At 44.1% G+C, this 144179-nt stretch overlaps 2 protein-coding genes across 3 annotated transcripts; one reads left to right on the top strand and one right to left on the bottom strand.

Annotated features, from left to right (window-relative positions):
* Positions 1-42988: 42988 nt before the first annotated feature.
* Positions 42989-77012, top strand: GPT2 (glutamic--pyruvic transaminase 2). Of its 2 annotated transcripts, none has more exons than XM_080828361.1 (12): positions 42989-43053; positions 44083-44353; positions 51847-51936; positions 54115-54223; positions 58859-58992; positions 61000-61243; positions 65072-65151; positions 66953-67089; positions 70140-70314; positions 71773-71928; positions 73173-73285; positions 74545-77012. In XM_080828361.1, the coding sequence occupies exons 2-12, from the start codon at positions 44111-44113 to the stop codon at positions 74633-74635; spliced, it is 1572 nt and encodes a 523-aa protein (XP_080684487.1). In that variant the 5' UTR covers positions 42989-43053; positions 44083-44110; the 3' UTR covers positions 74636-77012. The 2 variants fall into 2 exon arrangements, with proteins under 2 accessions (XP_080684487.1, XP_080684486.1); XM_080828360.1 differs by lacking the exon at positions 42989-43053 and adding an exon at positions 43750-43869.
* Positions 77013-97789: 20777 nt separating this feature from the next.
* Positions 97790-114746, bottom strand: DNAJA2 (DnaJ heat shock protein family (Hsp40) member A2; the record flags this gene model as incomplete). Its single annotated transcript, XM_080828526.1, has 10 exons — positions 97790-99008; positions 99764-99891; positions 100060-100204; positions 104807-105003; positions 107546-107679; positions 107925-108005; positions 110669-110892; positions 111206-111265; positions 112719-113098; positions 114710-114746. The coding sequence occupies 10 exons, from the start codon at positions 114744-114746 to the stop codon at positions 98817-98819; spliced, it is 1578 nt and encodes a 525-aa protein (XP_080684652.1). The 3' UTR covers positions 97790-98816.
* Between the last annotated feature and the right edge of the window lie 29433 nt (positions 114747-144179).

Here is a 144179-nt window from a genome sequence, read left to right as displayed (position 1 = left end):
TGGATTGATAAAAGCATTACTTACAAAGGAAAATTTATGTCTAAACTAGTTCTAAGTTCTCATCGTAAAAAAACAATCTCATGGAGGTATGTTAATGGAAATGGAAGAATAGATTTTTTTTTTCTGGTTCATTTCTTTCTTTTTTTTTAATTATTTTTTATAAACATATAATGTATTTTTATCCCCAGGGGTACAGGTCTGTGAATCGCCAGGTTTACATACTTCACAGCAATAACCATAGCACATACCCTCCCCAATGTCCATAACCCCACACCCCTCTCCCGACCCCCCTCCCCACAGCAACCCTTAGTTTGTTTTGTGAGATTAAGAGTCACTTATGGTTTGTCTCCCTCCCTATCCCATCTCGTTACATTTATTCTTCTCCTACCCCCCTAAACTTCCTGTTGCATCTCCACTTTCTCATATCAGGGAGATCATGTGATAGTTGTCTTTCTCCGATTGACTTATTTCACTAAGCATGATACCCTCTAGTTCCATCCACATTGTTGCAAATGGCAAGATTTCATTTCTTTTGATGGTTGCATAGTATTCCATTGTATATATATATACCACCTCTTCTTTATCCATTCATCTGTTGCTGGACATCTAGGTTCTTTCCATAGTTTGGCTATTGTAGACATTGCTGCTATAAACATTCGGGTGCACGTGTCCCTTCAAATCACTTCGTTTGTATCTTTAGGGTAAATACCCAGTAGTGCAATTGCTGGGTCATAGGGTAGTTCTATTTTCAACTTTTTGAGGAACCTCCATGCTGTTTTCCAGAGTGGTTGCACCAGCTTGCATTCCCACCAACAGTGTAGGAGGGTTCCCCTTTCTCCGCATCCTCGCCAGCATCTGTCATTTCCTGACTTGTTAATTTTAGTCATTCTGACTGGTGTGAGGTGGTATCTCATTGTGGTTTTGATTTGTATTTCCCTGATGCCGAGTGATGGGGAGCACTTTTTCATGTGTCTATTGGCCATCTGGATATCTTCTTTGCAGAAATGTCTGTTCATGTCTTCTGCCCATTTCTTGATTGGCTTATTTGTTCTTTGGGTGTTGAGTTTGCTAAGTTCTTTATAGATTTTGGACACTAGCCCTTTATCTGATATGTCGTTTGCAAATATCTTCTCCCATTCTGTCAGTTGTCTTTTGGTTTTGTTAACTGTTTCCTTTGCTGTGCAAAAGCTTTTGATCTTGATGAAATCCCAATAGTTCATTTTTGCCCTTGTTTCCCTTGCCTTTAGTGATGTTCCTAGGAAGATGTTGCTGCGGCTGAGGTCAAAGAGGTTGCTGCCTGTGTTCTCCTCAAGGATTTTGATGGATTCCTTTCTCACATTGAGGTCCTTCATCCATTTTGAGTCTATTTTCGTGTGTGGTGTAAGGAAATGGTCTAATTTCATTTTTCTGCATGTGGCCGTCCAATTTTCCCAACACCATTTATTGAAGAGGCTGTCTTTTTTCCATTGGACATTCTTTCCTGCTTTGTCAAAGATTAGTTAACCATAGAGTTGAGGGTCTACTTCTGGGCTCTCTATTCTGTTCCATTGATCTATGTGTCTGTTTTTGTGCCAGTACCATGCTGTCTTGATGACAACAGCTTTGTAATGGAGTTTGAAGTCCGGAATTGTGATGCCACCGACTTTGGCTTTCTTTTTCAATATTCCTTTCGGTATTTGAGGTCTTTTCTGGTTCCATATAAATTTTAGGATTATTTGTTCCATTTCTTTGAAAAAAATGGGTGGGATTTTGATAGGGATTGCATTAAATGTGTAGATTGCTTTAGGTAGCATAGACATTTCCACAATATTTGTTCTTCCAATCCAGGAGCATGGAACATTTTTCCATTTCTTTGTGTCTTCCTCAATTTCTTTCATGAGTACTTTATAGTTTTCTGAGTATAGATTCTTAGCCTCTTTGGTTAGGTTTATTCCTAGGTATCTTATAGTTTTGGGTGCAATTGTAAATGGGATTGACTCCTTAATTTCTCTTTCTTCTGTCTTGTTGTTGATGTAGAGAAATGCAACTGATTTCTGTGCATTGACTTTATATCCTGACACTTTACTAAATTCCTGTACAAGTTCTAGCAGTTTTGGAGTGGAGTCTTTTGGGTTTTCCACATATAGGATCATATCATCTGCAAAGAGTGATAGTTTGACTTTTTCTTTGCCGATTTGGATGCCTTTAATTTCTTTTTGTTGTCTGATGGCTGAGGCTAGGACTTCTAGTACTATGTTGAATAGCAGTGGTGATAACAGACATCCCTGCCGTGTTCCTGACCTTAGCAGAACAGCTTTCAGTTTTTCTCCATTGAGAATGATATTTGCGTGGGTTTTTCATAGATGGCTTTGATAATATTGAGGTATGTGCCCTCTATCCCTACACTTTGAAGAGTTTTGATCAGGAGGGGATGCTGTACTTTGTCAAATACTTTTTCAGCATCTATTGAGAGTATCATATGGTTCTTGTTCTTTCTTTTATTAATGTATTATATCACATTGATTGATTTGTGGATGTTGAACCAACCTTGCAGCCCTGGAATAAATCCCACTTGGTCGTGGTGAATAATCCTTTTAATGTACTGTTGAATCCTATTGGCTAGTATTTTGGTGAGAATTTTCGCATCTGTGTTCATCAAGGATAATGGTCTGTAATTCTCTTTTTTGATGGGATCCTTGTCTGGTTTTGGGATCAAGGTGATGCTGGCCTCGTAAAATGATTTGGAAGTTTTCCTTCCATTTCTATTTTTTGGAACAGTTTCAGGAGAATAGGAATTAGTCCTTCTTTAAATGTTTGGTAGAATTCCCCTGGAAAGCCGTCTGGCCCTGGACTTTTGTTTGTTTGGAGATTTTTGATGACTGTTTCAATCTCCTAACTGGTTATGGGTCTGTTCAGGTTTTCTATTTCTTCCTGGTTCAGTTGTGGTAGTTTATATGTCTCTAGGAATGCATCCATTTCTTCCAGATTGTTAAATTTGTTGGCGTAGAGTTGCTCATAGTATGTTCTTATAATTGTTTGTAGTTCTTTGGTGGTAGTTGTGATCGCTCCTCTTTCATTCATGATTTTATTTATTTGGGTCTTTTCTCTTTTCTTCTTGATAAGTCTGGCCAGGGGCTAATCAATCTTATTAATTCTTTCAAAGAACCAGCTCCTAGTTTCGTTGATTTGTTCTATTGTTCTTTTGGTTTCTATTTCATTGATTTCTGCTCTGATCTTTATTATTTCTCTTCTCCTGCTGGGTTTAGGCTTTCTTTCTTGTTTTTTCTCCAGCTCCTTTAGGTGTAGGGTTAGGTTGTGTATTTGAGACCTTTCTTGTTTCTTGAGAAAGGCTTGTACCACTATATATTTTCCTCTCAGGACTGCCTTTGCTGTGTCCCACAGATTTTGAACTGTTGTGTTTTCATTATCATTTGTTTCCAGGAATTTTTTCGATTCTTCTTTAATTTCCTGGTTGACCCATTCATTCTTTAGAAGGATGCTGTTTAGTCTCCATGTATTTGTGTTCTTTCCAAATTTCCTCTTGTGATTGAGTTCTAGCTTCAGAGCATTGTGGTCAGAAAATATGCAGGGAATGATCCCAATCTTTTGATACCAATTGAGACCTGATTTATGACCCAGGATGTGATCTATTCTGGAGAATGTTCCATGTGCACTAGAGAAGAATGTGTATTCTGTTGCTTTGGGATGAAATGTTCTGAATATATCTGTGATCTCCATCTGGTCCAGTGTGTCATTTAAGGCCTTTATTTCCTTGTTGATCTTTTGCTTGGATGATCTGTCCATTTCAGTGAGGGGAGTGTTAAAGTCCCTTACTATTATTGTATTATTGTCGATGTGTTTCTTTGATTTTGTTATTAATTGGTTTATATAGTTGGCTGCTCCCACGTTAGGGGCATAGATATTTAAAATTGTTAGATCTTCTTGTTAGACAGACCCTTTGAGTATGATATAGTGTCCTTCCTCATCTCTCATAGTCTTTGGCTTAAAATCTAATTTGTCTGATATAAGGATTGCCACGCCAGCTTTCTTCTTATGTCCATTAGCATGGTAAATTGTTTCCCCCCCCCCTTACTTTAAATCTGGAGGTGTCTTCGGGTCTAAAATGAGTTTCTTGTAGGCAACATATTGATGGGTTTTGTTTTTTTATCGATTCTGATACCCTGTGTCTTTTGATTGGGGCATTTAGCCCATTAACATTCAGGGTAACTATTGAGAGATATGAATTTAGTGCCATTGTATTTCCTGTAAGGTGACTGTTACTGTATATTGTCTCTGTTCCTTTCTGATCTACTACTTTTAGGCTCTCTCTTTGCTTAGAGGACCCCTTTCAATATTTCCTGTAGAGCTGGTTTGGTGTTTGCAAATTCTTTCAGTTTTTGTTTGTCCTGGAAGCTTTTTATCTCTCCTTCTATTTTCAATGATAGTCTAGCTGGATATAGTATTCTTGGCTGCATGTTTTTCTCATTTAGTGCTCTGAATATCTCATGCCAGTTCTTTCTGGCCTGCCAGGTCTCTGTGGATAAGTCTGCTGCCAACCTAATATTTTTACCATTGAGTGTTACAGACTTCTTTTCCCGGGCTGCTTTCAGGATTTTCTCTTTGTCACTAAGACTTGTAAATTTTACTATTAGGTGAGAGGGTGTGGACCTATTCTTGTTGATTTTGAGGGGGGTTCTCTGCACCTCCTGCATTTTGATGCTTGTTCCCTTTGCCATATTATGGAAATTCTCTACAATAATTCTCTCCAATATACCTTCTGCTCTCCTCTCTCTTTCTTCTTCTTCTGGAATCCCAATTATTCTAATGTTGTTTCATCTTATGGTGTCACTTATCTCTCGAATTCTCCCCTCATCAGTAGTTGTTTGTCCCTCTTTTGCTCAGCTTCTTTATTCTCTGTCATTTGGTCTTCTATATCACTAATTCTTTCTTCTGCCTCATTTACCCTAGCTGTAAGAGCCTCCATTTTTTATTGCACCTCATTAATAGCTTTTTTGATTTCAACTTGGTTAGATTTTAGTTCTTTTATTTCTCCAGAAAGGGCTTTTATCTCTCCAGAGAGGGTTTCTCTAATATCTTCCATGCCTTTTTCGAGCCCCACTAGAACCTTGGGAATCGTCATTCTGAACTCTAGATCTGACATATTATCAACGTCTGTATTGATTATGTCTCTAGCCTTCAGTACTGCCTCTTCTTTTTTTTTTGTGGTGTGTTTTTCCGCCTTGTCATTTTGTCCAGATAAGAGTATATGAAGGAGCAAATAAAATACTAAAAGGGTGGCAAAGACCCTAGGAAAATGCGCTTTAACCAAATCAGAAGAGACCCCAAATCGTGGGGGGGGGAGAAAGGGGATAAAAAGAAGCTCAGGAAAAAAAAATTTTAAAAAAGAAAACAAATAAAGAAAAAATATATAAAAGAAAAATATATATAAATATTAGATAAACTAGTTAAAAAACGTTAAAAAAGAAACGGGTAAAAGTTAAAAAAATTTAGCAGAAGAAAAAAAATAAAATAAAAATTAAATTAACTGCAAGACTAAAGAATCATGGGAAGAAAGCCATGAGTTCTGTGCTTTGCTTTCTCCTCCTCTAGAATTCTTTTTTTTTTTTTTTTAGAAAGAGAGATCATAGGTAGGCAGAGAGGCAGGCAGAGAGAGAGGGGGAAGCAGACTCCCTGCTGAGCAGAGAGCCCCATGTGGGACTCAATCCCAGGACCCTGAGATCATGACCTGGCCGAAGGCAGAGGCTTAACCCACTGAGCCACCCAGGTGCCCCTCCTCCTCTAGAATTCTGCTGCTCTCCTTGGTAGGTGAACTTGGTCTTGGCTGGATTTCTTGTTGATCTTCTGGGGGAGGGACCTGTTGTGATTCTCAAGTGTCTTTGCCCGAGGCGGAATTGCACCGCCCTTACCAGGGGCCGGGCTAAGTAACCCGCTTGGTTCGCTTTCGGGAGCTTTTGTCCCCTGAATGCTTTCTGTAGAGTTCCAGAGGACGGGAATGAAAATGGAGGACTCCCAGTCTCCAGCCCAGAGGAGCCAAGAGCACGGGGCCCCACTCCTCAGTGCGCCCTCAGAGAAAAGAGCCCAATCACTCCTGTCTCCCTGGCCTCTGGCCGTGCTCCAAGCTCACCCAGACTGTGACGGGTTCAAGGTAGCCCCGAGCTGAGACCTCCCTCCTCGGCTCTGTCTCTGTAGCCGGCTTCCCCAGTCTAATACCTGCGAGCTCTGTGACACTCAGACAACCTCCCCCGGTGGATCCTTCCGTGACCCCGCAGGACCTGGGGCCACGCTGACCCCGTGTGGGCTTCACCCCGGTTTAGCCTCTGGAGCGATGTCCCTCTGTGGAGCAGACTTCTAAAAGTTCGGATTTTGTGCTCTGTTGCTCCGTCGCTTGCCGGGAGCCAGCCCCTCCCCCCGCGGTCTATCTTGCCCTTGCTTTGGATTCACTTCTCTGCCGGTCCTACCTTTCAGAAAGTGGTCAATTTTCTGTTTCTAGAATTGTCGCTCTTCTCTTCGATTTCCCGTTGGATTTGTAGGTGTTTGGAATGGTTTAATAGGCTATCTAGCTGATCTCCTGCTACCTGATGTAGTCTCAGCCTGCTACTTCTCCACCATCTTGACTCCCGGTCTCAGAAGAATAGGTTTTAAAGCAACTTCAGTAAATTCATGGTTCATTCTTTTTTTTTTTTTTTCATCATAACCTTTACCAAAAATGAACCGATGATGTATTTTCAAGATTCATATTCAGTCCTCATAAGTGGCTAGGTCCAACAGTTTATCCCATACAGTAATAATTACTTACATCTGTTTCATTTAGATATCAGGCCATGGCCTTATCTTGTTCTTCCATTTGAGATGAATTCCTCTGTCTTGGCATTTTGTCTAAGTCTTTGCCTTCTTCTCTATGTTAGAAAGCCTGTTGTATTACCTGCTTCTGAAAGTAATGGCTTTGTGAAGAAGAGGTCCTACAGTGTCCAGGGCCTGGAGCTTCAGAGAGTATCTCTGGTGTGTGCTACATATATTCTGCTGTTGTACTTTGGCTGCTCTGTCCTTCAGGCCAGTTGTCTGCAGAGGCTCTCCTTGCCTGCAGTGGGCAGCATTTTGCCCTTGGCTAGAATGTGGCAAGTTTTAACTAGGTGTGCTCTGGTCTGTTAAATGAGACTGCATACTACTTCCACTAGAACTGACGCTCTGAAGAACTCTCTGGTCAGGCGTCAAGCTGCATGCAGGCAGGGTTTCCTGCTGGTCTTCCAGATGTCTTTTATTCTTTTTCTTATCTAATTGTTATAGCTAGGACTTCCAATACTACATGGAATAAAAGTGGCAAGAACGAGCATCCTAATCTCGTTCCTGATTATAGAGGAAAAGTTTTCAACTTTTCACTTTTGAGTATAATGTCAGCTGTGAATTTGTTACACATGGACTTTATTATGTTGAGGTACATTTCTTCTATACTCACTTTGTTGAGAGTTTTTATCATAAATAGATGTTGAATTTTGCCAAATGCTTTTACTGCATCTGTTGACATGATCATATGACTTTTATCCTTTGTTTTGTCGTGTATCTCCTTGATTGACTTTTGGATGTTGAACCATCCTTGCATTCCTACAACAAAACCTACTTGATCGTGGTATGTGATCCTTTTAATGTATTGTTGCATTTTGTTTGCTAGTATTTTGTTGAGAATTTTTGCATCTATGTTCATCAGGAATATTGGCCTGTAATTTTATTGATTGATTGATTGACTGATGTCTTTGTCTGGTTTAGGTGTCAGGGTAATGCTGGCCTCATAGAATGAGATGGGAAGCATTCCTTCCTCTTCAATTTTTTTGAATAATTTGAGAAGAAAGGTATAAATTATTCTTTAAATATTTGCAAAAATTCCCTTGTGAAGCAGTCTGGTCCTGGATACTTGTTTTGGGGAGTTTTTTGATTACTGATTCATTTTCATTATTGGTAATCATTATGTCTGAATTTTCTTTTAAAAAATATTTTATGTATTTGTTTGTCAGAGAGAGAGAGCACAAGCAGGGAGAGCTGCAAGCAGAGGAAGAAGCAGGCTCCCCACTGAGCAAGGATCCTGATATAGGACTCAACCCCAAGACCCTGGGATCATGACCTGAGCCAAAGGCAGATGCCCAACTGACTGAGGATACCTGGAAATTCAGGTATGCCTGAATTTTCTATCTTCCTGATTCAGTCTTGGTAAATTATACATTTCTAGGAATATATCCATTTCTTCTAGGTTGTCCAATTTGTTGGCATATAGTGGTCTTTTATGATCCTTTGTATTTTTTGGTATTGGTTGTAACTTCTTCTCTTTCATTCTAATTTTATTTATTTGGGCTCTTTCTCTCTTACTTTTTAAAGATTTATCTATTTTAGAGGGAGGAGGGAGAGATTTATTTATTTTAGAGAGAGAGAGGGTAAGTGGGGAGAGGGGCAGAAGGAGAGGGAGGGAAAGAATCCTCAAACAGACTCCAAACTGAGTGCAGAGCCTGACACAAGGCTCAATCCCAGGACCCTGAGATCATGACCTGAGCTGAGATCAAGAGTCAGATGCTCAACCAACTGAGCCTCCCAGGCACCCCCTTTTCTTTTCTTTTTGATGAGTCTTGTGAAAGGTGTGTCAACTTTGTTTATCTTTTCAAAGAATCAGCTCTTAGTTTCATTAACCTTTTCTATTATTTTTTGAGGATCCCATTTCATTTATTTCTGTACTGATATTTATTTCCTTCCCTCTACTAACTTTGGGCTTTTTCTTCTTTTTCCATCTCCTTTAGATGTAAGATTGGATTGTTTCTTTGAGATTTTTCTTATTTCTTGAGGTAGGGCCTTTATTGCTACATAATTCCTTCTTGCAAAAATTCCCTTTTTTTTTTTTTTTTTTTTTTTTGACCAAATCCCGGCCTACTGCTTACTTCTTCACTGTGTGACCATGGGCGAGTGTCAGCTCCGTGGAGGGCCTGAGCTGGGGAGCCTGCAGGCCTGGGAGGGCCCTTCAGTCTGCGCTCACGTCGTCACTCCGCTGGTCTGCGGTTGGCATGACGCTCTGTGTCCGTCTGCCAGGACCCCACTCCGGGCACTGCCCCATGGGGCCCCAGGTGGTGCCCCCTGCTCCCTCCCAGCAGGCCCCGTGGACTCACTGTGGCCAGGGAAATGCAGTTCCCTGCCAGGCCAGGTCAGAGCCACTTGTCCACAGTCCACCCTCACTGTACAGGAACGAGGCAGGGTGGCCAGAGACCTCTTACCAAGAGGGAGGCCGAGGGAACCGGGCAGAGTATGGATGGCGACGTGTATGTGGTGTAGCGCCACGAACCCAAAAAGACCCAAACCCACTGGACAAGCATGTCCCCCCTGCTTCCGACCCTGTGTCCATCACTGCCCTATCTCAGTCCGCTCACACTCTGTCCCCGTCCCTGCCCGCTGCTTGCCTTTCAACACCACTAGAGTCCCCTCTAGCAGATTCGCCTGCAGCCGATCAACACCTTTCTGCTTTGAAATTGCCTTTCACAAAACATGCCGCACCGCGAGGTTTTTGCTGTATCCCATTGATTTTAGAGTGTTGTTTTCTCATTCTCATTTACCTCAAAGTATTTTTTATTTCCTTGTTGATTTCTTCATTGACTCATTGGCTGTCTGAAAGCATGTTTTTTAGTCTCCACATTTGTGTTTTTTCCACTTTTCTTCTTGTAGTTGATTTCTAGTTTCATACATTGTGGTTGAAAAGGATGCTTGATATGACTTTAATCTTCTTAAATGTATTGACAGTTGTTTTGTAACCTAATATGCAATTTATCTTGGAGAATGTCCCATGTGCACTTGAGAAGAATGTGTATTATACTGTTCCTAGATGGAATATTCTCTCTCTGTCTTTTTCTCTCTCTGTCTCTATTTCTCTATATATAAATAGGTAGATGTAGATATATAGATATTAAGTCTATCTGTTCTAATGTGTTGTTCAAGGTTAGTATTTCTTAATCTTCTGTCTGGATGATCCATCCATTGATGTAAGTGGGGTTTTAAAATTCCCTACTGTTACTGTATTACTGTCTGTTAATTTATATATGCTTTATATATTTAGGTGCTCCTATTTTGGGTGCATAAATATTTATAAGTGTTATCCCTTCTTATTGGTTTGATCCCTTTTTCAATATATAATGCCATTTCTTGTCTCTTATTACAGACTTTCGGGGTTTTTTTTTTTTGTAAGATTTTATTTATTTGACAGATCACAAGTAGGCAGAGAGGCAGACAGAGAGAGAGAGAGAGAAGGAAGCAGGCTCCCCGCTGAGCAGAGAGCCGGATGCGGGACTCGATCCCAGGACCCCGAGATCATGACCTGAGCCAAAGACAGCGGCTTAACCCACTGAGCCACCCAGGCGCCCCCTTTCGGGGTTTTTAAAAATTTATTTGACAGAGGAGAGAGAAAGCAAGCACAAGCAGAGGAAGAGGGAGAAGCAGACTCCCCACTGAGCAGAGAGCCTGATGCAGGGCTCAATCCCAGGACCCTGAGATCAAAACCTGAGCCAAAAGGCAGAAACTTAACTGACAGAGCCATCCAGGCAACCCAAACTATCCCCATTTTTAAAAATTCTTTTTTCTTTCTGCTGTTCAGTTTGGGAGAATGACACTAGCTTGTCTTCCAGATCATTGATTTATTCTTCTGCGTCATTTTTAAAAAGATTTTATTTATTTGACAGAGAAAGACAGAGAGAGAGGGAACACAAGCAGGGGGAGCAAGAGAGGGAGAAGCCGGCTTCCTGCTGAGCAGGGAACCCGATGTGGGCCTCAATCCCAGGACCCTGGGATCATGACCTGTGCCAAAAGCAGCCACTTAACAACTGAGCTACCCAGGCATCCTTCTTCTGCCTCATTTAATCTGCTGTCATCGCTCCAGTGTAATTTTCATTTCTGTTGTTATAGTCTTCAGCTCTGATTGGTACTTTTTTATATTTTCTATCTTTATTGATGTTTTTGCTGTGTTCATTCTTCTTCTGAGTTTGGTAAACATTTTTATGACCATTACTTTAAACTCAGGTAGATTGTTTATCTTCCTTTCATTTAGTTTTTTTCTGAGGTTTTGTCTTGGTCTCTCATTTAGAACATTTTCCTCTCTTTCCTCATTTTGCCTAAACTTGTGTGTTTGTTTCTGTGTATTAGGTAGTAGAGATAAGTATCCCAGTCTTGAGGGACTGGTCTTATATTAGAGATGTTCTGTGGAGCCATCAGGAGCCATCACTTCTGAGCATTCAGAAGTGCCATCCCTGGCCACAAAAGCCAGGTGCTCCTACTATGTCCCCTTTGTGGGCTGCATGTACCCTCCTCATATGGCAGAGCCACAGTTGTGTGGCCACACTAGGGGGGGTGTGGCCCCTGTCCCAGCTGGCTATGAAGACCAACTTTGACTGCTGCAGGTCCACTGGTAGGCAGAGTTATCATTCTGTCAGCTGTGAGGGCCAGCCAACCCCAGCAGGGGGCAGGTCATGCCCCTTGGCAATAGCAATCCAGAAGGAAATTCCAAAATGGCACCCACCACTGCTGGGATCAGCACAGCAGAATGAGCTGCAAAAAAGGGTGCTGCCAGTTTCAGTCCCTGGAGAGAGGCCCAGCTGCCTCCTGCCTTTCCAGCAGGTTCTCTGATTCATAAATGGGTCTCCTTCACCTATGCACTTCCCATCTGATGTTTTTGTTCTAGCTTCTAGATCACAAGCCCTTCAAGAGGGGATTTCCTGGGTACCTGGATGGCTCAGTTGGTTAAGCAACTGCCTTTGGCTCAGGTCATGATCCTGGAGTCCCAGGATCAAGTCCCACATTGAGCTCCCAGCTCCACAGGGAGTCTGCTTGTTCCTCTGACCTTCTCCCCTCTTATGCTCTTTCTTACTCTCTCTCTCTGTCAAGTAAATAAATAGAATCTTTTAAAAAAATTTTTTTCAAAAAAAAAAAAAAAAAAGAGTAGACTTCCCTAAGTTCTATAGTTTTCCTTGAAGTATTCCCTGTTAGTTTTCAAAGACAGGTTTTTGCCAGCCCTACTGTGCAGGATTTGTTTGGGGTGCCTGATTTGGAGCTTGAATCTCTCACTCCTCAGGGAAAAATTCTATACATTTGAGTTCCCTTCTGACAGTGGAGCACTGCATCTGGAATGTAGTTTTCTCCTTAGCATGACCACATCTCTGTCTCTTCTCTCCATCTCATTGCCATCGTCTTCATTCTGTTCATCCAGGTTCTAGGTTTTCCTTAGAGACAGTTATTCTGAATGCAGGTATGGATTTGTTGTACCTATGGGAGGAATTTAGGTCAAGATCTTGCTAGCTACTCTCTTAAAATCTCTCCTTATGTTTAACACTTTTTTTTAAGATTTTATTTATTTAACAGACAAAGATCACAAGTAGGCAGAGAGGCAGGCAGGGGGCGGGAGGGGGGAAGCAGGGTCCCCGCTGAGCGGAGAGCCCGATGCGGGGCTCGATCCCAGGACCCTGAGACCATGACCTGAGCCAAAGGCAGAGGCCTTAACCCACTGAGCCACCCAGGTGCCCCTATGTTTAACATTTTAAGGAATTGCCAAACTGCTTTTCAAAGTAGTTGTACTATTTTTCTGTTGTCTCTTTAATCTAACAGTCTTTCTTTAAAAATATTGTTTTGAAAAGAAAAAAAAATTTACAACTATATGGTGACAGATGTTAAGTAGACTTATTGTGGTAATCATTCAGAAATATATACATATACAGATCATTATGTTGTACATGAAACCTGAAACTAATACAATGTTATAAGTTAATTATGACTTGCTGATTTTTTAAAAGATTATTTTGATTTTGAATTTATTTCTTTTTGGGTTGTTTTAATGTTTGTTTGTTTGTTTATTTGTTTATTTTAGTAATCTCTACCCCCTGTGTGGGGCTAGAACTCACGACCCCAAGATCAAGAGTCGCATGCTCTACTGACTGAGTCAGCCAGGTGCCCCTTCTTTGTGTTCTGTATGTAAATGTCATTTATGTTTTAACAGTTTTATTGTTTCATTAGTCAATTTACCTCCACAAATAATACACTACAGTCCTAGCTCTTGATTGTTAATTTTGGCTTTTCTTGACAAAACAAAATAAAAAACGGTAAAGTTTCTTTTGTCATATTAGGGTGAAAAATAATAAATTTTCCTTTTCTAACTTAGCTCATGATATTGAACAGCATATATTGTTTAAAACTTAATTAAAAACTTAAATGATTACCAAGTTAAGATCAGCTTAACTGGGTAGTTCTGGCACAGAAATTCTCATGAGGAGGTTGCAATCAAGCTATGAGCTAGAGCTCAGCCATCTGAAGCCTTGACTAGAGCTAGAGGATGGGTTTCCAGGATGACTCATACACATTGCTGTTGACAGGAAGTCCTAGTCCCCTGCCCCATGGATCTATCCACAGGGATGTCTGAGTGTCCTCATAACATGTCAGGGGATTCCCTCCAGATCAAGTGATCTGAGAGAGACAGCAAGGGTTAAGTTTTGTTTCCTTTCGTAACTAAGTCTCAGAAATCACAAACCATCATGTCTGCTGTATTCTATTCATTAGAAGTGAGTCAACAGGGACGCCTGGGTGGCTCAGTCACTTAAGTGTCTGCCTTCGGCTCAGGTCATGATCCCAGGGTCCTGGGATCAAGTCCCAGGCTCCTTGCTCAGTGGGGAGCCTGCTTCTCCCTCTGCCTGCCGCTCCCCCTGCTTGTGCTCTCTCTCTCTCTCTGACACATAAATAAATAAATAATCTTTTTAAAAAGGCGGGGGGTGGGGGGGAGAAGAAGAAGTGAGTCAACAAGTCCAGTCCTCACTCAAAGAGAAAGGAATTAAGCTCCATTTCTTGAAGGGAGGTGGATCAAAGAATCTGTGAGCTTCTTTTAAAACTATCATACTAAAAAAATAAAATAAAATAAAATAAAAATAAAACTATCATACTGGCTGGGGCGCCTGGGTGGCTCGGTGGGTTGGGCCTCTGTCTTCAGCTCGGGTCATGCTCTCGGGGTCCTGGGGTCGGGCCCCACATCGGGAACTCTGCTCAGCGGGGAGCCTGCTTCCCCTCTCTCTCTCTTCCTGCCTCTCTGCCTACTTATGATCTCTGTCAAATAAATAAATGAACTCTTTAGAGAAAAACAAAAAGATAAAACTATCACACTGGCTGCTGGCAGGGGGCCCCATTCCTCATCATGGGGTCCTCTAAGTAGGGCTGCTTGAGTGTCCTTTTGACATGGCAGCTGGACTTCCACAGAGCAGGTGATCCAAGAGAGAACATGAAGGAATCCACAATGTCTTTTATGGCCTGATTTCAGAAGTTATACTCTGTCATTTCTGCAATATCCTATTGGTTACACAGGTCAGCCTTTTTCAGTGTAGGATGGTACTAAATAAGGGCACGTATCCCAGGAAGCAAGGATTACTGGAGGCCATCCTGGATGCTGGCTACCACAGGTACCCAAAAAAGCAATAATTAATTCTGCCAGGGCATGCAGGGTAAGCAATAATTGATTCTGCCAGGCCTTTCTCTTTATGTCACAAGGGAAGTGACATAAAGATGGGCTTTTTGGGTCCCACTACCCCTAAGAAAAATGGGAGAAATCAGGAGAGATCATCTAGTCTGTCCCTGACTTAAAGACAGAAAGACTGGTGTTAGAGGAGTCCACTTTCCACTGGCTTTTGATTCTATCTCCAGTTTTGCTCAAGATCTTTTATGCATACTACTTAAGTGGCTGTATGTGCTCTAGTCTCACAAGAGGCAATTAGACCAGGCAGGAGCTTCTTTAATAACAGCTATTAAGTACCTGATGAACCAAAATGGCTATTCAAAGCTACTTTTTGTTCTCTGGAATAATTAGGACGTGAGCTTCCTCAGGGAGATATGGAGAATTGAGATGCAGCAGCCCCACCTTTATTCCTGTCATTGCTTTAACATTCAGAACACAGAGTCTCTACCAACGTGTCTTTTACAGCTTTTACATTTTTGGTGGGAGAACAGAAGAAGAGCGGTGGGAAGCTCAGCAGATTTTTAAAATACAAAATTTCCCATTTCTCTCAGAAAGCTAAAAATAGCTCTTGAGTTATAAATTAGAAGTCTTTGTTCTTTCTTGTTTTGCTTTGTCTCCCCCCCCCCTCAAAAGCCTTGGAATTATCACAAGGCTGCCAATGTGGTCGTGTTTATGCTTTTTATTTTGTTATAAACTTTGCATACTTCTACAAAGGAATAGTTTGCAAACAATAATAACAAATATAAATTCGAAGAACTGTCCAGGCAAAGAAAAAGAGGATGAAAATCCTCATCTTTGGCCAAAAATAAGACTTTTTTTCCCCCTCCTACACAGACAATAATGCCCTGGGTCAGGGAACACTCATTGCAGAAAAAGCCTCAGGCTCACAGTGACTCAAGAAGCCCGCCCTCCCTTACAGGTGGATACCTCTGGACAGTCCAAGCCACGCACCAATCTTTGCTGAGCACTGAACTCAGCCCACTGGCCTGCCCTGGACACAGAGGGGCCTCCAGAGATATCCATCCCTCGCTTTGCCTCCTTTGCTTTTTCCTCTCATAATATTAGATTCTATTTATCGGGCACCTACTCTGTGTCTCTGCTTTACATTAACTGTCCCTCTTCTTTCTCAAACCCTGCAAGGCGGTATCATGAACCTCATTTTACAGTTAAGTAAAGTGAAGCTCAGGGGGTATATTAATCAGGAATCTTTCTTTTGCTGAAACAGAAAGCTCAAATTCAAAATGGCTTAAGTAAAGAGTATTTATTAGTTCACGTAACCAAAAAAAGCTAAGCATATGATGGGCATCAGGCACACCTGGGTCTTTGTGCTCCTGTGAACCACCACGGCCACATTTCTCTCCCTGACCCTTGTTCCTGTACTCCTTGCAAGCAGGCTCTTCCTTCTTGGTGTTATAGAGATGGTTCAGGCAACCAAATATGCTACATTTCATTAAGTGTGGCAGCTACAGAGGTGCTCTATTTGGATTGTCCTTCTAAAAGAAGTTGCCATCCAGCTGCAAGGAGCCTCCAGTTGTACCACTTTCAGGATCCATGCCCTTCCTTGTCAACTACTAGCCAATGGCTGGGCATGGCATGGAGTCCTAGCGTCTGGTCACTTCTGCCCAGCACAGGACTCGACTCCTCTCCTGGTCAATGTTTGCTCCAAAGCTCCCTTTGGATTGGCTGAGAATGTCAGGTCTAATTGTTCCTGAAGGCTCCCCCTTTATCTTTCACATGCATTACCTTCTGCCATAAACAAAGCTGTTGTACTTCAAAACCACCTCAGCACCTTCCTCCTTCCGGAGTCAACTAACATCTCTCATCTCTCTGGCTCCCAACCCCACATGAGGCCGATGTCCTTGGTTCACCAAGATCCCCCTGGGTCCCTTTGAACTTTCAATGTGCTCCTCTAACACCCATCACCTACAGCTGTGCTCAGGCAGTGTTCTCAGAGCCTCAGTTAGCCCCTCCCCCTATCTGAACATTCAGAAGGTCCAGGGCCTAGGTTACTCCCATGCTTCCTCTCCTGAATGATAACTGGCAGATTGAGAGTTTCAAAGCTAACGCTTTCTGCTTCTAGGCAGACCTTCTTTTTTTCTTTTTTCTTTTTAAGGTTTATTTATTTATTTGAGAGAGAGAGAGTGAGAGCATGAGAGGGGGGAGGGTCAGAGGGATAAGCAGACTCCCAGCTGAGTGGGGAACGCAATGTGAGACTCCGGGATGGTGATCTGGGCTGAAGGCAGACACCTCACAGACTGAGCCACCCAGGCGCCTAGGCAGACCTTCTGAAACATAACCTATCCTCCAGGGCTCTTCTGCAGCCTCAGGTCGAAGCTACTACCCTATATAGGACCTTGTCTGGGATCACACCTTGCCTGACTTCCTTACCTACACTACCCTGCTTCTCCCACTCCACTTCCCATCTGCCCTGAGAGTACTTCCTTAAGAAATTACCCACACATGAATCCTCTTTTAGTGTGCTTCTTTTTTTTTTTTTTAAGATTTTATTTATTTATTTGATAGACAGATCACAAGTAGGCAGAGAGGCAGGCAAAGAGAGGGAGGAAGCAGGCTCCCTGCTGAGCAGAGAGCCCGATGCGGAGCTCGATCCCAGGACCCTGGGATCATGACCTGAACCAAAGGCAGAGGCTTAACCCACTGAGCCACCGAGGCGCCCCTAGTGTGCTTCTTAAGAATCCAACCAAGAACCAGCAGCTGGGACCACAGCACCTGTCACGTGGCCTCTTCCACAGAACAGCTCCTACTGGGTCTTCTTCCTATTTTTGCTCCATCAGGCCTAGGGGTTGTAGCTGCTTCCTACTGCCGCTAACTTTAGCATGCTTCCCCAGGCTTTGACTGTTTGCCTGGGTTCCTTCCCAGTCCTTTGTAAGTTGCCCTTTCTTTCATTAAACTCTCCCCAGTTACTGCTTTGGAGTGTGCTACCTCTTTCTTGACAGAACACTGAATCATAAATACGACCATTACAGAATTTATTTTTTTAATTATCTGTCTAGTCTATCTATAAAATTCATAGTACCCTAGAGGTTTGAAATGAGGCAGAAGTTTAACATTGTGGAATGATTGCCCTTTTCCTCTAGCCAAACACTTAGGCTCTGGGACTGTATCTCTAATAAACTAAATTAGAGATAATATCGAAAATCTTATTTTGAAGTTCTTCCTGACGTGAAGACAGAGGTAATGACCTCCTCCTTCCAATTGGCCCTCAAAAGCCTTCCAGCTGGAAATAACCAGTAAACAACTTGCAAAAGGTGACCTCCAGCGCTAGGTGGCAGCCGTGACCCACCAGTGCTGTTGCTCACTGAGGCCGTGGACCGGCCCGGCGTGTCCGGCTCTGCGGGTTCAGCAAAAACCAGTTTGCCTGCTGGCACTCCACTCTTCAATCAGGGTTGTTATTCCTCCAACATAGAGACAGTCTGTGATTTTCAGGCACCTCGGGTACCTGGGCAATGTTTCTGTTTGGATCTCCCTATACCAGCCCTCCCTCGGTGCGTCTGTTACTAGACACTCAAATCCCGATGCAGACCCAAGGGTTTGGTGATTTTTTTTTTTTTAAGATTGTATTTATTTATTCGACAGACAGATCACAAGTAGGCAGAGAGGCAGGCAGAGAGAGAAGGGAGGAAGCAGGCTCCCCGGTGAGCAGAGAGCCGGATGCGGGGCTCGATCCCAGGACGCTGGGATCATGACCTGAGCCGAAGGCAGAGGCTTTAACCCACTGAGCCACCCAGGCGCCCCTGGACCCAAGGGTTTGGATCTCTGAGGAAGATAAAGGCTTGGGGAAATCCCACTCAGTACAGGAAATATGAGTGTATTTAGGCTGCCTCTCCTGGCTAACTGACCTCCACAAATGCTTCGGCTGACTTCTCCCACCCACTTTGGCCTTTATTATTTTTTTAAGATTTGTTTATTTAATAGAGCACCTGGGTGGCTCAGTGGGTTAGGACTCTGCCTTCAGTTCAGGTCATGATCTCAGGGTCCTGGGATCAAGCCCCGCATCAGGCTCTCTGCTCAGCAGGGAGCCTGCTTCCCCTCTCTCTGCCTGCCTCTCTGCCTACTTGTGATCTCTCTGTCAAATAAATAGAAATAAAATCTTAAAAAAAAAAAAAGATTTGTTTATTTATTTTTTCTTTTTTTAATTAAATTTTTTCTTTTTTTAATTACTTTTCAGTGTACTAGAATTCATTGTTTATGCACCACACCCAGTGCTCCATGCAATATGTGCCCTCCACAATACCCACCACCAGGCTGGCCCAACTTCCCACCCCCTGCCCCTTCAAAACCCTCAGATTGTTTTCCAGAGTCTATAGTCTCTCATGGTTCATCTCCCCTTCCAATTTCCCTCAACTCCCTTCTCTCCATCTCCCCATGTCCTCCGTTTTATTTCTTATTCTCCACAAATAAGTGAAACCATAGGATAATTGACTCTTTCTGCTTGACTTATTCCACTCAGCATAATCTCTTCCAGTCCCATCCATGTTGCTACAAAAGTCGGGTATTCATCCTTTCTGATGGAAGCATAATACTCCATAGTGTGTATCGACCACATCTTCCTTATCCATTCGTCTGCTGAAGGGCATCTTGGTTCTTTCCACAGTTTGGCAACTGCGGCCATTGCTGCTATGAACATTGGGGTACAAATGGCCCTTCTTTTCACTACATCTGCATCTTTGGGTTAAGTACCCAGTAGTGCAATTGCAGGGTCATAGGGTCACTCTGTTTTGAATTTCTTAAGGAATCTCCACACTGTTCTCCAAAGTGGCTGCACCAACTTGCATTCCTATGTTTATTTATCTTAAAGCAAGAGAGTGCAAGAACACATTCTGGGGGGTGAGGGGTAGAGGGAGAGGAAGAGAATCTCAACCAGACTCCCCACTGAGCACAGAGCCTGATGCAGAGCTCAGTCCAACAACCCTGAGATCCTAACCTGAGCTGAAACTGAGAGTCAGATGCTCAACCAACTGAGCCACCCAGGTTCCCCCCTCCTTTGGCTTTAGCAAATAAGTGATATCAGTTAAAATCATTGTATTAATAAACCCACTTTTAGTTACAAGCAACCAAAGCCCTGTGAAATTGAGCTTAAGCCCATTTAGCTATAAGCCTTTTTATTTAAAATATGGGAGAATTGTTTAGCCAGTAACTTTGAGAGCCATACATGTGTGAATTCATAAGATGTATTTGTTTGAGTGAGAGAGAGAGCATGAGGGGGGAGAGGCAGAGGGAGAGGGAATCTCAAGCAGAATGCCCGCTTAACACAAGGCTTGATCTCATGACCCTGAAATCATGACCTGAGCCGAAATCAAGAGTCGGGCACTCAACTGACTGAGCCACCCAGGTACCCCTATATATATATGTGAATTTAGAAACAACTATACCCACATGGATTTTAGGCATGGTTGTTGGATCCAGGTGCTGAAAAAAGATCATCAGGAATCTATTTGTCTCCATCTATCTTTTCCCTTTTCTTTTGAATACAAACTCCTAAGTGGTGACAGAAATGCATGTCTTTCTTCATAGTTTTGCTGAGACTCCCAGACTTGACTTAGGTCCAAATTCATCCCTACACTAATCACAAGATCACTAGTCAAATGCCCATTACTAGAAGAAGGCATAGGTCAGGATGGAAATAAGGAAGCTTGGATTCCCATGAAGAAAACTCAGGGTGTTATTACCTGGAGAAGGACACAGGACAAGCCACATCAGCAGATGCCCATGATGATCAAGCAGGCTAGTTCCCTTTTCCCTCTCCCACAATCACTTACATATCTACTGACTCATTCAGTACACCTCAAAGTCTCCTGCCAGAAAGCCCTTCCACCTTTCCCTCTACACTCCTACCCAGGCAAAAGTCCTGTTTATCCAACCTCTGTGTCCTCCTACCACACAGTCTCCTAACATCCTGTTGTTTTCCTTCAAAGCACTGATCAGTTCAAGATTGTACAGTGACATGCAATTATTAACCTAGCATGTATCTTTCCACTACATTATACTCTTTAAAGAAACAAGATTTTGGTGTCCCAAAAGCCTAGTACAGTACAGTGACTGGTGCAGTAGTACTCAGTAAGTATGTGTTCATTCATTCACTTGATACTTATCTGTAAGACACTGGGGATAGTAAGTCCAATCAGACGTGGTCTCTGCCTGGTTTCTACCCTGGTGAGGGAGACAGAGAGTAAATCGGTGCTCACTATCCAACTACAACACTTTCTGCAAGAATGGTGGACTCAAAGGAGCCAAGCAACATATAAATCAGAAGGATCCAGGAAAGTTTTCCTGAAGTCATGATGTTGACCTAACTTTAGAAAACTGAGAAATATAAGCAAGATGAATGAGAGGAGGAGGATAACCTCAGAATCATGTTAGGAAACACAGAAATGTAACCTAGCCTGAAAATTTCCTGGGAGAATTGATGGCCTCAGTCTCATTTCATTAACTGTCTAGACTAGGGATAACTATATAAGAATTAGGCCTTTAGCTAAAACCATGCCTTTAAGAAAAAAAAAAAAAAAGAATGAAAGAAAAGTAAAGGGAGGTGGTCTGGGTGGTTCAGTTGCATGAGCGACTGACTGCCTTCAGCTCAGGTCAGGATCCTGGATTCTGGGTTTGAGTCCCCCATTGGGCTCCCTGCTTGGCAGGGGGTCTGCTTCTACCTTTAACTTTCCCCCTCTCATCTTCGCTCTCTCTCATTCTCTCTCTCTCTCTCAAATAAATAAGTAAAAGAAAAGTAAAGGGGGCAGTGTCTAAAGTAGAATTTTTTTGGAAACAAAATAAAGTTAAATTTTTTTGGACTTAAAAAATTTTAGCTTAAAAGGATAGGAAGAAGCTCTCTGATTACATCAGCAACTGGCAAGGCAGCTGCCACATAGTAGGCCCTCAATAAATGTGTGAATGACTGGATGAAAGTCACTGGAATCAGTATGTTTTACTTAAAAGCAAGAGCAAAGCCAGCCAAGGATATGGCCCATTAAGAAACCTAGCAGACTCCTAAAGGCACACAAAAGAGATAAAGGGCAAAAGAAATTACTTTAAAGCAGGAAGATTTATATAATGCTGTGTGTGTAGAATAAAGATGTGCCCAGCTTCCCATGCCATTTGCTGCCAGGATCTGAGATTGTTACTAAGAAAAGGGTGGGAGGAGGCTGTTGGGGGGAATCAGATACCAGGCCAAGACACAGCCACAGAAAATTCAACATTTGGGGTTTGAAAAGAGGGCCTGGAACACAAGCCTCTTTTGTTTTTCTGGCTTCTCTTAATTACCATGTTTGAGACCTGAGATTTAAGAAAAAAGCACTAATCAAAAGGACAATTTACACTCCATTATAGAGACAGCTCAGTCACAGTCCCCAGTTTCCCCTCTGGTTGCAACCTGAGTCATTTGTGGAATGGCCAAGTTAAGCATGAGGAGAGCTATAAATGGTTTATAAATCAGCGTGTTGCATCACAAACCAAAGCAGTTGCTGCTCCCAAGGCTGGCAGCAAAATCATGAATCAGAGTCTAAAGTTCTAGAACAATGTTTGTGAATCAGTCTCACAATGGGTTGTCCTTAATGGCATTCTATAGCTATGCCCTCATCCCAGATCTCCTCTGTGCCAACCACACCCCGTCACGCACATGCATGGAACCTGGAAGCTCTTCTTTCCATACTAAGATGGATGAGCTAATGAAAGGGGTCACTTCCCATCACTTTATCTCATAGCCTTTGGTCAAAGGAACCCTACCCTTTACTCAATACTTGCTGTGCAGAACATTTCCTCTACTTTGTCCTCAGGATCATTAAATCTCTCTCAATAATGGCAAAGACTTTAGATCTTATCCCATGCCCGTCTCTGTTCTAAGCGTTTTATGTACATATAATCAAATTTATGTCACAACAATCTTAGGGAGGAATCTTGCTATCATTCCCCACCTTTCAGATGGGGAAGCTTTGGCTCACAGAGGTTTGGTAACTTGCCTAAAGTTACCTGGCCCTTAAATGGTTATGCCAATATTGAAACCAAGGTCATTAGGCTCCATAGTTGACACTCTCAACTACTACGTTATGCTGCCATGAAACAGAGGGTGCCATCTAAGCTAGACAGAGCTGACCCTTGTCACAGCCCCACTCTGTTAACCACGACTGGTCACAGGTACACCCCACCCTCACCACCACTCACAAAGTTCTGAAGAACCTGCCAACCTTGACCAGGCATGAGCCAATCAGAACATCAGTGTTCCCTGATCTTAGTTACTGGCTTAGAGCTGGGCCTGTGACTCAGTCAGAGCCAGTGAATCATGATGGGACTTTTCCTGGGGCTTCTGGGAGAAGTTAGTCCTCTGTTCTCTCCAGGTACTGGTGAGGGGAGGATGTGGGGAGAAGAGCTACTACAGCACTTTCACTCCTATGAAAGGAGGCCCCCAAGAAGGAGTCAACAACCACAGAATACAGAACAAAGGGAAGAATCCTGCAGCACAAGACTACCAGGGCATTGCCAAGAGTACATAGCGTTGGGCTCATGCCATGCAATATAATGAGGGCCCCTGAAGTTAGGGAAGGCATATTGCCATGACCTAATTGGAGCCCTGAATCCAGCAACTCTTGAAGTGCCAAACACCTCCACACTGTTTGGTTCCATGAACCAGTATATCCCCCCCCCCTTTTTTTAAGGAAATACTTTTTTTTTTTCTTAAAGATTTTATTTATTTGACAGAGACAGCAAGAGAGGGAATACAAGCAAGGGAAGTGGGAGAGGGAGGAACAGGCTTCCTGCAGAGCAGGGATCCTGATGCGGAGCTCGAACCCAGGACCCTGGGATCATGACCTGAGCCAAAAGGCAGATGATTAATGACTGAGCCACCCAGGTGCCCCCCAGTGTATCGCTTTTTAGAAGCCAATATGAGTAGGGTTTTTTTGCAACTTGAATCATAATGCACTATAATCAAAATGATTTCAACAAACCTTGTAAAAAACAAAACCAAAACCAAAAAAAATGTATGTGATAGCAAAGCCAAAAAGCCCACTAGTTACTGTGGTGGAACAATAAGATTACTGATAAAGATGGAACTCAGGGCCCTCACCATGCTAAAGAAGAGAGAAAGAGCCAAATTTCTTAACTTCTCAACCATTCTCAACCATTCTCCGATTTACATTTTTGTACAAATGGACAACAGCACAGATAATCCTCCCCAACTGGCCACTAATAGATTCACTTTCGTAATTACATTTAACTTTAGTTAATGTTAAAATGACTTTAAATGCTCCCAGCAAAGCAGAAAGTTGTGGACCAGACCTCTATAGAAGATAGGGCAAAGTCAGCCAGGCATCAAAAAGTAACCAGGGGATTTGGGTTGGTGAGGTGGTCAAAGAGGACTTTAGCCTTATGTATGTGTTAATCTCTTATAAAGGAATGCATTTGTAAATCATTCATTTAATTAAAAGTTAACTTTAAAATAGGGTTAAAGGGGGGGCACCTGGGTGGCTCAGTGGGTTAAAGCCTCTGCTTTCTGCTCAGGTCATGGTCCCAGGGTCCTGGGATCGAGCCCCGCATCAGGCTCTCTGCTGAGCAGAGAGCTTCCCTCTCTCTCTGCCTGCCTCTCTGCCTACTTGTGATCTCTGTCTGTCAAATAAATAAAATCTTAAAAAAAATAAAAATAAAATAGGGTTAAAGGACAAGTCACGTAACTGCATTATCATACTTTTTTGGGGTAGTGTTACGGTTTTATTAATACAAATATGACGCACACATATGATCTCTGTGTATTCACTTCCCTCACTGTGCAGGCTGGCATTGGTCTTGGTGACTCTTATGGCCAGATGGGCTGCTCTTTCCGTAGTGGCTTTGCGGTTCTTGGAGGAGACATTGTGAGCAATCTCTACGCAGTGAGATTTGTTGCACTTCAATCTCCTTGACGTGTACTGGGAATTTCCAGAAGCCACTGGGTGGCATGTGCTTTGTTTTCTTGTTGCTCTCATAATCAGTGTTGGGCGTCAGGATCTGGCCCTTGAGTCTTCTGTGCCCCATATTGTCAATGCTCTGGGTTTCTGCCAGTTATGCTTAACTTTGACATACGGGTCTGGCTGGTGCTGGGTGAATTTCTTGGTCCTCTTTTGAATGATCTTGGGCTTCACCAGAGGTCTGAGGATGGCCATTGATGCCAAATAGGAGATGGCTGCCACCTCCACAGGCAGTACCAAGAAAGAGCTATCATATATTTTTTTTAAGTAGTGGAGCCCCTCAAATGGAATGTTTTATAAAACACTGTAGTGAACATCTGTTGTGTTTCCCTTCTTTGGTATAGAATTCAAAAACATGATAGCTTGCTTCCTGGGAACCACCTTCGCCTAGTCACACTCAACTTTGGTTCAGACGCATGGTCTTGATGAAAATATAATAAATTGATTCCAGAGCTCTCCTGGCTCTTTTTTTCCCCCATGACAATTCTGGAAAAAGACAGCAGTGGCATAGTTTTTTAACCTCCCTGAATCTTCTCCCCATCTTAAAAAAAAAAAAAAAAAAAGGCAGACAGAATAACTAGATGGTAAAACCAAAAACAACTATGGACAACATCAACAACAAGGTCAGATGATAGGGTGTCCCCACAAAATTCAAAAATACGAGAGAGTGAGCACAACCAGCACCACCACTATGAGATCTGCATTATATTCACATTTATACAGGAGAAAGCAGAGGGAAGAAACAAGGCAACTGAAAGGCAAGCAAAATTGTACTCATGGAAGGCAGAGTGGACTGATTGGAGCAAAGCAGTTGAAGTGATAGACAACCGGTTTGCCTGCTCCAATATTAGATGAGTACAAGAGGTCTTTGATAAGATCTGAAGAGACTGGAGCAGTTAGAGCAACGTGGATTCATAAAGCTAAGTGACCAAGTTGCCTTCCACAAAACTGATGAAAAGTATAAACTGGTATTTTAAAACTAGCTAAAAGATATCTCAAAAGATACAAGATATCAAACATTAACATGAATTAGAACTGGAAAAATATTGCAATTAAGTGACAAAACTTAGGGAAAATTAAGAATAAATAATTTATTTCAGAAATAAAGCTAAACTAGGAAAGAAAAACCAAGAATGAATACATACTACAGATATTGCCTTTTGAGAAATAGAAGGTGAAAAAAGAAAGGCTTTTAAATTCAGAATAAAGAAAGAAAAATAATTTGAAAGAAAATGATACATATTGGGGGGCCTGGGTAGCTCAGTCAGTTAAGTGGCTGCCTTTGGCTCCAGTCATGATCCCAGGCTCCTGGGATCGAGCCCTACATCGGGCTCCCTAATCAGCAGAGAGCCTGCTTCTCCCTCTCCCTCTGCCTGCTGCTCTGCCTATCTGTATTCTCTATCTCTGTGTCAAATAAATAAAACCTTAAAAAAAAAAGTGATACATACTGAAGCCATGTAAATAAGATATAACATGTTATATTAGGAGTAATTGCAAATGAAAACAAAACCAGTGGAACATGACAAACACTAAAAATTATAATTCAAGAAAAATTTCCAAAATAAAGATCTGAAACAAGGCATCTGGGTGGTTCAGTTGGTTAAGTGTCCGTCCAAGTCTTGATCTCTGCTCAGGTTATGATCTCAGGGTCATGAGATCCAGCCCATCTCTGGCTCCATGCTGGGCATGGTGTCTAAGATTCTCTCTCTCCCTCTCCCTCTGCCTCTTCAAACCCCCTAAAAAAATAAAAAATAAATCTTTGAAACTACATTTTGAAAAGGCACACCTTAAAACTGAAAATATTGACCCAGAAAGACAAATACTAAGAAATATTCTAAACTTTAAAGAAAAAGAATAAAATTGGCCCTTTTTTTAACTAGGCCAAAAATCCAAGTGAATTATAAAGGAAAGAAAATTAGATTTTCATTAGACTTTCAACAGCAATTCTTTATGCTGGAAGAAAATAGAGTTACAGATTTAAGATATCTAGGAAAGAAAATGTGAGCCAAAGATTTTTGTATCCAGGGCACAGAAACAAACAACCTGTTCTTGACTGATGAAACTCAAGGAATCTTCCTCAGAATTGTGGGCACCTGGGTGGCTCAGTGGGTTAAGCCTCTGCCTTCAGCTCAGGTCATGATCCCAGGGTCCTGGGATCGAGCCCCACATCAGGCTCTCTGCTCAGCAGGGAGGCTGCTCCCTGCCCCCCATTTCCCTCTGCCTGCCTCTGTGCCTACTTGTGATCTCTGTCAAATAAATAAATAAAATCTTAAAAAAAAAAAAAAAAGAATTGTGGTCACCATGAAAAAGGGTTGGTTGTGATTGAGATGAAACATATGGAGTGCTTCCGAGGTAGCCAGTAAAGTTCTATCTCTTGTCATAAGTGGTGGTTATGTACGTTTGGTATAGTTTTCTGTATATGTGTTTTATTTTCTAATAAAAAGTTTAAAAACAGCAAACAAAATATTAGACAATTACACTTAAATAAATTTGAATATGAGCCAAAGATGAAACTATTGTTAAATGTTTAGGTATGATATAATGGCACTGGAGTTATAAAGCAAAATATTCTTATTTTTTGGAGATGCACGATGAATTTACTGTAATTTACTTTTAAAATGCTCTATCAAGGGGCACCTGGGTGGCTCAGTAGGTTAAAGCCTCTGCCTTTGGCTCAGGTCATGATCCCGGGGTTCTGGGATTGAGCCCCACATCAGGCTCTCTGCTCAGCGGGGAGCCCGCTTCCCCCCTCTCTCTCTGCCTGCCTCTCTGCTTACTTGCTGTCTCTGTCTGTCAAACAAACAAAATCTTTAAAAAAAAATGTTCTATCAAAAAAATCAAATTTCAAGTTGCATTTTGTTATTTTAATTCCTTTTTTTTAATTTTAGTTTTTAGAAGGTGGGGTGGAGAGGGGCAGAGGGAGAGCAGGGGAGAGAATCTTAAGCAGGCTCCATGCTCAGATCAGAGCCCAACATAGGGCTTAATCTTATGATCCTGAGATGATGACCTGAGTGAAATCAAGAGTCAAATGCTTAACTGAGCCACCCAAGTGCCCCATTAATTTCTAATTGATGTATAATGTGTACAATATTATGTATTACATACAGATGTTAAGTCTTTTTTTCTTTTTAAAGATTTTATTTATTTATTTGACAGACAGAGATCACAAGTAGGCAGAGAGGCAGGCAGAGAGAGAGGAGTAAGCAGGCTCCCTGCCAAGCAGAGACTGATGTGGGGCTCAGTCCCAGGACCCTGGGATCATGACCTGAGCCAAAGGCAGAGCCTTTAACCCACTGAGCCACCCAGGTGCACCCAGATGTTAAGTCTTATGGTGAAATGAGTTTTGATAAATGCCACTATTCTATCAAAATACAGAATATTTTCCCCAGAAAATCAATCTCCTCTCTGGTCCCTCACTGAAGGAATCACTGTTCTGATGATCTCTTCATCACAGATTAATTTTACTTAACATAATGGAGTTATGTAACACATAATCTTTAGACACACTTTTAAAAATCTTAATATCCCTGAAATTGGAAAGCATCTTAGAAATTGGTGGTGTTCGGGATGCCTGGGTGGCTCAGTTAGTTAAGCAACGACTTTAGCTCAGGTCATGATCCTGGGGTCCTGAGATCAAGCTCTGAATTGGGCTTCCTGCTCTGTGGCGAGCCTGCTTCTCCCTCTCCCTCTGCTGCTCCTCCTGCTTGTGCTCTCTCTCTCTCAAGTAAAATAAATAAAACCTTGGGGAAAAAAAAAGAAAGAAAGAAATTGGTGTTTAAACAATTAATGACAGTGTTTCTCTTTTTTATTGTTAAATAAAATAATGGAGTGTCTTACAATCAATGGCATCTTTGATTTGATGAAGTATTTATATAAATGAAGTAAATATGGCAAAAATTTAATAGTTATTGAATTTAGTTGGTAGGTATATGGGTGTCTTACTTTTCTATGAGTTTGAACATTTTTATATAAAAATATAAAAAATTTGGGGCACCTGGGTAGCTCAGTGGGTTAAAGCCTCTGCCTTCGGCTCAGGGTCCTGGGTTTGAGCCCCGCATCAGGCTCTCGGCTCAGCAGGGAACCTACTCCCCCCTCTCTCTGCCTGCCTCTCTGCCTACTTGTAATCTCTGTATGTCAAATAAATAAATTAAAATATGTACAACATATATATATAAAATTTTACTAAATACATAAATAAAAGGATGCCACAATTGTTGCACCCTGCTTTGGTCTTTTCTTCTCCTCAATTCAAGTGACCATTAAATAATGGAATTGGTAGGAGCCTTTCTTGACCTCTGTGAAACCCTGACCATAGTAGGGACTGGGGTCCTCTACACTAGTACAAGATCATCAACTCTTTGTAGGAGTAGACTTTTTCTCAGATATATTATTTTTCTATACTCTATTTCCCCAAACCTTTCAAAAGCTAAGAGCTCCTTCCCCGTGTTCTGACACAGTGAGAATGAGGAACTCTGCACTTGTGATCAAAGTGTCTAATCAAGGGAACCTGGGTGGCTCAGTGGGTTAAAGCCTCTGCTTTCGGCTCAGGTCGTGATCCCAGGGTCCTGGGATCGAGTCCCGCATCGGGCTCTCTGCTCGACAGGGAGCCTGATTCCTCTTCTCTCTCTGCCTGCCTCTCTGCCTACGTGTGATCTCTGTCAAATAAATAAATAAAAAATCTTAAAAAAAAAAAAAGTGTCTAATCAAGTATCAAATCCAGCAAGCTGAGTGCCTGAGTGTAAGGCGAGAAAGAAAAGCTGGGGTCCAGAACCAGCACCTTGCCACTGGAAGTCCAAGATGCTAGTTTTCTAAGTATACACTTACTTCCAGTTTTTCCATGTGAATAATTATAAATCCATGTTAATGGGTACAGAATATATAAGGATGTAACTTTGACATTAAAAAACAAAGTGTGGGGAGATGGAGCTATAAAGAAGTAGAGTTTTTGTATGTGATTGAAGTTTAATTGGTATTGATTTAAAGTAGACTGTTATGCAGTGCCTGGGTGGCTCAGTCATTAGTGTCTGAGTCTTGATCTCAAGGTTGTGAGTTCAAGCCCCACAGTGAGTGTAGAAATTATTTAAAATAGACTGTTTTAACATGGTTAAATGTTATATGTAATATCAGGTTGTTATATGTAATCCCCATGAGACCACAAAGAAACTATCTCTAGAACATGCATAAAAGTAAATAAGGAGGCAATCAAACCATGTCACTACAAACACTGATGTTAACACAAGGGAAGGCAGTAATAGTGGAAGTGAGGGACAAATATAATCTAAAAGACAAACAGAGAATAAATAACAAAATGCCAATAGTAAGTTCTTTCTTATCAGTAACTACTACTGTTGTAAATGGGCTAAATTCTTAATCAAAAGTCATAGATTTATGTGAAACTAATATAACACTGTATGTTAGTTATACTTAAATTAAAAAAAATATATAGATTGGCAGAATGGCTCTTAAAAAAGAACAGGATTCAACTCTATCCTGTTTTGATGTAATTAACATATTTGGTGCAACATCCATTCATGACAAAAGCCCTCTACAAAATAGGTCTAGATGGAACATACCTCAACACAATAAAGAACTTATCTGAAAAACCCAAAGCCAGCATTCTACTCAATGGTGAAAAACTTGAGAGCTTTTCCCCTCAGGTCAGAAACAAGACAAAGATGTCCACTCTCACCACTTTTATTCAAATATAATACTAGAACTCCTAGCCACAGCAATTAGGAAACACAAAGAAAAAAAAAAAAGACATCCAAATTGGTGAGGAGTAAGTAGAATCCTCACTATTACTCTATATAGAAAATCCAAAAGACTCCACCAAAAAACTACTAGCACTAATAAATGAATTCAGTAGAGTTGAAGGCTACAAAAATTAATGTACAGAAATCTGTTGCATTCTTATACACTACTAATGAAGCAGCAGAAAGTGAAATTAAGAAAGCATTCCCACTTACAATTGCACCAAAAACAATAAAGTACATAGGAATAAACTTAACCAAAGAGTGAAAGACCTGTACTCTGAAAATTATGAAACACTGATGAAAGAAATTCAAGGTGATGCCCAGAAATGGAAAGATATTCCATGCTCATGGGTTGGAAGAACAAATATTGTTAAAATGTCTATACTATCCAAACCAATCTACACATTTGATGCAATCCTTATCAAAATACCAATAACATTTTTCACAGAACTAGAATAAACACTCCTAAAATATGTATAGAGCCACAAAAGAGGTCAAATAGCCAAAGCAGTCTTGAAAAAGAAAACCAAAACTGGAAGTATCATGATTCCAGATTTCAAGTTATGTTACAAACTGGTAGTAATTAAAACAGTATGGTACTGGCATAAAAATAGACACATAGATCAATGGAACAGAACAGAAAACCCAGGTGTTGAGAAAACTGGACAGCCATATGCAAAAGAATGAAATGGGACCACTTTTTCTCACCATACACAAAACTCAAAATACATTAAAGGCCTAAATTTGAGACCTAAAACCATAAAAATCCTAGGAGAGAGTACAGGCAGTAATTTTTCTGACATTGGCCATAGCAACATTTTTCTAGATATGTCTCCTGAGGCAAGGGAAATAAAAGCACAAATAAACCAGTGGGACTACATCAAAGTAAAAAATTTCTGCACAGCAAAGGAAGCAATCAACAAAATCAAAAGGCAACATACAAAATGGAAGAACATATTTGCAAATAATATACCTGATAAAGGGTTACATCCAAAATTTATAAAGAACTGATACAACTCAATATCCCCTCCAAAAAAATCCAATTTAAAAATGGGCAGAAGACATAAACAGACATTTCTCCAAAGAAGACATATAGATAGGGAATAGACACATGAAAAGATGCTCAACATCACGCATCATCAGGGAAGTGCAAACCAGAACTACAATGACATATCACGTCAAATCGGTCAGAATGGCTAAAATAAAAAACACAAGAAACAACGTGTTTGTTGCTGACAACATGGAGAAGGAAAGGAACCCTCTTGTTGGTGGGAATGTAAAGTAGTATAGCGACTGGAAATTGGTATGAAAGCGCCTCAAAAAGTTAAAAATAGAACTACCCTATACAAGGGGCACCTGGGTGGCTCAGTCGTTTTAAGCATCTGCTTTCGGCTCAGGTCATGATCCCAGTGACCTGGGATGGAGCCCCATATTGGCTCCCTGCTCAGCCGGGAGACTGCTTCTCCCTCTCCAGCTCCCCCATGCTATGTTCCCTCTCTCACTATCTATCTCTGTCATAAATAAATAAAATCTTAAAAAAAAAAAAAAAAACTACCTTATACTCCCAACAAAAGAACTTCCAGGTATTTACCCCCCAAATACAAAAATACTAATTCAAAGGGATGCAGGCGCCCCTATGTTTATTGCAACATTATTTACAATAGCCAAACTATAGAAGCAGCCCAAGTGTCCATTGATAGATGAATGGATAAAGAAGATGTGGTGTATCTATCTAATGGAATGTTATTCAGCCATAAAAAAACGGAGTCCTGTCATTTGCAATGACATGGATGGAGCTAGAAAGTATAATGCTAAATGCCAGTCAGAGAAAGACAAATACCACATGATTTCACTTATATGTGGAATTTAGAAACAAAACAAATGAGCAAAGGAAAAAAAAAAAAAGAGAGAGACAAACCAAGAAACAACTATAGAGAACAAACTGATGGTTACCAAAGGGGAGGGGGTGTGGGTGAAATAGGTTATGAGGTTTAAAGGGACACTTACCATGATGAAAAAAAAGTAAAATAAAAGAATAAAATGAAATGTATTTGGTCTTTACTCTCAAAGTTCCCTGCACAGAGCTTCAAAACCTTGGGAATATCCTGAATGTTAGGAGTGTCTTTACTTATTCATAATGAAACCCTTTTAACCTTATCTGAGTTCATGCTAACAAGGTGGCTCAAAGTGAGCCCTTGCTGGTTTCAAGGGAAGGGCTGGCCACGGAGTTGCCTAGAGGGTTGGAACTTTCAGCCCCACCTGGCAAACTCCAGGGAACTGAATGAGTATAGAGATTGAGTTCAATGGTCAAAGATGTAAGCATCAAGCCTACGCAAAGAAGCCTTAATAAAAACAAGTAGGGTTGGAGAGCTTGTGGGTGGGGGACAATACCAATTTGCTAGGAAGATGGCTCGCCCAGAGAAGGCATGGAAACTTTGTGCTATTGCCTCCCATCCCCCACAGCTTGCCTTGTGCATCTCTTCCATTTATCCATTTAGCTCCTCCTGAGTTGTATTCTTTTTTTTTTTCTCTCTCTCTCTCTTTAGGATTTTATTTGATGGAGAGGGAACACAAGCAGACTCTCTGCTGAGCAGGGAGCCCAATATAGGACCCTGGGATCATGACCAGAGCCAAAGGCAGACTCTTAAAGGACTGAGCCCCCCAGGTGCCCCTGAGTTGTATTCTTTATAATGAAATTGTAATCGTAAGAATAGTGCTTTCCTGAGTTCTGTGAGTCATTCTGTGGAGGCCAACAAAAACAAGGCTGTACCTACCTCAAGTCTAGCCTTGACATAAGTACAGCCATCTTGGCCCTGGCAGCCATCTTAGGCCTCCGTGACCGGTAAATGACCCTTGGCTCCAGGAAGACTGACCAGAAGTTTTAAAAACAAAACACCAAAAACTAATTGGGAGTAGGATAGCTTAATGAAGTAATAAGTCATGTTAGGGGTAGGATAGCCTGACGTTGTAATAAACCATGTCAGAAATAGGATAGCTTAACATTAATAAATCACATGAATATAGGGATGCGAACGTGGCCCAATCACCTACTGCCAAACCCACCCCTACTCTGTCTTTAAAAACTCTGACTGTAATCTTGTTCAGGGTCCAAGTCCCTACTCCGATGCATCGGGTATACTTGGGCCCAAGCTTAAGCATGTCACCTCAGGGTTCAAGTCCCTACTCCGCTGTGTCCGGTATACTTGGGCCCAAGCTTAAGCTTGTCAAATAAACCCTCATGCGATTGCATCGGAGTCGGCTCCTTGGTGGTCTCTCGGACGCGAAAACTCAGGCATAACAAGTCTAGAGAATTACTGAGCCTGAGTGAGGTGTCATGGGACCCTTGAGTTTGTAGTTGTCTCGGCAGAAGTGCAGGTAGCTTGGGGACTCTATCTGTGACTAGTGTCAAAGTTGGGGCACTTTTGTGGGACTGCACTTTTAACCTTTTAGGTCCTAAGTTCAAATTGAGCTCTGCCACTTATTAGCTGTGTGATCTTCACAAGTAGCCCAATCTCTCTGAACATCAGTATTCCTATCCATGTAATAAGCACAGTGACAAGTATGTCATCCCTTCGAGATGATACAGTAAAGTGCTTAGCACAGTGCCTGACACATTAAAAATGCTTAGTAAATATCGGCTATAATTTTAAAAATATTTTTATTAATAAAGAAGGCTTTTACCAGGACTCCCTGGTGCTAAACCAAAATCACAGATAATGTTGTAGGTAAGTATCTCTGCCTGTCACCCCAGGCATAAAATAAGAAACTCATTTCCTTTCTTAAAACACAGAGGGGTCTGAAGAATGAACAAGAACTAGAATTTAAAAGCTAAAAGAATAAATGAGAACTACAAAGAATAAGTTATGTAGTTTTGGAATATAGGGGAGGTTCAGTGGGTTTCAGTCCAGAACCGACCACCAAGAAAGAATTCTTGAGATGTCTTTGGTGCAAAATGGTGCTTTATTAAAAGCACAGGGATAGGACCCATGGGCAGAAAGAGCTGATGCTCTGGGGTTTTGAGGGGTGGCTGATTATATACTATGGGGTTAGGGGAGGTAAGGAAAAACAGAGGTTTTTTGTTTTTGTTTTTTTAAAAGATTTTATTTATTTATTTGACACAGAAATCACAAGTAGGCTGAGAGGCAGGCAGAGAGAGAGGGAAGTAGGCTCCCTGCTGAGCAGAGAGCCCAATGCAGAGCTCCATCCCAGAACCCTGAGATCACAACCTGAGCCAAAGGCAGAGAGAGGCTTAACCCACTGAGCCACCCAGGTATCCCAAAACAGAGGTTTTGAAAGAACTTTCATGTTTTAAAAAAGACACACAGGATCCCAGAAGCTTTGCTATTTATCGAGTTAAGGTTGTTTTTCCCTTTAGTAAGGCATTAACAGTAAGATAGTTGGGAGCTTCCTGGAGGAATATTACATTCCTGCTATCACACATCCTTGTCAATGAGCTTTATTTTTTTTTATTTTTTATTTTTTTAAAGATCTTATGTATTTATTTGACGGACAGAGATCACAAGTAGGCAGAAAGGCAGGCAGAGAGAGAGGGGGGAGCAGGCTCCCTGCTGAGCAGAGAGCCCAATGTGGGGCTTTATCCCAGGACCCTGGCATCATGACCTGAGCCGAAGGCAGAGGCTTTAACCCACTGAGCCACCCAGGCGCCCCGCAATGAGCTTTAAATCTAGAAGAAATTCAACTTTATTTACATTTCCTTGTGCCTCAGCCTCCCTCAATTCTATGGAAGGGAGGATGATGTTAGGGCTTCAGGACCTGAGTTATGGGTCTCTAGAAGTTAGGCTGTTGATAAGAAAGCTTCTTCCTTATAAATCACTGGGACTTTGTCTTGCTTTCTTTTGTCTTGTTTTGTTTGACAGAGATCACAAGCAGGCAGACAGGCGGGACAAGTGTGAGGGAGCAGACTCCCTGCTGAGCAGAGAGCCAGATGTGGGGCTCCATTCCAGGACCCTGGGATCATGACCCGAGCTGAAGGCAGAGGCTTTAACCCACTGAGCTACCCAGGTGCCCTCACTAGGACGTTTGTAAACGGAGGCAGACTCAGATCTTGCAGGATTGCGATCTCTACAAGTTAACTATTTGTTTTTCCTTTAGGGCAGCCAGGAGTGCCTGAGGAATGTCACATATATTCCATGGGGTGGGGGGGTGGAGGGGGATGTCAGCTTCTGCTTTGTCCTCAGCTTGCCTTCTGTTTCCTCATCATAAGGCCTTGCATAAAATAATTTTTTCTCTTAAGTTCCTAGGTCCTGAGACTATTTTGCAAGCCTCTCTAGGTGAAAGATTCTGGGGCTTCATGAAAAATATTTGGGAAAAGATTGAGAGGGAACCAGCTGGAAATATTGATTTGAGCCATTGCTTCATATTTTGTCTGTGCTTTAAGGCCATGAATGGCTAAAAAGTCACTGAATTTGCTGCTAAGAATTCTTTATGTTGGTCGCTTGGACTGTTTCTGAAATCTTTCCCCATGACTGAAGAAGTCAAGTCCAAGAGTTCACATCCCTGCAGGATCAGGAAGCAAGCAGTCAAGGAATGTGGAACAACAAACATACTGTGAATGAAAGAGGCTGGGTTTGCTCCTGAAGCTTACACAATGGCTCCTTCTCCTTCCGTCCTCTACCCTTTCCTCTCCTCAAGCTCCCATACCTCCTGGATTTCTTTGAGTCGGTTGCTAAGACCACAACATGCTGCCTCTGCTTTGAAATGGTATCAATGCAATGCTGAACTCTAAGCACTGCTTTTGTGAAGTGTCTTTATTCTCTCCTGAGCTCTGTAAATTACACTTACTTCGAACAGGCTAGTTGCCTTGTCTAGCTTGGCTTTGTATCTTTATGAGTTTATCTTTAACCCACTTTGCAGGTCATTTTGAAAGCTTTACTGATACGTGTGTTCTATTGGCTCAACTCAACTAATATTTGCATGTTATGGAGGCAATAATTTGCCTCAAATTGACTCAGAGCAGATGTGATCGCAACCAAATCCCCCCTAATTTTATCCTAAAATCTCAAGCCTGATTTTTTTTTTTTTTTTTTTTTTTAATGAGGACTTCATTTAGAAAAGGAATCATGAAGGGCAAGGATGGGCGCTGTCTGGTATGTGGCAGAGATGGAGAAGCTTGCCTGAGCAAATGCCTCCCAGAAACGCTCAGTACCCACCTCTGAAACAAGGCTATAAGCACTCTAAGATTTCCATTGTTTCCTTTTTTAAATTTTCTTGCAACATAAAGGAAATCCTTGTGATTGTTTTTTATTATGGTAAAATATACATTATATACAATTGCTATTTTGAGCCTTTTTAAGTGCATAGGTCAGGGGCAGTGGGTACATTTACATTTTTCTGTAGCCATCACCATCATCCATTTCCAGAACAATTTCATCATCTCAAACTGAAACTCTATACCCATTAAATAACAACTTCCCATTCCACCTTTCCCCCAGTCTTTAGTAATTTAATTTCTATTTCTGTAAATTTGCCTATTCTGGGTACCCTTTATAGAAGCAGAATCACAATATTGTCCTGCATAATGTGCCTTTGTCCTTTCTACTTAGCATAATGTCTTTAGGTTTCATTTACATTGCAGCATGTGTCAGAATTTCCTTCCTTTTTAAAGGAAATTCCTTTAAAATTTCCTTCCTTTTTCTTTTAAAAATCTTTTTAAAAGATTTTTTAAAAAGATTTTATTTATTTATTTGACAGAGAGAGGGAACACAAGCAGGGGGAGTGGGAGAGGGAGAAGCAGACTCCTTTACTGAGTGGGTAGCAGATGCGGGGCTCCATCCCAGGACCCTGGGATCATTACCTGAGCCGAAGGCAGATGCTTAATGACTGAACCACCCAGGTGCCCCTATTTTTAAAAGATTGTATTTCTTTATTTGACAGATCTCTGTCTGGGGTGGGTGGAGAAAGCAGGCTCCCTGCCACACAGAGAGCCTGATGAGGGGCTCAATCCCAGGACCCTGAGATCACGACCTGAGCTGAAGGCAGAGGCTTAACCCACTGAGCCACCCAGGCACCCCAGAATTACCTTCCTTTTAAAGATTGAATAACATTCCATTACATTTTGTTTACGCGTTCATCTGTCAAGGGACAGTTGGGTTGTTTCCACCTTTCAGCAATTGTGAATAACGCTTCTGTGAACACAGGCGTACACTATCTGTTCAAGTCCCTGCCTTCAAGTCCTTCGTGTATACAGTTTACCCAGAATGTGGTAATTCTATGTTTGTTTTTCTTTTAAACTTATTTTTATTTTTTATCATTATTTTTTAAAACATTGATAAAACATTAAGCAAAAGGAAAGATTAGTCACCAATAAGCCCAAAGACAACTACCATTAACAATAGAGTGTTTATTTTTCCAGACTTTCTAATCTACCCTAATATTCAAAAGGAAAAGAAACTTTAAAAATATCATTTTAGGGGCACCTGGCTGGCTCAGTCTGTAGAGCAGGCAATTCTTGATCTTGGGGTCGTGAGTTCAAGTCCCATGTCGGGGATAGAGAAGAAAGAAAGAGAAAGAAAAATAGAAAGAAAGAAGAGAGGAAGGAAAGAAGGAAGGGAGGAAGGAAGGATGGGAGAGAGGAAGGAAGGAAGGAAGGAGATGGAGGGGTAGAAAGGAGGGAGAGAGGAAGGGGGAGAGGAGGGGAGGGAAGAAGGAAGAAAGAAGGATCATTTTAGTCCTTCTAGCCTCAGGCCATCTTAGCCTGCTCTCAGCTGGGGCCATCCAACTCCTATGGCAAGAAGGTGGTGGCCGCAAAGAAGATGAAAAAGTTGATGGAGGCTCCAACTCATTAAGAAAAGTGAAAAGTACATGCTGGGTACAAGCAGACTGTGATGATCAGACATGGTAAAGCAAAACTGGTCATCCTCGCTAACAACTCTCTGGTCTTGAGGAACTGAATGAAATAGCATACTGTACCATGTTGGCCAAAACTGGTGCCCATCACTGCAGTGGCAATAATATTGAATTGGGCACAGCACGTGGGAAATACCACAGAGTATGCGCTCTGCCTATCATTGATCCAGGTAATTCTTTTTTGTTTTTTTTTAAAGATTTATTTATTTATTTATTTGACAGAGAGAGAGAGCACAAGTAGGTGGGGAAGCGGGCAGAGAGAGGGGGGAGGGAAGCAGGCTCCCTGCTGAGCAGAGAGCCCGATGCGGGGCTTGATTCCAGGACCCTGAGACCATGACCCAAGCCAAAGGCAAAGGCTTAACCCACTGAGCCACCCAGGTGCCCTCGGTTGATTCTAATATCATTAGAAGCTTGTCGGAACAGACTGATAAAAAGTAAATTGTGAAAAATTTTTCTTTAATAAAACAGGCTAGAGCTTGTTTTAAGACGTTAAATATATAAATACATATTTATAACTAAAATATGTAAGTATATATATTTAAATATATAATTTTAATTCTCTCAGCAACCCTCTGAGGAAGACACTGTCATCACCTCACTCACAGTTAAGGAAACTGAGGCTCAGTGAGCAGAGGTTTGCATCTGTGACTGAGGGAATCAGTTGGGCTGGAAGGGGAGGCTGGAATGTCTTCAAGCTAGAGCCAGTAACCCAGAAATCAGGTAGAAATGCAGGTAGTTCTGCGGATGAGGAAGCTAAGGCCAAAGAAGAGGACAGCACTGGCTCAAGGTCACGCAACAGATTAGCGACAGGTTTGGAACCAGAATTCAGAACTCTGATCTATGCTTTCCCCCCTTGCATTGTACCTGTGGTTCTCAAACTTTGGTGCATCAAAATCCTGTTTATAGGAGGGGTGCCTGGTTGGCTTAATCAGTTAAGTGCTGGACTCTTGATTTTGGCTCAGGTCACGATCTCAGGGTCATGAGATGGAACCCCATGACTGGCTCTGGGCTGTGAGGAGCCTGACTAAGATTCTCTCTCTCCCTCTGCCCCTCCCCCTGCTCATGCTCTCTCTCTCTCCAGAAATAATAATAATAACAATAATTTTTTAAATTAAAAATCCCAACTATAGGAAAATTCCTAGGCAAACCCACCCCTAGAGTTTCAAAACCAAAAAGTCTGGAATCTGCATTTTAGGCAAACACTCAGGGGCTCCTGGGACAATAGAATCATTGTCGTGGGCCAAGACATTTGTTTATTGACAACTTCCACTAACTTCCACCCAGCTCCCCAGGTGTCCTTGGGAGCAAGAGATTAAGAACTACCTTTAAGTCACCCAAGCACCCAGCCTGAGCATGATTTGACATTCTGGAAGGTCATCCGTCCCTCCTTGTAGCCCCATAATGCCTATCTGTTCTTCTGGGAAGACCCTCTCACTTTTTGTTCCACTGAGTGGAATAGCCCTTGCTGACTCGGAGAACTGGCTGCTCTGCCCTCTTGGGGCTGCCCTTATCATACTTACTATGCACCACCCTTCTCCCGGACTGCAGCCACCGGACTGCAGCACAGACCCTACAGAGTCTACTTCATTCACTCATTCACTCAGCAAAAATTTACTGGCAACTTTTGTGTGACAGGTAATATACTAGATTCTGGGGATGCCAAAGAGCCTGTCTGTTTCCCACCATTCCCTAGTCCAGGCCAACACTGGACATTGTTGGTGCCATAGTCCATCCTCCTGCACCCTCAACTGCCCCTCTCCAATCCATCCTCATGCAGCAGAATTTTAAACAGGAATATGATCATGTGACTCCCTTACTTTAAGCCTTCCAAAGGCTTCTAATGATTCTTAGAATGAAAACTGAAATGCTTACATTTAGGACCTTAGGCTGCCTGTCCCAAAGCGCTCACCTCTGACCCTTTTCTTCCAGCCCTGCTCCTCTCCCTCATAGTTTGCCCTGCAGTCACCGTAGCCTTCTTGGAGCTTCTCAGCAGTCCCTGGCCTGGGACATTGGTGCCTCATCACTGACACTGAGATGGAGTGTGAGGTGCAAGCTGGATATTAGGGATCTGCTTCCGTAAGAGGAAGTGGGAGGCAGCAGGATTGGGCAGAGAAAGAAAAACCGTGAAGCAGGCCTGCCAAAGCCTCAGCCACCCTCCTGGGAAGCCTTGCAGCAAATACCGCCCCAGCACTTGCTGAGTCTCGCTCAGTCACTGAACCTAGGCTTCTCCTGTCAGAGTGCGACGGCAACCTCAGGCCAGGCAGTTCTGTGCAAGTGAGGCAGACCCTGATGGCACTGGCAGGTGGAGGCAGGCTACGGACCACACCCCTTAGTTGAAGGTAAATTCTCTCCGTTTTTTTCCAGGCAAGTTTTCCCTTGATGGGTGAGGGCACATCCCCGTGTCTACCACACCCATCAGAACTGCTACCCTTATCATCCTGCCAGGCTTCTCTGGGCAGGTCATAGGCTACTTACTCTGGGAAACCTTCGCTCAGACTTGCGGACTTTAAGTACTCATAAAACTGCCCTTTCTCTCCTGACCCGTTATCACAGTTTGCAATCACATGCTTGTGTGTAGGCTTATCTAATGGATGTCCACCTTTCCTAAGAAACTGTATGTCTGTGTAGGCAAGGACCATCTGTGTGACTCGCTATAGTCCCAGAGCTCAGGTCAGCACCTGGCACATGGGAGGTGCTCAGTAAAAACTTGTTAAGGAATGGCGAGCCGTACCATGTCTTGCAAACAAATGACTCTTCCAACTGTGGATCGTCAGGGATTTGCTGTGTATTTGGAGCTCTCGTCCCGCTCACAGAGAGAACTTTCATGACTGCTTCAATGAGGTTTTGTCTTTAATATTTAGAAGCTGCTCCTGCTCCACGCCAATCTGGTGTAGAGGGCAATTTCTTTTTTTAAGATTTTATTTATTTGACAGAGAGAGACACAGCGAGAGAGGGAACACAAGCAAAGGGAGTGGGAGAGGGGGAAGCAGGCTTCCCACCCAGCAGGGAGCCCGATCGAGCCTGGCTCCATCCCAGGACTCTAGGATCATGACCCAAGTTGAAGGCAGCTGCTTAACTGACAGAGCCACCAGGCACCCCTGTAGAGGGCAAAATTAAGTCACAGTTCATTCTATTACCACCATCATCATCACAACTACCACCCAAAAGCTTTTCTAGGGCTCATTGCATTACAGTGGCAGTGCAAATTTCCGAACCCACAGAGCTACACAAGCCTGGTCCCTCCATGTATGGACTGAAGCACTGGGTTAGAAATCACAGTTCAGTCTCTGCACTTGACTGTGCCACCTGAATAAGTCACTTAATCTCTCTGAGCTTCATCTGCAAGATGGGGATAATGCCTGCGTTTTTCACTTCATCGATGTCTATCAGGTTCAAATGCAGTGATAAGTATGAAAGTGCTTTGTAAATTGTAGTAGTGTGGTTCACAGGAAAGAAAGGGAGCTTTCTTCTCATGCAGTCATCACGGGTTGGCTAAGGACATAATTGGGACATTAACTTGTTTTCTACAATGATGACGTGTGAACCCACGTAGATGGACTGTGTGCTACACATTGTTTTTCCCGGTTTTGCAAATGGATTTGTCCTCACCTCTCTATGCTCACCCACCCTCCCACCTCCCCTGGCCCTTCTGATCTGGGGTGGAGACTACAGGAAATGCCCCAACCCGTGGGTGAACAGTGAGGTACTGTGTTTACATTTTATGTGGGTCAAGGTTAAATGTGTTTTAGAGATAGAGGTGTGTGGGTGTGTTTCTCCACAACTGGGCAGAGCAGGTGAGAACATGACGTTGAAGGCAGTGGTGTCCTTAGAGAAGTCAAGCTCCCTGAGGGTATCTTTGCCTGGAGACTGGATACCTAGCCACTGGGACAGAGGCGGGGAAGTATACAGTATCAACATAAGTGCTGGGGGTGGAACCATTGATAAGAAGCCCAAATAACTGTCCTTGGTGGGGAAGCTAGTTTATTAATATGGGAATATTCAGAGATTTTCGTGTCTGCTGCTCCCTCAATCCTCTTTTCCCCTTTATTGGTAATCAATTTATTTAATCCAAGTATATGGCATTCTCTTGACAAGAATGAGTAAGAGACACCCATAGCACTAGGTTCCAAACTCTTGAACTATCCTCACAGTCCCAAGAGGTTAAGTGTGTTACCCCATTTTACAGATGGGGAAACTAGGCTTACAAATGCTAACATGTAACATGTTCAAAGTCAGCCAAGAGGTAAGTGATTATATGTATCTACATTCAAACCCAGATTTTCTAGTACCTTTTCCCCTACACTGCTGTGTGTGTGTGTGCGTGTGTGTTTTAAGATTTTTTATTTATTTATTTGACAGAGAGAGAGAGGTCACAAGTAGGCAGGGAGGCAGGCACAAAGAGAGGGGGAAGCAGGCTCCCTGCTGAGCAGACAGCCCAATGCCATGCGGGGCTCTATTCCAGGACCTGGGATCATGACCTGAGCCTAAGGCAGAGGCTTAACCCACTGAGCCACCCAGGCACCCCCACTGCTGTGTTTTTAAAGTGCCTCTTGCCCCCTACTTTCACAAATTTAATATTGAGTGTGTGTGTTTGTTGGGGTGAGGGAGCTTTGGGCTGCTTTTTTGCAGGAAAACACCTAGACACAGAATTTCCAAGAGGGGAAGGGACCTTAGGGGCATTTAACCCAATTTACTTTGCAGATAGACATCTGAGGCCCAGAGAGGGAAAGTGATTTCTCCCGCTGGTTCTCTGGATTTTGGTATCTCAGACTGGTGTTTTCCATTCCGACTCTTGCCCTGCACTCACTCTGGGGGAGTCAAGGTGCCTTTGCCTGGTAATACCTTTGCCAAAAAAAATTCTTCGACAAATATTTACTAGTGCCTACCTATCTGCCAGGAACCCTTAAAGGTGCTATGAATAGGATGAAGAGGAAGCACTGCCCTTCTGGAGCTAACGTGGTGAATGCAGGAGGTGGACCATAAGCCGGTAAGAGATATCTAAAGAAGATAATTGCAGATGCTTGCAAGGAAATAAAGAGGTAATGAAGGTAGGGAAGTGCTACAGATGGAGTCAGGAAAAGGCTGACCACCTGGTACCTGCCTGGTGCTGATCCTTTAATTCTCACAACCACCCTTAGAGGCTAGGGTCAGATCTCCGCTTTGCTGACAAGGAAGCTGACGTTCAGAGGGGTAAAGAGTGGCAGTCAGGTCCCAAACTCCTAAGCTCCACTTCCTACCAGCTCCCGTTGAGCGGACACTGCCACCTTCGGGCCCTGGATGATGAAACCCCGGGCGAGGACTGCACCATCTCTCAGCCGTCTCCTCGCAGGTGCTCGGTAGTGGGTGGAGAGGGGGGAGGGGTCGTGGAGGGAGGGATGCGCTTCCAGGCACTCTGCAAAAAGCTCAAATTCATAGGAGGCTGAAAGAAAAGCCGCTGGCCCAGCCCCCGCCCAGCTCCCCAGCCCCAGAGCGGGGGACAAAGAGCCCGCCCAGCCCCCGGCGGAGTCTGAAGACCGTTCCCGCCTCCGGCCCGGCCCCCTATCTGGCCAGCGCGGAGCACTATGGGACTTGTAGTTCAACCACTTTCCACATATGCTCCGGAAGCGGACTGGGGAACTACAAGGCCCAGGAGCCAGTGATCAGGCCCGGGGCGGACCCGCCGGCTGTGGGTGTGCGAGCGCAGGGGGCCGGGCGGTGCGGGCTCTGGGTGCTGAAATGCGGCTGCGGGCGCCGAAGCCCCGGGCCAGTTTCAGGCGCGCGCGCTAGCTGGGCGCAGCTAGGGGTGGCCAGGCGGCGGCAGCAGGCACGTTGCATTCGTGCATTGGGCACAGCTTTTGCAAAACTGCTTTGGCTCTGCGGTAGCGCGGTGAAGGGTTCGAGTCGCCGGGGGATGGGCACCCGGCCCCGGAGCCAAGGTGGCTCCGCTCGCTGAAAGGGCCCTTTGGCTGGGCTTGGGGGTGGGGGCACTGGTGCCCGCCTTGGACTGTGCGCGACATGTTTGTTCTTTTTCTTTTAGTGTCAAGGTTCTCCTGGACGGGCGCGCGATGCAGCGGGCAGCGGCACTGGTCCGGCGGGGCTGCTGCCCCCGGACCCCGGGCCCGTGGAGCCGTAGTCAGAGCAGCGCGGCCGCCGAGGCCTCGGCAGTGCTCAAGGTGCGGCCGGAGCGGAGCCGGCGCGAGCGCATCCTTACGCTTGAGTCCATGAACCCGCAGGTGAAGGCTGTGGAGTATGCGGTGCGGGGACCCATCGTGCTCAAGGCCGGCGAGATCGAGCTCGAGCTGCAGCGGGTGAGCGCGGGCGCCTGGGCCCGCGGGGTGGGAGAGCCCAGGGAGGCCAGGGTCGCCGAAACTGTCAGGGGTCGGGGGGAGGGAGAACAGTAGCTGTTGGAGGCTGGGGTCCACCCGCTGGGGCTTCCTCTCACCCCGGTGGCCAGCTCCTTCGTTCAGCCAAGATTGGCTAAAACAAGAATGCCCTCCTCCTATCCCTTCACCCACTGGTGCCCGGCACCTGGCACAAAGTAAGGCCCTCAGATACGGTTCACTTGTTGAATTGAATTCATCAATTATAATTGAGCGACCGGTAGTGCCAGGCACTGCACGTTATGTGGCTGTCCTACCCGCGGCGGAACCAAGGTCCGTGAGGGTAGGTTAACAACAACCAGTAAAGAAAGAGACAAGAGAATTTCAGAGAGTGAACAAGTGCTTTGAAGAAAATAAAATGGAGGAATGGTGTAAGGGGGTGCTGGATGGGAGTGTTGGGAAGGATGGCATGTTAGGAGGAGGAGAGGGAGGAAGGCTCTAAGACTTAGGTTTGTTCCCAAAGCTTTTTTTCTTTCTGAGACCTTTTTGGTCCTTCTGCCAGTAAGGATTCCGTAACAAGAGTGGAGGTGTGGAGGAGGGTCCTGAAGATTCCTGCCTCACTGAAACCTTGATTGGCCCCACATTTGGGTCTCTGGGGATACACTCCTCCCCAGTGGGTAGTCAAAGTCTTGAGCCTTTGGAGCCTTGGTAGGATGGCCCTGGACTTTCTTTGTCTTGGTGGTTGGCTGACTGCGATCTTGGCTTTGGTTTGTAGTTGCATGTAAAAGTGACCGCATCCCCAGCCAGGAGTGATTTCTCTTCCTACAACCAGGGTGACTGGGTGTGTGTAAGAGATACCTCTGTAAGATACCAGTTCTAACCTGAGTGGAATTTAGGAGGCCGAGTCAAGAGAGGTGGTGTAAAAAAAAAAAAAAAAAAAAGCAAACACTGCTAAGATTTCTAAGATCTGATGAAACAGCTGCTTGCTTAAGATAGTTCTAACCCAGAATGCGGGTGGGGGAGGGTTCCTTGATCTTGCGCTCTCAGAGGCTCTAGAACCGGGTGACTCTGGGGTGAGTTGATCACTTAGTGTCCCATGAATGTATGGGAGGAAGCAGTGGTGGGATGCCCAGTTCTCCTGACTGAAAATAGTGAGCTGAACTAGTCAGAGTTCAGTGTCTCCCTCTGACTCCTTTCACGGCTAAGTTTAAGGTTTGGCCCACAGAAGGCTGGCTCGGCTTCTGTACGTTCCTGGCCCGAGTGTGAAGTGGGCCAGGGACAGAAAACGCGAGTTTTGCCACTCTGCTCTTTGTGACTGGCCGACTGGAGTTGCCTGTCCTTGAGACAACAGTTTTCCCTGTTAAAGCAAAGCTGAGATTAAATTGTTCCGGGCTTATCACTTACGCTCATTCCTCTGGTTTCAGAGCTGGTGAAGGCTCCAGGGATTCTCTCCACCTTTTGCTAAATAGCAGCTTGGGTGTGGGCTCCATGAAGTACGAGGATGATTAGGACAGAAAGGTGTCCTGTCTTTGTCTTCAGGAGGCTGACTGCCCACCTGTTCTGTGGACCTGAGCCTCTCCCCCACCACTTTTTTTAAGGACTGGTGGGATTTTTTAGCAGGCAGAGAAAAATGTGAGAGCATTCCGGGTGGGAGCTGTGAGCAAAGATGGAAGGTTGGGAAGTTCTGGCATTTGGGTCAGGGGTTGGTGCTGTTTGAAGAGAGGAGCTATGGCGGGGTTACAAAAGATGAATGAGACAGAAAAGGAGGGCTGGAGTCTTGGGGGCTGGGCTCAGGACTTTCTGGTGCAAAGAGGGGGTTTTGGTGTGAAGTGGGGAACCATGAAGGGGTTCCAGTAGGGCACAGTTCTATGATTGAGGTGAACAAATTTCTTGATCATTTAAGCTGGAAACACCCTGTGATTTCTGGGAGGGACAATGATGCACATTCCCATAGCCTACTCCTAAGTAAGCTGAATTTTCTGTCCACCTCCTTTCTGGTGCTTTCATTCAAACTTAACGCCTTCTCGTTTTATTCTCACTTTGTCCCAGTCTAGCTGCTAGAGACATAGCTCAGCCAAGCCAGCGTAGCCTCCCTTAAACCTTTCATTTCGGGAAACCCCCTATATCTACTTTGCTAGCTTACACAGTGCCCCTTCTGAGAGAGCCATATTTTTCCCAGTCTTTTTTGTTTTGTTTTGTTTTTTGGCTTGGCTCTGCACAGCTTCATTTTTTTTCTACCTCTGTTTTGAACTGCAGTGATCAAAACGGGACTGATGTTATAAAGAGTTTGATTGGGTAGAGATGGGATGGGTAAGGATTTGTAGGGTGACTTGGGGTGAATCTCCTATCATCTCTGGGATTTGGTTTCCCTAGTCTATAAAAGGAGAGAGGTGGCTTGGTGGGCCCAGAGATCCCCCCACCAATTCCCTGCCCTGACTTTTGTATCTCTTGTCCATCTGAAGGGGTCCTGGCCTTTATGCTGCCTTTTGGAATTATTTCACCAGGTGCTCTGCAGACAGTACTCACTGTTTGGCTGGACACGTTGTTCTGGTGTTTGACTTTGGGGTGGCTTGCCTGGCAAGTCCCATGCTCCTTCCCTCTGATAGGAGTGGAGAATGCTCAGGAAAGCCTGAGGGAGGGAGGGGAAGTTGGTTAAGTGGGTGTGAAAGGGGCCATTCAACTCCAGTCCTGTCTGTGCGCTCAGAGAGGCCCTGTTTCTCCCTGACAGCAGCTCCAAGCTCCAAATGGGGAGAAACTATTAGCTTTTCAGATCCTGGTGTTCACTGGGAGCGGCACTTAAAAATAAGCTGCAATTAGTAGGAGTTTTGAAAAGATCTGTCAGTTCTTCCTCAACCTACTACTTTTTTCCTTTATTGCAGGAGGGGAGGAAGTTGGCACGAGTAGAGACAGGAATGGCTCTACTTCTGTTTGTAAAGTACACACAGTTGGGGCGAAACATTCATAAATAGAGGGAAAAACTGATTGTGACTGTTAAAATCAGTGTGTGCTGCATCTACACTGGTAAAAATGGAAGGTGCTATATAGCACATGGTTATAGTTAGCTGAGAACTAAGAAACCCTGGTTGTGCCAAGCACAGGTGGTGGAATCTCATGGTCATTTTCTTCAATGTTCAGATGCTCCTTTAAAACAAATTGGTAGTGCTGGCTTCTGATAGAACAAACCTTCCCCCACCCAGCCTGTCCAGGTCGCCATGGGCCTACATCCTGGGCTTTGCTTTACATGCTGTGGGCCTCAGAGAAGTCTTTCAGAGCACCTTGGGCTCAGTTTCTGCCTCTGCATAATGGGCCAATTTATTTCCTCTAAAGACTAGTTTGAGATGAGAACAGCTAGAAGTCAGTTAGAACTCTTAAGAGCTGGGGTGCCTGGGTGGCTCAGTGGGTTAAAGCCTCTGCCTTCGGCTCAGGTCATGATCCCAGGGTCCTGGGATCGAGCCCCGCATCGGGCTCTCTGCTCAGCAGGGAGCCTGCTTCCTCTTCTCTCTCTGCCTGCCTCTCTGCCTACTTGTGATCTCTGTCTGTCAAGTGAGTAAATAAAATCTAAAAAATAAACAAACAAGCAAAACCCTCTTAAGAGCCTTTTTCTCAAACTAATGAGAGTTGCTTGAGGAGAAGCACCAAGGAATGCCCTTTCCTTGCCTTCATGCTGAGCCTCTCTGGGTCTGGGAGTGCATTCTGCAGTGTGTGCTCTGTCTTGCCTGGGCCTTAGCCTTACCGTCATGAATTATTCTATTTGGAGCTCATCAGCTATCATTCCTGCTTCTTCCCTGAGAGTCTCTGTTTCTCTTGGTGACCCTCCCACAGACCCCCAGAGTTCAGGGTTTCCCATCCCATGTGGACCTTGAGTACACAGACCCAAGAAAAGAAATGCTCAGTGTTCCCAGACTTCTTGTCCTGGGCCCTGAATTGGTTGAGCAGTGCAAGGGGCAGGCATGGGAAAGGAATATCCAGGGCTCTGTTCCAGGGAATAACTGTCCTACCCAGCCTTTCCCCCTACATGTCACATGAAATGACAGGAGCCATCCCTTGCTTAAGAAAACTGCCTTGTGCCTGTTGGAATCAGCTTTCGTCCCATCAACCTTCATAATGATGTTGGGCCTGTGAACTGGGAAGGCCATTGATAGCCTTTTTTCCTTCTTGCTAACACCCTCTGAAATAGGTCATCCCTTGAGCCTAAGGGCCTATTCCCGTATCCCTACTTAAGCTGAACGGAGGGGAAGGAGTTCCTCTGGGTAGGACATTATCTCAACTGCCACCAACCCCCCAAGCCCAGGGAGGCAGCGCTGGGTGGGATGTAAGCAGGTGGATTATCTAGATGTGCTCCTGGATACTGTGAGAGGAAACTGGGATGCTATCTGCTGACCTGATGGGCTCCTGGGGGCTGGGCTGAGGCAAGGGCACGATTGGGTGTGCCGACCAGGCCTGGATGAGTCACTGTGGGCAGGAGTCAGTCCCTGGCTCCTTGTTATTTCCCATCCCGTGTGGACCTTCAGTGCTGATAAGTAAGAATCTGCCCCAGAACAGTCTCCTTTATACGGGGGCCCTTGGCTGGGCAGGCTGATCTGCTGCCCATTCAAGGGAGCCAGCTCATCCCCACCCCACCCCCAGCTCATCCATCACAGCAAAATGCCTGGGGTCTGTGGGCACCTAGACCCAAGAAAAGAGATGCGCAGTGTTCCCAGGCTTCTTGTCAGCAGGCCCTGAATTGGTTGAGCAGTGCAGGGGGCGGGCATGGGAAAGGAACATCCAGGGCTCTGTTCCAGGCATATTCTCTCCCTGCATTGGGCTGGCTGAGGGCCCACAGCTGTGTGTTGGTTCCTGGCCCTCGACTGTGATGGATTTTATCCCTACCAAAGAATGAACTGTGCCCATACCATAGAAATTACCTGTGCTCAGCTGGCCAGGCCTAGGGGGCTGTGGCAATTCACAGGCTGACAGAGGGACCTGTGCCAGGAGCTCAGGCCAGTGCCAGTGCGGGTGAGTCAGTCCTACCCCTTTGTACACCGTGGCCTGGCCCCTCCTCCACCCCCAGCCTCCTGCCTGTGGGGTAAGCCCTGAGGCCACGTGCCTCTCAATCTGCCTCCAGAGTCCTGCTCTCACCCCTGTCCTAGCCCTGGAGCAGAGGGTGGTGCCACCCATGGGCCTTGGCCCTCAGGACACTTAAGCTGGGACCTCTTCTCAAACTGACCAGCCCTGAAGAACTGTGCAGAAGGGACACAGGGATTTAAAAGACCTCTTCCCCCATAGGCTTTTAGAGACTTACCAAGCCCTGTTTATGAAGGTCCATGGCCAGTTCTGAGACACCCTCCCCAGCCGGCTCTGTCCCCCACCCCATGCCTTCTTGCTCCAGAACAGCCAGATTAAATGGAAGGGTCTTAGGGGTGGCAGATGAGGGTCAGGAAAACTTGTTTGCCAGCTACTTTCGTCCCTTAAGATCACTGGGTTGTTTTTTTTTTTTTTAAGATTTTATTTATTTATTGGACAGACAGAGACACAGCGAGAGAGGGAACACAAGCAAGGGGAGCAGCAGAGGGAGAGGGAGAAGCAGGCTTCCTGCGGAGCAGGGAGCCCGATGTGGGGCTCGATCCCAGGACCCTGGGATCATGACCTGAGCCGAAGGCAGACGCTTAACGACTGAGCCACCCAGGCACCCCCAAGATCACTGTTTTTTACTTAAGGTGTATAGTATTGATTTTGAAAAGGCAAAGTTTTCTAAAGGTGATTTAATTCACACATTGTGGGAGTTGGAGAAAAGACAAGGGTCAGAACCTTAGAAAACAGGGAGGCAAACCCTAAGAGACACTTAACTCTAGGAAACAAACTGAGGGTTGCTGGAGGGGGATAAGGTAACTGGGAGATGGGCATGAAGGAGAGCATTTGATGGAATGAGCACTGGGTGTTATATGCAACTGATGAATCACTAAATTCTACCCCTGAAAGTATAATACACTATATGTTAGCAAAATTGAATTTTTTATTTTATTTTATTTATTTATTTATTTATTTTAAAGATTTTATTTACTTATTTGACAGACAGAGATCACAAGTAGGTGGAGAGGCAGGCAGAGAGAGAGAGAGAGAGAGGAGGAAACAGGCTCCCCGCTGAGCAGAGAGCCCGAGGTAGGGCTCAATCCCAAGACCCTGAGATCATGACCTGAGCCGAAGGCAGAGGCTCAACCCACTGAGCCACCCAGGTGCCCCAGCAAAATTGAATTTAAATAAACACACATAGAATTTGTATTTTTAAAATTTGAATTTAATATGTCCTTGAGGAAAGGACAGCTGGAGATGGGAAGGTGGCCAGGCTTTCCATCCAGGCCACCCCTTGGTCCTGCCCCCTCCTTGCCCCACAGCCGCCTTCCTCTGCCACGACCCTTCCAACCTCGTCCTTGATCCGCCTTTGTAAGATGATGATGTTTGTACTCTGCCAAGTGCTTTTGTACTGTTTGTCTCAGATGACCCTTCAGCCACCCTGGGGGGAGGGGGGGGTCATTGAACTTGCTGCTGATTCTTATGCTTCTAGTGGCAAATTCTGGACTTGGGAGCTCTGTGGAATCCCCATATTTCTAGATCCCCAAAACCTCCGTCCAGAGTGTATTTTCTCATTCTCAGCAGCTGGGAGTCCTTTAGTCACCCCACCCCTACCCCCCATGACGTTGAGGTTGACAGGTCTCTGAGTCCCTCCTCTCTGGGACCTCCTTCCTGTGTTGAACACATTGCTTGGGTGGTGACTGAGAGTTAGTTCTGCAGCCATTCTTTGCATCTTTGGTGCCTTTTTTTTTTTTTTTAAGTGAAAATTAGCCCACATTCTTTATTCTGCAAAACCAGGTTGCAAGGGAACAAGCCTAGAGGTCCCTGCTGATTGGGGGTCTTCCAGAGGGGAGGGTGGCTCTGGCGCCCCGGCCATTTATTTAGGCTGTTGAGGTGGAGCCGTGCTTGGGGGAGAGTTGTGGGGGCCTTTCCCTGACGTTTGGGGGCCTCTGCTGCTGACCCCTGCCTCCCACCACTTTTACCCCAAGGTCCTCTTTTTAGGCATCCCTCCCAGGCCAAGTTGGCTGGCAGGCCCTGGACCTGCAGCTGCCTCGGGGTGCTTGGTAACCCAGGAGAACTCCTGCAGCCTTCTTAGAAAGTGGGGGGTGGTGAGCATGGTAGTTGAGAAGAGTGATCTTGGAGTCTGGCTTCAAATCCCACTACTTGGATTTACCAATTATGTGATCTCGGACAAGTTGCTTAGCCTTTTGAAGCCTCGTTTTCCTCATTTGTAAAATGAGATTAATACTAGTTCTTCATGGGGTGGTGGTTAAGGTTAAATGGGGCGAGCCATGTCAAGGGCTTGGCACTATGCCTGACACCTGCTAAGGCTCAAAATAGGAGTGTTTATTAATATCCTGTGGGAGCATTGCTTGGCGAATTCAGGATCTCTGAGTCTCCAAGTAACCACCTGTTGCCTTCTCTCTACTCAGGGTATCAAAAAACCATTCACTGAAGTCATCCGTGCCAACATCGGGGACGCTCAGGCCATGGGCCAGCAGCCAATAACCTTCCTCCGACAGGTAAGCTGGCGCTCAGGAGCAGAGGCTGCTGGGAGAGCAGGGAGCTGGAGCCGGGGTGGGCCAGCCAGCTCCTCTCATCCCTGCTTCCTTCTCTGTCTGGGCACCCTCGGGACACAGCAGGCGTCAGAATCCCACAGGGAGGTGCCATGGAAGTAGCGGCCCCCTCCGGTGCCTGATGTGCCCTGGGTCTCTCCCTCAGTCTCCTCCCCTTCCAAAGTTGTCTAGAATGTCTAGACTCACTTTGGGGTTACTCTTGCGTATGAGACTCCCAGGGATACCCTTCCATAGTCTGTGGTCTCGGATACTGAGATCAGAGCTTGGTTGATAAGCGCTTCAGAGAAGCAGCTTGGAGAGGTAGAGGCCCGGTGGGCTGGGAGATGATACGTGGGGGTCCAGATACTTTCATCCCAAGTGAGACACCCCGAGTTTGAGCGTTGACTCTGCCACTTACCAGCTGGGTGGCTTTGAGTAAGGGCAGGTCACCAGAGCATTGCCTTGGAGGACAGCTGGGGGCCTCAGTATGACATTGAGTATGAAGTGCTGACCCCTGGCCCACAGGAGAGTGCGGGGTTGGTGACCCTGTCAGCTGCTGCTCTCCTCCTTGCCTTGATGATGTGAGCCATCTTGCTCCTGAGGTCTCCAGGAGGTGGGGTTTAGTGTTTCCGTTTGGGCACCAACTGCAAGGATGCTGCATGGGCTGAAATTGTGGGATTGGTGGGCTGGCGGGAGAAAAACAGGGTGGGAAAATGCCAAGGGCCTCCTGAACAGAGGGAGAGACCAGTGGTGGCGAAAGCTGCTTCCTATGGAGCAAAATGTGGTCCTTACGTGGTTAGGGTTCGCAGGCTTGGGCAAGCAGGGCAGCTGAGCACTGGAGGCCCCACCCTTTTCGCCTGCTGCAGGGGCTGGCGTGGCGGGGGGTGACCCTGCCCTACTCTCTAGTGGAGGGGTGCAGGGACCTGACTTAGCTTGGGGAGTTCACACAGGGTCTGGGAAAGAGAACTGAGGCTGGCATTGAGCTGAGGAATGTCACTGGGGCTCCCCTCCCGTGGCCACTGCTGGTGAGCTCGGGAGCATACCAGCAGCTTGTGAATAGACCAGGCCCCAAACTGGGCCCAAAGCTGGCAAATGGATCAGACCAAACAGAGCAGCTCTGCCGGGGAAGCGGAGGCCTCAGGAGAAGGCTGGAGGGCTCCGAGTGTCCTAGAGTCACACAGCTCTGGAGGAGAGAGCAGAAGCTATTCCCCACACGTGCCTGGGGCTCTGGGCATGAAGAGGCTCCTGTTGACTCAGCCTTCTCTGGCTGGCTGACTTGTTCCCAAATCCGGTTCTGCCTCTGGCTATGGCAAACGCAGCCTCTCCTATCTGGCGTCCTGCAACCTTCACACATCTCTCCTCTTCACAAGTGCCCGTGGGAGGAGGGCAGGCCGGGTCACTGCCCATTGTACAAATGAAGAAGTGAGGCACCAGGAAGCCAGCTCCCACCTGAAGTCACCCAGCTGGTGTCAGAGCCACGAGCCCTTGCGTGCCCTCAGGGCTCTTGGCACAGCTTTTGTGCTGCCAGCTTAGACTTGCCCAGTGAGCTGGGGTTTACTGGCACTTTTGCAAACATTTCTTTGCTTAATCCTCTTAATTTGTGAGGTTAGGGTGATTTTCTCTGTTACAGAAATGGAGAAACTGACCCGGCTTTCAGTTCTGGCCAGGAAAGGGGATGATGGTGAGAAAGGGGGCAGGGGTTGAGTGTGTGGGGGAGGACACTCAGTCTGTGAGTTAGGAAGGGGTCGGTGCTCCTTTCAGTTGGGGTTCACCTGCCTGCTCAGCCCTGGCCCCTGCTCAGGAGCCCCCTGGATCTTGTGGCCTTGGGTGTGTGAACTGCCGTCCTCTTTGGAAGAGGGACTGAGGGGCAGGCTCCTCCTGTTCCCCGGCTCCTCTTCTGGCAGCTCTCCCTTTGGGTCCCAAGCCCAGGTCATGATGTACCCCACCTTTCAGCATGTCCTGCTGCAAAGACCCTAGCATGCTCCTCTCCAGCCACCCCAAGCTCCCCCCAGGCTGGTGCCCTTATAGAGAGGCATGTCCCGGAGTTGTGGTCATCACAGTGTCCATGCTCAGGGTCCTCACGGCCCTGCTGGGGCTCTGGGGTTGGGGGTGCTGGGAGCCCAGCCCGCGCCTCTCTTCCCCCAGGTGATGGCACTCTGCACCTACCCAAACCTGTTGGACAGCCCCAGCTTCCCAGAAGATGCTAAGAAGCGGGCCCGTCGGATCCTACAGGCTTGTGGCGGGAACAGCCTGGGTGAGCACCCTCCCCCTGCCCCCCATAGTCAGGTCCCGGAGGGCATGAGATGAACATGTGTTCTGAGCGTGGGCTTGGGCCCTGGCCCCGAATGGAGAGTTATCCATGTGAGTGTGTGAATGTGTACGGGATGGTAACACGCAGAGTAAATGAAAAACAGTCTTCCTCTTCATGTCTGCTCTGTTAACCTGCTGTTAGCTGAGCATTGAGGTAAATGCCATCTTTTGGGGGATCAGGGCACTTGAGCTGCAGGAGCCTCTGTTGGCCTGGAGTTTGGTTTCACACCTGGGAACCAGCTTGAGTAATTGACCCTTCTGTCAGCAGAGCGTTGGTGTGTTTGTTTTAAAGTTTTATTTTTTTTAGAGAGCATGAGCAGGGGGAAGGGGAGAGAATCTTCAAGCTGACTCCCCGGAACCCCGAGGTCATGATCTTGGCCAAAATCAAGAATCAGGGTAACCTGAGTCACCCAGACGCCCCTCAGAGCGGAGGGTTTAACCCGTTGATGGGCCTCAGTGACTGGCTGGGTGAAGTGCAGTGTGTGGCTTTGTCCAGTCTTCTTGTCTGTCACCGCCATGGCAGGAGGTGGTCAGTTATTGGGGAAGGGGAGTGCTGTGACATGCCTATGAATCCTGTTTGATGGCTTCCTTCCTTCTGACAGTGCTGTCCACCCTCCCATTCCTTGTGTTCCCACCTCCCTGGCCTTTGGTCCCCTTTGCTGGAAGCTCATGCCCAGCCATCTGCCTCCTTCAGGAGGGAGCACTCCATGGAGGGAGGCCCTGGAATTTGGCTCCTGCAGATGTGAAAATGATACTGTCCCTCCCTTTGCTGTTAAGATGGATTTCCAGTCTCTGGGCCTCTGGCTCTTTGTTCTCATCTCCTGTTCTTTGTTCTGTTTGCTTTTGCCCCATTCCTTTGCCCCACACCTGCAGAGGGGATCCAACTTTCCTCACCCCAGGAGAAATAGTTGTTCTGAAAGTTTTTTTAGGACACGTGCCTGAATGTTCTGGAACGTGGGAGAAGGATCCTTGTAGCTTGCTCAGCAGAGGGTCAGCTACCTACCTTCTCTGCCATTCCCCTGTCCCTCCCCTCCCTTTTTCTGCTCTTTCCCTTTAATGAGAGCCCTGTGCTTACCTTCCTTGCTGTGGTTACCCCACCACGCTCTGTCCGAGTCTGGTCACTGTCCTTCTGGGTGTCCCTCTCAGGAAGGGACCAACTCCCCTTGCTTTCCTGCCTGCCAGACTGGGGAGGGTGTGGGCTAGTGCCTTGTATGGCAAGGCCGAAACCACAAGCTGTCAGAGAACAACCCGGCAGCCCAAAGGCTCAGCCTGCAGGCTCCTCTCCTCCTGTGCCCTCTGCCCAGTCCACAGGACAAAGGCGCCAAGACCCTGTGGCCATGGGCCCAAGATTCCTGGAAGCTGCGAGGAGAGGCAGGGGAGGGAGTGTTTGTCATCTGCATGCCTGATGGGAATCCATCTGAGGTGGCGGGGAGGGGGGTTCTCTGTTCCCTACAGGAAGCTTCGAGTTTTTGCAACTTTGTCAGCCAGGGCTATGGAAAGGAGTTGGGGAGGCCACGTTCATGTGAGTCCCTACTTGGGGTGTTACAGCAAGAGGAAAGTTGGCCTGCATGTGGGGTTTTGGGGACTTGCACTGAGTTCTGAGGACCCTATGAGGATAGGTGAGGTGGGTATTCCCTGAGCCTTTCTCCTCCTCCTTGAGCCAGGAAGTACTCTACTCAGCTCCTGGGCTTTTGAAGGAGGTTGATGTATGTGCTAAAGCCCCTTGTCAGGTGTGGAGAGGCCCTGTCCTTGGGGGTCACTACCAGTCCCTGCCCATTGGAGAAGGTAGGGCAGTGTCTTCCTGGGGGAGGTGTTCTGTTAACTAAGCCTACCAGCCCACAGAAGTAAGGGAAATGGAAAATGTCAGTGTGCCCAGGACATCCCAGGTCGGGATTATTAAATACGTACACAAGGTCTTAGAACTCATCTGGATGTGTTTTAATCGTGCCCTTTAAAATGACTTTTTTTTGGGCGGCTGGGTGGCTCAGTGGGTTAAGCCTCTTCCTTTGGCTCAGGTCATGATCTCAGGGTCCTGGGATCGAGCCCCACATGAGGCTCTCTGCTCAGCAGGGGGCCTGCTTTCCCCTCTCTGTCTGCCTCTCTGCCTACTTGTGATTTCTCTCTCTGTCAAATAAATAAATAAAATCATTAAAAAAATAAAATGACTTTTTTAAAATTTAAGGTTGATTTATTTATATGAGAAAGAGCATGCACGAGTAGGGGGGAAGGGCACAGGAAGAGGGAGAGATAACTTCATGCAGACTGGGTGTTTGTTGTGCGAGAGCTGGGCTTGGACCTCAGTCTCACAACCCTGAAATTATGACCTGAGCCAAAATCAGGAGTCAGATGCTCAACCAGCTGACCCACCCAGCCGCCCCTAAAATTCTTAGTAGAGTTCCTCATTTTCTGTTTGAGGAGTAATTCAGTTCTCAGGTTGTATCTTGGATCTTAATAGGATTAAGGTGGAATCTAGACATCTAGCGAGGTGCAGGTCCTTATCTAGCCCTCCTGGAGCACCGCTCTAGGTACTGAGGGACACTGGTGAACCAGGTGGAGGGAATTTCTATGCTCACAAAAGTTCATGATCGGATTTGGGAGAAACAAACATTCAAAAGAATTCACACAAAAAGTAATCTCTAGTGTTCCTGAGTTCTTGGAGAAAAAGCAGAAGAGCTATGCTATGGGGCTATAACAGAGGGAGGGTTTAAGCAGCAAATACGGTTCAAATTCATGGGGGTGGTGAGTAACAGAGAACCTGCAAATGCATGCCAGACAGAAGAAATGATGTGTGCCTACGCCCTGAGGTTTGAGAACTGAGTGTGATCAAGTGAAGAGGTCTGGATGGGGCAGTGTGTGATGGGGCTGGGAAGTTTGGCAGTGGTGATGATGGTGGTTTGTAGGCCATGGGAGTCAGGTTGCCATCTGTCTGAGGGCAGTGGGTCCTAAGCAGGAGTGTAGTGGGGTGGGCCAGGCAGGGGGATAGGTGTTCTAGCAGACATGCACAGAAGAAGTAGGTAATGGCCCCTGCCCTCAAGGAACGTACAGTCAGCATGGGGAGGCAGGCTTCATGTGTCTACAGTAAATAACTGGAGAAAATGCAGGTCAGGAGAGAGGCTTAGTATGTGGTATCTTTATGACAGGCCCCCGAGAGAGAGAGACTAGATTTGAGCTTTGACGGACCAGTGTGGTTTGGAGCATAACAGAAAGGCCGAAGGAAAGGATGAAGGTCCGTGGCCTGTAGGGGCAGGGAGCTTGCCAAGGGTGAAGGCCTGGGAACTCGAGGAGGATGAGCTAGAGGCAGGAAAAAGGCTTGGCTGGTGCGGGAATGGACAGGCCCCATGGACTAGAAGCGAGGGCATTGAGAGAAGGCAGAGGGAAAGGTTTCTGAATATGGGAGCTCAGAAATAATCAAGTCAGTCACTCCGTAGAGGAGGGATTCTCTAATACCAGCATTTGTACCTCTCCACTGTTTTAATTTGCAGAATATTTCAGATGCATTAGAATACTCCAAATAATGTAACAAAAGACCTTGAACCCACCACCCAGACTTGATTCATGTTCATGTTTGCCTGTGGGACTTAGAGAATTGGCCTAGGCTCCCCTCCCTCCCCTCTCCATCTTAGCAGCTGGTCAGAAGGGAGGGCTGAGCCCAGTGATGCACAGAAGTTGAGGCAAACAAGGGCTTCCAGGGTACAGGGCCTGGGCTGATACTCACTGAAGCCCTAAGCCTCCTGGTGGTGAGTTTGCAGTAGTCTTAGAAGGAATAGGCTGGTTCTCTTTAAATGTGGCATAAAATTCAAACAGTGTCAAAGGATATAGAGTGAAAAGTCGGTGTCCCACCTCTGACCCCTGGCCTCCCCTTCACTTCCCCAGAGAGCTTACCCTCACCACTTTTGGACTCCTACCAGATGTGCCTGCACAAGTATATATATACTCAAATTCTTCCTAAAAATAGTGGCCTGACGTTAAAAAAAAAAAAAGGCACTCTTTATAGAGATATTAACAAACCTATAATAAAATGAACCAATATTAGTGTACAGCTCGGATAGTTTTTGCACATGTACACACCTGTGTAATGCTCTCCAGATCATGACACAGAACATGTGCAGTGCTGCAGAATGCTCTCGCTGTTCTTCCGGGCTCCATGGGACTGTGTGCAGGCAGCAGTGATAAAGACACAGCAAGTCTAGCAGTAGGGATTTACATGTTACAGAATGTGTGTAAACCCCAGGAGGGTGGATAAAACAGGTATGGGCACATTTGACTGATTGGAAGCGAGGACCTGGAGTAATGCTTGACGTCTAATAGCTTCTCTGTGAATACTGAGTGTGTGAATGGGTAGGTGGGTAGACAGGTGGATGGGCAGGTAGACGAATGCGTGCATAGCAGATGAGTGGATGGGTGGATGGATAGGTGGTTAAGCAGCGTGCCATGATTTCGCAGCCTAGAATAGTGGGAGCTGGGTCCTAAACCCCCCCCACACACCCGGGTCCCCACCCCAGGTAATTACATGGATGTCACCAACTCCATAGAGCCAGTCATCCTGCCTCTAGTGACTGTCTTGCTTGCTGTCTTACAGGGTCTTACAGTGCTAGCCAGGGCGTCAATTGTATCCGTGAAGACGTGGCTGCCTACATCACCAGGAGAGATGGCGGTGTGCCTGCAGACCCGGACAACATTTACCTGACCACAGGAGCCAGTGATGGCATTTCTGTACGTGTGAGGGTGGCTCGCTCGCCAGTGTTTACCCCCTTGAAGAACAGCCTTCCTAGTTAGGGACAAGGATGTGAGCCTGTGCCAGTAGGGAAAAGCAGGCCTGGGAGGAGGGATTGGCCCTCTGCAGGTCCAGCTGGAGAGGAGCCATGGGCACTTGAGGGTGCCTGTCTTTCTGGTGGCATCAGCCTTTCTCTCTCTTAGTTCCTACTGGTGTTCCTCCTCTGCCAGGTGCTGTACCAGGTGCTCGGGAGACCGTGGGAACTGAACACACTTGGCCTCTGCTTACACCCTAGTGCCCGATCAGACCAGCATTGATACCACATAAATAAATGTCGTATCACAAGCTTTCAGTTTCTCTTCTGGGTGAAGAGGACAGAGTGCCCCAGGAGGAGCAGCAGGGGGTGGGGGTGGTTGTGGGGAGCAGAAAGTTTTCTTCTCAAAGGATGACTGAGCAGAGATCTGGGGGATACGTAGGCATGAACGGGGAGGCAGGGGACAGAGTGTGTTCTGAACAGAAGGTCAACATGTGCAGAGGCTGTGAGCTGGAAGGAGGCTGTGCATTTGCAGGAGAGTCCGAGTGAATGAGCACATGGAGCAAGGGCCAGAGTTTCCAGACGTGGGCTAGAGAGGCAGCCGGGGCCTGAGTCCTACAGGGCCTTAGTGGCCATGCTGAGGATTTAGGTCATTGTCCTAAGAACAATGTCCATTGAAGCATTTGAAGGTGGGGGGGGCGACAGATGGATAGGGGATAATTAGATTTATGTTAAGTTTTAACTTCGGCTGGGAAGGGGATGATGGATGTGAGGGAGTGTTTAGGAGATGAGGGAGGAGGTGGCTTGGGCTGGAGGTCAGCTGTGGGCAGGGTGAAGAGGGGCTGTTGTCAAAGTGTGCTTAGCAGAAGGGCTCTGAAGTCCTGGTCTGAGGGAGCTGTGGTCTTGTGTTCCTATGGAGCATGCTCCTCCTAAGCCTCATCAGTGCTGGTGCCTTCAATTCTCTATTTTCTCTCCTCAGGGAGTGTGTGCGGACCCTTCCTTTGATGGGGTCCTCTTGGTCTTTTGACCTCCAAGGCTCTTGTTCTCCTGTTTGTTGAGTGCTTTAATCCTTTCAGATGCATTCAGCTCTTACTGGAGCCCAGGAAACGGGCCAGCAACATTAAATGCTCTGCTGTCTTTAAGTCAGCCTCTTGTGACAGTTGGGGTTCCAGTGTTGGGGCTCAGGTCTCCAACCGTCACATTGTCCACTGTGTTGTGCTGTCAAGGCCTCTCAGTTCCCAGAGAAGCCCACATACAGGCAGAGGCCCTAGAGCAGCCGAAGGAGGTGTCCTCAGGATTTTGTGAAAAGAATCAAGTTGTTGAGCTTCTGAGTCCATTGGCATTCTTGCAGCGAGGAACTGGCCGGTGTGTAAGGTGGGAACTCTTCCAGAACAGGGTTTGCAGTCAGTTATTGCCACCTCCACCCGTATCCCCATGGGGTTCCGGTGGCCTGGTTTCTCAGGAGTCCTGCAAACCTTGAGCCACACAGCCCGGGAAACAACCAGGTTGAAGCACCACCTGGTGGTAGTAGATGGGTATTTTATCCTGATTCGACAATCCCTTCCTTGTTCAGGGTCTGCCCAGCTGTGGGCACCGATAATTACTAACAAGACAGATTCCTGTCCCTCCTCCCCGCCAGGACATACGGAATAAACTTAAGGGCAAAGACAGGGCCAGTTTGTGGACTACTGTTTCAAAAGGCCTCTTCAAAAAATATAGGCATTGAGTTAACTACCGCGTTCAGAACTTGAAAGCATTTCATTTTGCTTACTCCTCACGGCAGACCTCGTTTTAAAGATGGGGGGCAGCGAGACTCAGGGAAGTCAAGCAGCTCACATGGGGCTGCACTGGAGGCAGGCAGCGGGGTGGCTGGTAAAAGCCTGGGGTTGGGGCCTCTGGGGGAGTCTTCCTGGCAGCCCCCAAAGGGTGGAGATGGGCAGTGTTCCTGGAAGCCGCAACTTCTCTGTTGCAGACAATCCTGAAGATCCTGGTGTCCGGGGGTGGCAAGTCGCGGACCGGTGTCATGATCCCCATCCCACAGTACCCCCTTTACTCGGCCGTCATCTCTGAGCTCGATGCCATCCAGGTGAACTATTACCTGGATGAGGAGAACTGCTGGGCCCTAAATGTGAACGAGCTCCGGCGGGCCGTGCAGGAGGCCAAAGACCACTGTGACCCCAAGGTGCTGTGTATCATCAACCCCGGGAACCCCACAGGTCTGTGCTCTACTTCTTCGCCAGTTTCTTGGGTAGTGGGGGCAGGGCGGCTGGTGTCCTACATGTCTGGTCACTAAAGAGTTAATGTGATGTTCTCTCTGCTCCCAGTTTTCTTGCATTTGCCAAGACTCTCCTTGAGGTTATTTATGCACAGCCTGTCCCCATTAATCACAGGCCTCACTTTACCTTTACTCCTAGTTGTTTTGCTGAACCAGTCGTCAGAATGCTGGTGTGTGCGTTTTTGTTTTTCTTTGACACAGCGTTACTTGTGTACTTTGAGACCCGAGGAGGAAATGCCTTGTTAAAAACAACAGCAAACAAACTGAAAAACCCTGCTTCCAGAAGTCGAAAAGCACTCCTATTTTTACATATTTAAAAAAAAACAAAAATGAAAAAAAAAGAAAAAAACCCAAACGCCCAGCCCTCCCTGTTTTGATCTTTCTGGGCTGCTGGCTTCATTTGCCCCCACTGCTATTTGGATGCCCAGAACAAGGGCTCCTCTCTCCTCCTTTGTTGAGATAAATTGGGTCAGGGCCAAATCGCGTTGGAGTTGATTGTGGAGTCTGCTTCTTTGGAACATCAAATGATGCTTCAATCAGCTGAAAGCAGCACTTGAATTCCTGAATGCAGAAAATGGGTGCGGCTGGCTGGGACACTCATTTATGTACATCAGCTCCCTGGGGGTAGGGGCGCAGTCTAACGAGAATGCGCGAGTAAGGAAAATGACTACAGCTGGGCTCTCTATTGAGGTTGCACATTAGAATCATAAAGGGAGCTTTTTAAAAATGCCAAAGGCAGGGCTGCCTGCCAGAGTCTCTGGGGATCCCCCCCCCCCTCATCAGTCAGCATTCCCTGTGCCTTGCATGAGAACCACTACCCTGGAACAGTTAAAAAACAAACTGCTGGACCCCGCTCCAAGGTACTCTGATGTTATCAAGCAGGGCTGTGGCTTGAGAATTTGTTTTTCTAACGAGCTCCCAGGTGATGCTGATGCTACTGGTCCAAACTTGGGTTAGCAGGTCCTATATTTTGGGAAATACTCTGTATGCCTAGTTTCTATTAGAGGGTCGGTAACCTCATAGCCAGGCATTTACCATATCAGCTGGCTGTCTGGGAAGAAATATTTACATTAAAGACTTTATTATTTTAGGTAAAGGGATCATGTAAATGTATATTAATATGAGTAATTTTTAAAGAGTAACTTTATGAGTGGGCAGAGGCTGGTTTTGCTCTCTGGGGTCTGAATGTGTGAAATACCAGTCAGCTCTTGGAAGATGGGGGATGGAAAATAGAAATCTACCTGAGATAGCCTGGTATCTTGTCTGGACCAAACGCTGTGACCACTTGGGCTGAAAGGTGTCAAGATGGAGTGGGATAATAAGCCAGGACTCGGAGTTTTAAGACAGAAATGTAGCTCAAGGCTGAAGGGTTTGGGTCCTAGAACTGTAAAGACCAGGGGTAAAGCAGCCCACCTGAACCAGCATCCTTGCCCTAGGAACCTCGATCCCTTTCCCAGGTCTGGGTTGGAGTCCTTCCCAGGAAGTCTCTGTCCTTGGAGTGACCTTTAGCAGCTCTAGCCCTGGTCCGCCTGCTGAGCGACCTCCCCGTAGAGCCTTGCCCAAAGTTTTAAAACAAAAATTCCATTCTCTTTGGCCCAAGTAGGGTCACCTGCCCATCCCTGAACCACTCAAATCACCAAGATTCTGCCCGTGTTATGTGTCCCATGCCCCTGCTGGAGTGCAGAGAGAGGCAATTCCCTGTAGAACAGCTGAGCTCTGTTACTCAAAGAAGAGAAGGACCCTGGGCAGGCTCAAACAACAGATTTTCTCATTAGGTTTGGGAAATTGGCTTTGGTTTGGCTCAGCCTCTAGTGAGAGGCACCTGGAAGACCCCTCTCCAGCCTTTTGTGTCCAAGCCATCCCTTCTGTAAGGTGGCCTCATGTCTCCCCCTGCTGGGCACAGCTGTGTCCTGGTCCCTTAGACACCACCTCATGTGTCTATCCATCCACTGACTCTGAGGCATGTTCTGAGTGACTCCCAGGCACTGGAGAGAAACAAGCTCTGTCCTTGTCCTCAGGTTTGCACTGCACACCTCAGTGGAATTACTTGCATATAGTGGGTCCACTCCCTCTACTGAGCAGCAGGCTTTCTGAGGCCCTGGTCCGTCCTTAGTTCCTCTCTGCACGCTCCTTGGCACTATGCACCTGTGGTTTTGATATTCTTGCTGCTCAGATCTTTGCTTGCTTTCTAACAGGATAGTTTGTGGGATCAGGGGCAAACCCTGCCCCCCCAGGTAGCCACCACCTGTCAGTCTGTGGGAACAGTGGCTGGTTCCTTGTACAATCCAGGGCTGCCGCTTTCCAGAATCCCAGAATGCTGAGCTTCATAGGAAGCCCGGTTTGGCATTTGCTTGGCAAGAGGAGAGTTGAACCTTTGGTAAAGGAGTTGATTCATTGTTTAGATAGTTCAGAGCTGAGATCTGGTTGAATCATACCGTACGTCCATAAGATACAACTTTTTTCCAGGCATGTTCTTAATATTCTCATACAGGGAAGAATGTAGGTATTTTTATTTTTATTTTTTAAAGATTTTATTTATTTATTTGAAAGAGATCACAAGTAGGCATAGAAGCAGGCGGGGGAGGGGTGGAAGCGGGTTCCCTGCTGAGCAGGGAGCCCGATGCAGGGCTGGATCCTAGCACCCTGAGATCATGACCCTAGCCGAAGGCAGAGGTGTAACCCACTGAGCCACCTAGGCACCCCAGTGTTTTTATTTTTAACAAAAATGTAACATAGTCTACGTATTGCTCTGCATCAGGGTACATACATGTATATAAATAATGTGCGTATTAGATACACACATACATATGCACATAGTTACAAGTAATATCCATAGACTCACATACATGCATAGTAAGGAAGCAGCCTTCTTTGGTAAGCAGTCAGCAAGCTTGACTGTAGTGTTGTTTCCTGCAGTGTGGGAGCACCTCTCACACTCCCAGTGCCACACCAATAGTAGGTGTCAGGACACAGGAGAAAGTTTCAAACCATTTCCACCTTGCAGCATTTGTTCCTTCCCCACCTCAACCGTGGCATTTCCTGTGAACTGGAAGAGGACCGTTTTGCTTTTTGTACTCATTTCTGTAAAAAAAGGGGGGGTTAGTTTCCACTGTTCATGTTGAGTCAAGTCCTCCAGGGAAGACCTCAAAAGGGAGAACCCGTCTTCAATCAGCGATGCATAGCTCCCACGTGGCCCCTGACAGGAGACTCCAGAGCTGGTGCTCAGGCTTGTTCATTCAGCACACACTCTGCAAATACTTCCTGAGCACCTGCTGAGTATTGGCTTTAAGGAAGCCGATGAGCCACACAGACCTTGTCCTGACTCACGGAGCTTGTGTGTGCCTCTTTGAGACGTTGTGGGAACTCTCCATCAGCCAGTGTGATCTCTCCATTGGCTGCTGTTGGTGTGTGATAAGGTGTGGGGGCCACAGAGCTGATTCGCTGAACCCATCAGGTTTGTTTTCCTGCTCTGGGGTCTAGCCCCGACAGACATTCCCCCCCATATACACACACATACCCCTCCCGAGTTGAGTGTGAAACACATCTCCCTCCATGTGCCTGGCTTAAGTGAGTCAGACAGGTGGGGCCAACATTCGGGTGTCCCTAGAGGTTGACTACACCCTGACAGGAGCAGTAACTAGAGAGGGTGATCCCAAAGGGTCATGTGGGAACACAGAACACCTGAGTGATTCTTGGTGGGGTTCATTCCAAGGGACAATTTAAACAGCATTACAAGCTGCATTCTGGTTTTGTTGGGGATTTTTTTTAGGTCAGGTACAAAGCAGAAAGTGCATAGAAGATGTGATTCACTTTGCCTGGGAAGAGAAGCTCTTTCTCCTGGCTGACGAGGTAAGAGTTGCTCAGCACTCTCGTCTGTGGGGAGTGAGGCTGAGCTTTCTCTTCTAAGGGGAGGGAGCCAGACTTGACTCTTGTGTAGCCAGAGAGAACTTTCTAGGTGTTGGAGGAGTGACTCTCACCAAGGGTGAGGATGTTCCAGCCTATGAGACTGTGACCTAAATCATCCCTATATTGGTTTGGGTCTTTGGTTATAAACTTCAGAAAGTTAACCCAAACCACTTTAAACTTAAAAAGGATGGTAGAGATAACAGGTGTGGGTTAAGTCCAGGGGCTCAAACCCTATCTCAGAGTCTCTCGCCTTCCACGTTGGCTTCACACATAGCCCTGCTTTCTTCCCAGCCTAGAAAGAGCATTTCCTCAAAAATCTCAGAATCGAGCCTCATTGGTGCAGCTTGGGTCACACACGCATCGCTGAACCAGTCACTTTGGCCAGTGGTTGCAATATGCAAACTGACTAGGCCCCAGGCAACGGGTGAGGTCTCTGCCCCTGAGAGCAGGGGAGTGGTCTTCCCTGAGGGCAAGTCGAGGGACTCTCTCTCTGGAGGGGAGAGTGGATGCTGGGTGGGCATACTGCTGCATTCCTGTGCCTCTGTGTGCTTCTGTGTTTACCATCCCATTTATAGCAGCCTGTGGGGACGAGGGGAATCTTAATTTCATGATTGCTGCTCCTTGAAACCCCAGTTATGGAGCCGAGGCTGCCCATTCTTTTCCTGCTTCGTGAGGAAGAAACTCAGGCTTGTCAAATTCAATTTTCGTTTCTTCACTTATGCATGATTTCTGGTCAGTGGTAGTTTCTACCACATTGGTTTCATTTCTTTCCTCACTAGCACCCCCCCAACACTCTCCAGCCCCCACGTGCATACACACACTCATACTCACACACTCACAGCTTATCCACCAAATGGTTGCCACGATTAGCAGATGGGTCTAAAGTTTTGTTTTGTTTTTAATTCCGGTGTAGTTAACATAGGGGGTTATGTTAGTATCGGGTGTTAAAAATCTTCATTTCTGAAGGAGAGAAGGGGCAGCAGAGTGACCTTGGTGCGCAGACCTCCTCCCCTACCGGTGTGGGGCCGGGGGTGGCGGGGTGGGGTGGGGAGAAGGAGGGCTGTGCCTGGCTTGTTGAAGGTGGAGCTGGGCTGACTCTCCATGGGCCCACAGTGTCCCCGAGAGCCTCAGTTCCCTGAGCTCCAACATGAGTGTGGGAAGCTCATCTCCAGGGGCGGAGCAGGGTGCTTGCCTGCTGAAGGTAGACTATATGGACAGGAAGGAATTATGTGTGGGCGCCACTCATGCGTACAGTCTTGAAGGCTGGCAGTGAGACTGACAGAAAAAACAGAATGGTTCCAAATGAGGATGGGGGCATAATGGGCAAGAGAGCAACACATTCAGCTCTTCAAGTGGGGACAGGGTCAGAGGACAGCTACATGAACTGCTTTCATTATTTGTCTTATGGAAAGAGGTAAACATTGAGGGAGAAAACTTGCTTGGGCCGATGGGAGTCCCTGACTCCATCATAGGTCAGATGAGGGAGAAAGGTCTGGAGGTTGGGTGGAGTTGAGTGTGGGTGAATGGGAGAAATCAAATAGACATACAACCCAAAGCCTTTCCTCCTGACATGTTCTGGAAGGTTCCTTTGGTATGGCTTGTTTTGGAAATAGCATCAGAGGTTGGGCTTCATAGCATACTAGGCTGAGCCTGAGCACCCGTGCCCTTCCTGGGTGGCAGCCTGCATGGGCTCAGGCCTCTTGGGGAAATTGGGTGACTGTCCTTGTCCTGTCCTCTCCCCCAGGTGTACCAGGACAACGTGTACTCTCCAGACTGCAGATTCCACTCCTTTAAGAAGGTGCTTTACGAGATGGGGCCCGAGTACTCCAGCAACGTGGAGCTTGCATCCTTCCACTCTACCTCCAAGGGCTACATGGGCGAGTACGTCGGCTTCCACCTCCCTCCCGCTGCCTCTGGGCCTGCCCTGTACCAGTGCTGCTCTGCCCTGCCCCACAGTCAGTGTATGCCCTTACTACAGCCTCTGCTGATCCAAGAAGCAGGAAGGAGTCAGGCCACAGCTCCCCCCAGGAGAGCCCTGTGGTGTGAGGACAGCCCTTGTGCAGAGAGGTTTTTAAAAAATAAGGTCCTGCTTGAAAGAAACTTGAGCACAGTAAGTGATGCAGATGAAAGCAGGGCCTACAAGAGCTTCCAATGCTAGTGTTTTCTGCCAGCCCTGTGGCTGCGGCTCCAACATTGAAATCTGAGTGGCCTGGGAAGGCAGGTTAAGTGCATGAACACCATGAGGCCAGGGGAACAAGCTGTCTGTGCACCCCACCCTAGCACTGGGGGCAGAGTCTGCTTCACTCCTGTCGTGATTCATCCAGCTAATGCTTACAGATGACCTGCTGTGAGTCCTATACTGATCTGGGCCCTGAGGGGACAGCAGCCAGCAAACTGTGGCAGTCCCTGCCCCAGACACCTAGGGCCTAGTGAAGAGAGAGAGGCAGTAGACAAGTAAAATCGTGTGTCAGGTGGACAAAAACAAGAAATGGGAATGCCAGGTGGTAGGGCCAGGGTTCCGGAGGAGGAGGAAGGGAGCTGTGCAGGTATCTGAGGGAGGAGCGTTCTAAGAGAGGGAATAGCATGTGCTTTAACCCTGAGACATGCCTGGAATGTTCAGGGAAATGTGGCTGAATAGGAGTGCATGAGGGGGAAAGTGGCAGATGTTGAGACCAAAGAAGTCCTGGGAGTCCAGATCACTGGGCAGGAAGGGAGCCATTGGAAGATTAGAGCAGGGTGTGAACTCACCTGACTTAAGGTTTTACTAAACGCTGTCTGGTTGCTGTGTAGTAGGGGCAGGAACAGAGACTTGCAGCCAGGTGAGGTACTGTGGGCCAGGATGGAGATGCAGGGGAGACCCTTGGTCCTGATGTATTTGAAGGTGGAGTGGATTTGATGGAAAAGACGATTGTGAGAGAGGAGGCAAGTTTCATTCCCAAGTTTTTTATTATTCAAACAACAGGGAAGATGGAGTTGCCATCAGTGGATGAGGAAGGCTGTGGCTGAAGCAGATTGGGGGAAAGATGGGGAGTTGTTTTTTTGATCTGCTAAATTTTCAAATGCCCATGGATGTCCAGATAGAGATGGATGTGTGAGTCCCCAGTTCAGGGCCAATAGCCTGCTGATTGAAGTTTGGGAGATGCGGGAGTGCGTTGTTAGATCTCTGAGCCTGAACGTCCCACAGAGAGGGAGTGTAGACAGACAGGAGGTCTCCGGACTGGTCTAGGCCCTCCCTGCTCAGAAGGTGGGGGAGGAAAGGGGAAATTGCAAAAGAGGCTGAGAAGGGAAGACTAGGGCATTCATGCCCCCAGACACTGGCCAGGGAGGGTTCTTTCACGCACCAGGTGTAAGGATGGGGGAGGGGTCTCCCTTGTTAAGCTGGAAGCCAGTGAAACTGTGAAGCTGGGAGAAATACTTTGGCCAGATGGCGGGAGCTGTGCCTTTGGGATGACCGCCCAGCTGGCTTTATTTAATGTGGGCAGGGGTTAATTCGTGCTGGTTTTCTGGTCCACGTCCTAGCAGTGCTTTATCTTTGCTAGACTCATGTGCTGTGTAGCTCTTTTCCTAAATAAGTCTGTTCTCTGTGAACTCATTTTTCAAGCTCAAGTGTTTTTATCACATTAGCCAGCTGTCCGTCTGTGTTATTGATTACCCCTTTAACAGTCTCCTGGACGTTGGCGTCCTGAGTTAGGCTCTGCAGTCCTCAGATCTGCTCACCTGAGATTAGACTGCTCTTCTCAAGTAGATTTTCTGCTCATCAGCAGAGGATTAAGCTGGAAATTCTTTCTTTCAGCCTCTGTTAGGGGAAACCTCTCTGAGATTCCAAAATTTATCTTCTTGCTTCCGAAGATGCAGCTGAGAGCTGAGATTGGAACTTGCCTTTGCCGGGTCAGTTCTGCAGGCTGATTCCAGTGGCATTTTACTGAGTGTCTCGTTGGGTCAGGGGCTCTGAGGTTGAGGGTGTGGGGTGTACAGAGGAGGGTGAGACTAGACTCCTGCCTCAGGGAATCTGCATTTCTGTGGTGATTCGTCTGAACTTAACTTACCACAGGCCAGAGGAGGGGGCATGGCTTGGGAAAGTGTGACTGCTGTAGCTGAGTCAGTTCTGAAAGGTTTTTTGTTTTTTTAACTCAATGCATATCTCTGCTCCCGTTCATGTGACTTGACTCTGTGTCAGTCAGGATCCTTGTGGTGATAACTAATGGAAAGTCGACTTGAACTAACCTATACCAAAGAGGCTTTTTTTTTTTTTTTTTAAATAATGTTGGCGAGAAGTCCATGAGTCTTGAAGATGCCGATGGGCCTGGTCTCTGATCTCTTGCTTGGTCTCATTGTCTTTCTCAGCTCTGCTGTCCTGTGGGTTGACTTTGTTTTCAGGCAGCAGGAGGTTCCAGCAGAAGTCCTCAGCCTCTGCTCAGGGCCCCAGTGAATCTGGACCCGCCCCTGGAGCCTGTGTGGGCCTGAATCGTGGGTCACTGTATTAGCTAGGCCTCAGGCGAAGCTGCTTTAACAAAGAGGCCCCTAAGTACAGGATCTAAAACAAGGTGAAAGTGTATCTGTCTGTGATGTAATAGCCCAAAGGCAGGGGAGGTCAGGACAGGCTGACCTTGAGGTCATTCACGGAGGAGGCCTCTGCCTTGTCGACATGCGGCATCTCCAGACTGAGGCTGCTCCTCCAGTGTCTCCGTGTCTCAGGAAGTGGGGGAAAAAAACAAGAAAAAAGAGGGGAGAGCATGCTTTTTCCTTATAAGGAAGTGATACGGACTTTGCCCATGTCACTGCTGTTCACCTTCCATTGCGAAGAACTCGGTCACACCTGGCCACTCAGTGTTAGGCATGGGGATGCTTACAGAACCTTCTGGCTGACCGACTGCCCGTAGTTGAGGCCTCTCTGTGACTGGTGGGTCCTTCTCCCTTCTTTAACCCTGCAGGTGTGGCTACAGAGGAGGCTACATGGAGGTGATCAACCTGCATCCTGAGATCAAAGGCCAGCTGGTGAAGCTGCTCTCCGTGCGGCTGTGCCCGCCAGTGTCCGGGCAGGCTGCCATGGACATCGTCGTGAACCCCCCAGTGCCTGGAGAAGAATCCTTCGAGCAGTTCCACAGGGTGAGTTGCCGTGTCCTGTGGCCCCTCTGTGTCACTGCCACAGCCAGGGTCCTGAGCATTCACGTTGGACTCTGGGTCCCCATGGCCAGCCTCTCTCCAGATGGCCTCCCGGGGGCGGGTGTGGCTCCTCTTGCACCTGAACCACCGCATGAGGTTAATTAAAACGTGTGAAGATGCTCTGAAGTGGAGGACCACTTCTTTGTCGCCGCACATGTGGACATGGGCGGGCGGACACCCTGAGGGAAAGGCCTTGCGTCCCGAGAAACCTTGGCAGGGGCTTCTGTTACTAAACCCAAAAGAAGAAAAGGATGGGCATGGCATTGCTTCCACGCCATAGGCCTGCCTTTGGCCTAACCGCTGTCCTCGCAGGTCGAAGTGATCCACTCAGACCCTTTCAACTACAAGGGACAAAAACCCAGCCAGCTAGTTTAAACAAAATGTGTGGGTCATGTAACCAAAAGTCAATTCCCAGCTGTTCCAGGCTCGCATTATTTTAAAATGTGGTAAAATACACAGAATGTAAAATTTACCATTTTAACCATTTTTAACTGAACAGTTTAGTACATAAAATCCATTTACACTGCTGTACAGCCATCACCACTGTTGATCTCCAGAACCTTTTCCTCATCCCAAACTGAAACTCTGTCTCCGTTGAACACCAATTCCCCACTTCCCTGTCCCCCCAGCCCCTGCTAACCTCAGTTCTGCTTTCTGTCTCTATGACTGGTACTCTTCTAGGTACTTCGTCTCAGTGGACCCATACCATATGTGTCTTTGTGTGACTGATTTATGTCACTCAGCATAATGCCCTCAAGGTACATCTGTGTCATAGCATGTGAGAATTTGCTTCCCTTTAAAGACTGAATGATACTCTCTTGTATGCGTGGACCATGTTTCATTCACCTGCGGACCACAGCTTCATGCCCCATTGCAGCAGCAGTCCTGGAAATGGTTCACCTCTGAGCCAGTCACTGATTTGCTTTGCCTGGGTCACATGCCCTATGCACACCACACAGATTGAGAATGGCCCCCAAAATGAAGAGTTTGGGCCATCTCCTAGAAGCATGTTCTAGAGCATTCCATCCAGGGCCAAGTCCATTCACACTTCTGGGCTGGGATGGGGTTTTCTCGTTTTCAGGAAGGACCTCCTATACAAGAACAGAAGCCATGACACAACCTATGCAGGACCTACCTATTGCCCAGAACCCCCTGTACTTGGGTGCCTTTGTGTGCCCTGGGGCTGTGGGCAGCCTTTGGGGCTGAGCACCCAGGGAAGAAGTTCCTGGAGAGGGATGTGTTTCACCCACCTCCCTGGTTTGCTGTGTTCATGCACACACGAGCTCACTTTTCACCCTGCTGCTCTGTTGCCCCCACATTGAAGGGACCGTTTCTAGTGGCTGGAGCCATTCCATGATGCCCAGAGATATGCTGACTCCTGTGTTTTCTGTGTCTCCTCAGGAGAAAGAGTCTGTCCTGGGTAATCTGGCCAAAAAGGCTAAGCTGACTGAAGACCTGTTTAACCAAGTCCCGGGAATTCATTGCAACCCCTTGCAGGGAGCTATGTACGCCTTTCCTCGGATCTTCATCCCCAGCAAAGCCGTGGAGGCAGCTCAGGTCTGGGGTGCTGGGTTGGGGCACAGTTGAGTTTGCTTGGAGTTGCTGGGTTGGGGGCTGTTCTTGTCTCAGGGAGCAAAAGTGCTGGCTCTGGAGGCTTGGAATATTGCAGACCTTTCTGCCAGCTGGTGCATACAGCATAAAGATGGCAGGCTCTCAGAAGCCCAGCCCTGCAGCATGCTGTGGTGAGGGGCAGAGGTGAGGTCAGCCCTGGGCGGGCAGAGCCAGCAGATCTGGGCTCTGTGAACTCCAGTGTTAAGAAGGCAGGTGCCCCACGTGTGACATGATGCATTTAACAATGAAGAAACCGTGACAGCATCTGCTCTGTGCAGCGACTGCCCTAGGGCAGCACCTGTCCAAACTGGAATGTGAACACGAAATCACCTGGGGGGCTTGTTACAGTGCCAGTTCTGGTGCAGGAAGTCTGCGGAGGGCCTGGGAGTCTGTGTGTGCAGCATTTTCAGGTCATGCCACAGACCCTACTTTGAGGATCAAGGGACAGAGCAATATATATTTTTTTAATTTTATTTTATTTTTTCATTGTTTGTGCACCACACCCAGTGCTCCACGCAATACATGCCCTCCTCAATGCCCACCACCAGGCTCATCCATCCCCCCATCCCCTCCAAAACCCTCAGTTTGTTTCTCAGATTCCACAGTCTCCATGGTTTGCAGAGCAGTATTTCTGAAAGTGTTGTCCTCATGCCCCCCAAACCTCCTCAGTACCCACTAAACATTCAGAGTTGGGCCCTCCCCCACTCAGCCCTACTGAGTCAGAATCCCGGGTGCTGGAGCCCAGGAACCCATTCAGCAGGTACCGCAGGGTGTCCAGACCAGAGGGGGAGAAGCTCTGTGAACAAAGCCCCTGTGGAACTGATCTCTGAAAGCCACTCTGGGCGCAGCGCTCGGGGCCTCGTCATCAGAGACTTATGTGCTCGGCATATAGGAGACGGCCGCCAAAGCCTGCTGCCTGGGTGTGGGGCCCAGAGGAGAGAAACTGTCAGTCCTGGGCGAGGAGCGGAAGTACCACAGCCTGTGGCCACCCTGAAGTCGCCTTCAGCTTCCTTGCTCCTTGCACCTGCTTCCGGCCACGTCCGCTGTCCTGCCTCGCTCCTTGCGGGGAGGGGAGAAGGGCCCCGCTGTGGGAGAGAGCCTACCGCTCCAGGGGTTACTTGCCTTCGGGTGTCCAGTGGTGTGTTTTACAAAGCCATACACGAACCCTGAGTTCTGCCCTGCTCCCACAGGCCCATAAAATGGCCCCCGACATGTTCTACTGTATGAAGCTCCTGGAGGAGACCGGCATCTGTGTCGTACCTGGCAGCGGCTTCGGGCAGAGGGAAGGCACCTATCACTTCAGGTACCTCTGTCTCTGCACCCTGGGGCTGGTCCGAGGTTGGTCTTGGAAAACTTGGGCATCTTATGGCAGAGCACAGGCTGGCTCCAGAGATGGCAATGTATGCAGTTCACGCCCCTGCTGCAGACCCCCCGCCCACCCCCATTCTGCCCGGCTGCAGAGCCATGCTGAGACCTGGGTCTAGGGATTGAGGAGCACTGTGGGTAGATCCCAAGGTCATCTGTTTGACCACTCTTGTCTCCCCCCACCCCACCCCGCCCCGTCTCCATCTGTGTTGTACCATCTGAAATATTCCTGGTAGGGTGTTTTGTTTTATCTCCCTGTCCTTTCTCAATTGCATGCAGTAACATACAGTGTCCAGGTGCTCAGGAGCTCATCCAGAAGTCTGCAGAGATGTTGCATCTAAAACAGTGGGATGAGTTTTGCTTACTGAAACGCACTGCACAGTGTGTGCCGACCCTGCTGGGATGGTGGCCTGAGGAGCAGGGATTTCCCCACCAAGGCCTGTTCTGTTCAGAGCAGCACCTTCTCCACTCACAGTGCTCTCAGATGTCTCCTGCAGCAGATGCTAAAAAAAGAAATGTCATGAGCTTGGTTAGCACCTTGAGGCCAAGACCTGACTCAGTTCGTGGGCTGTGTGCCCCGGATGGACAGACATGTGTGGTTGGCCTTTCCCCCCTTGTTAGGTTCACCTTGGCAAGTTGTGGCTCATTCAAGAAACAGTTAACTGGAGAGGTCTGCCTTTTGGGGATGGGGAGCATACTGGCAGTATTAGAGGAAGGAGTTAGTAACCATGACAACTTGGGAGTTCTTTTGGAGGGAGACTTGTGATAGAGGTTCGTTCTCCCTCTAAGATTTTGAAAGGGCCTGCCTAGCAGGAGGAACAGCTCATTCTGTAGCTGCAGGAAAATGAAGTCATTCTCTAGAGAAAGTGGTATGGACCGGTCGGAATGTTGTCCCGGCCTGCCATCACGGGTGGACATGTCAGGGAGCCTCTGCCACCATCTTACGGCTCTTGGTCCTATGTGTTACTTGGGTAAAAAGAAAACGTATGATTTGGGGTGGGGGGTGGTTCAACAAGTTCCAAGTTCTGTCCTGGGGCTGGTGCTTTCACAGAGAAGACAAGCATTCCCCTCCCACTACTTGCCCACACCTCCTCCTCCTCTACAACACAGGTGAAGGAAAGAGCTGCTGGGTTCCTTCCTCTCCCCTTTTCCAGAGCAGCTTGTGTCCAGGCTAACTGCTGTCCTCTTTCCTGACAGAATGACCATCCTCCCTCCGGTGGAGAAGCTGAAGACGGTTCTACAGAAGGTGAAGGACTTCCACATAAAGTTCCTAGAGAAGTATGCATGAGGACTGCTTGGGCCCAAAGGGAGACCTGCTAGTCAGGCCTCCCCCCGATGCCCACCCACGCCAGACTGAACTTGCCTTCCCTGGCGACTCTGCCTCAGGCCTCACAAAGGTCACTGGTCGCTTTCGTTGTCATTCTGCCCCAAGAGACTTCTTTCTTTGTGCCTTGATGTTGGGAGCACTTCTCTTCTGAGCAGTGTGATTGGGGATATCTCACAAGTCCTGTTTTTTCGAAGCAACCAAAGTAGAGGGGACTTGCTCAGCACATGTGGCCGGCATTCTCTGAATCCGTTGTTGTTCTTTTGGAAAGGTCATTGGAGTTTAAAACAACCAGGGTATGTTTGGCGAGAGATGTTTCGGATCTGAAGAAACAAGGTGTGGGGAATGTATGACAATCGTGGCGAGGACTGGAAATCCTAAACTCACCACCGTGATCTGTGAAATAAAACCCTTAGTGGCGTGAAAATCTAGTTCTTCAAACAGGAGAGGCTGGAAGTCCACTGGAGGCTCCGAAAGGGCTCACCATTCTGGCCTGCAGGCAGGTGGCCTGTCTCTCAGACAAGAATGGTGAAAGTAGGAGCAGGCTGGTTACACTGGGTGCCAGGCTCGGTTGTGACAGGTACTGGGGGCTACGGCCAAGGTTGACGGGTCCTGCAGGGGAAGAGTGGGTGTGAGCCAGGCTCCCAGTTGAGCCAGGTCTCCCCTTGGGAGCACATAGCAGGTAGTGAGGACTCTGCACAGAGAGCAGCAGGTAGTGAGGGCTTTTGGGGTGAAGCAGACTTAGACTGGGACCCCCGTCTGACAGTTCTCCCTGGACTTCGGGGATGCAGGGTACAGCCCAGCAATATCCCCGTCGTGTGACAGATCTGTCTGCTGTTGCATGGATGCACCCTGCTGTTAGCCTGCGGCTGGTCTCTACCAAGGGCTCCATTGAGCCTTTACACACATCGCCCCCTGATGGTGACAGCAGGGACAAGGAAACACTAAAACTGTCCAGATGAGGGAGGGGCATCCTCAAGAACTTGACGACAGTCAAGCCCTAGCCACCAGTCCCCTCCTGTAGTGTCTGTTGTTTCAAACTGAATTCAGCCCATTTCCTAGCTCACAATTGGCCAAAGTGCCTGGTAGCTTGCTGCTGTGGACAAGTACATGTCATTGGATTGGAACTTTATCAAACTATTTTAACTTAATGCCAAGTGTTTTGCCTCCACGTTTGCTGCTGGCTCCCCTCCCAGACTCTGCATACTCTCCTGGGGCATCAGTTCTTTCTCCAGCCAGGGGAGTATCCTCCACCAAGCCTGCCACTTCCGTGGCATTAGCAGAGCTGGGTGGGGCCTTGACCCGCACGCACTCCCCAAATGTCGGGGCTCTGGGAATAGCAGGCTTCTCGGAGATCCCCTTCTCTTGGAGCCCCCTCCTACCAGTGGCCTTCCCCAGTAGGCAGTGAGGGAAGCCAAAGCCAGCTCAGGAGCCTGGGGACCCACAAAGTCCTAAACTGGAATCAAAGGAACTAGAGACACGAACACGAAGAGGCGTGAGCTTTGAAGGCAGCCTCCTACGCTGAAATTTCTGTGCTGGGCCCATGCAGGGGAAGGCAATAGGAAACTGCAAACTGTCCCTACTTGCTAGCATTATAGTCCCTGTGAAGAAAGTAGCCACAGTCCCAAGTAACAAAGGGAATGTTTTGGAACTTTTCCTTCCTTAAAATTTGAGAAAATTGCACTTGTGCTTGTTGGATGGTACGTAAAAGCAGAATGTGCCCCAGAGTCGTGAGGTTTCTGGTGGAGAGGTTACATAGTAGAAGCTAGTCTATTTTTTATATTTTTGTAACAACTGCTTTTTTCATGGGGGGACAAGGGGGCTAGTATTTGTAGTCTTAACAAGTCCAGTAGTTTTTTTATGAATCTCTTCAGATTATAAATAACACCTAAAAACTTTGCAACGTTTACAAGACTTTTTAAAAGACGCTGTATGCACTTGGTTTGCTTTTAAAATAAATAAATAAAAATGTAAGAAGGTCAGCTGGCTTAGGAGGTTAACTTCATCCAGGGGAGGAACGCTGATCATGATATATTGGGTACCGCCAAAGAAAGACATTTGTTATTTGGGGTCGCACTTTAAATCTATACCTGCAGAGTTTCGTTGTTCACCTAGATCCACACATGGGGGATGCGGGATTGAACCTTGGGTGGCCCATCACCTCGTACCTTGAGGCCCTGCTGGTGGTTGTCCCAGTGTTGTGTGGTTTTGCAGGAAAAGCTGACAGGCCTGCCTGTCCCTGTTCTCTGACTTAGATTCCCATAGGCATCTCCTGACAAAGGTACTTAATGCTAGCTCTGCTGGATATTTCTATACAATAAAATACATGTCCAAAATGGTGACTGTGTTCAGTTTTCCTTGTAGTTTACGTCTACCTAGCAGATCCCAATCTAAACGCAAGCAGATGTCACCAATTGTACATCTTCACTCTGTAATTTACATTTCTAGCACTCGAATGAACATTTCCCCCAGTTCTACAGACTTCAGTCACGACTTCTCAATCTCCATTTCCTTCTAGATGTCAACGCCTCCCCCACTCCCCGCGCCCCCCCCCCCCCGCCTGCTTAGGGCTTTCTCTTGTTTGAGGTGGGAAAACATGGATTCTTTAAATGCGATGGTGTTAAAATGAATGCAGCCTTGGCTGTCCAGTGAAAGAACGATGAGCCGTGAGGCCAGTGAGGAAAGGAGGAGTCATCTATACGGTGGATTTCATTCCTTTTCCTCAGCCTCTCCCAGATCCGCATCGGTTTTGATGTGTGGTTTTGAAATTCAAAACTTTATTTTTCACTAAACTAAACAAAAATTTGTATGTCTTTATTAAAGAAGAATTGGGAAATGGAGAAGGAAAAAAAAAGTAGGATTCTTTCAGCTGGAAGAAATGGAACCCTTGGGGCGCCTGGGTGGCTCAGTGGGTTAAGCCTCTGCCTTTGGCTCAGGTCATGATCTCAGGGTCCTCAGATCGAGCCCCACATCCAGCTCTCTGCTCAGCAGGGAGCCTGCTTTCCCCTCTCTGCCTACTGGTAACCTCTCTCTCTGTGTCAAATAAATAAATAAAATCTTTAAAAAAGAAAAAAAAAAAAGAAATGGAACCCTGAAGTTGGAAAGAGGAATTTATTCAAGTCTTGGAGGGAAGCTGGCTTAGGTTCTCCTGTTTACTCTGTTAAACGCAAAGACTGTCTTGTCTAGCTGCGTGTTGAAAAATTCCAGGAAAGGACGTTGGCTACCTTGGTCCATGTGCCCTTCCCTGAATCAGTCTCTGTGGCCCTGGGGGCTTTGGCTGGCCCTGTGCTTGCTCATGGAGGTAGAAAAGGGGCTTGGAATTGCCAGCCCCATCAGAGCCATTGAAAAAGACGCTCCTCTCTGTAGGATAGGGGTGCCTCATTTACTACAGGTGGCTCTTTAGAGAGGGACTGGGGGAGGGAATGGTGTTTGTTGGGTGGGTTGGTTAAGGGCTATACTGGTTGACAATCAAGGGGACTATCTTCCCTCATCATTCATACTTTCATACTTTGGGAACGTATACATCTTGTCTGGAGACGAAACTTGGTGTAGTGTATTACATAGTTTATTAAATAGATGGGGATTAGACTACTCTGTATTATTTCTGGTATTGATTTGCTGTAACACACCTAGAAAGCCTTCAGCAAATGTTTGATAAGTACCCATGAGCTACAGACTCCTAGGGAATGGGAAGTCAAAAGTTAGTAAGATGTGGTCACTGTCCTTGGAAAACCATAGACAGAATGGCCACCAGACAGTTCAGTACTCAAATTCTATCCACCCAGTGAAAGCAGCATGTGGGTCAGACACAGGAGAAGGGGGTGATGCTGTTCTCTACCGATTTAAGGAACATGCATTTGCCCACCTCTCAGTGCCTTTGAGGAATGCCAGATATCTTTTGCCTTCATCCTGCCCCCAAGCCAGGAGATACCCTTCTCTCCAAGAAAAAAGAAGATGGAACTTACAGCCAGGTACCCACCCAGCTCTCTCTTTTTTTTTTTATTTTTTTTTTTAATTTTTTATTTACTTATTTGACAGATCACAAGTAGGCAGAGAGGCAGGCAGAGAGAGAGGGGGAGGCAGGCAGAGAGAGAGGGGGAAGCAGGCTCCCTGCTGAACAGATCCCAGAACCCTGGGATCATGACCTGATCGTGAGCAGAGGCTTTAACCCACTGAGCCACCCAGGTGCCCCAAAGATTTTGAAGATTCTTAAGCATCCAGAATCCTAATGGTAACTGACAATTTCAGACCACAACAGTATCCATTACATAAAAGTGTAAAACTCAAAAATATCCTGATTATCAAAGTAAACATGTTCATGTGGAAAAGCTAGAAAATGAAGAAAAGTTCAGAAAATTTGAAATCCCCTTAAGCAGAGTTAATCAAGCCTAGCATTCTGGGAGATTTCCTTACTGTCCTTCTCCTGAGAATATTTTTAACGTGGCTGAGATGTGTATGTGTTTGTGGTTTGGATCCTAACTTTGTCCCCCTTCAGCATCACATGTAAATAAAATTGCCTAATGAGCAGTTTCCGTGGCTACCTCATCTGCTCCCATCATTTAGTTAGCTGCACTCTTAGGCATTTAGGTTGCACATAGTTCTTGGTTTTTAAAAATCATGCCGCGTAATCAGCATCCTTACCTTAAGAGGGTATCACACCTCCCTCACCCTTGTATTTAGGCTTATTGGGGGTCATTCTTAGGATTGAGTGTTTGCCATAAGTTTCAAGGGCCTCACCCCCAGGCAGAGCCCAGAATGTGAGAGACCATGGAGTATACCTTACTGGTTATGGGATCACTGAGTTCCTGTTACCATCTATAAAATGGAGGTAATAAAACCCACTTATGGAGCAGTAGGATAAATTATGAGCATTAAATGGGAAAAAAATTGTGTGTGAGTGTGTGTGAGAGAGAGTGTGTGAGAGTGATTTAGAATAGTTCTTGGCAAGCAGCACTTCCCATGATTATCTCCATTTTAGAGCAGTGCTGATAGAATACATGTTTGATAATGTTGAAATTGAATGGGAAAATATGCCCTTGATATGCCAGATGCAATATGAAAATGACATTTAGAAGAAGTGAGGACCATTTGCCAAAACTTCGGAACATTCTGCTAGGCAGAGTACACTGGTTAGTTACTTTTTTTGTCAGTGGTAAGTTTTTGGTTTTTTGTTTTTGTTTTTGTTTTTGGTCAGTTTTTGAAGTAGAAATGCCTTGAGTCCAGTTACACTAGAATCTTTACGAGATAAGTCCAATTTAAAAATCACCTTTGACAACTCTAGAGTAACTTGTTTTTGGTGTGGGTCCATCTTGACTGACTGGCGTTACTGGACTCCTCAGTATTTAGATGGGACTGTGCCCTCCCCCACAAGACTTCTGTGGACCTCTATCTCTTTATGGTTAAGGTAAGCTGCTATTTGCCATTGCTGACTTTAAACTTTAAAACAGGATGCCCTCAGTCTTTTGGGTCAGCACCGTGGGATACACACTGGGTACCAAAACCCCACTCAAGAAATAGAGTATGTAAGTTAGGATTCTTTGGGCTCTACATGACAGAAGAACAAACCTGTTAAGTTAGGAACAGGGTAAATCAAACCTGCATTTCTCAGCCTCCCTCACTCCTATATGTGGGTAAATGCCATAAGAAGTGGCCATAGGGGCACCTGGGTGGCTCAGTGGGTTAAGCCTCTGCCTTCAGCTCAGGTCATGATCTCAGGGTCCTGGGATCAAGCCCCACATAGGGCTCTCTGCTCAGTGGGGAGCCTGCTTCCCCCCCTCTCTCTGCCTGCTGCTCTGCCTGCTTGTGATCTCTGTCAAATAAATAAATAAAATCTTAGAAGTGGCCATAAATTTAATAGGACATAGTGTCACGTGGTAGCTGCTGGAAACTTCCCTTGCAGAAGGCTACCTCACTTTTGTCCCTTTACTTCCTTGTCCTCTCCTGTAGCTACTTGGAATGTAGCTGTAATAGGGGCATCTAATCTATGACAAAAAGGACAACATGTCTATATGTAATATATACTGTGTGAGATTTAGCTCTCATTGTTGCTATTGTTTTACTCCACCCTAATCTGAGGACATGATCTTTCGGGCTTTCAGAAACGTTTGCCTAGATGGCTTGATTGTCTCATCATCATGGTACTTACTAAGTGAGCTTAATAAGTGTTGGCAACATTCATAGATAGCTTAAAGCTTCTCATCATTCATGCTGGGTACAGTGCTCAGTGATGGAGACACAGTAGTGAATAAGACATAGATCCATGATTTATAAGGTTAACAATGACCCAGGCTGGTAAGAGTGGGGATACACTGTCAGTAGGGGTATGAATTTGTACAACCTTTTGGAAGGACAATTTGACACTGTCAACATTAACTATGTACATGCTGACTTCAAAATTACAGGAACCAAGACAGTATGGCATTACTGAAAGGACAGATGAAATCCAGAAATAGACTTGTACGTTTATCACTGTAGCTTAAAAAAGACCACACACATACATACAGATATATCACTTGTACATTTATCACTGTAGCTTAAGAAAAGACCACACACATACATACAGATATATATATATATACATACAGGTATATATATATATATCTTTGATACACTTGTATGGACAACATACTTCTCAGTACAAAGTATCAAGTGGAAAGAAAAGTCTCTTCAACAGATGGTGTCACAGCAAAATTTGAGATGGATCAAGATGTGAGCTAAAACTATAAATCTTCTAGAAGAAAATATAGGAGAATATCTTTGATGCTTTGAGGTAGGTAGATATTTCTTAGCACAAAAAGACACAGATCATAAAAAGAAAAAATTGATAAATTGAACCACGTCAAAATTAAGAACTTATGCTTTTAAAAGAACACCATTAAGAAATGAAAAGACAAGCCACAGAGAGAAGACATTCTCAGAACATAAATCTCATAAAGGACTTGTATCAAGAATATACGAAGAACTTCAAAATGTCAGCAACAAGACAAACAACCCAATTAAAAAACAGGAAAGACTTGAACAGACACTTCACAAAAGGAGATAAACAAATGGCCAATGAGCACATGGAAAATGCTCAACATCATTGGTACTTGAAAGGAATGCAAATTAAAACTACTAAAATACCATTCGAGGGACTAAAATGAAGAGTATCGACACTACCAACTGCCGAGGAAGAGGAACCACCACAATCTTGATCGTGGGAATAAAAAATAGTCCCATCACTTTGGAAAACCAGTAGCTTCCTCCAGGGTTAAACACATCTACTCTATGACCTAGCAATTCCACTCCAAACTAGGAATTTACCCAAGAGAAACAAAAACACTTGTCCATGAAAGCCTTGTGTAAGAAGGCTTTGTTTGGGATTCCCCTCCCTGAACTGTGACCTAAAACCTCTTGCTAGGCAGAAAGCTGGGGCACCCTATAGCTCACTTCATTTGTTTGCCATCTCTCAAGGAACACTATCTTGTGCTACCTATTGTTTAATGTCTGCAAACTATTATTTGATGTGGGTTTTTTCTCCAGCTCTTTTAGCTGTTTAAGGTAGTCGGGTAAATCCAGTCCCTGTTACTCCGTCATGGCCTGGAACAAAGTTCTATTTCATGTCTTCATAGGGCCATGGGTTACACTGGTATACTCATGTGTCTAAAACATACTGAACTGTCCACTTACGACTTGTGTGTGTTTCACAGTATGTAAATTATAACTCAGTAGACTTAATGGGGGGTGGGGGAACACGTATGTCCCTTGATCTAAAAATTCTACCTTCAGGAATTTATTCTAGAACATTTTCTCACAAGTGAAAGATATATGTATAGGGATGTTCTATGCAGCATTGTTGACCATAGAAAAGGGGGTGGGAAGACCTAAGTAACCATTAATAAGGAATTGGTGTCTCTTCAAAGGAATAGAGGAATAGAGGAATATAAGAATACCATGTAACTGTTCATCCAGATGAGTATATCTACATCTACTGACATGAGAAGTCATTCAGGATACACCATTAACTGGAAGTACCAGTTGCAATTGCCTTACATAGTATGGTGATGGACAGTATTATCTGATCAGACTCACCTTGTCTATATTCTTCCCTGGGAATATTCTTCCCTCCCCCAAGTAAGGGAGCTGCCTTACTCTTAAGTCTGTAAACCTCTGATCTTGGATGGGTCAGGAAATCCGTTCTGTAACATGAAACAGAGTCTAATTCTCCAAAAACTGTAAATATTTAAACAAAACCATGGAACTCGAGCCCCAAAGACAACATGAATCTTGTTTCATGGAGGAAGAGTGGTTTCATCAGAACCAACGTTCACAGAGAATCCGAGATGAGAGTCCATAGCCCAAAGACTCATCTCTAATTCTGCACTCCTGATTTCTTGTATTTTGAGGGCCAGTAAATCCTCCCATTTGCCCACGTTAGCTGGAGTTCAGTTTTTGTTGCTTGCAGGCAAACCACATCTTCATATGTACACAGGGAGAAAGGAGTTACCTGGATCTGGATTGTAGATGCTTAAACTACTCAGCTTGTTTTTTAGCAAAGAGAACCGGCAGGAGGAAAGGGTGTGACCACAGCCGTCCACAGCTGTAGCCGGTTTTGTCAGAGCAGGAACTGAAGCTGGGGCTTCAGCTGTTTAAAGGTAGGTCATGTGGAATTTTTAAATTACTATTATTGAAGTAAAGTTGATGTGCCACATTGTATCAGTTTCAGGTGTACACCAGTGAGTCGACAATTCTGTTCATTACTCAATGCTCACCCCAATCAGTGTACTTACCATGTACCATCTGTAACACATAAAGTTATTACAATATTATTGACTATATTCCCAGTGTTGTACTTTCCATCCTTTTGATTTACTTATTTTATAACTGGAAGTTTGTTCTTCTTAATCCCTTCTATTTCATTTATTCCCTTATCCTCTCCCCTCTGGCAACACCAGTTTGTTCTCCGTATTTGAGTCTGTTTCTGTTTTTTGTTTGTTTGTTCATCTGTTTTTGAGATTCCACATATAAGTGAAATCCTATGGTATTTGTCTTTCTCTGTCTGACTTATTTCACTTAGTACAATACCCTCTAGGTCCGTCCATGTTGGTGTAAATGGCAGGACCTCGTCCTTTACCATGGCTGAGGGATATTCCATTGTATATATCTCACATCTTCTTTATCCATTCATCTACGGATGGGCAGTTAGGTTGCTTCCATGTCTTGGCTATTGTAAATAATGCTGCAGTAAATATGGGGTGCAGATGTCTTTTCAAATTAGTGTTCTGTTTTCATTGGGTAAACACCCAGAAGTGGAGTTACTGCATTGTGTTTTGATCAGGGAGCTGGAACCTGAGGGGTAACCTTAAGATAGCACTGTACCTCCATCGTGTCTGTTACAGAAATCAGTCTCTCTCACTTTCTTTCTCGGTCTCTGTCTCTCCATCTCTCTCTCTCTCTTTTTAAGATTTTATTTATTTATTTATTTATTTATTTATTTGAGAGAGAGAGAGATGAGAGGGGAGAAGGTCCAAGGGAGAAGCAGACTCCGGGCAGGACTGGGAGCCCGATGCGGGACTTGATCCTCCAACATCTCGATCACAACCCGAGCCGCAGGCAGTGGCCTAACCAACTGAGCCACACAGGTGCCCAGTCTCTGCAACTCTCTTAAAGACAAGGGATTTCCCCCCATAATGTTTTTCTGTCCTGAATACTTAAGGTGTCAAATCCTTGAGAAGAATTCTGAGGAATTCTGAAGAATTGTTAAATTGTTAAAAAGTTGCAAGCTCTTATTTGTCATCAGGGTATTGTGTATCCTCAGACTTAGTATTTAATTGCTTAATGTAATCAGTGTGTTCCTGGGGGAGAAGGAATGTATAAGTCAAAGAATTTTTCAATTTTTAAAATTGCTGCTTTTAAATAATAGATGTTATGTTTATCATAAAAAATTAGAAGACAGATTAGAAAAAAGAAGAGAAAATCACTCATGAAAATGTGGATATAATCTGGGTAGTTCAGAATGCAAGGAGTTTGGTGTTCATTTTGTTAGGCGTGATAATGGTATTGTAAACGCATAAGAAATGTCCTTTTTATATTTTTAAATTTATTTTATTTTTTTTAAGATTTTACTTATTTGAAAGAGAGTTGGGGGAGAGGCAGAGGGAGAGGGATAAGCAGACTTTGCGCTGTGTACTCCCAGGAGCCTGATGCAAGTTCAACCTGGGGCTGGATTGCAGGACCTGAGCCAAAGTCGGGATCATGACCTGAGCCAAAGTCAGATGCTTAACCAACTGAGCCACCAAGGCGCCCCAAAATGTCCTGTTTGAAGATGCATGTTGAAGTAGGTAGGGATAAAATCCAAAGATATCGGATACTTGCTTTAAAATACTTCAGGAGAGAGGTCAGTTTTTAAAAAAAGAATAGTTGAAGCAAGGTCAGCCAAATGTTGATAATGAATGAACGGGGAGAACGGGTGCAGAGCGGCTCATTATATCATCCTATTTGGGTGTGGTTTTCGTAATATAAACGTTTTTTTTTTTTTAATATTTTATTTATTTATTTGACAGAGTGAGATCACAAGTAGGCAGAGAGGCAGGCAGAGAGAGAGAAGGAAGCAGGCTCCCTGCCGAGCAGAGAGCCCGATGCGGGGCTTGATCCCAGGACCCTGAGATCATTCCTGAGCCGAAGGCAGAACCCACTGAGCCACGCAGGCGGCCAAAAACTTTTTTTAACATACATAAATGTGAAACACAAAGAAAACCATCATTTTCAACTTTGTGTACCTCCTATCTGAACACTTACGCAGGCATGTATTTTTAAAACAGTACCATACAGAAGGCATTTTCTATTACATAATTAACATCATGTCATAAAACATTCTTTAAAACATTGTGTTTTAACAACTACATATGATGCACTGAATGGATGTAACAGAATTTAATGGGGCATTTTCGTGGAATTTCCAGTTTCTCACAATCATGAATGATCTTTCAGGGAACATGCTTGTGTTGAATCTTGTTGCACAGCCATCATTTCCCTAAGATAAAGGTCTCAACAGAGATTTCCAGCTGGAGAAAATGTTTAGCACCAGGGGGAGCTGGTCACCTACAGGATCCCCACAGCCAGTGGTTTTTTCTTGTTTGTTTTGTTTGTTTGTTTTTTAAAGATTTTTATTTATTTATTTGACAGAGATCACAAGCAGGCAGAGAGGCAGGCAGAGAGAGAAGGAGGGGGGAAACAGGCTCGTTGCTGAGCAGAGAGCCCGATGTGGGGCTCGATCCCAGGACCCTGGGATCATGACCTGAGCCGAAGGTAGAGGTTTAACCCACTGAGCCACCCAGGCGCCCCTGTTTTGTTTTTTTAAAACAAACCTTCACCCTCAAACTAAGCAGCTGAGCCCATCTGCAACTTCCTATTTCAGCTTTGTGAGATGAAAGTGTGAAGGTGGGCGCGGGTGTTGCCTGGGGTGGCTCAGTCGTTTAGCATCTGCCTTCGGCCCGGGTCATGATCCCAGGGTCCTGGGATCAAGACCTGCATTGGGCTCCCTGCTCAGCTCCCCGCTTCTCCTTCTCCCAGTCCCCCTGCTTGTGTTCCCTTTTCACTGTCTCTGTCATTTAAATAAATAAAATCTTTAAAAAAAAAAAAAAGTAAAGCGGTGCCTGGGTGGCTCAGCCGATTAAGCTAAGCATTCAGCTCAGGTCATGATCCCATAGTCCTGGGATCCACACAAACAGTGGGCTCTCCACCCAATAGGGAGTCTGCTTCTCCCTCTCCCTCTGCCTGCAGCTCCCCCTGCTTGTGCTCTCTCTCTCTCAAACAAATAAAATCATTAAAAAAAAAAAAGTGTCAAGGCACTTGAACGATGTCTGGTACCCAGTAACTCTTAACAGAGGCCCTGGATATATACCAATTATATAACTATATTGATTTGGAGATCCTGTGTATTGAGGGGGTGAAATGGGTGGTGGGTGGGGTGGACATGAATACCAGAATCTAGTGAGAGGTGAACTTGAACTTGTTTCCTTCCTTATTACTTAATTGATTTTAGCCTATAGATGATTCTTTCTGGTACATTCCTGTACATTCTCATAAGCCTTGTGGTTATTTTGATATTTTTACTGGTTTTGAGGACTAAATCAGACTCGATCAGAAGGAAACTGAGAGACGCCTTGCTGGCTTAGTTGCTGGAGCATGTGACTCTTGATTTGGGGCTTGTGGGTTGGAGTCCCACATTGGATGTAGAGATTGCTTAAAAATAAAATCTTAAAAAAAAAGGGGGGAGGGGAACAGATGTTTAACAACTGACTTTGCTCAGAGATTGTTGAGATCCTAATTCAGAGTGCCTCAGGCCCAGGTGCTGCCTACAAGTCCCATCCCTGATGGATACACAGTTCTCTGTCAGAAAAGGTGCTCTAAGGATGACGTCTCAACATCTCAGCTGGTCAAGGATGATAGTGGAAAAGGACAAAAGCACTAAGGCCAGGAGCAGAGACAACACCGACTCCCTACCCACCCCCAACAAATGTGCACAATTGATGTTTCTCAAACCCATAAAATAAAATGCTGTCACCTTCCATTCCTTTCTATATGGAAATGCTGGCACTGGCATTGTCTGGGTCAAGTTATTTAGGTGAGCATGGCCCCATCTCAGGCTCACGGTTGGGCATGGAACCCAGGAACCCATGGAACCCCTGCCCCCAGAGATGGGCTCAAGGATGGCGTAGGACCCACATAGGACAGTAAGTGCCCCACAAGGGACTTTTGCTGGCAGTGTGGAGAAAGAGTTGCTGCTTTGATGGGGTTGCTGACTTGGTTGTATAGCATCAGGTTGAAGGCCAAGTCCTTGGAGTTTGGACTTGAATGAGAATCCCGTCTTCATCACTTATTGGCTATGTAACCTTTATGAAATTCCTTAATATCTCTGAGATTCGGTTTCCTTATCTATAAACTGGGGCAACAATAATTTCTACCTTCCAAGGTTGGTGTGGGGTTCATATGATGTAACATATGAAAACACTGGCATGTACCAATCATTCCATGATGTTGGTTGGCTGTTATGACACCATCCACACCCTGGGATGTGGAGGCAGCAAGCTTACATCTTGTTAAACCTGTTCCTCCACAGCACTATTGCTCTCTCACCAAATATATATGTGTTTATGTGTATTCTTTTATACTGTGTATATACATATACACACACATACATTGACATACATATATATGTCAATAAGGCATCACCAGATGGTGACAATACACCTGGAATTTTAGAGGAAACCACTTTCAAATATTTGATCCTACTGATGGAAAGCAAGTGGCAGCTTCTGGCCACAGGAGCATAGTTCCCATCCATCTACGATATGAAAGGACCATTGCTGCTCTGGTCATGTGTTTTAGGCCCTGGCAGGAGATAGATTTGAGCTGGGCCACCTTTACATCAGGTAGGACTCAACTGGTTGCAAAGTGACAGAAAACCCAACCCAAATCGGCTCTAATCACAAGAACTGAGAATGAGGAAGGTAGTGGTTTATTGGACCAGAAGTAGGCTAACTTTTCCTGCATAGGGTCAGATAGTAAATATTTTAGGCTTTATAGACTATATGGTCTCTGCTGTGACTGCTCAACCCTGCTATTGTAGCAGAAAATCACCATATAAAATATGGAAAAGAATGAGTATGGCTGCGTTCCAGTAAAACTTTATTCACAAAAACAGGTGGTAGGTTAGATATGACCCATCAACTGTAGTTTGCTGACCGCTGGTTTTAGGGGGAAACCAGAGTATAAGTACCCAGAGGAGATAGAAAGAAAGTAGCCAAAATATAGAAAATGCCTTTAATGCCTTTAATGCTTCTGACATAGCCTTCATTTTCTGTCCTCTTCAAGCTAACACAGGAAAACAGGAAAACAATGTTGACTAGCTGGGCTAGAGATTAGTCTACATGGAAAGAACAACGAGAGATTCTGTCTCTCTTGAGTCTACTATATCAGGAATTCAAACTCAGGACCTGAAAGAAGGGTAGACTGCAAGCTGGGGAGCCTATGTGCTGAGGTTTTACTTCCTTTTTTTTTTAATTTTTTTTTAAGATTTTATTTATTTATTTGACAGACAGAGATCACAAGTGGGCAGAGAGGCAGGCAGAGAGAGAGGGAAGCAGGCTCCCTGCTGAGCAGAAAGCCCGAAGTGGGACTCAATCCCAGGCCCCTGGGATCATGACCTGAGCCGGAGGCAGAGGCTTTAACCCACTGAGCCACCCAGGCACCCCAATAAGCTGATTTCTTTTGTGCCAGTTCTAATTTCTTAGGCAGACCACTGGAACCATAATTGTCCATGGATCAAGACTCTTGGACTTTCAGTGATAGGATTATTACGGACTCCTCCCCCTCCAGAGGGGTCTCACTGCTTCTTATGCCTGGTGTGTCTTTGTTAATTGCAATCACAAAATGTTTTAGATGTAAGTATGTACTCATCAGTGTTAGCAGGATGTTAATCAGCCACTGTACACTCATGTTTTGAAATGTTTTGGTGAGATAAACATGTACACCACTGGCAAAGGCATTCTAAGGATTTTACGTGGACCATGTATTAAATAGTTTAAGGAATCTTGTGTTGAACAAGTGTAGTCATTAGTCCTCTGTGAGTAAATATGCGGAAGAACAAGGAAATTCGGTGGACAAACTCTTTGAGACCAAAGCTATTCTAATAATAAGGAGTCAGAAGGTTTCCAAAGGAGATGGCAAAGCCGGTTAGTGGAGCACTGCTTCTCCATCCTTGAAGTCTTGGATCTTTCTCATGTCTGAAACAGAAGCTGTGACAAGAGCCTAACCTATGGTTGAATCTCTTCTCTTTGATAGCAAGAAAGGAAGCACCCAAAGCATAAATTCCTGTAATGAGGCCACTATAGTGGACATCTCTAGATTGTTGGGATACTCAGGGAGGATCCAACACTGTCTGTCTTTCTGGGTACCCAGCTACCAACCGTCCAGGATCAAGCCACGGAGGACCTAGAATCTAAAGACCTTTAGCTACGAGACATCCTTGGACCAGGATGCCTGGGTGGCTCTGTCGGTTAACCGTCTGCCTTCGGCTTGGCTCACAATCTCAGAGTCCTGGGATTGAGCCCTGCATCAGGCACCCTGCTCAGCGGGGAGTCTGTTTCTTCCTCTCCTGCTGCTGCTCCCCTGCTTATGCTCTCTCATGCTCTCTCTCAAATAAATAAATTTTTTTAAAAAGTTTATAAAAGAAAGACATCCCTGGACCAGTGTGATGAGAAAGAGAATGGGACGAAGTGTCACCATATCTGTCATGCCACTGCGACCCATATTGACAGAGCGCTGGGGCAAGGTCTCAACTACGCCTTCAAAGAAATAGCTCAGCTATCAATCTGCCTTTAGATGCTAAGCAAGGCCAAAACCTTGGAGACTTGAGTCTAGCTTTATTTTTTTTTTTAAGATTTTATTTATTTATTTGACAGATAGTGATCACAAGTAGGCAGAGAGGCAGGCAAAGAGAGAGGGGGAAGCAGGCTCCCTGCTGAGCAGAGAGCCCCATGCGGGGCTCGATCCCAGGGCCCTGGGATCATGACCTGAGCTGAAGGCAGAGGCTTTAACCCACTGAGTCACCCAGGCGCCCCTTGAGTCTAGCTTTAATCAGTTGTCCATGAGGGAAGCCCAATTCCCACCGGTATCAAGATTAGTACATAAGGCTTGATGGGCAGGTGTTTCCCTGGAACAGTACCTATACTGTCTCAGGAAGTGGCATTCCCAGGCATTCTCCTGACTGACTCTTGTGTCTTCTGAAGTTAAATATATGTTATATATAGACCACCACTTTAAATATAGATCCCTGTTTTGGATTTTGGTTCTACAGGGACCTACATCGTAGATTTCAGGACTGAAAATTATGCCTTAATAAAGTAAAAAAGTAAGTAATCATAACTTATTCGGTGAGGAAAATATTTCAGCGTGAGATCTTTGGTACTGAAGAAGCTGAGAAACTCATTTTGGCTCTATCCTCCAATTCTAACAGGGATCTATTATTTTTCTCGAGTCCTTTTTCAGATTTAGGTCATTATTTCATATCTTCCAGATTTTAGATTAGGTTCAAAGGTCAAGAGGCACTCCTTTCATTCAATAAATATTTATTTAGGTTCTACTATGTGCCAGTGTTTTATGCATTAGAAGCTTAACTTTGTAATCTGTGCTTTGTGTACAAATGCACAAAGACATATTTATGAAGTTATTATCCACATGACTGTTTGTAATAAGAAATAATTGGAGGCAGCCTAAATATCTATTGTGAAAATTAATGAAGGGGAAAACCTCATTTAGAATGGAGTCTGGGAAGGATGCCTGGCTGGCTCAGTCAAGAGAGTGAGCAACCCTTGATCTCACAGTTATGAGCTCAAGCCCCACATTGGGTATGGAGATTACTTAAAAACAAATTAACCTGGGGCGCCTGGGTGGTTCAGTTGTTAAGCGTCTGCCTTCGGCTCAGGTCATGAACCCAGGGTCCGGGGACCAAACCCCACATCGGGCTCCTTGTTCGGTGGGAAGCCTGCTTCTCCCTCTCCCACTCCCCCTGCTTCTGTTCCCTCTCTCACTGTGTCTCTCTCTGTCAAATAAATAAATAAAATCTTTACTAAATAAATAAATAGATAGATAGACTTAAAAAAAAAAATGGAGTTGGGAAAACTTGAAGGGGGAGCTTTCACAAACTTCTGTTACAGTTTACTTTACATTCCTGAGCAAGAAGCTCACCTTACTTCTTCAGCAAGAGGGTGGAAAATTATCTCCTTGCCCACCAGCACCCCAGCTAGTGAGAAACTGTCACAATTTGGCCAATGAGAAATCATCACCACCCTGAACTCTTGCTTTCCTCCAATAGACTTTCTTTGAAAGCAACCCCTCTTAGCGTCTTCATTTTTCTTTATAAAGTAGTATTTCTCTCCTTTATTGTCCAAACTTGCCTATGGTTTGCCATTGTTTGTATGTCACAAATTGTAAGTCTTCTGCTATTTCCCAAATAAACTTGATTTGTTGGTAAAATAGCTGGCTATTTGATTTTTAAGGTCAACATTACCAATAGAAGATTAGATTATGGTCCATCCAAACATCAGGACTGTGAGGTCATTGAAAAGACACAGATCATTGTGTATCAGTATGCAAATATGGCAAATGAATAAAAAGACCTAAGAAAAGTTGTTAAATAAATTGTATCCCATTTTCACATACACAGTCATGAGAAAATGGTAAAAGTACATCTGGGAAGAGGACTAAAGATGGGAGGTTTGCTTCTATATACATTAAAAAAATCTTAAAGAATGAAGACCAATCAGTTTGCATAGATAGTCTCATTAGTATGGGATTTGAGAAGGGGATTAGTCATTTTTCAAATCTCATTTTTTAAAAGATTTTTATTTTATTATTTGACACAGAGAGACAGAGATCACAAGTAGATAGAGAGGCAGGCAGAGAGAGAGGGAAGCAGGCTCCCTGCCAAGCAGAGAGCCCAGGACCCTGAGACCATGACCTGAGCTGAAGGCAGAGGCTTAACCCTCTGAGCCACCCAGGTGCCCCTCAAATCTCATTTTTTAATGATCACGTGCTGCCTAACAGAAAATAATTTGTAGATCACAAGAGGGGATTAGCTGTTTACACACAGATGGGTAAAATACATCACTAATGAAAGTCCTCAACTTACCACCGTTAAAGAGCTTCTTCAGGTCCTTTTCTTTAGCCTGACTTACGGTGGTACTGGCAATTGGTTCACTTTGCCCAGAGATTTAACTGAACTTTCAGAAATTAAAAACAAATGGCAATTACACTAACATTCTCTAGAAGTCTGCACCAGACTATGTGGGCTTCAGAGTTCTATCAAATCCCTTGCAACTGGGGATGAATTAATCATAAGACCTTTGGAGTAATTATTAGATTACATGTATTTCTTTGTAATCAAACTCCAGCTATTGATACTAATATAAAACGTGTTTACTTGAAACCAAAAGAACATAAGACTTGTAAAGTAGCAAGCCAAAAAAGGAAGTCTCGGTTTATAGATCTAACTTACTCTGTGTGGCATTAAGTAAATGGGTTGGCAAGGAGAGACAAGAAAGTGAGTCAGTATAATTAGTACTTCCAGCAAAATACATAAGACCTAATTGATACAATTGTTAACAGTAACTTCATGTGGGCTTCCCAAGTAAAATATCAGTTACCAGGTAGGATCCACAATGTCCTTCCTACTCCCCAGAACCAGATGATTATTGTATGCAAAAAAACAGCTACTGTACCAAAATAAACACTGAAGGTTCCATCCCCAATGTGACACATCTTAGTTAAAATTCCAAAAGCAGGGGCACCTGGGTGGCCAGTGGGTTAAGCCTCTGCCTTCGGCTCAGGTCATGATCCCAGGGTCCTGGGATCGAGCCCCACATCGGGCTCTCTGCTCAACAGGGAGCCTGCTTCCCCCCTCTCTCTCCGCCTGCCTCTCTGCCTACTTGTGACCTCTGTCTGTCAAATAAATAAACAAAATCTTAAAAAAAAAAATTCCAAAAGCACAAGTAACAAAAGAAAAAAAATAGATAAATTGGACTTAAAATTAAGAATCTTTGTGCTTCAAAGGATACTATCAAGAAAGTGAAGATGGGGGCACCTGGGTGGCTCAGTGGGTTAAGCCTCTGCCTTCAGCTCAGGTCATGATCTCAGGGTCTTGGGATCAAGTCCTGCATCAGGCTCTCTGCTCATTGGGGAGCCTGCTTCCTCCTCTCTCTGCCTGCTGCTCTACTTTGACCTCTTTCTGTGAAATTTAAAAAAAAAAAAAAAAGTGAGGACAATCCACGAAATGGCAAAAAAATTTTTGCAAATCAAAAATCTTGATAAAAGGTAAACTAGGGGTGCCTGGGAGGCTCAATTGGTTAAGCACCTGCCTTTGGCTCAGGTCATTTCGGGGTCCTGGGATGGAGCCCTGTGTCGGGTTCCCTGCTCAGCAGGAAGCCGGCTTCTCCCTCTCATTCTACCACTCCCCTCTGCTTGTTCTCTCTCTCAAATAAATAAGATCTTAATAAATAAATAAATAAACTGTGGTATACCCAAGAAATAGAATCTTACTCAACAATGACAAGAAATGAGTTATCAAGCCACAAAAAGATATAGATGAATCTTAAATGCACATTGTTAAGTGAAAGCCAGTCTGAAAAGGCTATATGCTAACTTTATCACTCTAATTATATGAAATTCTGGAAGAGTGAGAAACAGAAGAGGTCACCATGGGTTCAGGAAGGGTGAGGGGGTTGAACTGGTGAAGCACAGGGCTTTTTTAGGGTGGTGAAACTATTCCATATGACACTGTAATTAGTAGATACATGACACTATGCATCTGTCAAAACACAGTGAACTTTATAGCACAGTGACCCTCAATGTATGCAGATTTAAAAACATCATATAGAGGTGGTAGGCGGTGGTTCCTATGATGAAATGCAGAATATGCAACACAATCTAACTATATTACAACATATTAACAATCTCCCTGAAGGGGGTGAGGTTACTAACCTAAGTCACTTTGGAAATGAAATCTGTAAAATTGAAAAGAAACTATTCTTAGCACTATACACTAGTTCATAACTTGTTTCCCAGGTGGGCATGGGTTTACAATTCTGCTATCACCATCCACGTATCATCGTGGAACTCAACAACTAAGCAAATGGTAGTAGGCAAATGGTGGGAGCAAACTTTCTCAATGTTTCACTAAAATAACACCAGACTGATTCATGCAAGTCGGCCAGTTAGAAACAAGTTCTATCTATGCATGTGCCTTGAGAGTTTTAATGTTCTGCAGTGTTTCACTGAGATAACACTGTGAAATTGTGATAGAATAAGAAATACACATTTGATCTTTATTCCTGGTTCCCAGCACAGAGCTCTTAAGACCCTTCAATTTCCTGATAGGGGTGGGAAGAGTGTCTTTTTTATACATAACAAGATCTTTTCACCCATACCTGATTTTATGCTAATGAGATGAGTCTTGAAGGATGGAAGCTGGTTACCAGAGGAACCAACTGTGTAATTTGAAGGTTGGAAATTTCAGCCTCACCCTCCAGACCTCCAGCAGGTGAGAAAGGCTGAGGTGAAGTTCAATCACAAACAGTCAAGAACACAAACAGTTCTAAGACCATTCTTCCACCACTGGTTAAGACTGGAGTGGCATGTATTGGGGATAATATTCATTTAGCCTTCTGAGCTTTCTGGGCATAGTTGGCGACCTTGCCAGCTCCAGCTGCCTTCTTGTCCACCGCTTTGATGACACCATTTAATGGTAAAAGACTGGTTAATGATGATGCCTTGTAAAACCAGGACAATGTTTTGTGAACCATTTTGTGTGTGTGCATGTGTGTGGCAGTTTTAGGTTATTAGTTTTTTAAAATCAGTACTTTTTAATGGAAACAACTTGGCCAAAATCTGTCACTGCATTTTGAGACCCTACATTAAAACAAAAGGTTAATGGGACAAACAAAAACAAAAACCCCATAAATGCCCGATGAATTTAATCAGTTGTGCCTATGAATGAAACCTCCACAGAAACCTTGAAGGACGGGGCCAGAGAGCTTCAGATTGGGGAACACATCAAGGTGCTGGGAGAAGGATGTGCTCAGAGGCATGGCAACTCCATATCCCTTGCCTCGGGCATCTCCTCCCTTTGGGTGTTCCTGTGTTGTATCCTTTATGATAAAACTGGCAATCTTGTAAGTAGTGTTTTCCTGAGTTCTGTAAGCCATTCTAGCAACCCGAAGACGGGGTTGTGGGTACCGCTGATGAGCAGTTGGTCAGAAGTGTAGCCAACATGGGGCTCCTGGGTGGCTCAGAGGGTTAAAGCCTCTGCCTTTGGATCGGGTCATGATCCCAGGGTCCTGGGATCAAGCCCCGAACTGGGTTCCCCGCTCAGCGGGGAGCCTGCTTCCCTTCCTCTCTACCTTTGCCTGCCTGTCTGCCTACTTGTGATCTGTCAAATAAATAAGGCTTAAAAAAAAAAAAAAAAGTGTAGGCAACAACCTGGGACTTGTGACTGACACCTTAAGTCGGGCAGTCTCGTGGGACTGAGTCCTTAACCTGCGGGGTCTGCCCTAACTCCAGGTAGTGTCAGAAGCGTTATGAGCAGAGGAAACAGGTTTTTCAACATTATACTGATTCATTCCTGCAACTAGTGCTGTGAGAAATTTTACACATATAATCAAGGGACATTCTGCAAAATAGCTGACCAGTATTCCTCAAAACCATGTAGGTCTTCAAAAACAAAGCGAGTCTGAGGACTGTCACAGCAGAAGAGCCTTTGCAGATATGATTAAATATAATGGGATACCCTGGAACAGAAAAAGATAAAAATTAGGAAAATCTGAATAAAGTATGGGGTGGCAAAGGATTTGAATACATTTCTCCTAAGATATACAAATAGTAAGCATATGAAAAGATGGCTAATATCATGAGACATTGGGCAAATGAAAATAAAAACTGCTTCATTACCCACTAGGATGACAAGTACTAACAAACTCTGGCAGTTAAAGTGGAAAAATTGAAATCTCATACATTGCTGGTAGGACTTAAAATGGTACAGACTTTCTGAAAAAGTCTGGCCGTTTTTCAAAAGATTAAACACTTACCATGTGACCCAGCAATTCCACACCTGGAACAGATCTAAAAGAATTGTAAATACGGGGGCGCCTGGGTGGCTCAGTGGGTTAAGCCTCTGCCTTCGGCTCAGGTCATGATCTCAGGGTCCTGGGATCGAGCCCTGCATCGGGCTCTCTGCTCAGCAGGGAGCCTGCTTCTCCCTCTCTCTCTGCCTGCCTCTCTGCCTACTTGTGATCTCTGTCTGTCAAATAAATAAATAATATCTTTAAAAAAAAAAAAAAAAAAAAAAAAAAAAAAAAGAATTGTAAATACGTCCACACAAAAATTTATACATGAATGTTCATAGTAGCATTATTCCAATGGAAAAAAACCCCAAATGCCCATCAACTGATGATGGATGGGTCAACAAGCGCATGGTATTGCTAGCTACACAACAGATTACTACAAAGTACTGATCCATACTATGACAGGGATAAACATTGGAAACATACTAAATACACAGCTTACAAAAGGCCACATGTTGTTATGAGCCCATTTTATACAAAATGAAACTAGGTTAGTGATTGTACTAGGGGCTGGGGAACAGAATGAGTAAATGCTAACGGATTTGGGTTTTTTCTTCTGGGGTGATGAAAATGTTCTGGAATTATAGTGGTGATGGTTGCAAACTCTGTAAATATACTGGAAACCACCGAGTTGTACACCATTTTTTAAAAGGTAGATTTAATGGCACAGGAGTTATTTCAATAAAGTTATTAAAAAGACTCTTTGTAATGTCAATACTATACATGCTTATTCTGTATACAGGTGCTCGACAAAGCAGAGCACGGCCGAGTGCATAACAGATTTTAACAAGGTTGGATTCTCCTTCCATATGGTTTTCACTATGGCCAAAAAAAACCTGGGTAGAAGAATTAAAAAAGACTACACTGAACAACTCTAATGTTTTATAAACCTTTATTGGAAAGGCTACAAACTTTATATTGCCACTGCATTTCTTACCCTTAAAGTGGTTGTGGGGAAGTAACCTTGGATACAAAACTACTATGCTGTTGAATCTTGCCCAGGCTGGTTGTAAAGTATTTTTTGTACAATGGAGGTAGAGAGGATAGGGCAATAATTTAAACCTCACAGGCCTTTATTAATGCCAGGACCCTTCCCACCCCCACCACACGCCCCCATTCAGGTTATGGTAGACTTAGAAATAAACTACAAGTACTGTGTTGAGGCTCAGGGATGGCATAATACATTTTTAAATTTTAGTTTTCACTTTTCCCTCTTTGTTCTTTTACAAATGTAAAATGTACAACTAATGTTTCTTCTCCCTAAAATTAAAGTGTGTTCTAAAAATATCTACTCTGGGAATGAAAAAAAGGTAATAGAAGATGGAAAGAGCAACACAACATCCTCTTCATAGCAGTTTTACCTGATTTTTCTCATACCAGCCTAAGAGTCTTACTTTTCTATAAAACATTAGTAATCAATGCTTCCCCCAATCTCAAATATTCAACCTAATGGAGACAGAGAATCTTTAACTTAACATTTAATGAAAACAGCATTTTAACAGGTTCTATGCAGACATGGTTCTAATATTGATTCGCTGTTACCTTATTTTTAAAAGGGGTGGTGGTGGGGAGATACAGAGGCTAGGTTAACCTGGCCCCGACACTCAGGATCATAACTTATGAGTTACATAACTCAGATGTCCTTGACTGTACAAAGCATCAATTGAAGCCAATAAAGCCTGTTTCTACCAACATACCGAACTTTCTTTTTGCCTTTTAATACTATATAAAATGGGCACATACCTGAGGCATAAGCTTCAGGCCAATGGGTTTTTAAGGGCTGCTTAAGAACCAGAATGAAGGATACATTCTCCAGTTTAAGGATACATTTTACAGTTCAAAGTATGTTCTTCCTTCTAAAAATGTGACACAAAGAATAATTTATACCAACTGCTTTTTATTATCGAGTTTCAGAAACCTTTCACAAGATGGTAAAAAAAAAAGGGGGGGGGGACTTTACAACCACAGCTAATGTTATTTTTTTCCATTGTTCCCAGTCAGCTCCAAACCCATTGTGTGCAAAGCCCATTTTTCCATGCATCTAAATGATAGATACAGGCTATGAAATTCTTTATTCTATTTGTAGCAGCTTACGCAGGTGCAGCCAAACACAAAGCTTCAGGACAAATTGTACACAAACTTTACAATGTGGGATTTGGATTTAAAATATGAAACATAAAATCTACACAAAACTGATAAAAATCAAGCACGGATACCAGGACTGAAACTTATAACCCATGTGTGAAAGGGAGTCTTATTTCCTTTCAAGTGCTTTATTCTGCTACAGAACAGTCAAAATGAAGATGTAAAGCTTTGTGGTTAGTTTAAATTATACACTCTGTAGATACTATACCAATTTTAAAAGTTACACATAGACCAACAGATGTCCATCAGTTCATCTGGACTGACCAGACACTCCAGCTGGATCGCTGAAAGCAAACCGGGCAAATGTGGAAAGAAAATCCACCTGTGCAATTTGTTTGCAGAGTTTACTGATGGGCACATTGCACTCCTGGTCCATGATGGCTGCTGCTTTCTTCATCAGAGCTATCATTATAGGCTTCACGCCTCTGACCACCTCCCGAGCCCCGAGTGCTATCAAATTCTTGAAGCTCTACCTCCTCTGTGTCTCCAATTATGTTTGGAACTTCTGGTCTAGATGGCAGAAGATCTTCTAGTTCCTTCACGAAAATCAAACCGAAACAAAAACATTAGTTTGTGAGCTATCTCTTGGCCTTCCCTCTGGATACAATCCAAAATATATGCTTCTTTGAGAGTTAAAATAAATAAATCTAGTGTACTTTAAAGCTAGAGATGACCAACTGATGACCCACAGATTAAACTTGCAGACATCTTTTGTACATCCCAATATTGCTTAGGACACGGAAAACCAGAATTAGTTGCCAACAATTAAACACTGGAAAATTTTACCTAAGACACGCCTTCCTGCATGGAATAACTAATGCTAACCTGGGAGGCTGACTCTTCAGGTAAGGGATCTGGTGTCTGGGTGTCTCAATCCTCCCACAAACTTACATCCAATCTGCTTTAATTCTTTACTATTCCCTGCTTGGCACCATCAACACTTATTTATTTATTTATTTATTTTGAGAGAGAGAGAGAGTGGGGGGGGGAGGGGGAGAGAGAATCTTAAGCAGGTTCCATATCCAGCGAGAATCCTGACATGGGGCTTGATCTCACAATCGAGAGATCATGACCTGAGCTGAAAGAGAGCTAGATGCTTAACTGAGCCACACAGGTGCCCCAAGACTTGCCTTTAATAATCACCAGCTTAGCCCAACGATCAATAAATGTTAAAATACCAAAATTTTACAAATTACATGTTCTAATCTTAGCACCAAAAACAAATCAAAGGTGACAACTCATTATTAAACTTTTAAGTAATCTGTCCCTTATGTATAGAGAGAATACTTACAGAAAGCTTGTCTGGGTTGATCCAGTTGTTTTCAGGAAACTGCACATCAAACTTTATGAAAAGATCTCCTTTTTCAAAGGGATTACGATACTGTGGCATTCCTTCCCCTCGAACTACACGGACACAACCTATTATTTGAGTAAGTAAAAAGAAAACTATTAGAATTTTACCCAAGAAGAAAGCTGCTCAGTAATTTTTTTGAAAGTCACCTACTATAAAAATTTACTAACTGCAAAAACAAAACAAAACAAAACCCTCCACATGGAATCCTGGATCAGACAAAAATCAACACTTACCTGGTTCAATTACTTTTCCAGGGGGGTACTTCACCACAATCTGACGTCCATCAAGGTGCTTAAATGTGAACTGAAATCCACATAGAGCTTCAACAAGTCCTATCTTATATGTCATGTGCAAATCATTCCCATCTCTCTGGAACACCTATAAATAAAGCAAACAAAACACATTAAAAAAAAAATTATGGAGCCATACCCTGTTGTGCTGTGTTCCTTGAAACGATTTCAAAACCTTCACTCTACCATTCACTGTAAAAGCCAAACTGTCATCATCCCTAATTCCATAAATTTATATAAGGAAACCTAGCTATTCTCATGTAATATGCTAGAAACACCTATCAGAAAAGCATTGGAGTGACACCTGGGTGGCTCAGTCAGTTAAGTATCTGCCTTTGGCTTGAGTCCTGATTCCAGGGTCCTGGGATCGAACCCTAAGTTGGGCTCCCTGCTTGGCGAAGAGCCCGTTTCTCTTCCTCTGCCCACACCGCCCCTCACCCTCCACTGGGCTCCTGCCCTCTCTCTCAAATAAATAAAATCTTTAAAAAAAAAAAAAGAAAGAAAAGAAAAGCACTGGAATTGGGAAAACTGGCTGATAAAGCATAGCTGAATCTCCAAAAACCACAACCAGGGATATTCTGCAATTGTGGCTTATTTTCTGACCCTGCCTCTGAGCAAAAGGTATAGACAGTACAGGGGGATTCTGTAGAACAGATTCACCTTGGGAGTGCTCCCCAGACATGATTGTAAAAGGGGAAGGGGAGAGCCTATGTTCAACATAAAAAGTTTAACCAGTAATGCTCAGCTACTAAATGGACTCAATATCATGCTTTACACATGTGTAAGTTTTACATTTAAACTTTGTAAATGTGAAAAATTTGCTTAGATGAGTGTAAATCAAACAGCAGTGCTAACAGTGACTAATTACAATATTAGCCTATGGCCTAAGTAATGCAAAGATAATTTAATAAACATCAAGTACGTTTCTGAGCTTTCAGTGTGTAGGAAAAATATATCCAATTTCACACATACCTGACGTAATTTTTGCTTATTAGAATTTACAACTATCTGTACTTAGCTCTTGAAATTTAAGATGAAGCAAAATTGCAATGGAAGGTCTCACCTAGATTTTTTTTAATATAAAATAGTCTCTCCTTCAAAGAATAAAACAGATGAACTTAGGGAAAGGGAAGGAAAAATAAGACAAAAATAGGGAGGGAGGCAAACCACAGAGACTCAGCAACAGGAACAAACTGAGGATTCCTGGAGGGGAGATGGGGTAATTGGGTGATGGGCATTAAGGAGGGGACTTGATGTTATATGCAACTGATGAATCACTGAATTCTACCCTTGAAACTAATAATACAGTGTATATGCTAACTAAATTCAAATTAAATAAATTTTTAAAAAATATTTTATTTATTTGACAGAGAAAGAACAAAGGGAGAGAGAACACAAGCAGCGGGAGAGGGAGAGGGAGAAGCAGACTCCCTGCTGAGCAGGGAGCCCTATGTGGGGCTGGATCCCAGGACCCCGATGAGCTGAAAGCAGATGCTTAACTGAGCCACCCAAGCGCCCCAACACAGGATGTTTTAATGTTTTTATAACTCCAAAATGCTAGTGTTTCTGAACGTCTTGTAATATTATTGTTCCAAGGGCGCCTGGGTGGTTCGGTGGGTTAAGCCTCTGCCTTCGGCTCAGGTCATGATCTCAGGGTCCTGGGATCGAGTCCTGCATCAGGCTCAGCAGGGAGCCTGCTTCCCCCTCTCTCTCTGCCTGCCTCTCTGCCTACTTGTGATCTCTGTCTGTCAAATAAATAAATAAAATCTTTAAAAAAAAAAAACATTATTGTTCCAAGAACCATCTATAACCAAATACCCTTTGGTTAAAGCTACATCAGAAGTAGGGAACAAGAAGCACCACGTTCTTAGAAGGGAGCTCAACTTAAAATGATTCCAATTGAAGATGATATCAGGGTTGTTTCGGCGGGCAGGGAACTCTGGTGGAGGGGTGAGCAGGCTAGAAAATTTGATGCTAAAATTTGAAGAGAGAACAAATAGGAATTCAGGGATTTTTTGAAAAACTACGTTAATGAGGAGGAACTACCAAGAACCAGACAGTAAAAGACTTAAAGCGATGATAATTTCTGGAAAACAAAGTATAAAGAAGGGAATAACATCACCAGATACTGTGGTTCTTTGCTGTGCAAATGCACAAGTGTAGCCATTATCACCAAAACAGACTTACACCTGTACTGAAAGACGAATACACATGATATAAAGCAGTCTCAAAATTGAAATGTTTTCTGACTGGAAGATTTATATGTTTCGGCTATAGCACTCACCCTAATCTCATGGCCTGACAACTCCTTTAGCACAACTGTTGGGAGTGAAAAAAAAAAAAAAGCCCCAAAGTAACAATAAGCTTTTTCATTAGCTAGTTGAGACTAGCCAAATTTTCTTAGAAGGTTAACATTATCAGGACACCTAGATAGTTCAGTCAGTTGAGCATCAGACTCATGCTTTCTTTTTTTTTTTTTTAAGATTTTATTTATTTATTTCTTTGACAAAGATCACAAATAGGCAAGAGAGGCAGGCAGAGAGAGAGGAGGAAGCAGGCTCCCCACCAAGCAGAGAGCCCGATGTGGGGCCCGATCCCAGGACCCTGGGACCATGACCCGAGCCAAAGGCAGAGGCTTTAACCCGTGAGCCACCCAGGCGCCCCAGACTCTTGCTTTCTTTAGGCTCAGATCCTAATCGCAGGGTTGTGAGACTGAGACCCATATTGGACTCTGCACTGACCATGGAGTTTTCCTGAGATTCTCTCTCTCCCTCTGCTCCTCCCCCACCTCTCTGTCCTTCTCAAATAAATAAATAAATAAATAAATAAATCTTGGGGTGGGGGGAGCGGGGAGGAAAGGAGTTATAAATATTTCAACCTATAAGACCCTAAGGCAGAATTTCAGGAATTACTATTTTTTACTAAGCAAGAAGCACTTGCTATCTGTAGGTTTGGCAGTATCCACAAAGGGCCTAAATATATATAGTAATTTATAGCTTTGCTGAGGTAAAAAATTTATCCTGAGAAAGGCTAACATAGGAGAGAGCAAGCTACAATATAGTTAGGGAATTAATCCAACCAATCAAATTCCCAGAATCTACATTTCAATATAGCTTTACTCTCTATTAAATTCTTTATAAGTGATTTTCAAAATTTACTTTATTTGTAGAAATCACCATTAAATGAGGAAAAATTTTTAGTACAAACTAAAAAGGTGCCTTCTCTCTGCCTGCCTCTCTGCCCACTTGTGATCTCTGTCAAATAAATAAATAAAATCTTAAAAAAAAAAAAAAAAAAAAGGCGGGGTGGCGTGTGCGGTGTGTGCCTGGGTGGCTCAGTGGGTTAAAGCCTCTCCCTTCAGCTCAGGTCATGATCTCAGGGTCCTGGGATCCAGCCCTGCAAAGGGCTCTCTGCTTGGCCAGGAGCCTGCTTTCCTCTCTTTCTGCCTGCCTTTCTGCCTACTTGTGATCTCTGTCAAATAAATAAATAAAAAATAAACAAATAAAATCTTAAAAAAAAAAACTAAACTAAAAATGTGGCTGACTTGTGATATAAGAACCTTTAGAGAAACGCAAGTCAATGTGATCAAGTATGATGCCAGAACACTGTGAAAAGCTTCTATAGTCAAGAATATGGGTGACTGCTTCCTCCTCTCTCTCTCTGCCTGCCTCTCTGCCTACTCGTGATCTCTGTCAAATAAATAATAAATAAAATCTTTAAAAAAAAAAAAAAGAATATGGGTGATTACTAAAGAGGTTTCCTGAAAAGCTCCGAATACCGTCTTCAAGAATAAAGGCCCTCAGTATATGCACTGGACTCCCTGCTTGGTGGGGAACCTGCTTCTCCGTCTCCCTTTGCTGTTCCCCTTGCTTGTGCTCTCAAGTTCTGTCAAATAAATAGATAAAATCTTTAAAAAAATGTGCAGTAGTATAATCAAAACAATACATATTAGACCACATCGTTGGACCAGTTAATTATGCCTCATACATAACATATGATATGTAACCAAAGTAATTATTTTTATTTTTTTAGCATTTTATTTATTTGAGAGAGAGCACACATGTGAGAGCACAAGCAGGAGCGGGGGGCAGGGGGCAGAGGGAGAAGCAGACTCCCTCCCATCTGAGCAGGAAGCCTAATGTGGGCTTGATCCCAGGACTCCACGATCATTATGTGACCCAAAGGCAGATGCTTAAACAACTGAACCACCCAGGCACCCCCAAAATAAATTTTTTTTTTAAACTGCAGAACCTTTTAAGAAAAGATCACATGGTAAACCCAGAATGTAAAACAAATCAAGAGAGCAGCACTGATGACTGAAGTCCTATCCACCACTCACCACCCATCAAAGGAGTTTCACAATGAAAAATGAGCTGCCTTAGATCATCTGGTCCAATGCCCTTATTTTCATAAATAAGGAAACTGGGGTATAGAGACAACAGGATTACTTAAGATTATAGTGCTAACCAATGGCTGAGCTGGAACTAAAACTGACTCCTTTTCAGTGCTTCTGACTGCACCTGCTTTGTTGGTCCACTGAACAGTCAGTTCTTATAAACTTAGCCCAACCACTTAACTTCTATGTTCAGTATTGTTCCAGAGAACCCAAAAAGATCTAACCTGTATCTTAATCATGAGACCCATTTCTGAATAAAACAAAAATTAAACAAACAAACAAAAAGGAAATTACCTCATGTTCTTTCTCTTGTAGCAAAAGTACAATGTCTCCTGGTTCCACTCCTGGGGCCTGATCTGCTTCCCCAGTGAATGTAATTCTCTGTCCATGTTTCATGCCTTTGTCTACGTGGACTTCAAGAATCTTGACTTCTTTAATCACCTTCTTCCCTTCACATTTTTTACAGCGGTCCTTTTCATTAATAACCTCTCCTAGAAAGAGAGAACATTCAAACTCCCAGCAAGAGTATTACATTGTACTCTTAAATATTTTTATTAATTAAATACATGTTTTGGATTTAACTGCTATGTAAAGTTTTGTTTAAATTATCATTCTTAATAACAGAAACTCACATCTTACTACAAGTTACCTGAAGGACCCAGCTACCTGGTTCCATTTCAGAGAAGAAACGTTATGAGAAATGTAACATATCTTAAACAATACTTTCCTAACTCCTGACTACACTTCCTAAAGTTAAAACAAAGCCTAAGGATCAAGGAAACAAAATGGGTAGTCAGATGCTAAAGCTTCAAAAGTGCTACTTCATTTTTTGTCCTCAGTCTTAGTTTCATGTAAGTTTAACTCTACTGACAGAGACAGCCCAAATAAAAACTTAAAAAAACTTTTTTTTATTATTTTTTTTATTTATTTTTTTTAAAGATTTTGTTTATTTATTTGACAGACAGAGATCACAAGTAGGCAGAGAGGCAGGCAGAGAGAGAGGAGGAGGCAGGCTCCTGCTGAGCAGAGAGCCCGATGCGGGGCTTGATCCCAGGACCCTGGGATCATGACCTGAGCTGAAGGCAGAGGCTTTAACCCACTGAGCCACCCAGGCGCCCCCTTAAAAAAATATTTTATGGCTCATTGTTACCTTGTATACTGGGTATGGGATTTTATCTATTTCCTAGACTAACCCCTGCCCAGACATCCTATTACAGATCTTCCTTTTATTTAGGTACACTATCATTGAGAAATTTCCAAAACCAATAAAGAGATGGCTAAATTTTAGCTGACACTGAGTATCCCTATACCAAGTTTAGGACAACACAGCTTCTTTTCTATGCACTCTTCTGAAACATTTAATTAGTGGTATAATAAAGTAAAACTAAAGCTCTACACAGTACATTGTGAAAAAATAGCATTGATTTCTACTGGCTGATTACCGGCACACTTTAATGCTTAGGTAACATGTATAATTAATGACTTCAGGGACTATTTCTAGAACACTACTCTCAAAAATTATGTTCTGTAAAACACCAGTTCCTTGTAACGGTACATAGGTAAAGATTTCAGTAAACTTTGGTTCCTTGATAGCGGGAACTGTTAGAGCTTTTAATAAGGTAAAGTGCACTGAGACTTTCCAGGAGGGGAATATAATATACAGTTTCTCCATTATTTCACCACTTCCTGGATCAATCTGGACAAAAATGCTCTAGAGGGACGCCTGGGTGGCTCAGTTGGTTAAGCCGCTGCCTTCGGCCCAGGTCATGATCCCAGAGTCCTGGGATCGAGTCCCGCGTCGGGTTCCTTGCTCGGCAGGGAGCCTGCTTCTCTCGCTGCCTCTGCCTGCCTCTCTGCCTGCTTGTGTGTACTCTCTCTGTCTCTCTCTCTGGCAAATAAATAAAATCTTAAAAAAAAAAAAAAAAAAAAAAAAAAAAAATGCTCTAGAACTGTGCTGCCCAATGGTAGCCATTAGCCATCTGTGGCTATTTAAATTAATTAAAATTTAAAATTCAGTTGCTCAGTCACACTAGCTACATTTCACACACTGAACAGTCTCAGGTGGCTAGTGGTGACCATACTTGACATTGCATACACAGAAAAATTTGTAGAAAAATTTTATTAGAAAAATTTTGTAAAATTTTTGTATATCATTGTACGTCATTGTAGAAAAAATTTATTAGATGGCACTGCTCCAGAACAGGGTCTGGCAAACTAAAACCCACAGGTCAAATTGGGTATGCCCCTGTTTTTCTAAGGAATGTTTAACTGGAAGTCAGTCATGTCATTTGGTTATATATTGTCTATGGCTATAAAACCACTACAAGGACAGAGGTGAGTAGTAGTTTCAGAAATCACTCTGAGGGGGCGCCTGGGTGGCTCGGTTGGTTGAGCCACTGCATTCAGCTCGGGTCATGATCCCGGAGTCCTGGGATCGAGTCCCACATTAGGCTCCCAGCTCTGCAGGGAGTCTGCTTCTCCCTCTGACCTTCTCCCCTCTCATGCTCTCTCTCTGTCTCAAATAAATAGTCTTAAAAAAAAAAAAAAAGAAATAAGAAATCACTCTGAGCCTAAGTATTTCAAAGCCATTCAAAACCTGAAGTAGTAAAAAAACAAAACCAAAAACACAAAAACCCTGAAGAATTTACTTCTGCGAGAAGAGCTTCAATCCCATTATGCTTAAAAGCTAGCTAGCTAAAGCTTACAGTAAAATCCTCCACTTATCAGAATGATAACTGAACAATGTGCTGTCTCACTCTTTATCAAAGAGAACCTTTAAAATATAAAGGGACAAAAAAACTTTGCCCATTCTTTCGGAACTAAAGAAGACTAACATCTCACTAAACATAATACAAATTTACTGTTGTGTTCATTCGGCCTATGCATAATAGAATCATATTTGTCTTTTAGAACTCTGTATCTTTAGTAAGATAAATACAAACACATGTTAAAAAAGAAAAATTATAAGCCTCTCCAATTCCCACATTTCCAATCCATTTCAACATAAAAGCAGAGAAGTATTGGCATGCATACCTTCTCCATTACAATCAGAACACACAGACTGCATCTGTTGTACCATTCCTGGAGCCAGCTGTCTGATCATAATGCGTACACCTCGACCCCGACAAGCACTACACTTCTGAACAGCTCCAGACTTTCCGCCTTGGCTAAAGCAAGGAAAGATGTAAATTAGATTTTGCCCACAGACCATTCCATTGGCCATGACTAACAGGAAATGTGCTTTTCACCTTCATCTTCAACCTCCAATGACTAGTATTTAAACTTTCAAATGTATGAGAAAATGTTCTATTTGGGTAGTTTAAATCATGAACAATTTTTACCTGGTACAGACTAAATGTGCCACTGAAAGAATAGAAATTAATTTATTTCATAAACCTGAACACACACTTACCCACTGCACGCACTACAGAGTACATTCTTGCTAAGTTGTAGTTTGGTTGTCTTGCCATTATACAGATCTTCTAAAGACACTCTGGGAAAAAAAGAATTACGTCCAATCAAATTTTGCCAAATTTTTCTAAATACAAGATATAAATGACAGCTCGTGCAGCAAATTCCACTATAACATTTTAAAGAATTCAAAATCATCTTACACTAAGTCAACTGATGGAAGTTTTATTTTGTGGCTTAAATTAGCAGAAGAATTTTATGATTATGGACAGTATATACAGTGCTCAAAGCCACAACCTATAGGATCAGGCCAACAATTTGCTATGCTGTGTTTTCTGACAGAGCTGATAACCGAAAAAACTCAAGCATCACAACCTTCTTCTGGCCTCAGGCAGGAGCCTCCATCTAATACAACCCTCTGAATGAGATACAATTATTATCCTCATTTTACAAGACAAAACTGAGCAGAGGTTAACGTGCCTTACTTGGTCACACAGGCAGCATAGCTCCAGAGTCCATGCTCTACTAAAGGCTCTGCTCCCCCCAAGAACAATTTTTAGAAAGGTAACAAAGTTATATTACAACTTATAGGAATTGTATGCAACATAGCTTGCGTTATGTCTCAAGAACAAAACAAAACAAAAGTGACCTTATCAACAGTGTGACAAAGAGGAGGAAAAGAACAGGTTTTCAACAGAGAGCCTAGAAGTTTAAGAGCTCTCAAGGACCTACTGACTTATAATCAAAATCATACCTTTGAACAACTTTTACCGAATTTCCAAAGGGGTCTACGATTCTTAAAAAAAGGACAGTTTAAAAGCCTATTGAAAGTACAAAACTGAGGCCGCCCGGGTGGGTCAGCTGGTTGGGCGGTTTCCTTCAGCTCAGGTCATGATCCTCAAGTACCCAGATGGAGTCCTGCATTGGGCTCCCAGCTCCATAGGGAGTCTGCTTCTCCCTGACCTCCTCTCTCCTGCTCGCTCTCAAATAAATAAATAAAATCTTAAAAAAAAAAAACAAACTGATAAAGTCCAATTCACCTTTATATAGCATATTTAAATTACAGGACTGTTCACTTCCAAACTAACCTCAAAAGAATCTATGTATATCAAGTCTCAAAAATACTATTCTTTAGGATCTGAGAGCAATGCTTTTAACGTGGTTTTACTCTTTTCATTGTGTTTTAAAATCTCCTTTGGCAGTAAAGAAAGCACCTATGCTCTTTATTTTGTGGTATTCAAACTTTCCCAAAATCATTACCTCAAGCTATAATTTGTATGTTCTAGGCAGTGTAAGAATAAAACACTACCAACACTTCCTAATGAGATAGCTACAACTTAATCAGAAAAAAGCAATTGGCTGCATCTGCCTTTTACACACATAACAATCTTTAACCAAATCATCTACAGAAAACAAATAGGTAGCTCTTTTCCTCCTTACATATTAAATTACACATAGTATACAAAACCACTACCTAAGAGGCCAAAAAAATACAGACACTTCAACAAACATGGCTTATGAAGGAAAAGTGTGGGTAATGGTCTGGCCAAGCTGGCATTCTCCACCAATGACGCTAAACTGGCATGATCCTTTATAAGGCAATTTAGTTGTAGTTATCAGCCTCAAAACACTGAAGCCTGCCTGGAAATCTCTGCCAAGAAAAGACAATGCTGTATATAAAGATAGTCAAAGCAGTTATTTACTACAGAAAAAAATTGGCAACATCCTCTAGAAAAGGTGAATGCTTAAATAAATCATGGAATGGAATATTATAAAGCCACCCAAAATGAAATCCTGTAACAACAGGTAAATTTTAATACTGTTAAAAGAAAACAGCATCTACTGTATACATTGAAAAAATTTTAAGGTCAATATTAAGAATTTATTAAGGCACGGCAAGTACTCTCCTGGTCTTATTTACTTCTTAAATCACTTCTGTATCAACTAACCACACCGTACTTGGAAGAATATCCAACTGATAATTTATTTCTAAGGATAAATTCTTTTAAAATACAAACAAATTTAAGAATGAGATTCAAACAATGTAGAAGTTTATACTTCCTCTTATCTACTCAAATATATAAATCAGGTAATAATGAAATATTTTAAATAAACACTTGAAAGTCTCTGGTATTTGCTAGTAAAACCATTATTGGTTCAAGAAAAGAGGATAAAAGACCTCACAAACTTTGCAAAGTAAAATACCTATTTTCATACTGTAGAGGGCTCATGGGTTCACAGTCTAAGACCAAGGTCAGACACCATTCATATGTTGGCAGGTTAATGTCAGGCTAGAAGCCAGCAAGCTCCATGGAAACCAATTTAGGAGAGTTCACACTGAGGATCAAGTAATGAGTGACTATAACATGTAAACAAACTAGTCACAGTCCCTCACTTTGTAAGTTTTTAAATAAAAAGTAACTTGGAAAATTTAAATACTTAAAAGAAAATAATTTTCATTATTGTAATTTTAAATTATATAGTAACAAGTGGCTTCAGACCAATATAACAAAACCATCTGCCTCCTCAGTAGAAACATCAACCATCCTTTAAACTCTGTAGCAAAATACAAACACCCAGGTTATCAAATTCAATTTAGTCATCCAATGAGGACAGTAAGGAAATGGAAGATTTTTTTTTCTAACAAAAGACAGAACATTTTTGATACCTTTAGCTTTACTAAGCATTACTACTTGAAAAAACAGTACTCAATATTTTTTTAAAAGAAAAAAAGAAGATATTCACTTAAGTGGATGCATCATGTCTTCTCCTCTTCTTCTGCCATTTCGACTTCTACTCTGATTGCCCATGAAGCCGAACAATCCCCCACCAAAAATGTGAGAGAAAATATCATCCATGCCACCACCTCCACCGCTACCTTCCCGAAGACCTTGTTCTCCATATCTGTCATATAATTCACGCTTCTCAGGATTTGACAGTACTTCATATGCAAAACTGATTTCTTTGAACTATTATAAAAAAAAAAAAGGCAACAAGGAAAACAATTAGATTTTCAAGCAGAGGAGTGGGAGAAAGGCTACTAGAACCTGGAACCCAATTATTCTAACAAAAGCTATAAATTACCTTTGGTTTGATTCTGGTCTTATCTCCCACCTTCGACTGCCTGGAATGTTAGCATTCCCAATACAAAACCAAAATACTCTTCATGTAAAAGTTTGGCTTAATGGGAATAGATGGGACTTTTCTTTACAAGATTCCTTTTTTCATGAAGCAGGGCAATTTAAAACTGAAACCTCTAAGGAAAAGTCTCAAATAACTTACTTTGTCACCAGCATTTGGATTCTTATCAGGATGGTACTCCTTGGCTAACTTTCTGTATGCCTTCAATACAAAAGAAAAATTTAAAAAAAGGTTACATACAAAATCTGATTTAACAATTTATGAATACTAAATATTAATTTTTCTGAGAAGCAATGGGTTAAAACCACAACCTTCCAAAAACATCTTTTATTCATTGAGATTGTTTGACAATCTGGATTCATAAGCCGAGAAAATCTCAATATTGTTTACTAATTTATCCGCCTCGATACTGTTTACTCACTAACCAAAAACAAAATATTGGAGAAATCGGTATTTTCATTATTGTCAAATGTCTCTGATGGCCAATAACCATACCAAGACTCTAATGAACGCTAAAGAAAAGATCGTTAAGTTTGTTAAAACTGCGAAACATTTTAACTAAAAATTAAGCTAAGGTGAGAGCCTCTGCTCAGGTTGGCTCGTACCTTCACTCTAGCTGAAACATCAGGAAAAAGCCAAGAGAAGCTCCTTTTATTTTTTCATGTGGAGGATTAATTAGGGCATTAGTTAACTGGAGTGACTTCAGTCTTCGTGAAGTTGCATACATTTAGGTGGCTAGGATACACAGCCCTTAAGTCTTTATTCACAGACACATGAATTATATAATACAGACTAGCATTTCCGGTAAGGTAACAGGAAGTCCATTTTACTCTCAACTCTACCGTCCCAAGGCCTAAGGAGCAGTCTCATTTTTTCTCAGCTTACAAATCTGGATACTTGAAGCTCGGTGAAGACTGTGCAGGGCTCAGTCACATGCCGCAAGTGCTGTGAAATCTCGAGATCAAAGATTCGCAGCACTGCAGAGCGCAGTAAGGCCTTATATTTATTTTTAGTGTACACTCAGGTGTTTGGCTGGGACCCACGGGCTACTCCTGAAGCGGGTACACAACATCTAGGCTACCTGCCCACAGAACAATACACAGACGCACGGGTCGGTGGGCGAAGGAGGAAGAGAGGAAAGTGCTCCTGCGGCTACGGCACCCAGGGAACATCCCCAACTGCCCGGAGGCACCGGCGGGGGCGGTCTCAACCCGCCCGCCAGGCCCTAGATCCAGGCCGGACTCGGCTCCGAAGCCGACGACCGCGGCGTAGACAACTTCTCCCCCGAGGCCGAGATGCGCTGTGCGCCTCTGTCCAACCTGTTTTTCCAGGGTGATGACCTCCGCGCAGGGAGGGCCGCGCAGGCTGCAGCCTCCCGGGAGCGCCCGGCCTCCGGCGCCTGCCGGGGGAGGGAGGAAGGAAGCGTTCCCGTCGTGTTTGCGCAGGGGTGGGTTTTATTTGCTGCATTTGCGGGCGGGCGGGGCCGACGGCCCAAGGTCAGCCGAGGCCGGTCTCGTTGCCGCTGCCGCCCCCCAGCCTGAGCCCGCAGCGTCCGGCGCCGGCTCGTGGGCAGCCCTGTAGCGCGGCCTGGCCGCCTCAGCCGAGCAGGCCCGCGCCCCTCACACCTTGCCCGGCCGTCCCGCTCCCCCACTACCTTCTTTAGCTCGTTCTCGCTGGCGCCGGGCGGAACGCCCAGGATGTCGTACAGCTTGGTGTCGGCCACGTTTGCCATGGCGGCCGGCCGGGCAGCGCTTAGGGAAGAAGGCGACGGAGCAGACGGAGCGCAGCCAGGCCCACAGCGGCGTCGGCGGCAGCGCAGGCCGAGGAAGACAGCGAGGGAAAGAGGGGCGGGGCTGAACTTTGACCCGGCGCACGGCGCGCCGTGACGTCGCTGCGCGGAGTCCGCCCCCAACCCCTCGGCCCTGGCCGTTGGGGGTAGTGGTGAAGAAGGACTCCGCTGTAGGCTGGCTTTTCGTCGGGGTCCGGTCACGCGGGCGGGGTCCAGCGTAGAAACTGAAAGTACTGTGACCCGCGCTTTCCAAGAATTTCAGCTCTCTGCGAAAGGCGTTTATGGAGAGTGCTGAGGGGGATGAAGAGGCTACCCCCTCGGTCAGCTTCGCGGGCAGGAAAACCAGGCCGGGCCCCCGCGGGAGGCCCCGCAGAGGTCGTCCGCCGAATCCGAGATGCCGCAGGTGGACCCTCTGCGTCTGGTTCCCTCTGGGTTTAAGATGCAAAACAGCACCTGAGTCTGTGTGTGTGTGTCTTTGTATGTCTGTCTGTCGTGTGTGTTTTGTATTAAGGAATTTTTAACCATCACAGCAAGTAGTATGTTGCATCGCAGAGTAGAACAGTTAGCTACATTTTACCGATTTTGTTTCATTTGTCTCCTCCGGCCCATACTCCCTAGTCTCCAGTGTTTTAAGGGAAACCATTTTATTCATAAGTGTATATACCCGACGTGGCTTTTTAAGGCATAGCCACATTTAATGAAATTAAGTCTTTCATCTAATTCCTTGTCCGTGTTTGGATTTTCACAGTTGCCTTAACGACCTTTCACAATTGCTTTGTGGCATCCGGGTCCAAATTAGGGCCGACCCGTTGCGTCTGGATCTCATGTTTAAGTCTCTAACTTGATAGCATTAAAATGAGCCAACGACAGAGCTCTAGAGGGTATAAGGCAGCCTGGCTGGACAGTTACCTGGTGATTGATGCCCATCAATTTACGTTCGTTTCAGAAAATGTTTGCAGTGCACCCAACCACGTGCTGTGATGTACAGTCACCTGAACTAGGGGAGGGGAGGGTTACAAGAGAATAAGCCACAGTGCCGGCCTTCAACTCCCTAACGGTTTATGGAGACACAAAAATAAGATGTTCTTATCCTTTGGAATGCAAACTCGTTGTAGACTTCAGCATAATCATCTCAGAATAATCTCTCTTCCTTGGCATTCCTCCAGCCATAGTTGTGGAGGGCCTTGAGTACCCTGCCAAGGATTTTGCAGTTTATCCTGAAAACTCTGGGGAGTAATTGGTGGGAAGACATGGTACTCCTTCCACCTAACTCTTCCCTTTTCTTCAAATCCTATCCAAAATGCTGTTCTTTCAGTGAAGTTTTACTTGATTCCACACCCTGGTGAACACCACTTTTCTCCTAAGAGTTTCCACTACCCTTGTTGTGCCTCTCCTAGTCGTGTCGGATGTGAAATTTGAACAGTATTTTTGTGTGAGTCTGAACTCCATTAATACGCTGTAGATTACTTAGGGGAAATTCATTCTTCTGTACCCCACAAGGTCTGGTTTTGAATGCAGTAGGCCTCAGTAATTTCAGTTTCCTCACTTCCTTTTCACATTTTGAGGCATTCATAAAAAGCAGTATAAAGTTGTGGAGTTAGATCATGTGGGTTGGTAGCCTGGATCTGCCACTTGTTAACAATGTGACCTTGAGCAAGTTACTTAATTTTTCGGAGTCTATTTCCTCACATGTAAAGTTAGGTTTAATAGTATTATGTCATTGGCTTGTTTTGAGAAATAAAAGAGTTAATAACATACTTGGAACAGGAGCTAAAGCCAAATTTTAGCAATTGGTTTTTGCCCATTTGCCTGTAGGCTGTTTCCATATGTCTATTCATTGTTTTTCATTTAAATACCTGCGTTTCCTGAGCGGAATTCCCCAGCTTCCTCCATTGCTTATGTGGAATGCCCCTCAGTCCTTTTTCATGATCTCACCTCTTCAGACCTCCCTGCTTGCCAGTTACCATACTTTCTTCTTCATTCATCAGTTCTTGCTCCACATGAGAATATGAACTGAAAACTGTCTTTATTGCAACTTTTATGTAGTTTACCTTATTTTACCTTTCTTTCTGCTCATAAAGAGTCAAAAAGAACTGGACTTTTCCGTTTGTTTCAGTTTTACTCAACTTTTTTTTCTTTTTTTAACAAGAGGAAAAAAGTCCTCACTTGGTTCAATTTTAGATATTGTAGTGAAGAATAGCTGGGTAAATTCTCTCCTTAGCTCTAAGTTATATTTTACCTGTCTCTAAACCAGCAACATAGTTCACATTTTAATTTTGTTTTCATTTATTTATAATAGTTACTTCATTTCTGAGTGTTAATTGTGATCGGTATTGCTATTTGCTAATTTTATAAGTCAACGGGTTATTTCAGAACAGTTCTGTGTGTTTCAACTGGCTTATACTCTCCTCCCTGTCATCACATGTGAGCACTAACATTTCAGCTACTGAGTTTGTGTTTTTAAGGTAGCTCTTTCATTTTAGCTCCATATTTAGCTAATGCCATGAAGGGAACAAGACCTTTATCTCACTTCATGTCTCAGGCACCATAAAATGCTGAGTCATAGTCATCTGAGGGCTCCTCTCTCTGGGCAAATGATTTAAAGTTTGAGGCTGGAGTGATTTCAGATTTCTGCCAGGCTTATATTGTTGTTCAGTTCCTTTTAAAAAAATAATTAATTAATTTATTTGACAGACAGATATCACAAGTAGGCATAGAGGCAGGCAGAGAGAGGAAGGGAAGCAGGCTCCCCACTGAGCAGAGAGCCTGATGCGGGGCTCGATCTCAGGACCCTGAGATCATGACCTGAGCCGAAGGCAGAGGCTTTAACCCACTGAGGCACCCAGGTGCCCCTGTTCAATTCCTTTTTAGAAATTTTTAAAATTTCGTGTATTAATGTAAGTGTGAGGGGTTGAGGTGAGGAGGAGGTCTTTAAGGACTAGGGAGGAAGTATATGAACTGTAATAGCTTTAAGGCCCTTTATATTGTTCACAGCTAACACAATACAAACCATGTAATCAACCATTACTTAACAGACAGCCCTTGTATGTATGATTCAGTCAGGTCAGTTTTGGTTTTAGCCTTTTTTTTTTTTAAAGAAAATTTATTTATTTATTTGAGAGAGAGCGAGAGGGAGGGTGGGAGCATGCGTGAGTGCATGCACACATGATTTGGTGGGGCAGGGAGCAGAAGGGGAGGAGAGGGAAAGAATTTCAAGCACGTGCTGGTCAGGAAGCCGGTGGCAGGGCTAGATCTCAGGACCCTGAGATCATGACCTGAGCTGAATCCAAGAGTTGGATGCTTAACTGATTGAGCCACCCAGGTGCCCCTTTCAGCCTTTTATCTAATTAGTTTTGAATATATAGGGCAGGTGATGCCATTTAAAATATTTTTCAGGCGATGTGAAAGAAGGTCTTCATGGCTCTTGTCATGACAATGTTAGAACTACAGGACTGATGATGGTACTACTCTGGGCAGAAAAAGTTGTGAGATTTAGATCACTAAATTCTTTGTGGTTCCTAAACTAGATTGTTCAGTGGTGGGGCAACTGGATGTATATGGTGTATACACATATATGTACGTATATATATATATATACACATACATGTATATAATGGTATATGGTGAATAGCCCCACTGCTAACCTATCAAACCCTGTCATGTCAGACCTTTTGATGTCAATTAGCCCACTGTAAATGTCCAATTTGCTTGTGAATTAAAAATGTTTTTAATGTTTAGGGGCACCTGGGTGGCTCATTCGGTTAAGTGACTTGATTTTGGTCATGATCTCAGGGTTGGGAGATCGAGCCCCATTCCACACTGGGTGTGGTGCCTGCTTAAGATTCCTTTCTCCTGGGGTGCCTGGGTGGCTCAGTGGGTTAAGCCTCTGCCTTCCGCTCAGGTCATGATCTCAGGGTTCTGGGATTGAGCCCCAGATGGGACTCTGCTCAGCAGGCAGCCAGCTTCCCCTTCTCTCTTTGCCTGTCTCTCTGCCTATTTGTGATCTCTCTCTCTGTCAAAGAAATAAAAAAATCTTAAAAAAAAAAAAGATTCCTCTCTGCTCCTCCCCACTGTTCACATCAAGTGTCTGATACATACAGACCCAGTATATATCAGACACTATTCAGGGTTAGGGATACAGTCATAAAAAAATAAAATCCCTGCTCTCACAGAACTTTTATCTAGTGGGGAAGATGGACAGTAACAATAAACAAGTATATACTATTTCAGATAGTAACATATACTCTGGAGAAAAGGAAAAGGGATATAGAATATAAAGAATGTTGGGTTAGATACTTTTTTTTTTAAGATTTTATTTATTTATTTGACAGAAAGAGATCACAAGTAGGCAGAGAGGCAGGCAGAGAGAGAAGGGGAGGGGAAGCAGGCCCCCTGTGGAGCAGAGAGCCCGATGCAGGACTCGATCCCAGGACCCTGAGATCACGATGCTAGCCGAAGGCAGAGGCCTAACCCACTGAGCCACCCAGGCACCCCGGGTTAGATACTATTTTTATTTAGGGTATTTGGGGAAGACTTAATTGATAAGATGACATTTGAATTTCTTTTTTTTTAATTAAAAAAATTTTTTTAAGACTTTATTTATCAGACAGTATAAGAGGGAGAGCAGTAGGCAAAGGGAGAGGGAGAAGCAGGCTCCTTGCTGAGCAAGGTGCCAGATGTGAGTGAGACTCGATCCCAGCACCCTGTGATCATGTCCTGAGCCAAAGTCAGATGCTTAACTGACTGAGCCACCCAGGCATCCTGACATTTGAATTTCAATCCATGAGAAGGGAGAATATTTGAGAAAATTTTCCAGGCAGTGGGCCTGCAAAGTCCCTAAGGCAGAACAGGCCTGGCTTATTAGGGGAGGAAGACCAGTATGGCTGGGCACAGCAAGTTACAGAGACAGTGGAAGGAGAGGTGATGAAATCACAGAAGTTATGGGAGACCCAATCAGGTCCATTACAAAGACTTTGGCTTTTATTATGTAATGAAGAGTCATTAAAAGATTTCCAGCAGAAGAAAGACCTAAACTAAGTTGCATTTTAAATGTATCACTCGGATAGCTGTGTTGAAAAGCTATTGCAGTAAAACCCAGGCTGAGAGATGACTTGGGAGAAGAGGTGGGGTAGTATTGGTTGGATTCTGGAAATATTTTGAACTTGGAGATGATAGAATTAAATGTTGGGTGGAATGGAAGTGTGGTAAAAAGAAAAGTTCACAGTTAAATTACAGATGCTTGTTAGACATTCAAGGAGCAGTGTTAAACAAGCAGTTAGGTTGATAAGAATGGTGTTAGAATGGGCAGTGATCCAGGCTAAAATTGTATTTGGAACCCTTTCAACATATTGATGGTGTATAGAGAGATAAAACTGGGTGAATTCACCTTGAATAGTTCTCTTGATAATTGCATGTTAGAACCCCTGGAGGAACTTTGTAAAATGGCAGTGTCTGAGCCTCTCCTCCCAAAAGTCCTGACTGAATTGTTCAGAAGTAGGGCAAGGCATTGAACTTTTTTTTTTTTTTTTTTTTTTTTAAGAGAGTGGAGGGTGTAGAGGGTGTAGAGGTTAAGGGAGAGAGAGAATCTTAAGTAGGCTGTATGTCCAGCATGAGCCCAAAGCAGGGCTTGATCTCACCACCCTGTGATTATGACCCAAACCAAAGTCAAGAGTCAGGGAAATCTTGAGCCAAAATCAAGAGTCAGAATCTTAACCAACTGAACCACCCAGCTGCCCCAAGGGCACTGTATTTTTTAAAACAGTCTAAGATGATTCTGTTTTTGAACACTTTGTTTACACTTTTTTAAAAAATTGTAAACAATGTTTATAAGTCTAATTTTTGTGTATACTTTTAGTTGCTCCAATGAGACACATTTCTAGAATATTATTTTGTCAGTTTCACACATGAAGAACATGTAATTTTGTTGTGGAGCACAGTTCTTAAAATACTCCGAAGTTATGAATTTGCTTAATAAAATTTCCATGCCTTAAACATTAGAACAATTGTTATTAAACAATTGATAATACAGATTAGAAAAAATATCCAAAATCTGTAGTGACATTTTTTTTTTAATATTTTATCTGGGGTTTTTTTTTTTTTTTTAAGATTTTATTTATTCATTTGACAGACAGATCACAAGTAGGCAGAGAGGCAGGCAGAGAGAGAAGGGAGGAAGCAGGCTCCCTGCTGAGCAGAGAGCCCAGTGCGGGGCTTGATCCCAGGACGCTGGGATCATGACCTGAGCTGAAGGCAGAGGCTTTAACCCACTGAGCCACCCAGGAGCCCCTGTAGTGACATTTAAGTGCCAAATCTTTCTCCTTGACATAGTGCTAAGAGATTTCAACATTGCTTAATCAGAAAAAAAAAAATCATAATTTAAAAAAAAAAAGCAAAAAATGAGTAGAATACAGAAAGTTCGTTCAAGGAATTCACAATCTTGGATTCAGTTTTCCTTATCAGGTACCTTCTTTCTTAGTGACTTTCATCAAGGTAAAAAATCACAATATCAAAGATACAGAAAATAAAATGTTGGTAAATATGGATTAAGGAAACCAATTAGGAAACTTAATTGCAGGGACCCAGGAGAGAGAGAGAGAAAGATAGACAGTGTAGACAATGTAGGGTAGGATGGTAATAGTAAAAATGGGGAGGAATAGTAAAAATGGGGAGGAATACTGATACAGATAGATCGATCGATCGATCGATCCTGGAGGTAAGATGGGTGATCCTCATAGCTGTTTCCATATACTTCTCTGTCCTGAATTCTTAAAATTCTTAAAAACATAAAGCTTTCACTATCTAGTCATTAGACCGTATCCCCTACTGCCCCATATTGCATTGTCATGTCAATTTATTGACCCCCTAGAGTCACTCCCCCTTATCTCTCAAAAATTTTAGCTCTTGGCTCACTCTCTCCAACTCCACTACTGTCTTAATTCTTGACTTGAAATATACCTGCAAATAATCCTTCCAACACCCTGGCCTCTCAGTTAATTGAATTCACATCCAATGATCTTCTCCTCCACTCCCTTGGAACTACTCATTCCGTAGTTTTATAACTTTGTCATTGCCAAACTATCCTTAATCCCATTCACTATCTTTCCATTCCTTCTAATACTCTGACTCCAACAATCTTTCAACCACACCAGCACTGGATTTAGCAAAGTGGAGATCATTAGTGAGAAAGGAACAAGGACTTTGAGAGTATGCAGCGGAGTGATGATAAATTTTGACAGTGAGATTTGAGCGAGGATGTGGTACTATCAATGAATGGATTTTTTTTTTTTTTAAGATTTATGTACTTGACAGAGATCCCAAGTAGGCAGAGAGGCAGGCAGAGAGAGAGGGGGAAGCAGGCTCCTTGCTGAGCAGAGAGCCCAATGTGGGGCTTGATCCAAGGACCTTGGGATCATGACCCCAGTCGAAGGCAGAGGATTTAACCCTCTGAGCCACCCAGGCACCCCAATGAATGGATTATTGATCCTGGCTGGCCCTATAAAACTTGCTTATGGTTTTGATGTGGCTATTGAAAGGAAAAGAAATGACAAGGTGACCTCTAGATTTTTGACTTGACGCTAAACTGGTGGTAGAGTCATTTACAGAGATAAAAAAGACTGAAGGGAGAAGCAGATTTGGTAGTTATGTGAATCAAGTATTCTATTTTGGGAGAGTTAAATTTGAAATTCTAATATTTAACTAGAGATATAGGCTAAAGAATCAGACTGAATCACTTGGAACTCAGAGAAGAGGTCAGAGCTGGGATACTTTTGCAGCAGTTACTCTCTGATGGCATTCAAAGTCTAGGGACTAGGGGGTAAAGAGACACAGGAGGAAGGAGGAGAAATAGCCACGGTTTGAGTGGCCTGTAGGTTTTTATTTGAATAGGAAGGCAAAAGTAAATTCAGAGAAGGGGATGAACATATGGGAATTTTGATGGACAGTGAATTCCAGGGGAAGAATTTCAATTTTATGGTAATTTTGGACCCAATCCACAGGAATTTAAACTTAAAGTACCAGCCAATATTGCTTTGAAACCATTTCAGATCTGCTGTAATACACTTCATAAACCCTAGGATCATTTATTACAGAACTTTAATTATATTAAAAGTTTCCAATTCTAGCCTGATCAAGAGTCCTAATACTTTCTTTCTAAATTTCTGAATCTAATAAATAAATAAATAAATAATAAAAATAAAATAAAATAAAAATAAATAAATAAACATATTTATTTATTTATGGATCTGAGGGATTAACCAATTTCTTAAATGAAAAAGGGAAAAAAGAACTTGATTTGATCTACCATAGAAAAATTTCATTAAATGATTTTCAGAATCAACTATTTTTTCAGTTTTATCTATATATATTTGAATGTTTCTTAGACTTATAAGTCCATGAATGTAGATGTCTTGCTAACAAGGAAATTAAGATTTAAAAATTTTCTTATTAATACATTTATGTAATTTCAAAGTCTAAACTACATAAAAATTATACAAAGAGAGCTCTTGGTTCCACTCCTGTCCTTTCAATCCCATTTCCCTCATCCTGCATTGCCTATAATTCTTAACTTATCCTTCCTGTTTGTCTTGATACAAGTCAAACAAGTACAGATTTATATTCTATCTTTACTTTTTGTTAATATGAAAAGTAGAATACCACATGCATTGCTCTACATTGGCTTTGATCACCTAATGAATCCTGAAAATTCTTCTATATCAGTACATAGAGATTTAGTCAATTTTTTTTCTCATTTTTTATAGGAACATACTTTATGAAGGCTATACCATGATTCATTTAATTATTTATTAACAGATACTTAACTTGTTATCTGGTAATTAAGATATGTGTATGTGCCAGAGATGAAAGTGCCTTAGAAGTTATTCTTTATTTCCCATCCTTTAGAAAATAAGATCCAGGGGCGCCTGGGTGGCTCAGTGGGTTAAGGCCTCTGTCTTCGGCTCGGGTCATGATCCCAGGGTCCTGGGATCGAGCCCCGCATCGGGCTCTCTGCTCGGCAGGGAGCCTGCTTCCTCCTCTCTCTCTGCCTGCCTCTCTGCCTACTTGTGATCTCTGTCTGTCAAATAAATAAATAAAATCTTTAAAAAAAAAAAAAAAAAAAAAAAAAAAAAAGAAAATAAGATCCAATTCTTCAGGGGCATTCTATAAGGCTGAATCAAGTTTTGAATTTATTTTTGGTAGTTTAATTTTTAAAGGAAGTGCTTTAATCAAAAGAAATTTTCAAATTTTCTTTAGGACAGAAGGCATTAATTTCAAATATTGCGGAATGAAAGAGTTCCCAGGGGACTATATAAAGCCATCAGCATCAGCATTTGCCATTTGAGCTCAAAGTCATTAGCTTTCTCCTATGATTCAGGGAAAGGTACCTTGAAATTGAAAGAACACTAGCTTTGAATTACAGTTTCTAGGTCAAAGTAATGGAGACTACTTGAGCTGTGGTTTAGCTGTGGACTTGGCTAGTGGATTTTCCCTACTAAAGAAACAAGCTGCTCAGGTCAAACTAGCAAAATACACAGCAGCCCAGAGGAATTTTGGTTTCAGGAATGGAAGTCCTCTTTTCCTCTAAAAAAAAAAAACATGCTAAAATACTGTGTCTCCTTAGAAAGAAGAATGCATTCTGAAATGTTATTTCAGCAAACCAAAGATAAGCCATTTAAATGCTTCTTACCTGCCAGATTAATGGACTAGCAGACTAAGAAGGGCCATGAATGAATAACCAGCCTTATCTAGAAAGTCATCATTTTAATGGTGGCCTGGAGTGAAGTGCCACAACCTAACTCCTGCAAGAAATTTAAGAGTTCTTTTTTCTCTTTTCTTAGCAGGATTAATGAAGGTCTAAATGTTAGCTGTGACAACACCCCTAAAAGTTGCTCTGGGAATCCCTACAAGTTATGGCTGCTGTCTTTTGCTGAGGTGGTCATCAGTAACAACAACTAACATTTATTGAATACTCACTCTTGCTAGGTACTATTGAATGGGCATGACCTCTTTTCTCAAAGGTCATGCCCCATGAAGCTTCCACACTGCCTGTTTTCCACAAGTTGGATTCCTGAAATGGAAGGACATTGAGAAGTGAATGTGGTTTACCATTGATATGAAGGATTCCATTGCTCTTTGAAGATGGGAGATAAGGAATAATTGTTAGGTTCCAGGATGCTCTGTAAGGATAAGGGAAATGCCTAAGGATAAGGAAAATGCCATCTGCAGATATGTGCAGACCAAAGACCATGGTTCTTATGTTGTGCAATAAGTGTTCTTGTAAAAGATTTCTTCTCCTTTAGTGCCTGTGGTTGGTCATGGTCATGGTTGGTAATGGCACTTCGAAGAATGAACAGGCAGACAAGACAAAGCGGTGGGCAGCAAAGCAAAGTTTATTGAACAATAGTACAAAGCTCCTGAAGAGGAAGGGAATCTGAGAGGTTTGCCACCAGTTTCTGAGTGTAGGGGTTTTTATGGGCTTGTTGGTGGCTGTTTTAATCTGATTAGCCTTGCATGAGCCTGTCATCCATTCAGGTTTTTTTCATCTACCTATCAGGTGGGAAAGGGTGGAGGACTCCTTTTTTAAGAATGATTTCCTCTACTGAGGGTTGCTGGGGGGAGGGGGGACGGGAGAGGGTGGTGGGGATATGGACATTGGGGAGGGTATGTGCTATGATGAGTGCTGTGAAATGTGTAAACCTGGCGATTCACAGACCTGTACCCCTGGGGATAAAAATACATTATATGTTTATTAAAATAAATTAATTTTTAAAAAAGATTAAAAAAAAAAAAGAATGATTTCCTCTTGGGGCGCCTGGGTGGCTCAGTTGTTAAGCTTCTGCCTTTGGCTTAGGTCATGATCCCAACATGCTGGGATCAAGCCCCACATTGGGCTCCCTGCTCAGCTGGAAGCCTGCTTCTCCCTCTCCCGTTTCCCTTGCTTGTATTCTCTCTCTCTCTCTGTCAAATAAATAAATAAAATCTTTAAAAAAAAAAAAAAAAGAGTGGTTTCCTCTTAGGGCAGGGCCTGTTTTCCCTGTCTGCCTTTCTTCCAACTATCCTTCATTATTCTGAGTGTGAAAGTAATTTAAAGTTTCCTTCCCATTTTTCTGTAAGTTTCATGGGAGCAAGAACTTTATCTCCCTTACTTGTCAAAGCATAGTAAGGAAGACTTTAATCAAGGTGGGGATGGGGGACTATATCGTGTGTGATAGGTATGGGGACCACTGGGATAGAATTTTATAGTGTGAGAGAGAGATTGGGCTCAACTCTGAATACAGCATGGATAAGTGGGGAATTTATAGCAAGGAGCAGGTTGGGGTTAGTAGAATGAAAATCACTAAGAGGACCCATCTGAGCTAAGGGAAGCTTCTGACTGAACTGACCTAACAGGATTCTTGCAGAAGGCAGGCCAGAATGGTCAGACATCATCTGGGGTATAGTGGAGGATGAGGAACCTGATTACATACTGAGGGTGATCAGATATGGAGAATGGGGGATTCTGATTAACTGATTTATCAAGATTCTTGTTTAAATTGGACAAAGCAGAGATGACAGAAGTAAAAAAGTCAGGCCTCATTGAAAAAGAGCTCAGGGGAGATGGAGTTTGCACTAAAATACTGTTCACATGTGTATAAAGCAAAAATATAAAACCCCCCTGAAGAAACGTAATGCATGCGCCAATCAATTTCTTAGCTTTAGAGTATGTGCATGCTAGCATTTACCACACTGGATTATGTGCAACTTGAATGTCTAACCAGTAAGCCTTAGGCTCTTAATGAGTAGAGTTTGTGGCTTTTTTCTTTCTGTTTCCTAACAAAAACCTGGCCTAGACATTGAATACATGTTTACAGAGTGAATGTATTTTTTCAAATGTATTATGTTCCCAAGCCTTTTCCATAAGAGTTTTTGTTTTGCTTTGCTTTGCTTTGTTTTGAGAGAAAGTGTGCAAGCACACACAAAAGAGGGGGAGGAGGGGAGTGGTCTCGTGACCCTGAGATCTTGACCTGAGCTGAAACCAGGAGTTGGACGTTTAACGGACTGAGCCACCCAGGTGCCCCAATAAAAGTATTTTAAAATCTTTTTTATTATAATGTAAACACAAAGTTGTTAGTGGTTTGTTTTTTTTTTTTTAAGATTTTTATTTATTTGAGAGAGAGAGCGAGAGAGGGAACACAAGCATGGGGAGTGGGAGAGGGAGAAGCAGGCTTCCCACTGAATGGGGAGCCCAATGTTGGGCTCGATCCCAGGACTCCAGGACCATGACCTGAGCCGAAGGCAGACACTCAACCACTGACCCACCCAGACACCCCCAACACAAAGTTCTTTGTATTAAAGAAATATACACAGTACAAATGAGAATGGGGTTCTGCTCAGAAGCATCTGCTCTTGTGCTTTTTCTGTGTATGTTATAATTCAATAAAAATTTCTTTAGATTGCTATTGACCTTTTATTATTAATATGTTCCCTATCAGTCATAAGTTGTGCATTTGAGGATTTGCTTTGTAATAAGTTTGATTTCTCTTGACTAAGAGCTTTCATGTTCTAAGTTTATAAAGCACAAAAATGGCCCTGAACACACTCAGATCTCCACCTCCCCATTGCCTCAGTACTTCCACCCTTATACCTAGAATGCCCTCATCCTTCCAGTTGCTCCCATCACAAACTCTCTTGTTTCACCCTGAACTCCCAATTTTCCATTCCCATTCACTCATTTTATTTAGTGCCTAACTCAAAACCAGCCAACAAAGTGGCTTCTAACCTACTTGTCAAATCTAACTTGGTGACTGTTATCGGGATAACAATTTTGAAGGAAAATAAAATTAAATTTTTCTGGATCTCTTTCATTTCCCACCTCCTCTACAATAGCTGATAATTGAAAGGCAATGGAAACCTTTCCCTCACTGTCTGTCCCAGCAATTACTATTCAGATTCTCCTATGGAAAGTACTGAACCCTGCCTAGCAGACATTTTTCTTCCTAAATATTCCTAAATCTTTTGAACTATTTGTCACCTCAGGAAGTATGTGGAGTATTTAAAAAACAGATCACTCTGAGAGGACATATAAAATTTTATATTAATCTTTAGAACATCAGCCATGCTATAGTGAATATCAACCACCTTTATTTCAAAAGGCTAAATTAAACATGTGCCCCCAGTCAACATGTGGAAGATTCAAATTTGGTCTAAGACCAGAGTTCTTGGGGAATTAACATCTCAGTGAGACCTATAGACATAGTGTATATAAGGATAAAATCTACGCCTACCGAGCGTATTATCTCTCCTAACGTACAGCCACTTGATTTTCCTTTGTATCATCTATATAGCACAAGGATTTATCTCATGCATAGCAGGGAGCGTATATGGAGATTTTTCTAGCAATTTTGTACAACCCATTTGTGTGTCCTCTTTTGAATATCCAGTCATTGTGATTTCATTCAGTCTTTCCACAAATTTTTGTTGAGCACTTAGTCTGTGTTAGATACTACTGGAGACTAGAGATATATTTTGTGCTTTCATGAGTAAAATGGCAAATTCCTTGCTCTCAGAAATTGTATTTCAGTTGGGGGCTGGGGAAAAATACAAAAAACAAAGAATATCTAATAGAGTCAAAAGCTAAGGAAAAGGGGCGCCTGGGTGGCTCAGTTGGTTAAGCTTCTGCCTTTGGCTCAGGCCATGATCCCAGGGTCCTGGAATTGAGCCCCACATTGGGCTCCCTGTTCAGTGAGGAGTCTGCTTCTCCCTCTCCCTCTGCTCCTCCACCATGCTTGTGCTCTCTCCCTCACAGATAAATAAATAAAATAAACTAAAAGCTAAGGTTAAAAATAGAGAGGGGGGCTAAAGAGGGCCGGGAAGGCATGGAACTGGGAGCGGGAGAAGCTCTCTTAAACAGGGTAACCAGAGAAGACCTTGCTATAAAGAAGACAACTGAGCAGAGACCAGAAGGAAGGTGAGGGAACTCGTTTGAGGGAAGAATCTTCAAGGTAAAGGGAATAGCAGGTGCAAAGGCCCTGAATGCTGGAATGTATTACTGACCTTGGTTGATTAGTTGTTTTTTGTTTGTTTTGTTTTTTTCTTCAAGAAAGCAGCCTCTTCTGACAATCACACTGAAAGAAAATATTTGCTATTTCAGCAGGTCATTCCCATTTAGTTACCATATACATTCTACTTTCTTTTAACTTCAGAAAAGTTTAAATGGATCACCAAGATCACAAAGTCCATTTTCAATGGAAATACATTAGTAAATAAAACACATCATCATATTAATAGCTATAAAGATAGAATAGAGCCTATTAGTCTATGATACAGAATTCAATCCGTCTGTTAGAACCATGACCAAAATATGGCAGTCAAGAGGCAAGTCTGTTGCCTAGCCATAAAGGGTGAAACACACAGGATAAAAAACGTGAGTTAGACTCTTTTCCATTGTTAGTGGAAAGGAGATGAGCTGGGAGTACATGATTTAGATATTTTATTTTCGAATCAGCCTTTCTTCCCAAGGGATTGGTGATTTCAGTTAGGGTTCTTTGGGTGGCAAAGATCCCCTTGAGCTTTCTCAAGGTTTTATTATAAGGACTTATAAGGTTTGACCCCTGGCATCCCAGACCAGGAGCCACCACCAAGAACCTGGGACCAGGAACTATACAGCTATGGGAGCTGCATGCCCCCAATTCTAGTGTCCTGCTCTGCCCTACTCTCCTTGCTTTACTTTATGTTCCTTTACCAATCACTAATAAATAGCTGTGACTTACCAATAGCTTTGGCTTTTTGTTTTGGCTAATTGCTAATATTGCTTTTAAAAGTAAAGTGATAACATTTGGGGCACCTGGGTGGTCCAGTCGGTTGACCATGTGACTCTTGATTTCAGCTTGGGTCACGATCTTAGGGTTGTGAGATCAAGTCCCACATTAGACTGTTCAGCGTGGAGTCTGCTTGAGATTCCCTCTCTCCCTCTCCCTCTGCCCCTCTCCCCACTTGTGCATGCTCTCTCTATATAAAGTAATTATAATCTTAAAAAATTAAAGTAATACATTCATGAGTAAGGAATTCTTTCTTTCTCCAGACCCTTAGCCTTCTCAACCAGGAGGCAATTTCTGTTAATAACCGTCTCTTATGCTCATCGCAGACATTTCCTATGTACAGATAAGCACTTATGTCCCCATTTTATATACAAATAAGGGCATAGAATGCAGTTTCCCATTTTCACCAAATTTTAATAAAAATTGTACCCAGAAACAGATTGGTTTACTAATTTACCTTGCTTGGCTAAAGCAAAGTTCATGTTAGAAAAAATTCAGTGAAACAGTTTCTATTTTTTCTGTATTCTTACTCATTCTTCACTTTTGCTTCTTACATTTCCAAATCCAGTGACCAACACCCCCCCCCAAGATCACATATTGAAGGGTTTAAATTTTAGGTCATAAAACAAGTCACTCATTTTCAATAAGCAACACAACACCATGCATTATTCATTTCGGACAACTTGACCACAGCTGTGCGTAGCCAGGAATGTTCTATGATTTCAGCTTCACATATAGGCTTTGGCAAAAACCAGATCTATTTACATTTTTGTACTGGGCATACAACTGAGGTGTGCAAGAAAAATAACTTTTTCAGGGTGCCTGTGTGGCTCAGTCGGTTAAGCATCTCACTCTTGGTTTCACCTCAGGTCATGATCTCAGGGTTGTGAGATTAAGCCCCAAGTCTGGCTTCGTGCTCAGTGGGGAGTCTGCTTGAGATTCTTTCCCTCTGCCCCTCCTACTGTTTATGTACTCTCCCTTCTTCTCAAATAAATAAATAAATCTTAAACTTTTCTGTTATTCTATAACTCAATTTCTACCAAGACCCCTATTTGACTGACATTATGGAAATGTGCAGTTCCTCCCTTTCCTGTGGTTGTGTCTAGGTTCTTAGGGACTTTTGTCATACCAGGAATTGAAGTGTGTTGCCCACCAGTGGCCATGAGCCATCTTTCCCCCCATCTGCCTGGTCATTTGGTGGCATAGTGTGGTCCACACTATCAGGGCCATTCTGCCTCTGTTTCCATTGTATGCCTGGGTTTGAGAAGTAACTGTCTCTCCACAGCTGCATCCTATCAGACTCCTATGCGGCCATTTCCTTTCTTCAGTTTTGCAACTTTCCCACAAAGTGGGTCACAAGCCTATGTGCTCTTAGATTCTTGGGGTTTAGTGTGTTTCTTTTTGCACTTTCTGCTGGACAGCATTGGATCCCCTTTATCCAGATTCCACTTTTGTCTAAACCTTCATCACCTTCCCTATATCTCTGTTACCTCCATGCCCCACCCAGTCTATCAGCCCTCCATCTTTTAGTCCAGGATAGATGGAGATAGGGAGGGGATGAAGAGCAAAGTCATTAGTTTGCTGCAGTTAGTGCTCTGTTAGCATTGCTTTTAGGTTTCTGTCCCTGCCCAGCTGGCCTTCCTTTCCACCTACATCTGACCCCAGCTGACCACAGCACATCAGCCCCCTCCTGTTACAGCATGTAAAGAAAAATGCGTTAGAAATGCTCCACTTGTAAATAAAATCTTTAAAAAATATTTTTTAAGAACGGGCGCCTGGGTGGCTCAGCGGGTTAAAGCCTCTGCCTTCGGCTCTGGTCATGATCCCAGGGTCCTGGGATCTAGGCCCGCACCGGGCTCTCTGCTCCGCGGGGAGCCTACTTCCTCCTCTCTCTGCCTGCCTCTCTGCCTACTTGTGATTTCTGTCAAAAAATAAATAAAATCTGGGACGCCTGGGTGGCTCGGTTGGTTGAGCGGCTGCCTTCAGCTCAGGTCATGATCCCAGCGTCCTGGGATCGAGTCCCACATCGGGCTCCTTGCTCAGCGGGGAGCCTGCTTCTCCCTCTGCCTCTGCCTGCCTCTCTGTCTGCCTGTGCTCACTCTCTCTGACAAATAAATAAATAAAATCTTTAAAAAAAAATAAATAAATAAATAAATAAAATCTTAAAAAAAAAAAAAAAGAAATGCTCTACTTGGTCTGCATTATTCTCCAGAGGGCTTGACTTAATAAAATTTGGCATTCTTTTTTCTATATCACTTCAGAGGGTTAAAAGGGGCAGGGCACTGGGCACCTGGGTGGCTCAGTTGGCTAAACCACTGCTTTCGGCTCAGGTCATGATCCCAGAGTCCTGAGATGGAGTCCCATATCGGGCTTCCCCTGCTCTGCAGGGAGCCTGCTTCTCTTTCTCCCTCTGCCTCTCCCCTGCTTGTGCTCTCTCTCTCTCTGTCAAATAAATAAATAAATAAAATGTTTTAAAAAGGCTGGGGCAGGGCACTGTGTAGGCCTGAACCAGAGGGCAGTAGAATCTGTTCTTTGTCTACTCAAAGGAGGACAGAAATTCTTAGAAGAACAGTTGAGAAGGCCCAGGCAGGAGGCTGAGCTGCCAGGCCCAGAAAGTGTCCTGGATCAAGTCTTTGATACCAGGAAATGAACAATTTGGGGCTGGGGTGATGTGGGGGGGGGTATGGGTGGCATCCACCTATGTCTCCCCAGGTCATACTGGTCCTCTTTACTTTCTGGACAATTGGCCTTTGTGATTTTCTGCCTTCAAACCAACTTCCCAGATATATCTGCACCCACTCCTATTGACTTTAGACAGAGGGATATAAAACATCATCTTGATTCAGGGCTCTAAGATGCGGCAGATAATTTTAGAAATACTTTGGAGAAAATGAATTTTATTATAATAAATAGAGAAGGATATACATCCTATTAGGCCCCAAATAATCAGTTCCTTTTTTGTTGTTGTCTAGCCTTGCCATAGATTAAGCTTTCAGGAAAATGTGAAACTATGTACAGTTTTGTTCACCATGGCATGGACATTAAAAAGTCAATATCCAGGGGTGCCTGGGTGGCTCAGTTGGTTAAGTGTCTGACTCTTAATTCTGGTTCGGGTCATGATCTCAGGGTTGTGAGATCTTTCTCCCTCTGCTCCTACCCTCCTCTCTCCCTCCCTCTCTGAAAAAGAAAAAAAGTCAATGTCCAACATAAGTCTAAGAAGTCAGGATGAGAATATGCATCTCTGTTGTACTGGTGTTGCTCTGCCCCGGGTGGGCTCTATCTTCATAGCAGCAGAGTCTCGCATTTCTAACTGTGCTGTCACTGCAGTAAAGGATGCAGAAAAGACACTCTTCTTCTCTTTTCCTCCTTCAGTGCCTTTGATCCCACTACACCATCTGAGAACAGATGTTATCCAGTCACAATGACCCTTCCAATTTAGGAAGTCTAAGCATGTAGTCCGAAGTCACTAGGACCACATAGCATCCCATGGCAACTGCAAAGGTGGGTGCTGGTTAGGAAGTGGCTTTACTTCTTGCCCTGAGTACCAAGATCCAGATTTTGGCTGGCAGCTTCAAGAGTATTATTCCAAAGGTAGCACACTTTTAATGAAATGGTGTTGATTTCTTTATTACTTATTCCAAACATGTGTAGAGTGATGACTTTAAGCTGGTTTATTTTGCTTCATGGTTATTTTATTTTCTCTTTCTCTTTATGATACTTCAGAGAAAATCATTTAGACCAAGAGAGTAACTGATGCTCTAGATCAGGACCTGGAAATTCAATTAGCTGCAGAGAGACATGAATGGGGTAAACTGAGTGTCTTACCATTTGGATTGTGGCATTCTGGAGGACCTGCATGTCAACTGGATGAGGAAGCCCCTTTTCAGGTCCAGATAATTGTAGCCAGATGGAAATGTGAGTCCCATGTTGCCAGACTGCTCTTTTAGAAGAATATGGAAGTCTAGATTTTTATGTGAAAAAAAATTTAAGTTATATGGGACGTACCAAATATTTGGCCTGTGGGTCACCAGACTGCAACTTCTATTTTAGACTATCTGGTTTATATTCCTTTTGTTATTAAAAACAAAATCAGGAGGGGCACCTGGGTGGCTCAGTCATTAGGCGTCTGCCTTTGGCTCAGGTCATGATCCCAGAGTCCTGGGATCAAACCTGGTGTCTGGCTCCTTGTTCTGCGGGAAGCCTGCTTTTCCCTCTCCCACTCCCCCTGCTTGTATTCCCTCTCTCGCTATGTCTCTGTCAGATAAATAAATAAAATCTTAAAAAAAAAAACAACCCGAAACAAAACCATGAGACTCTATGAGCAAGCTTCAGTAGCGTATATCAAATCAATACAAGCAGAGGAATTATTTTTAATCCAGGAAAGAGAGTGGGAAATTAAAACTCCTTCCAAGGGTACCTGAGTGGCTCAGTCAGTTTAGTGTCTGCCTTCAGTTCAGGTCCTGATCTCAGGGTCCTAGGAGTGAGCCCCTTGGCTCCCTGCTCAGCTCAGTGGAAAGTCTGCTTCTCCCTCTGCCCCTCCCTTCCCTGTTTGTGTTCTTTCTCTCAAACAAGTAATATTAAAAAAACAAAAACAAAACTTCCAAATGGTGGCAATATTGACACCTTTCTTCAGAGAATAAGAATAGAGGAAAATTTTCACTGAAAAAATGTGCACATCTTTTAGAAAAGGACTTGACAAAAGCTGCTTAAGTTACCCTTGGAAAGTCTGGATGCATTCTAGCCACAAAGTACAGAGGAAATGCATTTGAGGATACTAATGGGATTTAAAAATTGTTTTTATAATTCCCATTTAACTAAAAAAATCCACTCCAAATCTTGGCAAATTAGCAAATGTAGTATTGATTTATTATTAGTCTTTCCATCAGACTTCAAACTTATGGTTGCGTTGCATTTCTGTCATTCTTCAAGAACTGATAAATGAGGGATTATGGATTCCACTTTCTATTTTTTTCAAATTAAATAATAAATCAAGTGTCAAAGTCTAGAAGACAATGGGATCATGAATAACAAATATTAGGATTTTATGGCCTCAAACCACTTAAGAACAATGATATAGTTCTTTCTGTTACAATTATAAAATATATTTATGAAGTAAAAAGGTATTTTGTACCTAAGCACATGATAGATGTTTCAAAGTTATTTTATGAATTATTTTAATAAAACTTGGATAAAAGTGCTCACATTGAAAAGTGGCTCAAAGGGCATAAATGGAAGGACACTGATAAATGGCAAGTAATGGGAGCCCTCAGTACTCATCAACCCTCCCATAGTGTTTATTAAAAACCCAAATGCTCGAATAAGGAAGAGACCATGTTGAATCTCTAACTGAGCAGACAGCCTAAAGGAAATAAATATTTGGCCACCTTTTTTTGGAGGGAGGGTGGGGTTAAGAAACAGAATAGTTTTAGATTTAGAGAAAAGTTGCAAAGATAGCACAGAGGGTTCCCATAAACCCCTCCCCCAGTTTCCCCTAAGATCTTATGTTGCCATGGTCATGGTCATCTGTCATGGTTAAGAAACCAACTTGTTACATTACTATTAACTAAACTCCAGATTTTATTCTGATTTCACTTGTTTTTTCTACTTTCTGTTCCAAAGTAACACCCAGAATATCAGATTACATTTAGTTGTTCTGTTTCCTTACTCTCCTCTGGTCTATGAGAGTTTCTCGATCTTTCTTGTTTTTCCTGACTGACAGTTTTGAGAATTACTGATTATGTGTTTTATAGACTGTCCCTTAATTTGTTTGGATTTGTCTGATGTTCTCCTTAAATATAGAATTATGTGTTTTTAGGAAGAACATCACAGAGGTGAAGTACCCTTTTCATCACATTCTATCAGGATACATGCTATCAATATGACTTATCATTGATTATGTTAAACTTAATTACGTGGTTCAGGTAGGGTCGGTCAGGTTTCTTCACTGGAAGATTACTCTTCTGTGCCCCCATACTCTCTTCTTTGGAAGAAAATCACTAAATGCAGCACATTCTGGGGGTGGGGTGGATGTTACCCTCCACTTCCTAGAGTGATAGTTATCAATATAATTCAGGGAAAAAAAAATTTTTTTTTTTTTGCAAGACAGAGAGAGAGATCACAAGTAGGCAGAGAGGCAGAGAGAGAGAGAGGGAAGCAGTCTCCCCGCTGAGCAGAGAGCCTGATGTGGGGCTTGATCCCAGGACCCTGAGATCATGACCTGAGCCAAAGGCAGAGGCTTAACCCACTGAGCCACCCAGGCACCCCTAAATTCAGGGAAAATTTGTTTCTTCTCTTCTACTTATTTTTTTTCAATTGTTTGTATCATTATGGATTCATATATATTTATTGTATATTTTGGGTTAAAATTCAATACTATTCTTTTTTGTTATTCTAGCATTGGCTATTGGGAGCTCTTCTGGGTTGGCGCCTGTGTCCCTTTTTTTTTTTTTAAAGATTTTATTTATTTATTTGTCAGAGAGAGAGTACACACAAGCAGGCAGAGAGGCAGGCAGAGGCAGCGAGAGAAGCAGGCTCCCTGCTGAGCAAGTAGCCCGATGTGGGACTCGATCCCAGGACCCTGGGATCATGACCTGAGCCGAAGGCAGCAGCTTAACCAACTGAGCCACCCAGGCATCCCGCCTGTGTCCCTTTGACAAGTTCCCACTCTCATTTTTTTGAGTATGTTCTGATATTATAAGATGTTCCAGACTTCTCTTATAGTTTCCCAGCTCCAGACCTAGAATCAGCCAGTTCTCCAAAGATCCCTGGTTTCTTTTATTGGAGAATGGTGTGTAGAAAACAAGATCTCAACATAGGATGTGCTCATTGCTACTGAGCCTCTTTGAATTGGCAGAGCTAGGAAAACTAGATGTGTACTAACCCAGGCATGTACACAAATCTGTAATTATATCTCTGTCTACCCATCTGTGACTATATTAAGCTACCCATGAGTTCATATTGATGCTAACTGTCCTTTCTAATGCATGCCTCTACAACACCAAGTACAATAAAATTTCTGTTATCTGACATGGTCAAGGAAGGCAGTGCCCTGATTAATCAACTCTCCTAGATAAGTGAGAGTTAACAAATTAGACTTACTCTATTTTTGATCTTCCGAAATTGGGCTAAAACATTAAAATGATTTCTAAGATAATAACAGATTTTCATATTGCACTTACTGTGTGCTTGGCACTTTCCATTTATTACTCATTTTGTCTTCACAACTCTTCAAGTAGTTACTGTTACTATCCCAGTTCTGCAGATGAAGAAACTGAAGTGCAGAGTGGTGAATTTGCCACTTGCTACACGGTAAGTGGCCGAGCAGCCATCAGAGTCTGCTACGCTATGCCTCCTTAGCAAGCTTTAGTCCTTTTTTGAGGTTCAGGAGACAGTGGAGAGTCATGATTCTGTTCCTCAGTCCTAAGTGTTCTGCAGATGCATGGATGTGCCACAAACAGGGTTATGATTGACTGAACGTCAAGTAACCAAGAGTTTTGTTTCTTTGTGGTTATCTTGAGTTGCCACACTTTCTACAATGAATATTTGTTAATTTTATATTAAGTAAAAGCTGTAAGCATCATACACATATGTAAAATAACAGTAGCAGGCTGTTCCACTTCTCTCCTTCCGTGTCTAATACTGGAAGATCAGGGTTTAATTATAATAAGGTAAAAGGTAAGTTTTTCTTATACTTGATACATTTCCTTATTTTTTTGATAAGAACCTTATATATCTCCCATTTCCTTTTGCCTTTTAGAAAGCTCATCATAGCAATTGCACAGGTCCTTATGGCCAACTCAAACATTTTCTTGGTCATAATTTAACCCACTTTTAAAAATATTAACTCTAACTTGGGTCTCAGAATATGACATAATGAATGAATGTGAGCCTCCCTCTTGCTGTAAACAGTAGATTAAAAATTTTTTTTAAAAGTTCAAATCCAAGGCCACCCTCAAAATAAAGTGCCAGAAATGAAGGAAAACTCACATCAGAGCGGTGCTCAGGCAAGTGAGGGCCATGATGGCCCAGGAGACAGTGGATCTGGATATCAGCCCAAACGTTTTATTGGCCACAATGGGATAGGAGACAAGGCCTCCAGTCACAAGTGGTGGGGGTGTTGAACCTGATCCTTGGATGAACCTGGGGTCTCGAATGGCTGCACCTTGTGATCAGGGGACCAAAAACATTGCCCACCTACCCAGGCATTGGAGCTTATCTTGTCAGGGCTCTGAGTGAAAGAAAAAAGACCAACTTGAGAAGTTCAGCCCCCAAATTTCAACACATGGAACCCAATTTTACTCCTCCTGTTTGTTGTAGTAAAACAGAGTGATATAGTGACATGAAAATTAATCACAGTGAGTTGAAATGTTTTAGTATTCACAGAAGCAAACTCAGACCTGCTCTGGAGGGGGGTCATTTTCATATGTCTGAGCTCACAAGACATATGCCTGTTTGCACACACACACACACACACACACACCCGGAGAAGATGAGCTCACATGGGGAATTGATACACCTTTGGAGAATATCAGCAGACACAGCATCAAAAGAATGAGTGCCCCTGAGAACTTGAGATAATTAAGGAATGTGAGAAATGATCCTGAAGAGAAATAAAGACTTGACCAAAATACATAAGTCTTCACGTTGAAGCAGGACCTGGATGCTGAGCAGGATGAACAAACCTGATGCACCCTTGAGGTGTTTGCTTTATCAGCTCAGTTTTCATAAATTGAGTGTTCTTTTTTTTTTTTTAAGATTTTATTTATTTATTTGACAGAGATCACAAGTAGGCAGAGAGGCAGGCAGAGAGAGGAGGAAGCAGGTTCAATGCTGAGCAGAGAGCCTGATGTGGGGCTCAATCCCAGGACCCTGGGACCATGACCTGAGCTGAAGGCAGAGGCTTTAACCCACTGAGCCACAGAGGTGCCCCTAAATTGAGTGTTCTTAAAGCAGAGCCAGCCAGACACAGAGTGCCATCTGGAAGGTGGGGAATGATAAAAGAAGCCTCCCCTTTCTAGATGCCTAGACAAAGAAAGATTCAGACCACAGAAGCCCCTATTACCTGAAAGAATCCTCCATAACACTCTGTGCTTCAGGGCTTGGCAGACAGCTGAATGTCTGCACAGGACACTGGATTAAGCGGATTAAGTGGTTATGGGTTGACATAGGAGGAAAGATGAAAAGAACTGAAAATGAGTACTGGGTGCAGTGACATAGCTGAGCTGACCAGAGAGCTGCCCCCTGAGTTCTGCTCTACATGGAGTTGTCCATGGAGTTAGCAAAGGCAGTCTTAGAAACTGAGGACAGGAGGTTGAGGATGTGTGCCTGCAACACTTTCCTCAAGAGGAGAGGGGTTTTTTTTTTTTGTTTGTTTGTTTGTTTTTTTTAAAGATTTCATTTATTTATTTGACAGAGATCACAAGTAGGCAGAGAGGCAGGCAGAGAGAGAGAGGGAAGCAGGCTCCCTGCTGAGCAGAGAGCCCGATGCGGGCCTCGATCCCAGGACACTGGGATCATGACCTGAGCTGAAGGCAGAGGCTTTAACCCACTGAGCCACCCAGGTGCCCCAGGAGAAGGTGTTTGTAAGAGAGAAGACACAGCACCAAACGGTCTCTGCTGTATATAATGTGACTGTGCCTCAATTAGCTGGTTAATTTGGTCCCTGAGACAATATGATCTACCACTTGTTTTCTTACTCATCCTTCTAGACATAGCTACAAAGTCCCCTCTTGGAGAAACCTCTCTCCCTGCCCCCATCCCAGGTTCGGTTGTGCCCCTTCCTCAATGTGCCTTTGGTTCATGTCCATAGAGTGTCTGTCTAGTAACCCTGACAAAAAGGCCCAGTGACCTGGCATGACTTTGGACCATGGGGCCAAATGATGGGATCTCCAGACAAACAAGGCTCCCACTCTCCACCCGTTATTCACTTGGTGCCATACAGGCAGGGGTTAAGTCAGTTGCATTAATAGAAGTTGATACACATACAGTCGATGCCAGTCAGGCAAGTTGAATCAGTTCATTAAGAAAAACCACAGGGGCGCCTGGGTGGTTCAGTCTTAAGCATCTGTCTTAGGCTCAGGTCATGATCCCAGGGTCCTGGGATCTAGCCTTGCATCGGGCTCCCTGCTCTGCGGGAAGCCTGCTTCTCCCTCTCCCACTCTTCCTGCTTGTGTTCCCTCTCTTGTTGTGTCTCTCTCTCGGTCAAATAAATAAATAATCTTTAAAAAAAAGAAAAAGAAAAACTACAATTCAGGGGCACCTGGGTGGTTCAGTCAGTAAAGCAACTGCCTTCGGCTCAGTCCTGGGATCGAGCCCCACATTGACCTGAGCAGGGAACCTACTTCTCTCTTTCCCCCTGCTTGCCACTCCCCCCTGCTTATGCTCTATCTTTCTGTCAAAAAAAAAAAAAGCTCTTAAAAAAAAAGGAAAAAAATCACAATTCAACAAGTGTCTTAACATGGTATAGACAAGAGTTAATTGTAAGTTCTGTTCTTCATTAACATGTTTTGGCATTATTTACATGGCTGTAATCATTTTATCTGCCTTTCCCAGCAGTTTTTTAAAAAAAATTGGTTTTGCGGGACTTTTAAAAAGATATTTTCTGGCCAGTTCTGAAGAAAAGAGACAAATCAGGAGAGCCAGCAATCTATTTTTAGTTTTTATATACAGCTATATTATTATTATTTTTAACAAAAGATTTAAGCATTTATTTTAGCTGTTAAGTTATTGTTCCTACAGGCTTTCTGTGGATGTTGGTGGAACACAAGAGGGATATACTCTTTGAATAGAGATAAATACAGTCTGTATGAAATAAATCACTGCTTAAATAGATTTCTGACTTATTAAAAGTGGTTCTTATCATAAGCCCAAGTTTTGAATTGGGAAACACATTTGTTAGAAGCGCAATCTGGCATGCTCCAGTACTGAAATCAGAAGCAGGGCAAGAAATTCATGAAAAATCCATTTATAAGCTCAGCGACTCTCCTTTTCATAAGCAGCAACTTCTCTCCTGAATTGGTTCAGACTCACAGCTCTTAGTGCAGGGACGGTTCTGCTCTAGAAAGTGCCAACACGATTCCAGTCTATTAATGCCTTGAGAGCACAGAACTGTATCTTTAATGCAGCTCTTGGTCTAATCTTCCTGCCAGAAAGGAGCCTACAAATCTCCAGGAGCCCCAATTGTTGCTGTAAAACTGCAGGAGGACAAGGCGGTCTTTTCCTCTCGAGCCACGTGTGCTGGGCTGGGGCACGTGTCCAGTGTCTCTCTGTGCAGATGAGATGATAGATGCTCAATTTCTGCTTCCAGGAGGTTATGGTATGAGAGGGGGAACAGGGCAGGGGGTCTACAGTGCATGTAGTCACAGAATAAATGCTCTCTTGGGGCAGAGATTAGTCAATAAACAAAGGACTTTCTCTATTGGGATGGTAAAAGGCTTGATTTGAAATAAGACAGGCATGATCTAAAATAAACTGGTTAACTCAGTTTATTTAAAAGCAAGTGGTGAAATTGGACCAAGGTCACAAACTGAGGCTTTGGGGGACCATTTCGTTTGGATTTGGGGGAATACAGAGGCTCTTTGTAAATGGTTCTTAAACCTAGCTGATCTTCAGTCACCCAGGAAACGTTTAAAATACAAATTCTTAGGCCTGTCCCTTGATGTACTGAATTAAGTGAGGGAGGGTGGGACTCAGAAATTTTGAGTTTGGGACACATGGGAACTTGGAGAAAATGTTCAAGCTTAGGACTGGGCAGATCTGATTTTGAATCTTGCCTGTGTGACCTTGAGCACATTTTGAGTCTTCTAAAGCCTCAGAAGCTCTAAGAAGAGCAACTTCGGGGTAAATCAATGAGACCCCAAAGATCTCAGAGGGTTGGCACAGAGGCTGGACTTTATTGGGTATTTGGTAACTGTCTTAGTCCATTTGGGGTGCTATAACAAAAATACCGTAGACTTAAACAACAAATATTTGCTTCTCACAGTTCCAGGGGCTGGGAACTCCAAGGTCAAGGTGCTGAGAGATTCGGTTTCTGACGGCGGCCCTCTTCCTGGTTCATAGATGGCAGTCTTCTTGCTGCAACCTCACATTGGCCAAAGGGGCGAGGAAGCTCTCTGTAGCCTCTTTCGTGAGGGCAAGAATCTCATTCATGAGGGCTCCACCCTCATGACCTAATCACCTCCCAAAGGCCCCATTTCCTACTACCATCACTTTGGGTCTTAGGATCTCAGCATATGAATTTTGTGGGAACACCAACATTTAGTCCATAGCAGTAACTGCGGGCTGCCCTCCCCTTCTTAACTTCAGCACATGATGGCCTTTGGGATGTCCGTGGACTTGATGATACTCAATTAAAGCATAATTAGATGACAATATAGCAGGTCAAGAAGCTGTCTGAATCACAAAGAGGAAGTGTGTGACATCCTGGTGAGTTATGATAAGCTCAGGGTGAACCTGCTTAAAAATGTGGCTGCCCAACCAGCTAAGCAAGCTGGCATAAGCCTTGAGGCTTCTGATTCACCGAGGGACAGCTGTTGCCGTGGATCCCCCAAGCATCCGAAAATCACGCTTCATGCTTATAGGCCCTCAATATATTCAAGGTTCCCTTGCTTCTCACCGTAATTGGGTGGTGGGTGGCCTGCAGCTACCAACCCCTGGACAGCACTTTGCTGGCTTAAGGTCATCTTCAGAGCGCAGACACTGAGGGAAGTAGGGGGTATGTGGAGCCACAGAATAAACATGACTTCCTGGATTATTCAAATCCTAGAGAAGCAGCACTATTTTTACACTAATAACAGCTGGTATTTATTGAGTGTTTACTTTGTGCCAGGCACTTTTATTCTAATAACAATCTTATGAGGAAACCCTGTAAAGTAGGTACTGTTATCATTCTTGTTTTAAAGATGAGGAAAGGGGCGCCTGGGTGGCTCAGTGGGTTAAGCATCTGCCTTCAGCTCAGGTCATGATCCCAGGGTCCTGGGATTGAGTCCTGCATCGGGCCCCATGCTCAGCCGAGGCCTGCTTCTTCCTCTCCCTCTGCTGTTTGCCCCTGCTTGTGCTCTCTCTCTCAAATAAATAAATAAAATCTTTAAAAGAAAATAAAGATGAGGAAAAACTGAGAAACAGGTTAAATAACCAGACAAGCAAGTTTTTTTTTTTTAAAGGTTTTATTTATTTGTTAAACAAGCATGGGGAGTGGCAGGCAGAGGAAGAAACAGGTTCCCTGTTGAGCAAGGAACCTGCAGTGGGGCTTGATCCCAAGACCCTGGGATCAGGATCTGAGCTGAAGGCAGATGCTTAACCGACTGAGCCACCCAGGTGTCCCCAGACAAAGAAGTATTGAAGGGGAGTGAGAAATATGAAAAGAAAGGACATTCCTAGCTGAGGGCACCGCTTGTGCAAAGGCCCTGGGGCAAAAAGAAACAGTGCATCTGAGGAAAAGAAAGGCCAGAATAGCTGATATCCCGAGAACAAGAAAACAAGAGTCACCAGATTACACAGGTCCTCATGGATAACAGTGATTTTGTCTGTTACAAAAGTAGCAGGAAACAATTGAGATTTTGTTTTTAACTTAAAAAAAATTTTTTTATTAAATTTTATTTTTTTCCAGTGTTCCAAAATTCATTGTTTATGTACCACATTACATTAATTTTAATTTAATTTTAAATTTAAAAAATTAACTTTTATTATGGAAATTGAAAAACATATATACACAGAAGCAGAAGAAAATAGGAAGCCCCTAGTGCATCACCGAGCTTCAACAATTAGCCATTTTTATGTTTCAAGCAGGAAAGTGACATGATTCACTAGCTTTCTGTTCAAACCAACCAACCAACCAGCCAACCAACCAACCATCCTACCCACCCCTGCTCTGGCTACTGTGGAGAAGGAATTGGAGGCAGCAGAGTGTGCATGGAGAGGATGGTTGGGAGGCCACTGTGGTGGTCCAGGCCATGGGGAGTGTTGTGGCCAGGTGAGGGTAAACACAGGGCAGCAGACAGATAAGGAGAAATGGCAATGAGGGGCTCACGGGTGGGCTTTCCCCAGAAGCAAACTCTGATACAAGGATTTGAGTTCAAGTAGAAGATTTGGGGTTCAGGGAATACTGACAGAGAAGTGGGAAGAGAGATGAGGGTTGCAGGACCCAGCGCAACACGAATATGTAAAACCTATTGCTCATAAATTATTAAGAATTTAGAAACAATGGCAGCGGGGTATTCAGCCAAGCACAGGGCCTTTTAGTACCGGTGCCCTAGGCAGCCATACATGTTGCATGCTCATGAAACCCATCCTGCCTTTGGGCTTAATCCTGCAGGAAACTGGTGAAATGATATAAAACATACACCTCAGAGAGATGAGGGGGTCATTGCTGGAAGGCTGCTCCTGGAGAGGTCTAACCTCCTGGCACTTCCAGCCTGTCTTGCCTAGGAAAGATGGCTTTCCCTGGCTTCTTCCTGTAGATCCTGGCAGTTAGAAGATGAGTGTCATTGTCACTGACCAGAGGAGGTCAGTCCTCAGGGACACCAGCTGGATGCCCGTGGCATCTGCTGTGGGGGCTGAGGTGGGGGGGTGTGTCCAAAGAGACAGGAAACGACTTCTAGATTTCCAGCTTATCCATTGGAAGATCAGAGGGTACTTCACTGAGACAGGGAGCACTAAAAGAGGAGCAGGTGGGAGCAGGTCAGGGAAACAACTGAATATGGTTTGAATGTGGTGAGCTTGCCTCCTTCACATGGAGCTGTTGAGAAGGCAGTTGGAGTTTTGGCTGTTAGGCTCAGGGACTCTGCTGGCTCTGGGCGTGGACAAAAGTGCCTGGGGAGGTTGTGCAGGGGGTTATGGAGATGCCTGGTGTCTGCAGTCTGTAGGCTGAGGTCAGGCCACAGGCCAGCACTGGAGGCACTGAAACCAAAGTCTGCTCCCTCAGTCCCTGTTCCTGTGCCACCTCTCCAGGGGGCAGCTGGGGCCATCGCCCTCCCCAGGCTCCTGTAAGTGGCTTCTTGTTTCAGCCATGGTAGAAGCAGAGAGCAGATCCTTTAAAAACATCAATGTCAGGCTGACCGCTTGCCACTCTCCTGTGCACACTCCCCAAGCCAGGCCAGGGGCTCCCTGAGTGGGAGACGGAAGTTCTAAAATCACCGGTACAAACCCTGAAGTCATTCTCAATCCTTATCTCCAGTATCTGTTTCCTGGGTTCTCTCTGTGCAAATAAAACCCTAAGTTGACCCATGGATATTAGAACAATGAATTTTTCTCCCCGAATGGTGACATTGCAATGGCTGGAGTCTCACCGAATCTAATTAGCAGGAGCAGTTAACGTATTCAAAACTTAGTGCGTGGGCGTCCCGATGACATAGGTATTCTTGGATATTTCAAAGTCTATTTAAAGAAAGGGTGCCCAGGCTCCATTTGTGTCAAGAGAGGCTCCTGGAAGCCACTTTATTTCTCACCATTAAAGCCAATCTGAGTTTCTAAATAAAGAGGAGGGTAAATGAGTTGGACCTGCCAGGCCCAGGCAGCCCTGGGCTCCCAGGCCCAGTAATTGCTTCCTTATTGTTCTTTCTCATTAAAACAAAGGTCAAATCACACGGCATACAGTGTTCTCCCTTCTAGGGAAAGAAATCTCCCCAGGGGCCCCCGGGAGTGGTGAGGTACCCAGGAGTGCACCCCGCCCCCAACTGTGGGTGGGGAGCGAGTTTGGGAAGAGGCTGGGGCCTCAATCTTGCGTGCTCCTCTGGTCTTCCTGGGCTGAGTCTTTTTACTTTTCTCATGCTTCAAAGACTGTGCACACGTGAAACCACCTCTCAGGGTTTAGTGTGGGCCAGCTGAAGTGATCTGAAAAAGAGCCAGAGTGCACATCTATGTTAGAACATTTAGATGGAAAGTGGCAAAAATGCAGATGAACATATTCTGTTTGTTATTGTGGAAAATTAAACATCTAACCTGTTCATTAATTTTTTACTTTTTACTCTAGCTATTTTGGCTTAAAAACACAGCCCAAGAGAATTTATGTATTATCATTTATTATCATTTCATGCCTGTGTTACTCAGGAGTGATATTCAAATCTTGAGCCTCAGGTGCGGCATGAACACCAGCCCAAAATAGCCAGGAATGGTGCTGGTGTGTGTTAGCCCAATAGCAATGCTGCTGTCCTGTTCACTCTGGAAGTGAAGGGAGGTAGAGGGGACATTGAGGCAGGGCTTTAGGCGGCATTTGCAATTGTCCTGGTATCTTGCTGTAAACCACAGGTGACGTGATGCTGGGGGAGAGCATTAGGTTACCATGGCATCCCCTGGAAACTCAGTTCCTGGGGGCTGGTGTCTGCCTGCCTCTCTCTGTCCTCCTGATACCAGAGCAGGAGAACACAGATACCAAGGACTTGGAATCTGAAGATGGATAATCTGTGATATCGGAAATGACACTCTAAATTGGTTCCAAATACAAGGATGTTGAGTAATGGTGCTGGCGCTGATCGTCTCCTGCGGCGTCACGCTTCAAAGGTTTTTCAGCCAAATAGAGAGGCCTAATAGCCATCAAACT

The sequence above is a fragment of the Martes martes genome (assembly GCF_963455335.1).
Source record: "Martes martes genome assembly, chromosome: 17".
NCBI classification, from domain to species: domain Eukaryota; kingdom Metazoa; phylum Chordata; class Mammalia; order Carnivora; family Mustelidae; genus Martes; species Martes martes.
The sequence above is the reverse complement of the archived record's forward strand: the minus strand, read 5'-3'. Positions and strand labels throughout refer to the sequence as shown.

What these genes read in the sequence shown, in the direction of transcription:
- GPT2 (XM_080828361.1), top strand. Translation starts at nt 44,111, where the DNA reads ATGCAGCGGGCAGCGGCACTGGTCCGGCGGGGCTGCTGCCCCCGGACC. An exon ending in TCGAGCTCGAGCTGCAGCGG is followed by an intron (nt 44,354 to 51,846) that starts GTGAGCGCGGGC and finishes CTCTCTACTCAG; the next exon opens with GGTATCAAAAAACCATTCAC. An exon ending in GAGCCAGTGATGGCATTTCT is followed by an intron (nt 58,993 to 60,999) that starts GTACGTGTGAGG and finishes TCTCTGTTGCAG; the next exon opens with ACAATCCTGAAGATCCTGGT.